We start from the raw sequence: 125,122 nt of genomic DNA on the forward strand, positions 1-125,122 counted from the left end.
GGTTAATATTCTTTGTAGACTTTTAAATATAACACACTTAATACCAATGAATGAGTTAATGTTGTGTTTACAAAAGAAAACTAAAATGGAGAAAGAAAAAGATATATTTGTTTGAATTGGTTTCGTTTCTAATTTTACAAGAATATTTAATGATGTGTGGAGTATAGACTAAGGAGGGGCAAAAGCGTCAAAAAGGGGTGTGGCAGATAGTGTGAATATAGTGTGTAGTAGTACAAAATATCAAGAGGTCAAACACGCTAATAATTTCAATTTCAATACGGTGGTCCATGCAGTGTTTTGACTCCTTAGTCCTTACTAATTAAGATTTCAAGATTTTTTTTGTTCTCTTGCTTCTCCATAGTTTCCGCATTTCCCACTCCCAGCTTTCGTTGCGACTTTCCAGGAGACGAAGCAGATGATGATTATTGGATGCCGCCCAAAGTGGGGCCCCTTCTCTGATTGGGTATCAGCCAATTTCCTGGAAGTTACCGTTGTGAACACATTACTTTACAGTTTACACAACGCTCACATACTGTCTTCCTTTGACGCTGTTTGCCATTCAAGACTCACGACCGTTGGAGCTGAGTCATAACGCAACGTCACCATCCTAAATTGCATTGGGTAATGACAGGGATGATATCATTATAATACATTTGTGGTATCAGATGATATGATGTGGCTTTTTAGCCACTTTTAATCTCTTCATCTCTCTCTTTAGTAAAAGTGGCTAAAAAGTCATATCATGTAATATCGGTACAATGACATGGTCCCTATAGCATTACCCAATTGCATATCGTCACTCCCTCTTATTATCTTTTTTTCCTTAATTTATTTTTGTATGGAATTTCTGTTTTTTTTTTTTTTTAATTTGGAGTGGGGGACGAACTTAGAACCACTTCAACATAGTCAAAAAAAAATATATATATATTACAAGACCATATGCTAGTTGGTATAGAATATATACTATGCTTATAGTTTAGTAACATTTATCTTCATTTTATTTGAAGCCGATCTCAAATTTAAATTTTTTATCACCCAAAAAAATCCTCTAATAATAAGCTTGTAAAAATCATACAGGTCCGATGAGCCAATCCAATATAATGATAAGGTTAGCTTGATTCTTTCTTAGTCAAGGTCGGTTTGACCCAGCGCTAGAGCTCAGGTTTAGAAAAGGATATTGCATTTTGAAAATTAGTAAGGAACATGGACAACTTTAACACGTTAAGAGTTCAAGTTTCCATGTTTATACATGGAAGTTTCGAAAATAACTTACAAGGATGATAGGGACATATTTGTGTTACAAAGAGGGAAGAAGGAGAGGAGAGAGAGAGAGAGAGAGAGAGAGAGAGAGAGAGAGGGGGGAGGATGGGAATGCAAGTTCCTCTCTGAAGTTTTACACTCCATCCATTGGACCTAAAATCACTTAAAATCTGGATCCAGCCCAACGGTCCACAACTGTCGGCTAAACCAGCCCAAGATCAGATCGGGCTTCAATTCCAGTACATTCTGAATGTAATTAGGCTTGTAGCTGATGAATGACATGTAAGCTGTAGTTTATGGTGTTATTGGTTAAATGGCTGCTCTTCTAGAGTTGCTCTCAATTTTCTTCTATTAATTTTTGTTCTGTTTCTCATGCTAATAATTGGGAGACTCACCGTGTAGTTTAGCTGTTCATAATCATTGTTCTCATAGTTGGTCTGGTGTGCCTCCTATTTAGTTGTAATTGGAACGTCATTTTACTCACCACCATTTTTATGAAAAATGTGACATTTGCATTCCAAAGAAATTTACCAAATCCAGATATGAAACCAATAGTTTGGTGAAATACATCCCTTTTGTAGCGCGTTTTTTTTTTTGTATTATGTTTACAATTTTATGTTTTATTTTTCAGAATGAACATTTTAAGTAAGCGGAACTTTTATTTAGATTCTTTAATTAATAATTTATTAAATAAAATTTTAATTAAAATCTAATAATATTATGATTATTTCATATTATATAATATTAGCCTATTAATTTTAATTTGTTAGTCGGCCATACTCTAAATAGATATGAAGTAAACTCGTATTTTATATACTTAAAAAATAAAAAAATAAAAACATATTTTTATGATAAGACAATGAAAAAATATATATATAAAATATTAAAAAGACTAAACTCTAATTTTTTTATTAAATAAGTAGAGCTGTGCCGTGAATTAATTAACATCTATATATATTTTGTGATTTATATTTATCTTAGTAATTTAATTTGTTCACTAATTTTGGCAATAGAGAAGCCAATTATTACTAAGCCTAGTAATGATTTTGCATCAGAAAAGAAGCTAAGGCTTGCTTGAGAGTTTCATGTTCCCAAAACTCGTAAATGGCATTTTTTTTTTGTTGAAAAACAAAGAATCCATAGCTAAAACCTTTCATCCGCATCTGGTTGATTTAGATAAAACATTTGAACTTGAAGAAAAAATAAACTGCATAAAATTGAAGGGGATTTAGTTCTCCGACGTCCAAATACCACACACAAAATACAGCATTAGATAGCGAGGAGAACATCTTTCTTGGCTTCACTTATAGCACACACAAAACCAGATCAAAGTGCATGCTGTTCAGAAAACGTGAAGCCCTATGAATCAATAAAAAGAAAATAAAAAACCCAACAACCCAGAGAAAAATGGCGAAATAAAAAAGAGAGACTGAAATTTACGAACTGGGTATTTGAAGAAATTATGAAATCAATATAGTTGCATCAATGTTCTCCATCTCCCACAGTAGCCAGTTGAGGGAGAGATTTAAGAAACACAACACGATCGATTTTGCTTCAAGGGAACGAGTCATTTGGGAATTGAATCGATCCACAATGACCAGATAGTGAAGCATAAATAATCATATAAACACCGCATCAAAACCCAACAAAACGCTTCGCTGAAAAAAACAATGGAGACATACAGGGAGAGAAGAAGAAGAAGATGGATTTGGGTGTGGATGTAAACGGCGCTCTCATGCTTAAATATATAGAGGACGAGGAGAGGGGAGGAGCGATCCGACGGTCCTTATTTTCTTATACATCCCCATGTGGATCAACGGTTCAGATTCTTTTCTCTCGAATACTACCCTAGTTTGAAGGATTTTACACTATTATCCTCGTGCTTGTACCACTCTAGCCGTTGCGCGTAAATGCTTATTAATTAGCAGATTATTAACCAAAATAATTTGGACGTTTAAATTTAAATTGGACTCTCCCAATATTTCACATTCCTTCTATGGAACTAATTCAGAATGTTTCACAAATTGTTTTCTCCTAAGTTGCCAATTAATCTTTTTTGGATTATTTTTCTCTCGAATAGGCTTTATTTATTCGAGAAGTCTCAAAAAGAAAAAAAAAAAAAAAAAACTTAGACCATGTCTTATTCGAACTCCGATTCATCTTCCTATGGCAGCAACTACAAGAATTTCAAGCAAATCACCCGCGAACGTGAGTCCCTCCCTTCCTTTCTTTCTCGCTCACTTTCATTTTAATTTACTTCAATTTGGCAAATTTGATAATTAGTAGTATTCAAAGATGACAATATCGGCAATAGTAGTAGATATAAGATCCATATTCAAATTTACAAACATATCTATATCGATGTTCATGCAATAGTAGTTGCATGGCCCTTTTGCTGACTTATTGCCTTGTAATTGACCCTGTTTTGGTTCTTTTATGTTTTAGGATTATTGGATGAAATGTTTGGGTCTTGCAAAACGGGTGACTCAAAAGCAACTTGGAAGGTATGATGGAGTAAAAAATTTCATACATCTTTTATTTTGTTAGGTTGTTGGCAGTGTAATTTTCATATGGTTAATTCTTGAATCTAGCTTGTATATGTTTGTCATTGTGTGTAGGTGCTTATTGTGAACGAACTTACTCTTAAGATAATTAATTACGCGTGCAAAATGTCTGATATTACAGAAAAAGGTGTTTCATGTAAGAATCAAAATTAAAGGACCTAAGTCCATGAAATATATATGCTTTAAATTATTTAATTTTGAGTACGTTGTTGATTTGATTATCACTTGCATTTTGCTACACATATATGCAGTGGTTGAGGTCATAAACAAGCCAAGACAGCCTTTTCCAGACACGGATGCCATATACTTCATCCAGCCTTCCCAAGAGAAGTAATTTATTAACTTATACTTTTTGAATTCGATCTTTGAATTGGGTTAATTTTATTTCACTGTTAACGTCAATGTAATGTAAAACAATTGTTTGGTTCACGTCCGGTTTGAGACCTAATATATAGTAGTACTGAATTATTCCGTAGTACATTATTAACCTAATTTGACTGGATTAACGATGATTAATTATTCAATGATTTTTTGTTCTCACACTAACATATGGTTCTGCTGGAATTTCCCCTAGTTGCCCTTTTTTAATTCCTTATTAACTTTTAACTTTTCTCTCTCTCTCTCTGGTTTTAATTTGCAGTGTTATGATGTTGTTGTCAGACATGTCTACAAGAGTAGGGGTGGGTTCGGATCGGTAACCGAACCGAAATCCTTAAATCGAAGACCGAACCGAACCCCTCCAGTAAGCCTCCATGGCAACCAAGACCGAGACCGGTAAGCCGATAAACCGATGTCCGGTCAACCGAAGAATTCGGTCGGCTCAGCTCGGTCATGGGCCTACATTGAACACATGTTGGGCCATGTTTTGAGCCACATTTTGGGCCATTTTTGGGCCTTGACTCCGTTCACTAATTTAGTATCATATATTAATATTATGGTTTAGGGTATTTTTAATTAGTTTATATATATGTATATATATATTAAAAAACATATAAATTAAAATTATAGGGGTTTATAAATTTATATATGTTTTATATAAATTATAGAAATGTATTATATAAAATTATAAATTATTTATTAGAAATGTATAAAAATGAATTATGTAAATGATTTGTTAAGTATATTCGGTTTGGTTTGGTTTACTGACGATTTAAGGATATGGGAACCGGGACCGAGTCCGAACCTCCCGGTTCGGTAGTCAAACCGAACTTCCTGTACAGTTTTATTTCAGTACGATTTTTTTCGATATCGGTTGGGCCGGTTTCGAGCTCGGCCTCGATTTTTCGGTCAACCCGACCTAGCCCTATACAAGAGCACCCTTATACGAGGACCCAAAAAGAAAAAGAACACCTTTATTCAAGAAGTATGTGCAGGAATATAGATATATGTAATATATATTTATTTATTAGTTATTTTCATTGTTCGAGTACTAGCTTGTTTGTGTGATTATTCTCTGTGAATTTGGTCATTTGTTTTATTAATAATATTTTTTTGGGTCAAAGGGCCTTCAAACATCTCATATATGAAATGAAGTCAGACATGCCAACTGACACGTCTGGAAGAGCACCCTTATACAAGAGGTACGTATTGTTGAGAGTAATGTGGAGTAATGTCCCACATCGGAAAACTAGAGCTTAGTATATGTGCTTATAAGTCTTGGGCCTCTCCACCCATTGCCAATTGGTTTTGGGTTGGATGCTCTAATTCTATCATGGTATCAGAGTTTGGTTATCCGCGTGTAAGGCCCAACAGTCACACGTGCTCCCACGTCACCTACAATTTGTTCACGTGTAAGGCTTAAAACCTCGCCACACGTGCGGGGGCGTGTTGAGAGTAATGTGGAGCAATGTCTCACATCGGAAAACTAGAGCTTAAGTATATATGCTTATAAGTCTTGGGCCTCTCCACCCATTGCCAATGGTTTTGGGTTGGATGCTCTAATTCTATCACGTATAACAATTATGTTGATTGTCCTAGCTACTTGTAATTGTGTGATTATAGTTCTCATATGAAATTAAGTCTGAATCGTCTGATTCATTCTTCTCTGTGAATTATTAGGGCATTTGTTTTCTTCAGCTCACTTTTTTCAAAAGAATTGGTTAGTCACATCAAGAATGATCCAACTGTGTTAACTCGGATAGCTGCATTGAAAGAGGTACTTTGTACTTGTTTTATTTTCTTTGTTGGAATTGTTTGAATATACATTGATAATTAATATAAATTTGCACAACTTAATTCATGTATCATTCACTAGGTAAATTCTAATTTGGAGAAATATATATGTGCAGATGAATTTGGAGTACTTCCCTATAGACAGGCGGGTATATATATGATATGTTTGTATCTATTTATATCGAGGTATTAAACCAAATGAAGAATAACAGAAAGGTCGAATTGGACACAATTTGTCTTTGTTTGCACTTGCAGGGTTTCGTTACGAACAACGAGAGTGCTTTAGAGGTAGTTTATGGGGATGATGATGAGGAGGGTTCACGACACCAATTAGGGGATGCATGCTTGAATGAGATAGGTGCTCGCATTGCCACAGTTTTTGTGAGGTACCAAGCAGACAAGTCAGTCGATGATGCCACCACTGCGACCAGTTTTCGCGACTTAATTTCTACAAAGCTGGCTGCTGGGGTGTGGGATTGTCTTCTGAAATACCAGAAAACAATCCCCAGCTTCCCTCAGACAGAAACATGCGACTTGCTCATCCTCGACAGATCTGTAGACCTCATTGCGCCAATCATACATGAATGGACATAGATGCCATGTGCCATGTCTGGCTTTAGGGGATCATGATGATCCTGTCTGGCTTCAGCTTCGCCATGCACATATTGCACATGTACGTATAATTCATTTTATATATATATATATATAATTACTTCTTTTCTTTTTAATTTTTTTTTAAAGGATCACAAATGAATGAGCTTAATTGTCAGGCTAGTGAAATGTTGCATGAGAAATCGGCCAACTTGATATCCAGTAAGGCGGCACTACCACTCTATGGTTCAAGGTACGTTGGTGTGTATCTATAAGTTTATTTTTGTATGTAAATTTCTTAATTTTTAAAGTTTTAAAGCATAATCAATTAAGCATGCCAATTTGACCTGTTATATATGTTGTATAGAGATCAGTATCTTCGAGGGACTTGCAAAAGATGGTTCAAGCATTGCCACAATATAGAGAACAAATCGACAAGCTCTCCCTTCATGTTGGGGTAATTGGTTAGGATTAATCTGATTTATAAAATTAATTCCAATAGTTAAGTTGACAATACTCAAAAATTTCAGTTAAATTTTGATTTATCGGTGATCCAGATGGCAGAGGAAGTTCACAGAAATATCAAGGAGCTTGGACTTGGGAAAATTGGGCAGCTGGAGCAGGATCTTATTTTTGGAGATGCGGGAGTGGAAGATGTCATCAAATATTTGAACAATACAAAAAATGTACATGTATGTGACAAATAAACCAGACTCCTTGTGATCAACTATTATATATATTTTTATGCATGCAGGACAGTAAAAGTCGTGAAAATAAGTTGAAGTTGCGGTTGCTGATGATTGTTGCAGCCATTGATCCTGAGATATTTGAAGGTGATGAGGGTCTCAATCTCATGGAGGTTTGTACTAATTAATAACTTTGTACCACTCAATCTCATGGATTGTAGCAATATTTGAGTTGATTGCATCTATTAGATGCTTGTTGACTACTTCTCAGAAGAAACGTGCAGCAAGGAAACAACTACATCCAAGTCCAACTGAGGAAGAAGAAGAAACATGGCAGCTTTCGCGCTTTCATCCCGTTATAGAGGTACGTAGCTAGCTACCTTAATTTTTCTTGGCTACATTGGAGGAGGGAATCGAATTTTGGAGTTATTCTAATTCCAACCCATTATCCCACAAAAAATCTTCCAAAATCTTGGGTTAAATATTTCAGGAAGTTATAGAAAAACTTAGCAAAGGTGAACTGTCAAAGGAAGAGTATCCATGCTTGAATTTGAATGATCCAAGTAGGAGCAGCAGTCCAGTTGGTCATTCAATCAAATCAAGACGGACACCAACATGGGCCGGGCAGAAGTCTGATGATGATGGGTCTTCAAGGAAGAAGATGGGCCAACGCATATTTGTAGTCATAGTAAGTGGAGCTACTAGATCAGAGCTTAGGGTTTGCCACAACACATAAATCCTCTGTTAGAATAATGTTATCAAGAGTATACAGCAGGACTAATATTGTCTGATACATCATTATCAAGTGAAATAAAAGCCCAAAACATGAGCAAATGGTGTTGAGAATGGGTTGGAGATGCACAATTGCTCTCACAATGTCAACATTTTCACAAGTCAAATCTAAATACTGAGTGTAATACATTCTGAAGCTGGCTAACTGCATACAAATCCTCACTCCATCCTATCACGACCTTCCAGGTCGATGCTTCCTCTAGGCCTCACCATAGATGCCTGAAATTATTATAGTAGAAGAAAAAGTTAAATTACAGTTTGATTTTTAAGTTCAACTATTGACAGTCCATAAACACAGATTTTAGAGCGCTTCTAAGAACATACAGCAAGAAGATACTGAAAATTTTGCATTGCTTCAGTGGGAAGAACATAGCAAACCAAAGCATAGCTCTCCCGAGAGTAGTTTTTTATTTTATTTTTTATAGTCCAAAATCCATCTCTTCTATCGAGATCCTAAAGGTTTATGGTATGATGCCCTATACAAATACTTGGGTATCTCTACTAACTCGAAAAGCACCTCTGAAAATTAGGCTAGTCCCCTTTTTGGAATGCCATAAGTGATTTCACCATCCACAGTTCTGTTTGTATGTTTCCTAATGGCCAAATAGAAAAAAGCATGTGAAGACCACAATTCCACAACAGTAAGTGAAGACCACAAAAATCTATCCAAATTGTTTGATGGGAAGTGATGTAAACCCTCCAACACGTTCGGATGTAGTTTATCCAAAGTGCTTTGAGTTTGTAGCACATGAAGCCTCTAAAGAAAAGAAAAGGACAACTGCAACACCTAATTCAAGCATTTTACAAACCACCCATCATGGAAGAGGGTCCAGTGGCTTCAATGAAGAAGGAATTTCAGTTATGTAATAAAAGATAAGAAGATTAGAGAGGAGGTATACCAACAAAATTCAACATTCGAACTAGCCTTAAGAACTTTAATGCCACAACTGATCTATTTTCCCAAAGGCAAGAAGGCTGGAACCAAGAACTGATTCTTTTCTAGATGACAGTCAAATTCCACATTATCAATTGTCCCATTGCTTAAACCCAAATCAGGTATCAGAGAGACGTTTCTTTCAGGAAATCCAAATACATCATAGCCAAGTATATGTTTATAAGTTCTAGTATAAAGAGAAAGATAAAATGCAACCACCTCATGCAATCCACCAAGAGAAAAAGGTTAGAATAATACCTCTTGCAAAACTCTATTACAGATCGTGACCCGTTGTAAAGAATGAACCACATCAACACAACGACCAAAGTATCTGTCAAGATTAAGGAACTCACAAGTGCAATATTATAACAGCACAGAGGAAGGGAGAGAACTCCCTACTAAATTTGATCAAGGATAGTGGGAGATGAAGTTGAAATCTTGAATGTTAATCATAACATTACATCCTCAACGTACATTTATACCACTATTCATTAAGATCACAAGATTACAAAATCATGATAACCAAAAATACAAACTTTTTATGTAGCTTATATATGACAACATTGTAGAAACTTCAAAATAAGAGGCATAGACAAGTATCAAGCATATTGGAGAAAAAGGGAAAAGCATAGGATACTGAAAAGATAACGCTCCCACCAATCCAACATATAGAGCCCAAAAGTGACATTGTAAAGATAGATCTTGCGTTGAACCCAATTCATGGCTCTACAACCTACAAACAATAAGCATAAGGTTGGTATCAGGTTAACATGTCTCTCAACAAATACAAGTTAACAAACCCATATATATATATATGAGTAAATCAACAAGAAAAGAAACACTTCATGCAATTTCCAGCAATAAAAGAAAATTTGGGTTACAAGAAAAGAAACACTTCAGGCAATTTCCAGCAAAATATAGTAGGAATGAGCTGAGTCGTTCACTGTATCAAAGGAAATTTAGGGGTAACAAATCCTTGTTTTATGTAATGATTTGCACATTATTTTTTTATTAACAAGCAACCAAACAGAAACAGATCAGTTATTTTATAAAGTCTCAACCTTTTTTCCCAAACCTTTCCCACCAACCAAACAGAGAGATAGAGAGAAACTAATTATTGCTCACCAGTTCAAACTAAGGGACGGCGGGCCGGGGCTAGCTCGGCGGCGGGTTCGGCGACAATGAACGGAGCCGGAGCGACAGTTAGAGAGAGAGGGGAGGTGGGGATGGAAGAGGACTTTTGATATGGGGCAAACGGTGTCGTTTATGATTAGCCCACCAGAAATCTAAACCTGGAAGTCTGGAACTGAGTAGGACAATTCCAGCAGTAGCGTCGTCCCCTTCGCTGACACGTTTTGGGTTTTACCCATATTAAAGCCCATCTATCAAAGTAGCCCAATTCTGACAAGTGGGCCCATATTAAAGCTCATCTGATTTTTCCCATTTCACTAGGCCCACTACTACTCATTTTCTACAAGTCAACAAAATCATGCTGCAGCTGCAAGTCTCCAACCAAATCATCCCATTGTGAACTTTTCAGGCCCATTAGGTTAAATTCCTACTAGGGTTCAATTTGTGGCAATTAGGGGCTTGCTTTTGGTCGTAATCATAATTGGGCAAAAAAGTGGCTTACTTTTTATGACCCAACAAAAAAGTGGCTTACTTTTGAACTGAGTTAGCTTGCCTTATTTACTATTTCCTTTGCCAAAGTTTTTAGTTTAGGGTTAAATATAAAAATGGTTCACGAATTTTGTTGTGATTTTTAATTTAGTTAATTAATTATAAAAAATGTCAATTTGGTCTACAAATTTTTCAAGTTGTATCAAAGCAGTACAAACGTTAACTTTCATAAAAAAATTTAAGCCAAAATGTGATGAATAGACTAAAATATCCCTGAAAATGCAGTCACATGTTGTGCACATGACTAGTTCAGTTAATTTTTTTTTTTTATGGAAGTTAATGTTTGTGTTGCTTTGGTACAATTTGAGAGATCAGTAATGCTACACTTACCACATTTTTATATCACAATTCCATACCATCTTACATGGCATTCATTCATTGGACACTAAAAATTAAAAAATAAAACCTAAAAAAGAAAAAGGAAATACCCTTCTAATAAAGTAATGACACATCAGATGGGATACAAATGTGGGAGAAAAAATATGGGACACCTAGCATTATTGTTTGAGAGATTCATGGGCCAAATTGACATTTTTTATAGTTAATAAACTAAATTGAGAATTATAATAAAATTTGTGCACTATTTTTGCATTTAACCCTTTAGTTTAAGTTAATTTTTGTCTGAATGTATGATTCATATTCACAATTTGACAGCTTAAACATTTATGTTGCTAAACTACCTAACAATAGGACACTAGCCATGGGATATGTTAGATTAATTTTATTTTGCCAAACAATCTTATATGTTATCTACCTAAAATATGGTTGAGTAACAAATTAAGTGATTCATTAAAAAAAAAAAAAAAGAACAACAAAAATATAAGTGACACCATGTTGTAATGAACAGTTTTAATTGATAATTTATTAACATAACGTGTCAAAAATTATAATAAGCTATCATGCTTTGCTTACTCTTGCTTATAATATACAATCCATCGGCCCATTTGTGAAAAATAAAAGAATCCCAACATGCAAATAATAACAATTAACGATAATAAACATTATCATCACCCTATTGTCATCACTTTTTTCATATTAGACAGGTGTTCCCTTTTCTTTGCTGTGGAATATTTCCATCGGAGCAAAACGCCAAACTATATCATGTCTCACGCTAAACTTAAAAAATTAACCAGATTAACAAAATCCTAAACCAGATCATTTATTCTTAATCAAGTGGTTGCTTTTACTTATAGAAATAGAAGCCAAACACAAAGAAGTGAAAAGCCCTTTTACTTGACTTTGATAATTTCCGCCTCTAAACAAAGGATACGATTTGTGTTGAACGAAATGAATTGTTGAAATTGGCGTTATTATCTTGCTTCAATTCCTATAATAATTGAATAATTTCATTAGTTATAAAATTCAACAAGAAAGATGTTTTGAAATTGAGTATATATTTATTTCTCAACTCTCATATAAAGTGAAACGTATAATATTGCATAGTTTATGTTAGTTTATTCTGAATACCATTAATTTGGAGGAGATCAGATATTGTGTAAGTGTAAAAAACTTGGACCGAAGCATGTTATTTGTTAGATAATATTGTTTAGTATGATCTAAAATGATATCAAAGTTTTGGTTAGAGAATGAGAGAATTCCAAGTGCCACGTCACTAATCGGTCATTAGACACGCAACCCAATCGTGTGCCGCACGCCATGGCAATTTGTGAGTAATATAATAAAGAGTAGAGTCAGGCCTAAGGCCTAGCTACGACTAGTAGAGTAGAGAGTAGAGACAGAAAATTTGGCTCCAATTATTTACGACTAGTCGTTTTGCATTCGCAAGCTTTAATTTTGATTGGAGCTTACCTACCAAACAAAAGTAATTAAATTATTGAATGGCACTGGTAGTCTGGCAGTGTCGCTTTGGACTGTAGAAGCCTAGAAGGTGATCAGCAACCGGTGGTTGCACTGTCAATCGTTTTCATTCAAAAGTATCGCAATAATACTTCACCAAATTAGGGTTTCATTTTTTATTGTTTCCCCTTCAAAGTGAGAGATAACTATTGATCCCAATTGTCAACTATTGCAGCGGATTCCTTACGCCACATATATCCATCTTCTACACGGATCATCGCATATCAATGGTATCATCAACTATTCACATTATTCAGTCTTATTAAACTATATATATGTCACAAAAGTTTCATACACGGCCCATAAATAAAGGCCAAAAGTTTGATAATAACTGCTACAGATTCAGAGTTATGGTGGACCATAAATGACTTATGGCTCTTAGCTTATAACACATTTATCAAACAATTTTGTCTCACATTTTAAAGAAAAAAATCAACAAAATTATAAATAATAATCTCAATTGACACCTTTAATATTATATGTGAATCCGCTAGTGGATGCACATTGAGCTTTTACTATATGAATTTGAGAATAAAATACACTTATCATTTGAATTATAAATCCCCACAATTTACTTTTATCCTCTCAAAAAAATAAAAGAAAGAAATAATCAATGTATTAGTGCTTACTTGAGAATGGGGGAGTTTTTTAATAGATTAACAAAGTCAATCATAAAGAATAATTCATACTCTTTCATGTACTAATTTCCACTCAAGGGCATTGTTTTTCTTTGGGTTAATGAATTAATAATTAAGAAGAACTGACTTCAAACTAATAAGAGAATCTGTATCTGTATTATCAAAACTCAGCATTGAATTGAATTTAAACATGTTCTTTGTAGTTAGGAGTACAATTAAGAAAACTAAATTATTTTTTTGTACTATAATTAAGCATGAAAATTGTGCAATTAAACATGCAGCTGCTAGTGATCAGCCAAGAATATCAGCATTCATTGGAACACGATTAACATGAGAGAGCACACAATATTTATTGTCATTATGTGCATTGCATATGTTACTCAAAGTTTCAAACCCTTTCATGAATATTCTTTGCTGTCTGCAATGTCTTATTATATAAAAGTATCCATTAAAGTACAATTAAGAAGATTATAGTCTTTCCTTATAAGCAAATCAGGGGAATCTTTTTGAAAATCAGAGCAACAAATCAAGGGAATCTTTAATTAGGTTAGAGAGGATTCCATTATCAAGTGTATCCCAACATATAACTACAAATTAAGAGTCCAAAACAAACCATGGCCACACACCAAAAAAAAAAAGTCCAAAACAAACCAATTAAGCTTTAGCAATTCTCGCCCATCAAAATTTTCTAACATTTTGAGTGAAAGATTTTGGCAATTCCAAGTTGGTCATTTGAAGCCAGAACTGAAAGGAGGCAGATGATGGTAGCAATTAATAATAATAAAACTATATATCTAAAGATTCTAAACCATAACATGAATCATGTCTTTAGTAGAGTTTTTTTTTTTTTTTTTTTTGTCAGATATCTTTAGTAGTTGCAATTCGCATTGCTGAGCAAATCTCTAAAACAAATAAATTTTACTTTTATTAGAAATATGAGCTGTGGACCTGTGGTATATAAATGTATATTATTCTGTTAAAGCAAAAATTTGATTTGAGAGCATTAATGAAAGACCAAAGTCCAGCTTTTTATTTTTTGGCCACTCAAAGTCCAGCTTTGAATGTCATGTAATTGACCCAAACTACCATCAATAATTACAAGTTTGCAGAAAGATAAGTATGAATAATTGACATGCACTTTTAACCTGAATTTAGCACACATGGACAGTCCTGATCACTTGTCCCATTTTCCCATCCTGCATATAACCCCACATAAAAGTACAACTGTACAAGCACTACTCGTCCACTCTTGCCCATAAATAATACAAAAATTATAAGCTACTCTGTTCTTCATGCTAAGCCCAGCTCAGCAAAGCAATAAGATAAATATGACATGTTTAATTATAACATTTTGGTCCTTAGCTCCCAATTATAAGTGCCATATGTCCTTTTGCTTTTTGTCTACAATCAAGAACAGGATAAGGCCTGTACCGTATTTAGCAGATGATGATGATCCTCTCCCATGCATTTATCTCATTCTTTTTGTTTTTATTTTTCTTTTCAATTTTTGCTCTCTTTATTTTGATGGTTATATATGTCTACTAAGAATGATCTTTATATCTTGTCATTATGTGATTCACGTGAATGATAAATTTTGACCAAAAAACAAAAAACGTGAATGATAAATTAAACCCATATCATATCTGGTGTCCATGCCTTTCATTGTTCTGTCATATATGTATAATGGGCCTTACCCACTCTCAACAGTTGATAATCCATGATAATTTTGAAATTTTTTATTAAAGAATAACCAAACTCAGTCAAAGTTCAAGTAAATGTCAAGACAAATAGAAAAATTGGGTTCACTGTTTTAACCACATACGATTAGGTGAAAAAAAAAACCCCATAAAAAAGAAAAAGAAAAAACAACAAAACCTAAGACCACGAAATGAAAAAGAAAAAAATAAAATCTAATGATCTAGATTTGGTGCGTTATCGATATTGTCATTGTGATCGTCATGTGCAATATATCTAATAGAATATATTAATTAAGATTACGTTAATAACAACGGATGATGATGATGTTAAATATTTTTAACAACAATAATAGTAACAATAACATCAACAATACGATATCAACAGACAACAGATCAGATCATATATATATAGGTATATTTTAATTCACCAAGAAGCATAATGCATTATCCCATGTGCAACCACCACTTCGTCTTATCCTTAGGTTTTGCGAATTATTGGTCGAGGACGAATATTTGCTAATTCCTAAAAAGAAAAAAATGGGATGGGGACCTGGGCTCGAATGCTCGATGACCATATATACCCATTACGGCATATTGGAATGACATAAGGAAGAGCAAGATTTATGGTAAACAAAATTTGAGAAAGTTAAAACTCATTATCAACCAAAACGCAAGCTCAAGTACAAATTACTACTAGCTAGAAAAAAAAAAAAAATATGTATATGATATTATTTCCGGATGGTTTTAAAACTTGGATTCACTGTTGGTCAATAGCAAAGTTTACTAGTTTAACTACTAAAATCTAAACGATAAATGAGTATTGATCAATCTGAAAGAAAACCTTTCTATATATATATATATAATATTCTAACTAAACATGGAGCACTTGACCATGTTACCAAAAGTCAGCGAGTCAGTGACAAACCGAAGCCGTTTGTGCAGAAGATAACTCTTTCGGACCCTCGAAAGCCAGAATATGCAAATATGCAATTGCAAGCAGATAGTGAAAGAGCCACCAATATCTGTCTGGTAATTTAAAATTAATTAGCTCATATAGGAAAGCTTATATGGCTTACCTATTATCCAAAAGCCATAATGAAATTGCTCCAAATATTAAGTAATCAACAAAAAGAGCCACTGCCCTTTCAATTTCATTTTATAATGAAGATAAAAACAATTCATTTTATAATCAAGATATAAACAAATTCATTTTATAGTTTTTTTTTTTTGGCAGCATAATTTGACACAACATGTGGGATATACGGATATACCTCTATTTATTTTGAGTTGATATTTAAAAGACTGTGTGCCCGAATATGCGTCTATAAACCCCTTTTAAGAAATTGGAAATTAAAGTTCCCAAAGAAAGGGACTTCTACAACTGTGCAATAGGTTATACGTCTTATCCATGCATATGCATGCTGTTCAAAGAAATATCTCATATTAAAAATGTGAGGTTTTGCAAAATGGCTTATAAATATTTAAGTTATTTTATTTATTGTCAATTGATTTTAGAATGAATGTCTAAATTTTTTTAAAGGAGGACTAACCCAAATTATGAAACGGCTCACATTTTCAACGTGAGATATTTCTCACAACAAATAGGACATGTCCCATGCCTAATTTATAAATTTTTTTTATTAAAAAAACCTATAAATTTCAGAGTTTGATCAAAGAAAACCACAATATTTGATATGTACAGTGTACAATTTATCAGAAGAATGCACGTAGATTGGACAAATATAATTGATTGAAAATCATGATACTGCGAATGTTTTTTTTTTTTTATTTCAGAAAAAAAAAACAGAAAATGAAGCAAAGACTTTATTAAATTAAAGTCAGTACGTGATCGTTCACAATTGACAAGCAAGTAGTCCACCACCAATATCCTACTAATTAATTACAATATAATGTGAGACTATGATTTGCTTGAACTAAATATCTAATAAGTATATTAATTCAGTCGTTATTGCAAAATGTAAAGCATTAAGCAAATTTAATTAAATATTATGGAGTTATGACTTAATTTGGAATTTTGTTTTTCTCTATATTTGTATTATCAAATGATATTGACGGATGGGGATTTGAACTCGACTACTCGAGAGATCAATTGGGTTAATTCGTTTCAAACCAATAATTCATACCTAATTGATGATATATATTGTATTGAATTATTGATTTGCCAATCTGCCTGTCATGTCTTAAGAATTGGTGCCAAATATTAGGTCAATATTTGGCTATTTTTACAAACTTGTACAAAGTGGGGCTAGTCTTTATTAACTATTAGTACCCAAATTGCTGCTTTATGTTATGTCAAGTTTTGGTCCCGCAAACTAACAACACCTGCATTGTTCACTCCTGACCTTGCCAAAAAAAAAAAAAATGATACATACATATAAGAACAAGATCATTCAAAATTGCTTGGCCAAAAAAAAAAAAGATCATTCAAAATTGGAAAAAAACAAACAAAAAGACCGTGGTAATGGGAAAGAAACACATGTAGTAGTATTGGCCAATAAAAAACCATGGTAATGGGAAAGAAACACATGTAGTAGTATTGGGGATTTTGTAATGTCCTCAAAATCATCCTACGAATTTATCTACCTTTACCATTATCTTCACCATTTGCCAACAAAAATTATCTTACAGTGAGAATTTTTATAGTGTTTGGATGCAGAAAAAAAACTTGAAATTTTAAAAAAAATCAGTATTTTACATGTAGAAAATTAAAAGTTCCGTCTTTGGCCCAATTAATAGAAAAATTCACAAATTACGAGGGAAATATTTGTGAAATTTATAGAGCTGAAATCTTGAGATTAAATTCCAACAAAATAGACGTCATTTTACAATTCTTATGCAAACAGGAATTCTCTTTTCCAAGTGGGAATAAATTTGGAAATTCTAACAAAACAAAATTACTCATAAAAACAAGCGGAAATTTTTTTTCCATCCCGCCCAAAAAACAATCGTAAGTACATAAGTGCTTCTCTACATCTCAAAGCAGCCTGGTTCCTACAAAAATAGAAGCAGAACAACAAAAACCCAACGAGATCAGTCACCATGGTGCTATGCTGAAGAGATTTTGCTGATTTGTTTCCTTTTTCACGTATGTTAATTTTATTTTACTACAAATACTCAATGGCGGATCGAGAAACCTTCTGCTATGGGGGCAAGATTAAGTGAGAAGGCCGCAGGCGCAGCCACGCAGCGGCAGTCGCCGAATTAGCCAGCAAGGCAGCAAGGGGCGTCGCGTCGTGAGGGAGAAGTAGCCAAGCATCCAAGCAGCCAAGCAGAGCAGGCGTCGGCGCAGGTAAAAGAGCAGACTTGGTTTCAGACTTTCAATTTCTGTCGTTCTGTCTTCTGTGTGGCTGGACTCAGACTTGGTTTAATTAGCTTGCCAAAACGACGTCGTTTTGGAAAGTTTAGAATTCAAAAAACAACATACGCATCTCACGTGACACTTGACACCTTCATCTTCCTCACCAATCTGTTCAGCTGTTCTTCATTTCTCTTTGCCATTTTCACAAACACTTGCTTCTCTTGCCCCTCTGCCTGCCACTGCTGCCAGTAACACCCCAATCTTCATGGGGTCAAAAATTTGTCTCAAGCCCAGCAATTCTGGGTTCATGGGGTCAATTGACCCCATTGACCCCATTGTAGATCCGCCCCTGCAAATACTCATGGGTTATTTCTCTCTGATTTATAATATGATTTGATGGTTAATCTATGAATTTTCTCTGGGTGAATTGAGACATGGGTCTATGAAAGATTGCAAATAAAATTTATAAGTAGAGGAACAATTATATATATATATATGTTAGCCCACAATCTAATCAAGACTTACGATGGTCGGTGACCATATATATATATATCGACATGGTTTTGTAAACATATATATAATATATATATATATGCTATGACATAGATATGTTCAGGGTCTGTGAACATATTAATCAATATGTGTGTGAATATATATACCCACCCATATTAATCAATATGGGTATATATATATATATATTATGACATGACATGAGTTTGTGAGTGTGTGTATATATATATATATATGTTTGTGTGTGTGTTACGACATGGATTTGACGACTTTTCCAGTTATAATGGCATGAAACAAGTTCATATTAATCAATATTAGCCGTGAAGCATCCCTAAGACTGGAAACTCTAGCTCCTACAATTATTTAAATTTTTTTTACCACTGCACTATTTAAATTTTTAAATAACATCCGTTACCTAAACAATAAAATTTGTAATTTTTGTAATTTTCTAAATTCTACATAGATATATCCAAATAATAAAAAATGCAATTGATGAAAATTTAATGATGGAGTTTTAAATTTCATCATTTATGAATTTATATGAAAACTATAATTACTTCATTCAAATACAGTGTTATAGAATAAAAAGAATTTAACACTTATTGGGGGTGCACCTATTATTAATCAGATAAGAGAATGCAAATCTTAGATGGTAAGGAAAGAGTAAATAAAAAAGGAAAATATTTGGGTCACCCCTTGGAGGTACCCCAAGGTCACCCCTTCCCCCAAAATAATAATTTTGGTAATGTCGGCACATGATCGGAACCGTTCACTTTTTAGATCATCTATTATAGATCATCTCTGTAAAAAATCAAATCAATCGGAAATCGTTTGGTTATATAACTATTGTCAATTAAGTAGAAAATTGATGGTTTTCAATTAAAGAGTGATTTTTTGACCAAACCGTTGATTTTTTCTATTTAATCAACAACAGTTATATAATCAAACGATTTCCGATTGAGTTGATTTTTTGCAGAGATAATCTATAATAGGTAATCTAAAAAGTGAACGGTTCCGATCATACGCCGGCATTACCGAAATTGTTATTTTTTGGGGGAGGGGTGACCTTGGGATACCCAAAGGGTGACCCAAGTAGTGTCCAATAAAAAAATCTAAAAATTTCATCTTTCTTCTATTTTGTTTATTATCTTTTTTTCTTGGTCATGAATCATGATCTATTTGACAGGCATGGCCATAGGATAAGCTATTGGATATTGAGATATTCCACGCTTTTTGTTTTGGGTGGTTGCTCAGAAATATATTATAGTTTTAATTTTATTTTCTACCAAAACTCGCCCGTTATTAAAATTATAAAAAAGAGAGAGTGCAGCAAAAATCACCAATCAGAGCCACGTCAGCAAGGGGAGGTGGGGCCTGCATCCTAGTAATAGACACGTGGATAGTTGAAAAACGCAGTGCATCAATGTGGACTTTTTTATTGGGAGAGGTAAAAAACCGTAACAGCGCAAAGCTGACGACTTTGCACCCGAAGACTTCGAAAGAAGATTGGATAAACGTTACCATGAAAATCGGAGACCAAAGAAGAGAAGGAACAACAAGCATCAGCGAACCACGTGTAAACACGTGTCGTCAACGGAGACGACACTGCTGGTGGGTCTGGTGATTTCAGGATGAGCCAGTAGAACACGGTGAACGCCAGAACAAAAAAGAAAAAAGAAAAGGGGAAATTACACTTATGCCCTCTGTTTCGGGTCAGTCTCACAGTCTCACTCTCCATTAATAAATCTCACTGATTGTTGAATTATTTATGTTTTCCAATAACGAGTGACTATTATAATAATACAATCTCATTTATTTAAGGATTCAACAAGATGGACAAGCAAGGAATAACTTTTTAAATTTTAATTATTAGATTTACTTTAATAAATTATTAATTTTATAATTATGTTAAATTTAATTATTAAATATATTGTCTCTCACTTATCTCTTATGTTAAGTTTTTTAAATGAATCTAACTATATAATAATAAATAACAATTACCCTAAACTTTTAAAACGCACATTATAATAACGAGTGACAATTTTATTATTATAAATATCATATAATATATGATCAGTTAAGATAACACAAATAAGATTAATTGTCAAAAAAAATAACACAAATAAGATTTATTTGCATATTTACCCTCTGAAATTATAATTTTGTCTTTCCTTTAAAATTTATTATATTAATTTACTTTTTGTAAGTTTTTCTCGTGTTTCATATAATTTTAAACCGTCAAATCTGTCAATTTATCTCCTACCATATAGACATCATGTCATTAATTCGAATAGTGAACATATTTAATAATTTTGGATTATGTGAGACATGAAACTTACATGAGATAAATTAAGATAATAAATTTAAAGAAGATAACGTGAGACAAAACTTTAATTTTAAAGAGTAAATGTGTAAATAAGCTCACAAATAATTAAAGCATGAGAATAAGAAGAAGAGTTAAAGTCTGTAAATCGCCACCCTACGACAAATTAAGATGCGAGCTAATTTTTCTAGGGGCATATTAAAAAATGAGGGGCATAGATGTCATTATCCAAAAAATATAATTGAAGTGGAAACGGTGGAGAGATACGTCGCCGCTTAGAGGTTGTGTGGGCCCCATCGCTCCGGGCTCCTATAAATACGTGGCCCGAGACGCGGAGTATTTACTCCTTCCACCTTAATACGTGTTTGCCTCCCAGCGCGAAAAACAGAGAGAAGAAAATAAAAAAATTACGTGTTGCTGGCTTGCTGCCTCCTAGTTCTACTGCACCACTTTATTCTCCACATTCATCGGTTTCATCTTTTTGCAAACAGACATTCCCTTTTTTGGTGCTTTTTCCCGTTCCTGCTTTCTGGGTTTTTTCAATCACACAATGTGTGGAATACTTGCCGTTCTTGGTTGCTCCGACGACTCTCAAGCTAAGAGGGTTCGCGTGCTTGAACTTTCTCGCAGGCAAATTCTAATTTTCCCTTAATTTTGTGCTATAATTTCTACTTATTATTTGGTTTTGCAACTTGAAATAAGTGGGGAGTTCCACGCCTCTATTTTTCATGATTATCTGAACTTGATCAGAATGTGGTGAACTGGGTATGGCATTCCTGCATGTATGCCAACTGGGTTGCCTAGAAATTTGCCTTTCTCCAAATCAAACGTTTGCTTTCTGACCCTTCTGATAGGATTGACCACATGGCCACAAGCATATATGTGACTCCTCATAACAAATAACATAATTGTGAGTGGGGTTGTGGGGTTTTGGGGGGGGGAGGGGGGGGGTCCATGTCCATTTGACTATGTAATGGTACCATGATTGGGGGCATTTTTGAAAAAAAAAAAAAAAGGACAAGAAACTTGGGCTGAAATATTGCTATTGTTGTTGTTGGTGTTACAGATTGAAGCACCGTGGGCCTGACTGGAGCGGTCTGTACCAGTATGGAGATTGCTTTTTGGCTCACCAAAGGCTGGCCATCATTGATCCTGCTTCTGGGGATCAACCTCTGTTTAATGAAGACAAGTCAATTGTTGTCACGGTATGCCTCATGCCTAACAATTATTGTGATCTGAAGTTGTAAATTTTGTATATACTAGCAGCTTAATTTTTGACTAATCCAGGATAATAATTCAATTACTGATAAAGGGTTGTGCTATAATTCATCAGGTAAACGGAGAGATTTACAATCATGAAGAATTGAGGAAGCGTCTGCCCAATCACAAGTTTCGAACTGGCAGTGATTGTGATGTCATTGCACATCTGGTGGGTCACTTTATCACATCTTTGTTACGGATTCATAATTTCATACCAACTTGGTATGATAAAATCACAGAAATTTATGGCGTATAAAAATTAAACACTATGATTAAGTCTTTCTCATTAGTTATATGTCAGTTTCATGTGTTTGTGGTTTCAATTCCTTATTCCTAACCAGTTTGATCAAAGTATGGGATGTTGAATGTGCTATCTGATGGACCTGTAATTGTTGGTTAGCATTAGCCATGTATTAACTAACTGTGTTTCTTAATTTCTTTTGAGTAGTATGAAGAGTATGGAGAGAACTTTGTGGACATGCTGGATGGCATGTTCTCTTTTGTGCTGCTGGATACCCGCGACAACAGCTTCATTGTTGCTCGCGATGCTATTGGAATCACTTCCCTCTATATTGGCTGGAGTCTCGATGGTAAATTTTCGTAGCAGCCCTGTTTTCACCACAATTTTATGGTCCTTCAGTTTTATTTATTTTTTACTTGAAGTTGAATGATGTATGTTACAATAACTTAGCATATTGTGTTTATTTCCAGGCTCAGTTTGGATAGCATCAGAACTGAAAGGATTAAATGATGATTGTGAACACTTTGAGTCCTTTCCACCTGGTCATCTGTACTCAAGCAAAGAAGGTGCACTAAAGAGATGGTACAATCCTACTTGGTTCTCAGAGGCCATTCCATCAACCCCATATGATCCACTTGCTCTGAGACGTGCCTTTGAAAGTGTAATTATTTCTATAGGTTACTGAATTACTCTTATTTGGCATGCATGTCAAACTGGTAATTTGTAATTGTAACTTATGTTTTGAGTGTAATTTATGCAGGCTGTAATCAAGAGGCTAATGACTGATGTGCCTTTTGGGGTACTTCTCTCCGGAGGCCTAGATTCATCTTTAGTCGCCTCTATCACGGCTCGCCACTTGGCAGGCACAAAGGCGGCCAAGCAATGGGGGGCACAACTCCATTCCTTCTGTGTTGGACTAGAGGTGTGTTCTAAAATATTTCGACAAAGATTTACAATATGGTCATGAGTGCTTCTTGAACCCTAAACTAGTCTCTCCATATGATGAGCAGGGTTCACCAGATTTAAAGGCAGGAAAAGAAGTTGCAGACTATTTGGGAACCGTTCACCATGAGTTTCATTTTACCGTTCAGGTATCAATACAAAAACGTGTTTAAAGCTAACGACTTTGTTCCTATCTTCATCAGTAGCCAAAATGGTAACCATTTGCATTTGGCATGTGATAGGATGGAATTGATGCTATTGAGGATGTTATATACCATGTTGAAACATATGATGTAACCACTATTCGAGCTAGCACCCCTATGTTTCTTATGTCACGTAAGATTAAGTCTTTGGGGGTCAAGATGGTGATTTCTGGTGAGGGCTCGGATGAGATTTTTGGTGGATACTTGTACTTCCATAAGGCACCCAACAAGGAAGAGTTCCACCGTGAAACTTGCAGAAAGGTACTGGGTTTATTACATTAATTTACATTGAAGATAGCTTGCTATCCTAGGGGATGGAAAAAGATATAACAGGGAGTTGTTCTTTTGATGGATGCAGATTAAGGCACTGCACATGTATGATTGCCAGAGGGCAAACAAATCAACATCTGCTTGGGGCTTAGAAGCTCGAGTCCCTTTCTTAGACAAAGAATTCATTAATGTTGCAATGGCTATTGACCCAGAGTATAAACTGGTAAGAAATAAGACTCTAAAATATTGGGATTGCTTTACTTTTACAGCTTAACTCAACTTTTAAAGTACAATACTGATCACCTGACTTTTCACTATATTTGTTAATTACCTTCAGATCAAAAAGGACCAAGGAAGAATTGAGAAATGGGTCCTCCGGAAGGCCTTCGATGATGAGGAGCAACCTTATCTGCCAAAGGTATGTGTTCATAATTCTTTTTCAGATAATAAATATTGCTAATAAGCTGCAGCCCCTGACATCCATACCACATCGACTCTTAAACTGACATATCCTGTTTAATGCCTGCAGCACATTCTATACAGGCAGAAAGAACAGTTCAGTGATGGGGTAGGCTACAGCTGGATTGATGGCCTGAAAGCCCATGCTGCTCTACATGTACACATCTATCTAATCTTTTTTTCCCCTCTCTTACACTTGTCTTTTACATTTTGTTGGTAAAAGGTTATTAGATTGACTTGGCTGATGATTGATGCTCAACTTATACCTTCAGGTGACCGATAAGATGATGCTGAATGCTGCACGCATCTTCCCACACAACACTCCCACCACAAAGGAAGCCTATTACTACAGAATGATTTTCGAGAGGTTCTTCCCACAGGTAATCCGCTAGAAACTTTCACAATTCATAAGCATTTCTTATACCTGTTGATAACACAGAGAGCTAACTTGTTATCCGGATTTTGCAGAACTCAGCCAGGCAGACAGTACCTGGAGGAGCAAGTGTGGCATGTAGCACAGCCACAGCTGTGGCATGGGATGCCGACTGGTCCAACAATCTTGACCCTTCTGGCAGGGCTGCTCTTGGAGTGCATCAATCAGCTTATGAAAAGCAGGCTGCACCTGTTACTAGTGGGATTGTGCCTCCAGCCATCATTGATAATGTACCTCAGATGATGGTGAGCACCCCAGGAGTCGCAATTCGCAGCTAGTATGAATGCCCTGCTGGAATACCCCCAACTTCTGCAAATATGAGGGTAGTCTACCACTCACAGAATTAAGATACTTTGCAATGCCTTGATGTATAAAAGTTATAGGCACTATGTAAAAGTTCCAACTTATCCCCCCTTTGGTGGTTTAAACATATTGTGTTATCATTTGTTGTACTTTTCTAATACAAGTTTTTGAAGTCTGTTATCTACAATAATGGAAATGTTTTTAAGATTAAAATGTGAATATTCTTCATCTTTACATACAATGACGAATAAGCCTAAAATATATGTCTTTGAGTCTCTCTTCCACCACTATCCAATTAGTTTGTTGTCTTTCAATTATTTTTCTTGGAACTGGAAGAGATTGGTCCCAAAAAACGTGGTCCATCATTGACCAGGTTTTGGGATAAACACAAGTATTTTTTTTTTTTTTGGTAAGATGGATAAACACAAGTATTTAAGGATCACACTTTCATGCCGAAAAAAATAAAAAGATCTCACTTCAACATTTTCCAGTGGCGCAGATAGGAAATCCACAAATTAAAAGACTGACGGGTGGTGAGGTCGATCTTCAATGGCCCAACTAGACCAACAGGCTGACCTAGATTGGGCCTAGATTGACCCAAGCCGTGTGGCCTAGGGCTTTAATTGACTAAACTAGTAGGCCTTGAGCTAGAGCCTAGAGGCACAACACAGAAATTAAAAAAATATATAGGCAAAGTGTGTGGCTGCTGGGATTCGAGCCCAGGTCTCCACGGCCACAACGTGGAATTCTTACCACTAAACTACAGCCACTTTGTTGTTTAGTTGTTCCTAAAATTATTATAAGTATTATTGACTATTTGTTTTTCAGTCTCTCTCCCCTCTATTCTCTATTTGTTATTGCAATACACCAAAATCAAGTTCAATAAAAATGATTCTTTGAAACAGCCTTCCTCGTAATTTGAGTACCATACCATTCTTTAAATTTGGTAAACACAAAATGGAAATAACAATTAAAGGTCTTCATTAGCAAAGAAAAATTAAAGAGTCTTCCATAATTGGAAAAATAATGAGGAAATAAGAACCTTATTTCTCCTCACTAATACTGACTATATATTAGCATTACTTTACAAATTACATGATAGAGATAGAGATGCAATTTTGCACCCTTTGATAAATGTATATAATAAAACCTATATAACTTGTTAGACTGCTAATATAAAATTAGAAGAAGAGGGTGGTGTAAAAGAGTTGGTTCCAAGTGTCTGGCAGTCCAGGAAGGCACCAATGGCTACAATCTGCTGAGCGGTCAGGGTTGGCTCTCTGCTGAGGGCTCAAGTCCCCACTGTAAATTGATGGGTGCCCATCTTTTCTGAGCTCTGAAAGCATTGTAATGTCTAGCAAAGATGGTGGATAGCGCATGTCCCTAATCACACTGTCCACCACCCTCATTTGGTCTGGGTATGCCCCTGGGTATGTTATCCCACTCACTGTCATTGGTGCTGTTTCCCCATAGCAGTTCTTGGTTGTAGCGCTTGTGCCCCCATTCCATTCATTTGGACTGTCAATTTCACATGTTATTCAAGTTTTTACCATCATGTACCAAATATAACAGCATAGCTAATGTGAACTCTTGCACTAATTAAAACATGTAATGTATGCATATGAAGAGTAATGTTCTCCAATTGTAAGAATTCTGATGTGAGGCTATAATTCGGTATCACACATTCAAATAAGAGCTCAACTAATCAATATTTTAAATTAACATTCTACAAATTACTTATTGAAGTATGTAACTAGAGAGCATTTTCTTGGCGTGTTATAATGTGGTATCACACATTTAAATAAGATCTCACCTAATCAATAATTCAGATTTTGTGAATTTGACAACGTAACATGAAAAACATGAAAGATTATTTGACATAAAAGACTGCCTATATAGAATATTTTCCTATGCATGCATGATAAACTATGGCTAGCTTGTTGAGTCACATAGTGGATGTCGAGATTTGAGAAAAAGTGGTCCACTATTAGTGGTGAGCCGTACATGAGCAGTTTTGTCTTGTATGAAGATTGCATGTGTTTACTGTTTACTGTGTAGAGCCACCGACAAAAACAGTGCTCTTTCCCACCTCTTTGAACTTTCCATGTCTTTACTGTTTACAAGACCTACACATTAAAAGTTTCCTAGACAAATTGGTGTAATTTTTTTATGATTTTATCTCTGGAGGTAGTTCCTTTAAGAGGTTTTACCAAATAATAATGTACCAGTAAAATTGTGAATCTGCTTTGGTTGGGTTGGACCGACCTAAACCCAAGGCAGGATTCAAAAAGATATCTAAGAATGGAGCGAATTTTTAGTGCTTGGAGCTGCTAGATAATGAAGCCTGGAAAAATGGAATTCCACCAACACAATATTTGAGAGAGAGAGAGAGAGAGATACTCACTTGTAGTGTGTGGGAGATATGGACAGAAAATAGACTCGGGTCCTTGTGGTGTCGATGTTGGAGTCAACCCAATTGGCCCATGTTTTCATCCCTTTCTCCAAAGCAGCTAAACGATCCATATCTTGGTAATATCTCCCTCCTGATTCCATGTATTCCCACCTACACGTTACAAAATACCAGAGCCCAAGAAAAGATATCAAATTTCAACCCCATCATATCATGTCATATTCAAGGTGTATTTGGACAGAAAAACTTTAATATTACAACGAATGTATAGTTTTTTATATTTATCTCTCATATGGTAAAGAAAGCAATTAAATACATAACATGTAATACAACCCTGTTAGATAAAAAGTGTAAAAAGAAGTTTTACATAAGGAAGTGTCAAAAAGCATTTTTATTATGTTATAATAGAAGTGGCTACTAACAAATACGTTACTTAATAAAACTATGAATTGGACCCAATAATTGGAAGTGCACAAAAACACCATAAGATAAAAGGAAATAGACAATTTGCTGACCCTTGGAGAGATCCTATGTGGCTCCACCAGTGACCGGTGTTAAACGACAGCACATCGGCATCCCGCCACGCATTGCTGTTCCCGTCAATGTTGTCAAGCCTTAGAACCCTCTTTCCTTGTACCACATCTATGTCCACCAGATATGTAGCTTTATAAAATTGCACTGTCAAATCGTAGTCCTGCATTATAGTATCAAAACCCAATAAGGTTCTGTTTCGATTGATATAATGCTCTCATTTCATAGATCATGACTTTTTGTGGATAACAGCATGGATTGGTGGTGCTCTCCTGCTGTCACCACCCATTTGCCCCCAAATTGGGTCCCTCAAAACAGATTTCCCAAATGATTCTTTTGGAAAAGAAAGAAAATTTGTGCATTTAACAAAATGGGTCTTGAAATTTTTTGTTCCTATTACAATCAAAGTGTTTGATAAAATTCCAAACCCACACAAAAAGTAAGGGCATTGGCATTGAATCGAATGGTTTCAAGGTTTTTAAAGAAGAAATACTAAAACCCAGAAAGAGGCAAGCAATTCCTTCAAAATCAGAGTCACTCACCAAGAACCTAAATGTTGAGAGTGGTTCTCCTCTGACCATTTGTGTCTGGGTTTGAGGAGCTGCAGAGTAAATCATGCAAACCAAAGACTCCCATTGGTTCCTCCCAAGCGAATCACCTACAAACATCACTGTTTTCCCTTTCATTTTGAGCAGAAACTCAAGCCCATTGAACCTACCAACAACATGCTACAGCCAAAGTCATTCACCACTTTTGGAAAACCAACAAACACAGACCCATTTCAATACACAACACTAGGAGTGCTTTGCTTACCTTGGGAGCTCACAATTGAGAGGTCTCCATCTGTATTTGAGGTAATCACTGTCTGGGCGACCGTACATTTGGCAGTTGAACTGAGGGTCTATGATGATAGGGCACTCAGAAGATTGGTACATTGGGTATGTGTCATCTCGAACCCAAGTGCCTGCAAACAATGCACAAGTGCTTTGGTTGGTTTGGAACATTGGTGAAGTTCTGTGATGGTGGTTGTTGTTGCTGTGGTGGTGCTTTAAGCTCATTATCAAAGCTGAGTGGGATTGAACCAAAACTAGGCAAAGAATTGTTACACATAATCCCAAAGAAGAGCTGGAAGATTGAGGACAAAAAAGAGCCATTAATGTGGAGGTTATTGGGTGATGAAGAAAAGCAAAAGCTGCAAAGAAAGAAAGAGGGAAACAGAGAGAGAGAGAGAGAGAGAGAGAGAGAGAGAGAGAGAGAGAGAGAGTGAGCGTGGAACTAATAATGCAATTTAAATAAGGGTTGAAATCTTGGTCCTGTTTGGGTTTTATATAAAAAGGGGGAAGGGGGGTTTTAGATTTGTTGTGTGCATGTGAAGGTGGCTAAGGTGGGTTCACGCGAGATTCAATGGACTGATGACGGTGGTCTTTGTGAGATTGATTTGGATTGGACTCCTGAAGCCCTGAAGTGACACTTCTTTCTTAATGGAGATCTGAAATCCTTGCGATTGTCCTCAAGTGTTTTTGTCCACCCATCATGGGGCTCTTATTGAATCCAGTCTTTCTGTGAATAAAATGGAAGCAAGGTTGGGGCCAACTGGGTTAAGCAAGAGAAGGGGTTTTTACGAAGTTGGGGCCAATTGGGCAAGTTGTGTGATAAGGTGCAGTGTCATTAGACTCATTACTCTGCACCTTTTTTATGTTGTAGGGGGAGGCAAGGGCAATGTGGGTGAGGTCATCCCAAGTTGGTACTATATATGGGGGCCTCTATGTTATGTTATGGTAGGCACCTCAAAGCTGGATTCCTATCTCTCATTCATTTATTATAAAAGGAGCCAAAAAGTAAAATGTAGGTCTTCACCTTTTTGTTGAAAGAAGAAGATGTTCTTTGCTTTACTTACCAATGCATACATAGAACATCATTCTTATTTACTTTGCTTTATAGAAAACTATGGTGCAAGCTGCCTCATGTACCATCACCATCCTCATGAATTGGGTTTGATCATGACAAATTCTTTGGCTTCTATATTGAAATTCAAACATATCACCCGCTAAATATGCTTTTAGCAGATGATAGCATGTCCTTTTATGACAACTGCACAGCAAAAAAGCTTTTCATTTTAACGAAAAAGAGAGATTGTGAAGGTGCATTATTAGATATTTTGATGAGACCGTCTCTAGTGTGGACGAGGATTTCAACATCCACCGCATTTAAGGGCAGATAACTATACCTTACTAGTCCATTAGGTATCCTTACAAGTATCTAAGTGATCAGGACGTATGTATTATATATAGCGTCCGTATTAGCATTTTTCTAATTTGATATGCTATGTTATTAAATTTTAATCAAATATAAACTACAAAATTAAATAAAAAATTTTATAAACCCAATTCAAATTGACAATTTAATAACATAACAAGCATTAAAATAATTTCTTATTTTCTAAACATCGAGTTATTTTAATGATTTCCCTCATGAGGATTGCGGCATTGACTATCATAATGTGAATAACCCTGTTTTTCATAGAGATAGGAGGGTTGGAATCTTGCTTGCTTGTATTGAAATCACACGTTTCCGTAGCGCATGAAGCAAGAATTGGTTCCATATATCTCTGTATATTTAAATTCTTTCGATGAACATTAAAATGCAATCAATACATAAACAATGATGGGATATTGCATAGGAGCACGGTCTTGTACATGTCTTAATAGCAACACCTTCATATTAATTTCATGGCAACGGACAACCAATCAAACCCACAAAGAATGGTCACAATCCATAGCAAATCAACCAAAAGTTCAACAAATATAATTAGCATAAATTTGGGCAACTCCCAAGTGAACAAAATTTAGCGAATATATTAATGTGAAAATTTAGTGAGAAAAATTCAGGGTCACTCATCACATAATTTGTGGAACAAAATTGATTGAGTGAATGTGACATAGTATGAGAAAAGAAACATGATTTATGATTTGAAGAATGTGACAGAGATGTTTGCATGTGTCAGGTATGAAAGCTATGGGCAATGCCCCCATTGGGGGTTATTAGGGACTCGCAAGTTGCAAGTTGCAAGTTGTGTTCACTGCCAGCTGCCTAAATTGAACTCTTTCACCACCGTTCATATCTTTGCTAATATCCGATAAGGACAAGGACAATAGCTGTTGGATTAAAATGCTTTAATCTTACTGTAAGTAACCAAAAGCATGAAATGCCTGACATGCCACTCTTCAATGTTGGACAGTCAGGGTCAATCATATATCACCGTAGCAGCTATGGAGCCTATGGTTAAACTAAAATGCTTTAATCTTATTGTAAGTAACCAAAAGCATGAAATTGTGCAGAGCCGGCAGTTATTTCAATATCACTAAGCAGTCTAAGCAGTTGTAGTGGTACTTGTTAATTGCAAAAACCAGTCTCCCGGTTACATAAAAATGGGGCATACTGCATTAGTAAAATTTGCTATCCCACAAGCAGTACAAGTTAAACCCCAATCTTCCCCAGGCCATATAAAATTATGAATTAAAGTTTCACCACTATCCCTATCCTGCAGTGACATGTTCAAATTCAAGCACATTATGGCAATAGCACTTGGTCACGAAGAGTTCCAATAATCATCCAATTTACATTATCTTTTCGAAATATAATCTTCAATACCAAAGAAGAAGCCATATATACATATTACAAAGTCATAATTTTCTCCAACTTTGGTAAGTATGAGCATACAAACTGCATAAATATATAGGCGACAATACATTTCTAATCCACCATTCCCTGGACAAAAAGATCCATCTGAAACAAGCCCTATATGTATGAATCTCCTTCCCCTTCTAAGTTCTAACATGTACTCAAAAACGGGAAGATGACCAAAAGCTCTTGTTGTCTTCCACCTATGTACTGTTCTGTACAAGGAAGAATTCCCATATCTCCAAAAGCAAAATTTTAGGTCTTGCACCTGTCTATGCAACTATGGCAGCTAACACCCGTCACTGCAATGCTGATCAAATTTAATTGATTATGTCATGTTTGATAACAAAGCAAACTCAGCTTCCATTGGCTGCTATCCTCCTCCGCTTGTAGCACTTGAAGCCATCTCCATTGTTCACACAAACCCTCTTATACTTGGCATTGTCCAAGGATGAAAACTCTGGGCTGCTCTCACCAAAGTATGGTCTACTTCTGTTACCTGCAGCATTGCTGGTGAAAAATGGCACAGTAAATATTTCTGCAGAGGAAACAAGAAAGCTATGACCAACTTATTAATCCCCAAAAGGAGGTTGGGCATGCTGAGAGGTGATTTTTTTCCAGTTTTTTTTTTTTTTTTTCCTTAATGGGCCAATGTATAATAATTTTATCCAAACTATTTAACCACAATTGAATACATTCATCTTTCTGACATGGCAACCAATTTGATTTACTAGGTCATGAATTTTAGTCATAATGAACATCAACGCCTTTGAGTGTTCTTGTTTTGATTTCCATTTTCCTCATGTAAAGTAGTGAGAGGTGAGACATACTGAACTCCCTGGTGTACAATTTGTTCCGCTTTGTCATCCTCAATTTGTTCCGCTTGATACACTTCAGAGACAGTACTTGACCCATCAAAATCAATATTATCACTATCAACATAAAGATGCTGGGTTCCTGCAAAATGGCATACAAGGAAATGCTGCAGTTAGTGTGGTAACTTGATGCTGATGGATTATCTGTATAATTAAAAAATATAAGAAGGAAAGAAAAAAGCTGAAGAACATTAAAGATACTTTTTGATGAAGTTGCTTCAGCTGGAGGAATCTTCGTTAAGAGTTTCTGACACATAATGGTATCCTGAAAATCAAGGAAAGTGTAATCTAAAAACTGTTGCCTCTCAGAATCTGTCATCTTTGAAAACCCAAATGAAGTAGTCCATGTGTTTAGTACACTGGAGACAGCGGGCAAAACTAATCTCTCCACACCTAATTCCATAAGCATCTGAAAGAATAAAAAATATGGAGACATTAATGAGAAATTGACAAAATAAGTTACCCGCGCAACGCATCCAGTGAGTCAGTCCTTTCCACTTCCAAGAAAAAGATAAAACAAAATTAAAAATGAACACACACTCAGGAGGGGTGACAACAATCGGTACATTACCTTTTCAAGTTCATTCATTAATATACGACACATTCCAAGTCGACGATATTGAAACCTGGTACCAACAAGAGGTACTTCTGCCACTTTGTCCCCATAGATCCTTTGAACAAGAACACAGCAATTTAGAAACAAAGCACTTATGATACAAAGGTCACCAATTTCCAATAAGAACCAAATAAAGCTCACCTTACAGTAGCCACAGTGATTAATTCATCATTTCTCTCCAAAAGCACAGTATAGAACCCTTGGAAGTTCAAGCGATTAAGATCTGCCCTGCAAAATTCAATATATCGGTCTTAGAAAGTAAATAATAAATTTATCAAATTATCAAAGTATCAAAGTATTATTTTTTTTTTTTACAATAAACACAAGTTTACAGAGGAAAGTCAACATATGCCTCATGTGCCAAGCTCACTGATAGCAGTATTTTAGCAAGTGAGGACAGCAAAAGAAGTTGACTATGAGGCCTCATTTGATGCCTAGAATTGGATTGGATAGGATAAATGGCTAGATTCATGTGTGTTCAAGGAAGAAGATGAAGGGTGTCTTCTAACTTGAAGGAAGAAGGTGGGAAGAAGATGGATTAGCTATGAGTGAAAACTTATCCCCACTAACCCACCATTTTTGGGGGTATTGGAAGAGATAAGTTTACCCTTATGATTAGTCCATCTTATTCTTATCTTCTTCCTTGAATACACATGAATTTAGCCATTTATCCTATCTAATCCTATCCTATGCATCAAACGAGGCCTGACAGTAAGAAATTCTCACCCTCTACTGAAGATGATATCTTCTGCAAGATCTCTCCTGGTAAGAGGTTCCTTAACAGGCGCAAAACACTCATGCATCACACCAAGAGCAACATTGAGCCTGCTGTCACTCTCCGTCAAGGCATCAATGTCAGGTTCATCAGTATCAAGACTATCAGACTTCATGGACTTCAACACTGACCAAGTTAGATTGTCAACACCCACTGGAATTTGTTTCCCTAAAAGCTTGTGGAGGCCTAAACATATCTGAAAGTTTGAAAGTCATATCCAACATCATCAACACAGAGAAAAATGGAATAGGCAAGAATCTCATTCATATAATGTTAGTAAACATAAGATCCAAAACTCACACAAACATCTGACAGAAAAACACAACACTGGACTCCTTAAATAGCTTAATTGAATGAAGAAAAGGAACAAATTGACCCCAAAAAAGAAAGAAGAAAAGGTAAGAGCAATGCTTTGGATTTCCTTTCTAAATCAAGCTAAACATATTTGATGAAGAAAAGGTACAAACAAAAAATTTCAAAGGGTGAACTACACAATATTGGTGGCATGCTTGAGATACCTTTAGACAACTATCGCTGCAAAACCAATTTCCTTTTGGATCACTTTCCAACTTATCTGCCCTTCTTTTTCTCAGGCACCCAATGTGATCTACATCAAATTGATAAAAACTAACATTACAAACTTTTCAAATGTGTACCCATATACTCAAAGTTCACAGGCATGCATATGCTACAATAGCTAAAACAGATAAAAATTAACCTACATTTATGCTCGCATTGACCACATGTGAGAAAACTGTCATCTATAACAGGCTCATTGTCTTCTTTGAATTTGCTTTGGCCACAAATTCCACAACGGCAACATGGGCAGAACCAGTCACCACCTGGAACATCCTACAGAAGCAAAACAATTTAAGACCAAGACAAGAAGTCAATAATCTCATACTTGTGATCCTTAAGTCAAATAAGGAAAAGAGAATTTTAAAATAATATGAAAAACAAATGGAACAACAGAGATTTTTACAAGGTATAATGAGAGACTCGAGACAAACAATTTACCTTCAACCCAAGGCAATTCTTGTGAAATGATGATGGACATTGGTCGCATAAAATTAAATCACCACCATAGTGGCACACAGTACAAATGTAATCATTTTCACCTCGAAGCCAATTGCCCTTCATCCTATCATGTGGTTCCATTCTTAAGCTCCTCTTCCTTCTTCCATGTATCATTTGCCACTGACAATCAGAGAGAGACCTACCATCTTCCAGAAATATTTTGGCAGCAGGTCTTTGGTAACTTCTGCCAGCATGACTCCTAAAGCCACTAAGAGTATACACCTTTTGACAACACCTGCACTTGATCCCCTCGCGAGTTATCCTCCCTTCTTTCATTGGATGACTATCCTTTCTGCTACGATAATATACTTTTGTCCTTGCCAAAACCACATTATTGTCTATCAACCAAGATAAGACAGTGCGAGGATTGCGGTGTGAGGAAGTAGGAGTAACCACTTCTTGCACTCGTTTGCTTGACCTAAGCACACGAGTTGGCCAACTACTATCCAGACCATTTCTTAACCCATTCAAAGCTCCACATACTTTTCGCCTTTTCAATTTTGGAGGGGCGGCACATTGATCCTTTGGGCACCCTATTTTTTCATCACCTATTAACTCCTTTGTTGATCTATCTTTTCCAGCACTTAAGTTGGGCTGTCTTTTAAGTAAGTGAGGTGTAAGATTTAATAAATTACCATTTGTCTTCCTTTGGCGTTTTCTACTACCTTGAACTTTCAGATGATCAACCCCCACAAGATTACTCGACTGTGACATGTTAACAGAATCTCTAGACCACTTTTCAGACAGAGTCTTTGACGGTACCAAGCCTTCCTGCATATCCAAATTACTTGCTAAAGAAAAGATTTTATTTCTAGTCAGCTGGCCCTCATCTTCCTCAACGACATAATTGCATTCAACAGGCGTTCCTTCAGAAGCTCCTTCTTCCATACAGCCTTTGCATGCATCTAGAAGTGTGTTATACACCTTTCCTTTGGGTGACTTGTAGTGCAAGTTGTTAGTTGATTTTATATTTGTGTACTTGAACACCCACCCCACAGCTGACAGGTGCTTCTTTGCTTTTGATATCATAATTCCTTTTTGCTTCTTGGTTGTCCTGTCTACTCCATGCCTGTAATAATCCACAACTGCTTCAGGGCAATATTCAGGTTTGAAAATAAATGCCTTGTGATGAGGCACTGCCATCTGACGACGATAATTAGGAGGCTGACTCTCTTTTTGTTGTTCAGTAAGAAGAGGCTCTTCACGTGAACCATGCAAACCCCGATGTACATCTTTAGCTTTAGAGATTGAAAAATGTGTATCTGTTGTTGGTTTACAAGGAGACACTACCATCCGAGGACAACAATTAGGAGGTTGACTCTCTTGTGGTTGTTCAATGAGAAGAGGCTGTTCAGGTGAACCATGAAAACCCCGATGTCCATCTTGAGAGATTGAAAAATGTGTATCTGTCGTGGATGTCTTCAAATCCTTACACACTTGACGAAGAGAATTATAGTATTCTCCATCATCAGGTGACAGGTAACGGTACCTGAGCTTGCCCTTATCTCTCACAGACTCTATTTTCCAGCCCAAATATGAAAGATGCTTCCTAACATCATTTAGTAACAATTTTGAAGGCATTCCCTTATCCAAAGCTGCATATTCATCAACAGCATCAGGGCAAAACTCAGCTATTAGAGAGTTAGGTAGCCAATTTGTGGTATTTCTGCCTCTGGAATTGGTACTAGGAATTCCATCACTACTGATAACGGAATTGGCACAAAAGTTCCCAGCATGATTAGAAAGAAACACCGACCAAACCTGAGGTAGCACACACACTGCTTTATCTTGAGAGGATAAATTTGAGCCCTTCAAAATATTCATATTTGGTCCTTCATGCCCTGCAACAGAAATCAATTGATCCATAGAAAATTTCTCATGAATACGTTCTAAGCAAGAAGAGTCTGGATCAGTAGACAAACCTCTATTTACATGCCGTTCATCAATAATCCCAGCACTGCAGTCCAATACATTCTTCACAATATCTTCATGATCGACTAAAAAAACACTATTCAATGGGTTGTCAATAGGTACAATAGCAAAAGAGTCCGCCATATTTGCTTTAGGAATATTTGCATCAGAAACAAATTGAGCTGACTCCAATTGTACCTGGGTTGCTAACACCCGAGATAGTTCATCTACAGTGATGCTGAAGTTATCATCAATGACCTCCAACACAAGCTCTTCCCACAGATGTCTCATTGGACAAGTCCACTCCTTCACCTTCTCAAAGCCCTCTTTTTCTCGCACATCATACCAAATTTGCTTAATGGAAACAGCAATGTACCTCTCTGGCTCATATTGCTCAATCAACTCAAGAAATATCCAAGTCCCACGTCGCTGCCACTTCTCTGTAACCTCATCCCAGTCCTGCGTAATTCGCAAAGTGTGAATTTTACTCATTAGTTCATCCCCCAAATCCGGGAAGAAGATCCTCCTCTCCTCTAAACCATCTTCATGATCAAAGATCACACCTTCCCACCAAGCATCCTTGTGATATGCATCCACACATAGTCCATAGGGAAGGCCCCATTTTCCTAACTCAACATGAGGTGGCGGCGGCCTTATGCTCCCGCGGTAGTTACTCTGATCCTCAGTGACAGAACCAATGCCATCCAAAATGGGTGAAACAGATACAACATCAACAAAATTACCAGGCCCATCATCATGTAGAATATGGTCGTATTTAACGCGACGATGGCCTTGCTTGTCGCATGAAATGACAATCCCGGGGTGCCACGAGCCCTGAAACCCATCTTCTACACTCCTCACCTGCAAAAGTTCAGATTTTTCTTTCAGAAACACAGAACTTGAAACTCTTAATAAACAAGTAGCCATATCTATACTGAGTGCCTTAATAACAAACATTTAAACAAAGTACACAATCAGCACAACATTCATTACCTTACAGAGAACCCAAAATCAAGCATTGCATGAAAGACAAAATGAACACAAAGGATAGATGGGATATAATAATGCGAGAAACATAAAAGGCAACACAGCCATAATCAAAGTTTTGGAGAATTTGGCATTAAACCCGAATGCTAATACACAATAAAACTTGGCATTGGACCAGAGATTAAACAAATTAGGCAGCAGAAACAGAGACATAGAGTAACAAAACCATAATCATAGAAGAGACAAATGGGGAAAAAGTAAAACTGAAATTTCCTCCTTCATATGAATTGTATCTAGTCAGTATAAAATGAGGGGGAGAGAGAGAGAGAGAGAGAGAGAGAGCCGAAGGAGAAGAAAAAGAACCATATTCTGCACCAGCTTCATTCATGAGGGAGAAAGACAAAGCAATGTATTCCATAGCTCAAAATCAAACTCGTACAATACTTTCCAACATTGATAAGCATTTTTTTGTATTAGATTAAGGTCATAATAATTAAATCAACCCCTCATAAGGGCTGCTCAGCATATGCATCTTCTGGGACCATACCTTGTAACCATAAACGCGTGAGGAGGCCTGTTGAGAGTATAGAATCTCACAACGGGAATTTCAAGTTTTGCGTTACAATATATATAAGACAATACATGGGCCACTTCACTCATTTCCAACTAATTTTGGGTTAGATGCTTTAACTTCTACTGATAAATCTGATATTCAAACACCCATGCACTTTTGGAGTCAGGGAACATGCATAGAGAAAATGAAAGAAAATTGTGGTTGAATTTATTGCTTTTCTTTAACATAACTCAGACTGATTATTACATCAAGCTTAGCTTGTTTAACTAACTAACACTTATTCAAGCATACAATTGTCAACCATTAATCATTTGACATGCTATTAACCACACTCTTTACAAACCTAACTCTGGTTGAGTTATTTTAACTTAATTAGATTTGACTTGTAAAAGCTTTTATGTGACTAGAATCACAACGATGTCTGCCCCTGTACTTGTGCTACTAAACTACTAATGATGCTGCTACTTTAGGTGGCTGAGAAATTCAACAAAATAATTAAGAGATGAAAGTGTGAAGGATCAAATGAGAGCTGTGAAGCATGCAAACTCTGATATTATGAAGAAAACTTAAGAAAGCATGTTTGGAGTCCAGAAAACACAATGAAATCAAACAAAAAGAAATTTGGGGCTAAATTTCTTGCTTTTCATTAACATAATTCAAACTTATTACAAAGGAATCTTATACATTAATCATCAAACTTTGCATATGATTAATGTATAAGATGACTTTGTAATGAGTCTGAGTTATGTCAGATGTATATATACATCTAAGATTCTAACTAACAGTTAACCAAGCATGCAACTGTCAACCATTAATCATTGAAAACTGTTAACTACACACTCTATTAGAACTAACTCTGGTTGAGTTGTTTTGGCTTGACTTTGAGTTGTAGGAGCTTTCATGTGACTAGGCTAGCTCACAACACTAATGTCTGCACCTGCACCTGCACTGCACTTGTTCTGAATACTGCTACTTTAAGTGGCCGAGAGGAGAATACACTTACATCTTGTTGAATGGAGTCCCATTATTAAAATTTATCATATATATATATATATATATTATGTAACTAGGATCACATTACCAAATAAACCACGTGATTAAGTAAACTGTAAAATTTGAAAACACTACCAAATAAACTATGATGATGACTGCGATGCCAATGAAGAATATGATTACGATTCCTGCATAGAAAAGAATGGTTAGTGACTTTTTTAACTTGATTTTATTTCATTGTTTCACCCTGGTCTTTCCTTGTTAGTGTTCCATTGCTCTTAGTCGCCTGCTCTTGAGGCAATTGTAAATGGTAGCAACCGCTTTATTTGGAAGTGCATTCAAATTTTTCAGTTCATTAGCACCAAAAAAAATAAAGCAAAACCGACCGAAATATAGAAAAAAAGAAAACCCCACATACCCAAACATGCACATACAACAAAACCAATTTGAATAATAAAAAAACAACAACAATCACAGCCCAAGAACTCTTTTTTCTGGAAAAATAAGAAAGGAAAAAGCTGAAAGAAAGCGGCATTACCTCAACTTTGGCTTTAACAAGAAGCTTTCTTTGAGTCTGAGTCCTTCTACGCTTCCTCTTCCGGAGACAACCCGGGTTTTCAAGGTCCGCGACCGCCATTAAAACCGAGCAAGCAAGAGAGACAGAGAGGGCTGCAATGCAAAGGTTTTTGCTTTTGAAATTGTGTGAAATTTGGAAAGTGCGTGAAATTTGGAAAAATAAAATTGAATGGACTCTCAGTCTATTTGGGCTCACTTAACAGTTAACACTCGAAAGGCATTTATTTTTTATTTATTTGTTTTTTTTTGTGATCAAATATTCGAATGACTTTGACTCCAAGAAACAGACTCAAACGCAAACGCAAACGCAGAGACTGTGACAGAGAGAGTCTGAGGCCTACCCAGTAACACGAAAACGGAATGCTCTGCGTCTGTCCCCACGTTACTTTTCTGTGCTCCTCTTTCTCACTTTACTCCACGTCAGCATCTCAAGTACGGATTGTTACGTGGCGTGATTCGGTGTCCTGTATTTGGTTCTCTGTTGTATACTTTATAAAACCCAGCAGATAAAATAATGAATATGGAAATCCGAGTGATCCTCTGCAGGCGGCCAGGTGTGCGCTGAGCGGGTGTGTCGTTCAAGCATCAATCTGGGCCGTTGAAATTGGGTTAGGGTTTTTGTGATTCGCGCCGTGGGTTATTGACCGTTAGATTTATTGGGTGAAGAAAAGGAAAGAAGGGGAAGTTTCTAAAAGATTGAAAGAGGGTGCGAATTTATGGGAAAATCAAGTATGGTGGGGGATAGTAGAATCTCAAGTGTAACGTTTTTTGTGGAGGCTTTTGGGTAAACAATGGCATATAATTTCTGCAAGGTTTATTGCTCGCAAAATCAATGAGTATGAGGCAAGTTCACTTGAGCTGAAGAGATCCCAGCCGTCAGATTATGATTATCGCGATGATCATGATATTGATCGTGATCTAATCACCTTGATGTTGATGTAATAAATAGATAATGCCATACTAGTACTACATTGTGTACAGCTTTTAATTATATTAAAGTGGGCTTTTGTTATTTTCGTTTGTTGGTGCACACAAAAAAAAAAAAAGTACAATTGGGTTTGTTTGTAGAGAACTAAGAGAAGCGAATAGGGCAGCCCACTGTTGAATTTTTTTTTTTTAATAAAATTATGCACTTTTAATAGATTTTTTTAAAGTAAGGGTATTTTCAAGAATTCAAAAATTATACTAAAAGTCTAAAACTGAAAGAATATTTGTCCTTGGCTGTCATTGATTATCAATTTATCCTTTGACTGTAATTTTCTATGTATCTCATCGATATATTCTCTTTGACCTTGTGGAAGTTACAAGTGTAACTTTCCATTAAATAAACACAAAGGAAAGTGTTTTCCTTTAAATGGACCAAAAAAAATTAATAATTAAATAAAAATAAACACGAAGGGTGTGGACGAGATCGAATTAAGGATGAATTGCCCGACATTCCAACCAGTGCATGCCAACTAAGTTTAGAGGGAAAAAAAACACTTACCTAGGATACAACAAGTGTAAATAAGTTTTTAGTATTTCGGGATTTCTCAATAGGGAAATTTCTTCCCATATTAGACTCCAATTAAAAAAAAAAAAAGGGGTCAATTAGATCTCACCCCTACAACTATTTTTTCATAGTTTTTAAACTCGTTGACTTTTTTCTTTGTAGATTACAACCATATATAAAATCTTACGCTATCTATGATTATAACATATCTAAGAGTCATCTTTGATTTATAAAAATTGTCATCCAATAAAAAAAAATGATAATAGGTACATTATATTTTTACGTAATAGGTACATAAATAAAAAAATATAAGAATAAAGGCTCATGGTCGGTGGTTTTAAAGTTAGGGCTTCGCTATTTAGTCTTGGCTAATCTAGTGGTGATGTAACAGTGTTTCATTAATTCATATATAAAATTACTATAAAACTCATTTAATACAAATATACTACTAACACATATATTACACATAAACCGCTATATTATTTGGAATTGAAATTTGATATACTAATTTAAGATTTATAACATTATTCCTTTTAATATGGAAGGTTAATCACTTAGATCGATGGATATTGTTTCATATTAATTAAATACAGGGTAAAAGTCATGCTTCTGGCAGAAGAAAACATGCATGGAAGCAAAATATGAACTGCATGAAGTTATGGATACTCATTCCATAATTGTTTTTCTTATGAGCTTCCAACATCCCTGTGATTTAAAAGTGCATGCATGAAATACTTCTTATGTTGTACATGTTTATCTTGATTTATTCTATATCACTTGTTAATTGTTATATATAGCACTTTATGATTTTATATTTTTCTTATAATTAACGTGTTTGTATTTATGTACATATAATATTTTCTCAATAAACTCTGAATTTGGACTAAACATTCAATCTCAATCTAATTAATGATCTTAATTTATTGTCAAATAATAGAACATTACCCATTATTAATGGGGTTCATTTATACACGTACACATTATATATAAGAAAATGTTTAGGCATGCTAATAGATGCATGTGATTTACAAATTGCAATTGCTTGAACATACTAATTAGTAACTTGTTACAATTGGGAACTGTAAACATCGGAGAGGAATCACCATTGAAACCATAAACATTGGAGAGGAAAGTCTTTGCGTGGGACCTGGATCCTCTACCAGTTTTTCTCTACCAGACTGGTACAAGGCTTCTAATCATAGCCATTCAAAATATCCAAGAGATAGGATTGTGCCACGTGTTAAAAAAATCTGAGTGCACTTCCCTCTCATTCTTTCTTTTTCATCACATCCTCCGACCGCCTGTCACCGCTCTCACCTTCCAATTTTCTTCTCTCTTCCACCCTCTTCCCTTCATCTCCTCTCCCAAAATCTGAGGGCTCAAGGCCTCAAAATTTGAAAAATTGTATCAGCCTAAGCCTCTTTCTCGCTAACCAAACAAAACACAAAACACACAGCAAAGCAAAGCAAACCCATTAAAACCCTCCCAATTCTAAACCCCATCTGCCCACCATTACTTTACTACCATTTTTCAGATTTTGAGGCCTTGAGCCCTCAAATTTTGGGAGAGGAGATGAAGGGAAAAAAGTGGAGGAGAGAAGAAAATGGGAGGGTGAGGGTGGTGGCAGGCGGCCGAAGGAAGTGGCGAAGAGGAAAGAAGGAGAGGGAAGTGCACTCAGATTTTTTAACACGTGGCACAATCGTATCTCTTGGATATTTTGAATGGCTATGATTAGAAGCCTTGTACCAATCTGGTAGAGAAAAAATGGTAGAGGATCCAGGTCCCTTTGCCTAACCCTTGAGCATTTATAAAGGCTCCGAGCTGATAACATTGGAGATGAAGATTCTGCCATGGTCAAGTTGAACATCTTCAAGATTGTTGACAAAATTCTTAAAAATTACTGAAATAAAAGAAGATGTGCAATAAAGGTATCGAAACTTTTGAAGATTGGAACTAGCTTATGAAGATGTGCAGTGATGCCCTCAGATGCGGGCTAAAAGCTCAGACCTTTTCCTTTAGGGCCTGTTTGGTTCAAGTTTTGGAGGCTTGAGAATGGAAAATCAATTACATTCCCACGTTTGCTAAGTACATGGAAAATAAATCAATTTCTGGCCCAAGAGAATCTGATGTCCTTATTGGGGGGAAAATGAATCATTGCTCTAGCTTGAGTTTTGTTTTCCCCCATTTTGGGAAAACATTTATTGTTTCTTCTTTTGACAAAATTAACCCTGCCATTATTTTAAAATGTCATATCTATTGTCATTCATTAAATAAATAATAAATAAGGGTGTAATTAGAAAACTAGCACTTTTCATTTCCAATTCATGCAAAACCTAAACATGGTAATGGAAATAAAAAGATAATTTCTAGTTTACTTTCCCAAGATTACCAAACACATGAAAAGAAATTTCACATTCCCTTCCTCCTGGAAAATGTAAAGGAATTGATTTTTCAAGAAATCAATTTCGTAAACCAAAAGGGCCGTAAAGGAAAATACCTGAGCTTCCAGCCCGAGTCTGAGGGCAACACTGTACATCTTCATAAGCTGGCTCCAATATTCAAAAGTATCCATATCTTTGTTGCACATCTTTTTGTATTTTAGTAATTTTTAAGAATTTTGTCAGCAATCTTGAAGATGTTCAACTTGATTATGGCAGAATCTTCATCTCCAATGTTATCATCTAGCTCCAATCTTGCAGGTGGGATGTTGTAGGTGAGATCTACGGGTGCGATGGCGAATGTGGGTTGTCTTTGCGGGGGCGACGGGTGGTTCGAAGGGTGGTGGCTATGTGATGGTGAAGTCTGCAGTTGGGTGTGTGTGTGTGTATTATTTGGTAATGAGAGAGTGGGTTGGGTATTCACTATTATGTGTAGGATGGTAATTTAGGGTGGGTGAATTGAGTAAATGTTGTATTTAAAAAGGTAATGTTAAGTAAATTGAGAAGGTTGGGTAAAATGAGAAAATTGTTGGGTATCAATAAAATTACCCTTTCCTTTAATCATATATGGAGGAAGAAGCCCCCAAAGATTACAAAGCCACGACTGAAAGCCCAACCGGTCTGGCTATGGTTCATTATACACAGAATACTGCTTTGGACCATTGGTGTTGGGGTTGTGAGCTGCTCACAATGCTCACAACCTTGGCATGTGAAGATCATAAATTATGCCCAGACTTTGCTATTTTTGCTTCAGACATGGAAGCACAAAAGCCAAGGAATGAGACTACTGTCCAAAACTTGAGAATTAAAACCTAAAATATAAACTCGAACAATAATTCTATACCCTAAAATAAAGAATCCTATGCCCTAACATGTTGAATCCTGTAAAAAAAATAACAAAATGACATAGAAATACCCTAACGGACATACTGCAGAGAAAATTTGTGTATATATATATATATATGATTTTTAGATTACAATTAATCAATATGATTTTTTGTTTTGGCCATCGATTAATCCATATGATTTTTGACAAATTTTGAATTGGCTAAAATACCCTCCTACAAAACAAAACAGAAATTTGAATCAATATGATTTTTCTTAAATCTCATACTACCATTATATGGGTTTGAATATGCAACAACAAATCAAATTAAGTACGTGATTCAATAAATATGCATAATGGAAATTACGTATATGGCCTTGTATATTCAAAGAAATGTGTTATAAGCCAATCACTGCTTTAATTTGGACCTTGGAAATTAAGGAGTAACAATTGAATATGTATACACAAGGTACATATATATATAAATGGACTTATGGACAAAATAAATTACATAAAAAAAAACTAATTACTTGTACTCTAGTTGTACTTCATAAATATTTGTCATTTCATTTCATTGTAATATTCAAGATTCAAGACTCAAGACAAGTACAATCGATGCATAATATTGTTAAGCCCATGCGCTCACGAAGTCACGAATGCTCATAAAACTTTTTCTTTGTTAAGGTTGCAATGCGCAACGTAGAGGCCCACAAACATTTTGTTGGGGCCATTTAGCATCAAGAAGGGTCACTAAGCCTGAATCTGTCAAGCCCAATCTTATACCCAAGGGCCTTTATGTCCTGCTGCACTTGTGCTTGAAAATCACTGTAAGTAAAGGCCTTGTACTTTGAGCTTCGAATCACACTGCCTTCACCCGGGAACACAAAGTAGCAGACTGAGATCCGTTCCTTGTGCTTGTTCACCTTCACCCTGTGCTTCACGCTCTTGTATTTGTCATTGCTTATGGCCTAAATTGAAGCACTAATTCGTTAATTGAAAAAAAAAATCAATTCTAAAAAGATAAACAATTGATCAAACTTTAACTTGTACCCAATTTCTCTTGTGAAATAATTTGACATTTTATGCTGTTAAATTTTAATTCTAAACTGTTGATCGATCATGCAAAATCATGTATGAATAGAGGCGAAGCCAAAATTTAAGAGTTAGGTTCCAAAGAGACTAAATCAAGGAAGGGAAATAAGTTTGGAGATAAAAACTGGGGTGGGGGTGATGGAGATACAGCCGAGGCTAACCAACAAATGGCGGAGTTGTTGTTTGATGTGAACATAACTTCATGATTCAATAATTCATAATGTAACAACATAATATATCAAATATACTGTATGTTACTGAAAAAAACAGTAGATGGTAGGCTTATTCGGACCTGCATCATGTCTCCAAGATTGACAATGAGTGTGTTGGGAATGGGTTTTACAGTGAACCACTGATTGTCTTTGAGGAGTTCAAGTCCTCCCACTTGATCTTGGTTCAATATGGACAGCACAGAACTGTCAGTGTGGACGTCCATGCCCCATGCAGAGTTGTTGGCGTTGGAGCACTGTGGGTAGCGGTAGACACGTACAAAACCAGTGGAATCTGATAGATGGGACTTGGATTCTATTGGGTCCAAACCAAGCTTCTTTGACATAGCTCCAAACAAACTTGTAGCAAGTCTAGCTAGATGCTTTCCATATTCTTCTAGCACAAGGCTTTTATCAGCCACAAATAATTAATTAATATTACCCTTTATTCAAATAAGCAAGATGCATTAGAGTAGAGAAGAAAAAATGAGACTTTTTTATGTTCATTTTAAAAATATTTAGAGTATGAACACGTTGATATAACATTATCCTGTCACAGACGATCTCATGATTGGATAAAAAAAGAAAAAAAAAAGAGATTTTTACATCTAAATTTTACTTTCCATTACATTTAACCATTAAAATTTAAGTAAAACAAAATTGAATACATATAAACAGATTTAACAGTATAAAAAATTATAGTTTAGTTAAAAAAAATGATTTCATTAATATTATATTGTAAAAAATGTGTTTATATGTCATATGTGTTTGTATGAAAGAATTTTCCCAAAAGTGAATTAAGGGTAAAATCTTATAAAACAGAATCCAAAATAAGAGGGAGTACCTAAAAGAAGCAATCATGGGATTATGAGGTTGAAATTGGGAGAGTTGAGGCAGAGGCACGTTGAGCCCTTCGACCCAATTGATATTCTGAAGACCCTTTGATGACGATGATAAGGCTTCCCCAGACGGAGTAAGGGCAGGGGTACCCCAGAAGTAGGACAGAGGGGTATTGGTGAATAGGGCCTGTTTGGATTCAAAAGATTGAGAAAAAAGCGTTTTGGCATGGTCCTGAAGTTGGCTCAAAAGGGTAGGAGGAACCCCATGGTTGACCAAACGAAACAGGCCCCAATGCTCACAAGCCTCTACAAGCTTCTTGTCATCAGCATCATGTTTTAGGAGGCATTGGAGATCTATAAGGGGTATAGGATCCGAATCCTGAATCGGGTCGATGGTACCATCCGTGTCAACGATCTGGGTCGGGTGACTCAGTGGTGGGTCTGTGCGAAATGGAGGAGGGTAGGATTCAAAGCTACTCATTGTTGAATGTTGAGAGTTGGTGGTTGTGGTGGTGGCGGCCATTTTGGGCAGCAGGCAGAAGCTGCTTAGTATAAGTTAGTACTCAGCAGCCTAGAATGTGACAGTAACTATTTTTTAGTGACGTTGAGACATTTGTTTATTCTGGGAGTGGGACCCACTCGTGTTTTTTGTATGCGTTTTGCTGGACCCACTCGTGTTTTTTGTATGCGTTTTGCTGGCGACACCTGTCCTGTGGTCCCTCTCTGTCCTTTCCTTGGACTAATCCTCATCACTGACCCTAGCAATCTCTACAAAACGTGACCCGCGAGGTATGTGCCGGCTTATTCCCAGATATTACTGGAACTGTGGAAGGGTAATTTTTTGACAGGACAACATTGTTTAATATTTGATATCAGAAAAAAATTTATTTATTACGGGTATGTATATTTTTTTTTGTCACGTGATTTATAAATATTACGAGAGGGATATACACATTAAGAGGGTGTCTTTAACTCAAATTTTAAAAAAGTTTAATGTATTTTAAAATCCATATAATTCATCAAAATTCAAAAAAATTGAGTGAAATTCTCATGAAATTTGTTATGTGTAAAAAATGCATTCAAATCCATCCAAATCCATTAAAATTCTTTATTTAATGAAATCTACGACTTTTTAAGAACACCTAGATTTTATTGAAATACATTAAAATCTGAGTTTGAGACACCTAAATTTTATTAGAATCTATAAAATCTAAGTTAAGGACACCTAGATTTCATTGAATTTTTAAAATCTAATGAAATCTAAGTTTGGGACACTCCCCTATATATACATGTCAATTTACTCTTTAATATGAACATTTTTACACGAATTGCCAATCACCTCCCATTGATATTACAAGAATAGAATGCAAATATACTTGCTACCTTTAACCATTATGTATTGGTATCATCATCCTACTAACTTGTCTCACATGTTATATTATGATTAATTGTATCAATCATAATTGATTGCATTTATTACTAAAATTTAAATACAAATAATATTGGCCAAAGTTGGGTTTTGCTCTTTATAGTTTGAGTTAAGTTTCACTTTGGTCCTTATAGTTTTAATTGTTATGATTTTGATCCCTATAGTTTGAGTTATGTTTTACTTTGGTCCCGTAGTTTCAATTATTATGATTTTGGTCCCCGTAATTTGAGTTAGGTTCTATTTTTTGTCCCTATAGTTTGAGTTAGGTTCCATTTTAGTCATATAATTTGATAAATGAAAATGTTAAGATGTCATTGAATTGCAACAATTTATAAACTACAGGACCACAATCATAATAATTGAAACTACAGGACTAAAATGTAACCTAACTCAAACTATAGGGACCAAAATCATAACAATTGACACTATAAGGACCAAAATGGAACCTAACTCAAACTATAGAGACCAAAGCCAAACTTTGGCCAATAATGTTTATAACGGGTGATGTCCATGGATGAATAACCTTATTTAAGATAATGCACAAATTATTTACATAGTGGTCGAATGACACAAATGTCTCAAATCAATGAACTATTTGGAGTCATATAGTTTATTAATTTAGTAAGTATATAAGTTTACTACATGACCCTTCTATTACTATTTTATTTCATTAGCTTACTAGATATTTGAAAGGTTATTCAAAGTGCAAATAAAACATTTAATAAGATATATAAATTTTAAAGTACACATCAAAACTTAAATGAATGTATAATAATTCTGAAATAAAAAAATCAATAAGAGATATAAGTATTAAGGGTCGAATAGTACCTTTTTTCTTCTTTTCTTAGCACACATCAAATTGTACCCTTTTGGACCATTCTATTAAAATTATTCATGTTGTCCTCCTCAAATCTTTGTCACTTTTAGTGGATCCCGTATCATAAATGTCCTTAAAAGTTGCACTTTTACGAGACAATTATAAGCGCATTACTCCTAATTATTCTCAAAAAAGAACACCTTAATATGATGGCTTTCGCATTCCTTGTCACTTTGTCACATGGAAAACGACAAGAGAAAAGCCCAATGATCCTGGGCCTTTTAAGCTTGCATCCATGGAGGCCCAAATTTAAAGCCCAATTCAAAGTAGGCCCGGCCTCGCATGACCGACTCTCGATATCTAGATTGTTCTGAAATATCAAAAGCCTCTCTCTCAATTAAAACAAAGAGCAGCTGATCAGAACAGCGTTCTTCACACTCGACGCGATTTAATCAAAACTCCTCGTCTCGGCGGCGCAGGTTAGACCTCTACGCGAAACATCTTTTAGGGTTTATTTATGTTTGACTTAGGGTTTCTTTTTCTTGTTTTGATTGGGTTAATGTCAAAGAAACTTTGTTTGGTATTTGGATTTTCCCCCCCAAAATTTGTTGATTAAGAATGTTTTTGGAATTTACTTTTTACTACAAAATACAAATGGACTTGAATATCATGGCCTTGGCTGTTTCACTGCTTTCTTTAGCTGTTGTTATCAATTAAGTTTTGTGATTGATGATAGTTGGAGATACTTTTGGGGCAATACATAATGCATCATTATGGGTTATGCTATGTTAAAAATGCTGCTTTTGCACAAAGCTTGCTCTCTCTATATTATGTGGTTCTTTTATATGTTGGGTAATGTTTTCTTGCCAAGATTTTATGTTGCACTTATTATGTGTTACATTGTCGTTCAAATTCATAGTTTGTCACCATAACTTAACATATTCGAAAGTGTAATTGATTCATATTTGTTACATGTTAGATTGTCGTTTAGATTCATAGTCTATCACCATAATATAAGATATTAGACCGATTTGCCAAAAAAAAAAAGCATTGCCTTGTATCAATTCAAATTCAAATGCTAACACCAACCAACCAACAAACATGGGCATGATGTCTATGTAGATTCACAGCATTGTGAGCGATGGCCAAGCACCACCCTGATCTGATTATGTGCCGGAAGCAGCCGGGGATTGCCATTGGACGGCTCTGCGAGAAGTGTGATGGCAAGTGTGTGATCTGCGACTCCTATGTGCGTCCTTGCACGCTTGTGAGGGTCTGTGATGAATGCAATTATGGGTCCTTTCAGGGTCGGTGTGTTATCTGTGGAGGAGTTGGAATTTCTGATGCCTACTATTGCAAAGAGTGTACACAGCAGGAGAAAGACAGGGATGGATGTCCAAAGATTGTTAACTTAGGGAGTGCCAAAACAGACCTCTTTTACGAACGTAAGAAATATGGTTTTAAGAAAAGATGATGATGATAAAGCATCACATATCTATATGCTTACCTTTAATGTTCTTGAACTAGTATTATGTGTAGTAATGTATATTTGGAGATTGTAATTTGTAACCACAAAAATATATACATACTTGGAGATTATGAGTTTCTGAAAACTTTATTGGGGAATTGTTGAATGCATTCTGTATTTTGATGGATTTCAATTGCAACTGAGCCATCTGTTGTGTCCTCATTCATGGTCTGAAACTCAAAAGAGGTGCTATAGGCACCTCAGTTAAGTTCTGCATTGTGGCAAAGCTTGTGTATATATGATATATAGATATATATTGTATATATATCAGTTAGAATATTGGGAAAGGAATTTGAGTTGAACATGAATTTTACTGTTCATTTTGGTTGCCCACTTGTAAATGATCACGGAGCCATTTAAAAGCACTAGCTGATCTTTAGGATCAAGTTAAACACCAATACATGGATGCCTACAGCTAGTACATGAATCTAATCTTGTGGCTTAGTTATATTTTATAGGCTTATTTACACCATTGCCCCCTGTAAGATACACTTTTTTTCACTTTGCCCCCTGAAACTTAAATCCTCTCAGTTTGCCACCTGAACTTCACAAAGTTATTGCAAAACACCCTATGCCGTTAACTCTGTCAATTTTTCTGTTAAAATAGCTGACGTGACACCTATATGGCATGAGTGAGACCTTTTTTTAGTTATGTAAAATCTATGTGGACAAAAAAAATAATTTTTAAACTAAAAATAATAAGATTCATGTCAATTTTTTATAATTTTGCTTGTCTACATGGATCTTACATAACTAAAAAATGGTCTCACTCATGCCATATAGGTGCCATTTCAGCTATTTTAACGGAAAAATTGATAGAGTTAACGGCATAGGGTCTTTTGCAACAACTTTGCGAAGTTCAGGTGGCAAACTGAGAGGATTTAAGTTTCAAGGGGCAAAGTGAAAAAAAGTGTATCTTACATGGGCAATGGTATGAATAAGCCTATTTTATAATGGCCCAGAGTCAAAATGAAAGCGTATATCACTAAAAAGAATCTGAATGGCCTATAAAGTCAATCGAGAAACAAAAGAGGAAAACGGAAATGCTTTAAAATTTGGATCTCATCACTGAATGCATTAATTGGGTCGACTCACCACCAAGCAAGCTTTTGCAGATGCTTGTAATAACACTTGTAGGTGATGTTACTGTAAAGTGTGTAATGCTTTACATATTCATTACATTAATTAATGTTTTACATATTTCAACCTTAATTCATTTTAATACTTTCCATTTGGCTTACTTTGCAGTTTTGCACAGTAGGAGTTGTAGAATTTCATCTATATTTCGTACAAACAGATCTAAATTTAACGATTCACAATTTTGAATTCTTGTTTGAAAAAGTGAATCTATCATGTTTGGAAGTTAAAAGATGATTACAATGGGCACTGAAAATAAAAATGTGCATGATGTATTTATTATTAACAGTTTTGAATGTGAAATTTCTTTTCTGGTAAAGGAAGCGACAGCGCAACCCAGTTGACCTTTGAAAATAGATATGATCTTCAGATAGTTGCAATGATCTCATCATCTAAGGAGTCACGTGGGGACTTGTTCAGGTCGGCCGAACGTGGCAACCATGAATATTAATTGATGACAATTAATAAATGTTATCTCCTACCAAGACCATGGTATATATTTATTCTTCACCCTAGGGCTATATATATATATATATAAATACACCCATTGTCTGCTACGAGAGAGCAAGAGAGAGATGGGACTTGGAGTTGGAGGTACTACTCGGCTCTGCATGTGTCTCTTGCTTATTGCCTTTGCTGTAATAACCTCTTCTGCTTCTGCCAGGAACACCATTCTACTTTCAGGTATATATATATATATGCATCTTAATATTTAACTTCTCGATCTGCCTATATAGCTAGGCAGCTAGCTACTGTCAACTAAGAGAAACTGAGCTTTGAGCCATGAAATTACCAATTAATTGCTTGCTCTTAATTACATGAAAACTCAGCTTAGTTTTTTCTTTCTTTTTCAACAAGTAATTGTTCTTCTGTACATTCTAAGCCAAGAGGAGTTGTGTAAAAACTAGAAATAGAGACGCTGTTTTCAAAGTGCAGAATATTAATTCATGTTGGAAATTAATTCAATTTTACTGTAATATTAGGGATATATTAGATAATTAATTAATGATATCATTACGAGATGATGTTGATTATATTATTGATCATGAAGATGAGGAAGAAGACAATATTAATTAAGTGAGCAGCGTTATGTAATATGTATCCGTCGTTGTTTGCTTTTGGAATCAATTGGGAATATAGATGGAGGTGTTGAAGTGCGTGTAACACCAGCTGGATTCCCTGTACATGGTCGAATCTCGCATGCATCCATATATATATGTTTTGTCTCTTATATACAATATTGTAATCAAAATTAACAAAATTGATATGATAGTTGATACTACAATACGTACCAAACTATAAGAACTAAAATTGTAATTTAAATTTAGCATATGGTAGAAGAATCTCGGCCTTTATTTGGTACGCACGATAAATCCAAATTTTCTCATTGACTGATAATATTTTTACGTTCTCTCGTAATATATTATTCTTCTATACATGTGTATATATTTTTTGTAAAAATATTTTAATGAATTTGTTTGTGCGTATTAATATTTGATCATTCAAAAAGATGTTGAAATTTATGTAATCTTTCAATTAAAGATGTTGAAATTTATGTAATATTTATCTATAGATGATGAGATAGTTGTGGCCATGGAGGGCAGGTCTTTGAAGGTGAGGACAGACGACTACAGTGACCCAACTGCCAATCGAGAGCATGATCCCTCATCTTCCAGGGGCAAGGCTGGTGGTGGCGGAAACGGTGGCAGAAAAGGCTAATACATTGCTCAATAATGCATGGTTGAAAACCCTAATGGTCTAATATATATATATATATATATATATATATTGCTTAATAATATGTTTCCATTTTTTGGTTTAAGTTTAACCAAGGTTGTACTTACACGCTCATGCTTTGCGTTGTAGTGAGAATATTATATATATCAAATAAAACTTGCATTCTCATCTGATTGTATAATTTTTTCTACATTTGGTCTCATTAAATTAGATAATGAATTTGCGGCCATAAAAAAAAAAAAAAAAAATTAGAGAATGAATTTAATTTGCTTCGGGCCGGCCTATTCAGGTTTGTGACAGGACGTAACGAGCTGGAACTATAAATACTAAAGTGATCTAAATCATTTTCTCAAAAAAAAAAAAAAAAAAAAAGTGATCTAAATCTAAAATTCAAAATAACATGATTTAGACGTCAGCACAATATAAATCATAGAAAAAAACATATTTAATGATAAACAGATCGATCGAGGATCTATTTCATTGAGTACATGCATACATGTATGTTTTACTGAAAATTTGAAGCACCCTTTTTCGATTTGATTGCTTAATCAATATATGCCTCTAGCACTACAAACCATCAAGTACGTGAAATATATATAAAAGATAATTAAGAACATCCCAGGAAGTCAATCAAACACGTCTAGCTATGAACAGATTATATATTGATCGACTTAATTCTCAGGTAAAAATTTGATCAATCTCTATATATAGTTATGAACATACATACTATTATTATATGCTAGTATAATGTTACATGCGCATAAAAATCAATTTCACATTTTGAGTTGAAGTTCTTCACTTAGGATTTATTATTTTTTTTCTTCAATAAAAAAAGAAAAAGAAATACCATTTTTAATGTTGCGATTGTGTCATTGGACTCTCCTCAAGGTCCTATATATCTATCCAGCCAAAATATATTGGCCCATTGCATCGATCTAGTATTCTTGAAAAGGCAAGGAGATCAAAGAATCTTAACCGTAGCTCTATAGGGATAAGCATTTAAATCTTTTTATATCATGAGGATTTTGATTCTATATATGACATATATATATATATATATTCATTGGTGGAGGAGTAGTGAAAATTGTCCGTATCCATTTGGATCCATTTTGCCTTCACTGCTTACCTTCAAAATCTATAAATTAAGTCACTGTTTGGAGAAGGGTTTAAACCTTAAACAAGCTAGCTATATAGCTCCCATTGATGTGGAAGAAATTAAACTTAATTAAAGAGTTAATGATAAGGTTAGCCATTGTTGCAGAGCTGTTATGGATATATACATGTACAGCCGAACTTGCAAGGATGACGGAGCGTCTATTACCTGCAGCAAGGCGTACGGTCGGTTTTCATGGTATCAGGGCCTCAACTGATCATGATCATGATGAAGACTTTGCTTATTCTTTTCTATATATATATTTTTAGCATACGTGATCTCTATATACATCACTTAATGTTAGGTTCATATTTTTCTAAATTAACAAATTATCACTCATTGTTACTCTTTTTTTTGTTTATTTTATAGTTACTCTATTACAAAAAATGTGAGCAAAATACACCAATTATTAGTGGCATAAAATGAGGTGATAATTAGAAATTTTAGTCCTTATTGTTCAATTATCATTAATTTTTGTTAAAATCGAGACACTTCAGTTTCTATTGTCAAATTATCACATCATTCTATGTTACTAATAAAAATTAACTTTGTTCACATTTGTTATAGTATTATTTGAAATTTGATAAGATGATAATAAAAACAAGATTACAAAAACCATGCATATTAGATATTAGTACATTACAAGTTTACAACCAGGTTAATCTGTTAAAATAATTTCGGATATATTCAGATCCTTATCGTTGATTGCTTCTGAAAGAGTGAATTAAAGTCAATAAACGAAACGGTAAAAACGGGACGAAGAATAAAAACTCGTTCGAAAGTTTAGGCTTACCGCTTACGGAATTGCGTCATAGCGCCACTTGTGAAACGTAGAGAGCTGCCACGTGGTGGATGACCTAGTTGACTTGTTAACTTATACACTCTGCCTCAAATTTTAGCAGAACAGAGAAAACGACAACCTCAATTTTTGGAAGCTTCTTCACCTTCTTCAAACTCACATATATATGTTTGCAGCAAAACAGTCTCTGCTTCCATATCCATTTCAGAAAACGACGTCGTAGCTTAGCAGCATACTATGTCTTGGTTCAGAAACCTCATCCAAGTCTCAGCTACCAGTTCAGTAAAATCAAGCAAACCCAGAATTTCAGACCCATTTTCTTACACTTTGCTGTCATGCTTTAGCTCGGAGCCGACCCATGAGGCCCAACCTCCGACCCAGTACTCGGGTCTGAGGCCCACGAAGCCCGGCGAGAAGCCAAGGGTGGTGGTGTTGGGGACGGGATGGGCGGGGTGTCGGCTCATGAAAGGCTTGGACACTAAGCTCTTCGACGTCGTTTGCGTGTCCCCGAGGAACCACATGGTCTTCACTCCTCTGTTGGCGTCCACATGTGTTGGGACGCTGGAGTTTAGGTCCGTCGCCGAGCCCATTGGGAGGATCCAACCCGCTATTTCTCGGGAACCCGGGTCGTATTTCTTTCTTTCTAATTGTACTGGCCTCGACCCTGAGAACCATAAGGTCTGCTTTTTCTGGGTTTTGGGTTTTGATAAAGAAATGTGTTTGTGGATAATGAATTGGGGATTTTTGGATTAGTGACTTTGTGCGTAAAGTTTGAATCTTTTGGGGAAAGTGTGACATGGGAAATCGCTAGAATGAAAAAAGTGAATTAATTAGTTTATGTATTGTACATCTTTGGTGGAAATATGAATTTTTATCTTAAAGTGGCTTAATTATAAGAAATTATATGTTTCCATATTTTGATGGAATCTATAGTTGGACACTTGAAGTATGTTAGTGAACTAGTGATAAAGTTTAGAGTTACAGAGTTAGCCTATTCTTGGTTTTTACAATGCCTTACTTGCAAGAAATTTTGTTTCTGGGAAATGAAGGTGCAATGCGAGACTGTAACTGATGGAGCTGATAGCTTGGAGCCATGGAAATTTGAAATTTCATACGACAAGTTAGTAATTGCATTGGGAGCACACCCCACCACTTTTGGAATCCAAGGTGTAAAAGAGCATGCCATTTTTCTTCGTGAAGTCTACCATGCCCAGGAAATCCGTAGGAAGCTGCTCCTGAACTTGATGCTTTCGGATGTGCCTGGTATGCTACTTGCAGTTAGGTTCTAATTACTTGAGAACAACAAACATATGATATGAGCTCTCATTGTATAACAAAAATCATATGATATGAGCTCTCATTGTCTATTTCATTCTTGGATTATGGTTTTGGGGCAGGTGTTTCTGAAGAAGAGAAAAGCAGACTCCTACACTGTGTTGTTGTAGGTGGTGGTCCCACGGGAGTTGAGTTCAGCGGAGAACTTAGTGACTTCATTCAGAGAGATGTTCGTCAAAGATATTCCCATGTGAAAAATTATATTCATGTTACCTTGATTGAGGTTTGTCCATTACAGCCTATGCTTTGAGATACATCCCAGCCTTTTACAAAAACGTTAGCTGTCAACAGTTTATTGTAGTCAGATAGCATATTACCATTTCAGATTTTCCAATAATGTTTGAATGAAAATATGATAATTGAGTAATGTTCTTGTTTTAACAGGCAAATGAGATATTATCGTCATTTGATGATCGCTTGCGGCACTATGCTACAAAACAGTTGACAAAGGTAAGAGATATATTATTGATAAAAGAACCTATTATCCTAGTATTAGTCTCCCATTAAGTCTCTGGATATGTTCAATATTCATTTGAAAGTTTCTCTCAGTCAGGAGTTCGTCTTGTCCGTGGGATTGTCAAAGATGTCAAGGCTCAGAAGATCATTCTTAATGATGGCACAGAGGTTCCTTATGGACTGTTGGTATGGTCTACAGGTGTTGGTCCATCACCTTTAGTAAACTCCCTTCCACTTCCAAAATCTCCTGGTGGAAGGTAATTCAATTTAGTTTGCTTCTAATCAAATTAATTTCTTCCTCATCTAAACCACCAAAGTTTCTTTCAAATCTAACCATATGGTGATTGTTCTGAATTTACATCTTAAAACCACATATAAGTTTTTTTAGTACCTTCTGGTGAGCATTTATTTTCTCTTTTTCCTTCAAAATTTCAACTTTACGTTGTTCCATTTGTCTCCTTTGCATCATAAATCTCTTATTCAAATATTTATGTTTTCTATCAATAGCATATTGCTTTGCCATATCATAAGGTTCCAATTTGCTTTTGGTTCATGTTTCCCATTCTTGCTCCGTATTTTCACTACCCAAATTGTTAAAGTATGCTTTAGAAATGGTATATCATGTTTGATTCTAATAAACAGTTTCTTCTATTACAGGATTGGTGTTGATGAGTGGCTACGCGTTCCAACTGTGCAGGACGTGTTTTCAATTGGCGACTGCAGTGGCTTTCTTGAAAGTACTGGAAAACCAACCCTTCCAGCTTTGGCCCAGGTAAAAAATTATGCCTATCTAGTACATGGTCCATAATTTGGATGCCAGCTGGTCCATTTACATATCTAGCGAGAATCTACCTGGGAAAATGAATGTAATGTTTACGTTTATTGACTGCTATATTGAATTATGGTAGTAAGTTATACTAGCCTGTTAGGTAGTAAGTTATACTAGCCAACAGGCAACCAAAGTGTCACCCTCTTCCCCCTAAAAAGTGGTATGAGATTTTTTACAGGCTGCCGTTAGAGGGTGACTACTAGGGATATAGTGTTTCTGTTTCAGTACTAGACCTTTATGCATCTCTGTTTCAAATATTTGAAGGTTGCAGAGAGGCAAGGAAAATATCTAGCGAATTTATTGAACAAAATTGGTGAAGCTGATGGAGGGCGTGCCAACAGTGCAAAAGACTATAAATACGGGGATCCATTTGTGTACAAGCATCTAGGAAGCATGGCAACTATTGGAAGATACAAGGCTCTCGTGGACCTCAGACAGAGCAAGGTGAATTTCAAGTCACTTTTTAAGTTCTAAGCCTCTCTCATGAGGTTTAAGTTGAAATAACTGACTTGTTTTGCATACCTACATTTTAGTAATTGAACCGTGAATTATCTTAATTCTAACTTGTTCCCACCCCCTCATACTGTCATACAGGAGGGAAAAGGCTTATCGCTGGCTGGGTTTGTCAGTTGGTTTATTTGGCGTTCGGCCTATCTAACACGTGTCGTAAGCTGGAGGAACCGATTCTATGTGGCGATAAACTGGGCTACAACTTTTGTTTTTGGGCGTGATATAAGCAGAATTTAGATTTTGACAAGCAAGATACGTATATTTCATGTATTAAGGCAAAATGTCTATATCTGCCTCCCGGTGACTGGATGACAGAATTGCAGGATATAGTTGTTGCTATTTATCTGAATATGAATGTGACTTGAGCTCTTAGCCTCTTACAAATCAACGAAATCATATTCCCTCATTACTTGCAGGGAAGCAGAAATGTTTACATAGCTATCCTTTTGGTTGGTATTTGCTTTCTAAGGCTTTTAGGACTATACGGCTCCCACACTTAAAGGGCAACAAAAGCAAAAGAAATTGCATGCTCTTACAAACCTAGTACAGCAAATGAACATAAGAACCCACTAGGCTATTCCTAAACAAGTGATGCCTTCAAATGCAACTAGGAAAACTAGGAAAAAAATGTTAAAATCCACAAACTGAGGTGAATTGCAAATGCACATGCAAGTTCCAGTCACAAGACCCAGACTAGAGCATGCTCATAATGGAATAGTGGATTGTGCTACTAAATAGACTAAATACATGCAAAATAGAAAATGAAAGCAATTGTACAATCAAAATTATGAGTTGATAAGAATATTATCTTCTGTGAAATGAAACTGTATTAACAATCTTAAGAGTTGCGACCGTCTAATCTGTTTAAATCCACACAATGCCTGTCTCAGCATGCAGAGTCAGATTATCTTACACATAAGGCACCACCTATCTGCAAAACATTCTACTGATGTTGTAGTTTGTATGATAGTGATGGGTAACAAGTCGAGGCAACTTCCAGCTTGAACGCACTATGCAACTACAACCACATACATTTTGACATTGCAAACTTAGCTGGTGGACTAGGACCATAAACCCTCAGCCCCAAGGCTATCTGTGATTCTTGAATTACCCAACTTCTGGCTGATTAGATTTCTTAGTTCCATCTCGCCTGGAAATCTTCCCTCCTTCAGCTTAGAGAAAATCTGCAATATACAGAGTGCAGAAGGTACATTAAATCATATACACCGAAAAAAAAAAAAAACCATTATTGAAAAGCCCGAGACCAGTATTTCAGCAAAGCAAACATATGACCAACGAGAAAAAAAGGTTCACCCACCAACTCATTGTTGAGGTAGACTTCAAAAGCGCCAGTGCCTTGGAGGAAGGACTGCATCGCATTGCCAAGAAGCCAAGTGGAAGCAATGGTCCCAAATCTATTTGCACGCAACGAATAATACCAAGCAGGAGGTGTCGCAATCCCCAACATCGGAAAAATCTGTTCACCCGCCATTACAATCCCAAAGACTCCAACTTGAGCAACAGGAACCAATTTGCTGAGCAGACGCTTTGGAAGGGGTGCGGGATGATTTGCAAGATTAACAACAATCTCAGGAAAAGAAGACTCCAGCATCTTTGATATTGTTACTGCATTCCCCCTACCAAAAAGGAAAACTCTCTTGATAAGTAAAGATAGCTCAATTTCCATGATTCTATGCAATATGTGTGCATAGCAGAACAAGTAGCAGACCGCATATCTCTTTGGAACACTAATTGGAAGCTAACAGCTAAAGCCCAAACAGATTCCAATTTCTTAAGCATAATAGTTCAAATTGAATTATCCATCACCTCACATCATAAGCACATATAGAAAGGAACCAAACTGTATGGAGCAAATGAATATACTTCGATATAAAAATTAAAGACCAATATAACAAAAACAGAAGAGAAGTAAGAAAATTACTTGTAAGAGCAAGAGGTGCAGAAATTAATGTTGATGGTGTTGCCGCGGCCGATTGCTCCAACAGCGCTTGGTTTCTGGAATCCAAGAAAATTAAAGAACGACAGCAGTAATTAGCATATGCAGAAAAAGATGGCTTCAATTTCAACAAAATTGGAAAGAATAAAAGAGAAAATTAGTTCGGAATACCTGGGAGGGAAACTCTAGGGTTTCTGGGGCAACTGGTTGTTTGTGGACGTGGTGATGGTGATGGTTATGGTGGGGGGCCTTATGGGGTGGGGGTGGGGGTGGAGTAAAGAGGTTTAGGAGGTCGGTGAAGAAGAGGAACAGTGGTAACCCTAGCAGAACGATCTGTGCCCGATCCATTGCTACAGAGTACACAGAGAAACAGAGAATCTGAGACGAAAGTGCTTCTTTTGTTTTGGCTACTTCAGCCTATATCAAACTCTATGGAAATTTACACCATTTGGGCCTCATGTGGCCCAAATAAGCCCAATACTCTCCCATCTATCATCTATGGGCGGGTGAGAGCGAGTCTGCACTTAAAGTCAACACTCGTGGTTTGACTTTTGTTCAACTTCCTCTTCCACAACTCAAACGCGGCAAAATGCAATACATGTGCAAAAAGCAGCAGTTGCAACGCCGATGACGTCACCATCATCGGTCTCCTCGGCGCTGGACTCCATCCGCGGCTCGCTCGCCGAGCTGTGCGCCGCTGACTACTACCACCAGTGTTCCTTCGACGTCCCTCGGCGCTTCTCGGGCTTCGCACAGCGGCTCCAGCTGGCGCTCAGCCAGCTCACCCGCTCGGCTCCGTCGCTCGAATCCTTCCCTCCCTCCGTACACACCGCCCTGAAAGGCATCGCCGCCGACCTCACCGAGGCCCTCCAAACGCTGTCGTTTTACAGAAGCAAGAGCAAGATCTTCGTCCTCATCAACTGCCTCTCCCTCTGCGCCGCCGTACATGACCGCGCCGTAGCCGTTTCAGGATGGCTCGCCCTCCTTGACGCCGCTCTTCACGACCTCCCCGATCTCCGCAAGAAGATCACCGATCTTTCCAGAGACATGAAGCAAGCTCACTTCAGAGTAAGCAAGCAAGTAGTCCAAAAAATCGCCGATTTTTTTTGTTTTTATTTTGAAATTGAAATGGAAATTGATTTTCAGGTTACGGAGAAGGAAGAGAGAGTACAGCACACACTACAGAAAGAAGGAGAAGTAACGCAAACGAAGACAAGCAAAGCGGTCGAGAGCGCCATTATTATGGATTTAGCTCGAGCTCTCGGCATTGATCCTGAAAATCACGCCGAGCTCTCCAAGCAAATCAAGCTCTTCAGGGACGATGTCGTATGCTCCGATGCGGTGCCGGAGCGCCGGATTCTGGTGTCGTTGGAGAGAATTCTCGACAACTGGGCCGTGGAGCCTAATTTCTCGGCCTGGAAAACGGGCCTGGAATTCGAAGACGACGCTCAAATCTCGCCGTTCAAGAATTTCCTCTGTCCCTTGACCAAGGAGGTGATGAGGGACCCAGTGGTGCTCCATTCGTCGCAGACGTACGAGCGGGCCGCCATTCGGTACTGGTTCGAACGGTGTTTGGAGGACGGCCGAGAGCCCACTTGTCCGGTCACCGGGCAGATGCTTAAGTCATTGGAGCTGAAACCAAACATTGGACTTGCAGGGGCCATAGAGGAATGGGTCAATAGGAATGTTGAAATTCTGGTGAAAATCGCGGTTCAAAAGCTTAGTGAGGAGCCTCTTTTGGTGGATTGTATAGAGGGAGTGTTGGATAGTATTTATAGCATCTCGGAGGAGCATCCCACTTGTAGGTATAGAGTTAGGATTGCCGGGGTTCTTGTTCTTATTGTGAAACTGCTCAGGAACAGTTCCAAGAGTGTTGGGACGCATTTGAGAAGCAAAGCTCTTATGGCTTTGCTTAGCATGGCCAAGGACGAAGCAAGCAAGGTGGGTTTTTCACTTTTCTGGTTTTTTTCTCCTCGTATGATTGTCAAGTTAATTCTTTTTAATTATATTCATTCATGTGCACAAAAAAGTGGCTTAAAATTGTTTCTAATCAAGTAATAATCAGTGGGCAGAGGGTGGAAGTAGAAGGAATTAAAGAATGAAATTTATAATAGTGATTGTAATCCTTGTATGCTTGTCTTCCAATCAAGTTAGAATTTTCATGCTAATTTAGTCTATATGCTCCACTATGCTTTTCAGAATTTGCATTTTCTTGAGATAATGCTGTACTTTTGTAGTATATTGCTTTCGCAATTGATATTTGTGTCTAGTAGGCCCTTGTGGTGTCTCAGGTTTTTACTAGTTTCTGATAGAATGTGTTAAAACATTTCTAGACAATCATGCTTCAAGAGGGTATCACTAGATTGGCCATACATAGTCTTATTGGGAGCTCGGAGAAAGAGAGAGAGTATGCTGTGAAATTGTTACTTGAGTTCTCTAGTGATGAAGCTTGTTGCATTAAAATTGCATCAGAAAAAGGAGCACTGGTTCTTCTCTCAAGCATGACAGAAAACCTGGAGCATCTTGGTTTATCCAATTTAGCTGAGGAGGTATTAAAGCGGATGGAGAAGGTGAACAATAATGTTCAGAATTTGGCTGTGGCAGGGAGATTTGAACCCTTACTTAGTCGACTTTGTGAAGGTATATCTTCTACTAATTTTTGGTTTTTCCATCTGAAAATCATTATATTGTAATGGATTACAGATGGAAAATCAGGTGTCCAAGTTTCTTGTTCAAAATAATGGAATAAGAAGCAGAAAACACCCTTTTCTTAAAGACTGCAGTGTATGGTGTGATTTTATATTCACATGTTATGTTGGAATCTGAGTTTTTTTGGCAACAGGTTCTGACGATGTCAAAATTGAAATGGCATCTATGGTGGGAAGTATGGCCTTGACAAATAGCAGCAAGGAACAAATAGCTAGGAAAAGTGCTAAAATACTAGTTGAAATGCTATCTAAGCCTGAAGGAAGAGCAGCGAGCTTGCAAGCATTGTATAACTTGTCAGGTCTAGATGACAATGCAACCATCCTTGTCGATTCTGCTGTATTTCCAGCTCTTACAAGTATCCTTTTCGTAAACCAGGATGCATCGCCCAAACTGAAAGAATTGGCTGCATCAACAATTGCAAATATAGTATCAAATCCAGGGCAATGGGAACTGGCATCTGCTGACAAAGAAGGGCATTCTATGCAGTCAGAATCATTTATATATAGTCTTTTGGGGGTTTTACCTTTTGCATCCCCTCAATGCCAAATGTCTATTCTTCATATCCTATATGGAATTGCATCGTCTCCCCAGGCATCAGGTAATTCTTCATTTAGTTTGTGCGTCAAGTGCGATTGTTTCAGTTATCATTGAACCATGTATTTCCTATGTGTACATTATACCTAGAACTTGCCTGCATTTATGTCATGTTCACTGCTCAGTAAGTTAGTGCCTTTTATTTTCCTTGGTTTTATTTATTTATTTAGTTTTATTGGAAATGAAATCAGGAAAAGATGTAGTTGATGCAGATCAAATGGAATCCTTTTATTGTGTTTGGTCTATATCTTGTTCCTATAGAAAGGCTGTTATGTCCTTGGTCTATCTCTTGTTCCTGTAGAAAGGCTGTTATGTCCACCATATTTCTGGAAGAGTAGTTTTCTTATAATATGGAAATTGAGACAATTACAATGTTCTAACAGGATAACCATGTTTCTTTGCTTCTATTTTCAGAGTCAGTAGCTTGTCATATAAAATCTGGAGAAGGGATTAAAACCATTTTACCATTTCTTGACCACCCAGAGGTTGAACACAGAATTCATGCTTTTAGGCTTACAAGACTACTCTCGGAAAGGTTTGGTCAAGATATAGCTAATGAGCTAAGGCCTTTTAACAGGCTCCCCCTGTTGAAAGACAAATTATTAGGCAACGAATTGACAGATAGTGAGAGATCTGATGCTGCATGCATACTAGCGAACCTTTCACTCTCTGAAGATGAAGTGAGAACACTTCTAGGAGTTAGTTTTGTAAGATGGACAGTTACTACTCTCAAAAACCAGTGCCAAACTTCCAATGGGAGGATTTCACGACCTGCATCAAGCATGTTGGAAGGTCTTCTTGGTATTTTACTTCACATTGCAAGGAGCCTTGATCCCCAAACTCTTAGTACATTCAAAGAGCATAGCCTTATTACTATATTTCATGATCAGCTTTGTTATCATTCAAACCCAAGAGTGAAACAACTAGCTGCCCTTGGATTGAAAAACTTGTCTGAATATGGAAGGTCACTAGCTGCTGTGGAATCAGAACCACCACCTCCCCATGGATTCTGCTCTTATTTGGTGTTAATGTGTGGAAGCTCTTCTCTAGAAACTTCTACATGTCCGATACACAATCTTCCATGTGAAGCAGATAGGCAATTGTGCTTGCTAAAGAGCAACTGCATCAAACCCCTTGTTGATCTACTTACAGACGAGGACACTAGTGTTCAGATTGCTGCAGTGGAGGCACTATCCACTCTTGTCATAGATACTTCTAGCAGCTTCAAAAGAGCGGTCGATGAGCTTGAACAATTGGGTGTGATTGAAGCAGTGATTTCTCTTTTCACAGAAGTTCGGCCAGGTGAGCTGCAAGAGAGAACAATTTGGATCATAGAGAGAATATTGAGAGTTGAAAACCACACCCATAGACACTCACTCAATCAGTCTCTGGTATGGGCATTGGTGGAAGCCTTTAAGCATGGCAATGCCAACACAAAGAGACATGCTCAGGATGCTCTTACTAATTTGAAGCAGTTATCTGGGGTTAGCGGAAAATCTTCATGTCAAACCCAGACGCGGAGGTAGTTGTTAACAATGATAAAATTCTTCTTGTAATTTTCTCTGAGTGGCACTCAACCTGTATGTATTGTATAGTTTTACTCAGAGTCTCTCAATTTTGCATTCATTGTTGTAACTTGTAACTTGTAACTTGTTAGAAATAAAGGGTGTTGTGAATTATCAGCTGGGCCTTTGGACTACATCAATTTGGAGCCAAGTTGGGTGTAGAAGAGTAAAGTTGAGCCCATTACATTGGGCTCATAACTCATATCTCGTCATCTCGAGCTCAATTTCACGGAAAAGCTTGACCTCATCTTCAACTAAACTCAAGCTTATTTCCGTTTCATTAAAATAAAATAAAAATGAAACTGTTACTGCATTTTGGGAACTTCACAGAAGTGCAGTGCAAAGCAGCCAAAAAAGAAAAAAGCTAAAGCTTGCCGCCTCTTTTGAAAAGTTGAAAAGTCACCATTTTCTTTAACTAGGAACTCAAACCAATACACCTAATAATGAGACTCCATTTCACATCAAATTTTCTTTCACCTACTATTTCTCAAGAGTCAACTTTTAAAATATTATGATTCAAATTCGGGTGTCGGGTTTAGGCTACATTTCCGAATCAACTTCTTCAATATTTTGAAATTAGTTCTATTTTTTATATAAAAATTAATTATTTAAAAATAATATGTCATATATATTAACAAAAATAATAGAAAAATAAGTCCATTAATTTTAACTACTAAATTTTAATAATTTTTTAGTTTAGGTATCAAAATTAAATAACATTTTAAATTAGGTACTAGTTAAAAAATCAAATAAAATAATTTATAAATATTACATCACATGCCACTACAATAAAAAAATTAAAAATATATTACATCACAAATATTACATCAATTTATACTATAAAAAAAAAAAATCAATTCCATCATAACTTAACTGTGACTGTCTTGATAAATTAAAAAAGAGAACTCACACTACTAAACTATGTATTATTTTAAGTATAAGTATTGTTTTGACCTCTATTTATACTATATTGTAGTATAATTTCTTTAAAAAAAATTTAATTAAGTCACAACTTAACTGTGACTGTCTCACAACTTAGATGTGATTGTCGTTCAATCACAACTAAATTTAAAGTTGTGAGTGTCGTACAGTCACAACTAAATGTGAAGTTGAGACTACATTAGCAAAATTTTCAAGATAATATAAAAGTTTCAAGGATAATTTTATCAAAACCTTATAAATTTTAACTAACACCCATCATATGTGGGTCAAATAACAAAAATATCAAATGAAAAAAGCTCAAATCAAAAGGACCAATAATTTTGTGACCTAATCAAAAAAACTACATTTAAATTTAGTATTTAGTAGTTCAATTAAAATATTATATGGTTTTTATGTTATATCAAAAAATTATTGAAATTTAGTATTTAATCTTAATTTTTTATAAAAAAATTAATAAAAAAAATCAATTAATTAGAGGTGAGAGGGGCCTGTGTCCCCCTATGTGGCTCCGCCGCTGCATTCCACGTTATATAATCATATCACATCATTAAATTTTTTTCAAAAAAAGTAAATAAATATGATCATACCACATCATTACATTTGGGATAAAGAAAAACACACACACACACACCATAAAATAGTTAAGTTGTATAAATCCTCCAAGCGAACTGGACTTTAAAACTTGTTTATACCGAAAGAGGCATGAAACTGTAGCAAATAACTAGAGCGTACCCAGTCATGAGACTCAATAAAATCTAAATCATCGTTGATGCTAGCCTTTAATTATAGAAAGAAAGGGGGTGAGATTGCAGTTTAATAAAATATGGCAAGAAGTCCAGGAGTAATAAAGTAAAGAATCTTTCCCTTGCACACATGCCGTTAGAACATGATGAATGAATAAAGTTTGACGATGTTGTAAAACAAAGGTTAGTCGGTGGCGACTGTGTGTTGGGAAGTTGATTGGAAATTTTGGACATGTTGATGACGAGACACTGTTTGTTTTACAATTTGCCTTGTAAAGTTGAATCATCTTTTTCCTTACTTGTCTCTGAAACCACTCATAATTCAACACATTTGACAACTTCACCTCATCCGTTATTCTAAAGCATAGACAAATCCAAGCGTGCTGCTTCTTTGCTCTCAATTAAGTTCACGGACCTATGGTTGGACTAAAGTCACTAAACAAATTAAAGGCATTTAGGGAATTCTTACTATTTTGGACCAATTCTTGTATTCAATAGTCAAATATAAACTTTCATCTCTCGCTTGCTTGGGGATTCACCATCTATTTTAATATAGAATATTAATTCACATGCATATTTTTAGAAGGTTATATATAACCGATGAATACAATAGTTTTCTACCTTGTACGCCGGCGTTCGGTGATTGACCATATATATACACATACAAGAATATATGTTCAAACCACCCACCCTATATTTTCTGTGTTGCTATTCTGCATACGTCCAAAATATCACTGCCTAGGGTTTTAGAATTGAACATAAGTTTAGGGTTCAATATTTAGAGTTTATATTGGTGAAAGATAATTAAAGAGAAACCTAACTAAAACAAAGTAATTTTGGATATATATGGCAAAAAAAAAAAAAAAAAGAAGCTCTGTTTATGTTATTTTGTGAATGATATTATATTTATATTAAAAAGTTACATTGTTTGATGATTTTATTTAATTATTTTTCCGATCAATTCTAATTAAAGGATTTGTCGGTAATGCGGACACTGTAGTCCATATGTATAGTGTTTTCCCAATTGAATTTTGTAAGGGTACATCTGGGTAGTTGTAGGGTGTAGTTTCCTACCTTTAAAATTTTAAATAGTGAGTATATTTGGTGCAATGTGTGTAGGAAGTTTACACGGAAGCTTGCCCTTTTGGGATCCACATTAAACCATGCATTCATTGCCAATTTGTTAGGTCTATCTGTGTATTTACGTTCTGAAAATGCCCCTGGCATGTCATTTTTCACTTATTCATGACTGGCTTAGTAGTACTGAGAAGATGATTAATGGTCTTTCTTGGCATGGAAGGCATCAATTAATGGGTTTTTCAGTGCCCTCTGATGGCTCTTCATGAATGTGCAAAGACTGACACAAATATAATTTTTTGAATTTTGTTCATTTCATCATCCAGAAATTTAGAAAATTCTTATAAAGACTGAGAGGTCCCAATAACACGGAGTCATGGAGCCACAACTTGGAAAGGGATGTGTGATGGGCAATTCACACAACAACTTTCTCTGCTCAAATGAGTTATAATTAATTAATTCACTTGCTTAAACAGGGTCATAGCATGGAAAATTACTTGTCGGACAAATTTGAGAAATGGGCCAGACCCAATTGACCCAGTTGGTAAACAATGTTGCCCCCTTCTTCTCCAAAGACTCTGAAAACTGAAAAGTCTGAAAATTTTGGTTTCAGGTTTCATAATTAACCACATGTTCATGAGACCTTCATGTACCTTTTCAAGGACAAAGTGAAGTAGCTTGGTTTGGACTTTGTCCAAAATAGGGTGTGGATGGTCTCAATTTGGCGTAAACTACCAATCAATTAGTGGGTATTAGCTTAATTCTACTTTTATCTTTTGGGTTTAAAATGACATTGATGAATCGTATTGGGCATATACTCTATCCACCAACAAATAAGTTAAGAGAAATTATTTTTTATAATCGATATATTATCATATGATATAATTAATTTATGTGTTAAAATATAGATGGATGTTATTAATACTAAATCTTACAAATATAAATATGTCGTCCAACAATACTTGTATAAGTTGAATTGGTTACATTATGTGGGATCGATTACACCTAATAATTTTTCATAAAATAGTTATAGATCTATTTTTTAAGAAAGAAAAAAAAATAGTTTAATTGAATTTTTTGTATATGAGAGATGAAGATTTTAATTAGAGAAATATTGCTAAACTAATAATTAGTTTGTAACTTAATATATTATATATTAAAAAAATATTTTGTTATCAAATAATTTAAGTGAATTCTTATTTGAATAATTGATGGTTGAACATTAAAATGTATATTGTAAACTAAGAATTGAACAGCATAGAGGGAATATTGTGTGGCAAAACATTATGAGTTATTCATATTTTTTTCTGAATACGTTAGCCATTATTATAGTACCGATGCATAGTACTGACAAGAAAAAATATATACTCCCAACGTGAAGCCTGAGCACTGTAAGAGTTGTTTGTCACCCACTTACCCCTTTTTATCTCTGTTTTCTGTTCTTTTCTTTCTTCTTTTATTTCTGGCATTCTGGGAACATGTGCAGATCTCTTTAGTAAACTGTCAAATTTCTCCTCTTGTTTTATTTTTATCAACTGTCCCAATTCATTCTGCATATGATTCCCTTTCTACTTCAGTAATTTGAAAAAGACTTTTGTGATAAAAAAAAAAAATACAATTGAGACAAATAGTAGTAGCGGATGAGCTGATGACTGTTAATATTAAGTAATCTTGGAAATAATTTCCATTTATGTTAATTTCAAAATATTATATCTTAAACAACTTTCTTCATTTTCATTCCTTACATTTTCATGCATAAGAAAATAAGGAAAATTTGACCCCAAAAAAAAAAAGGAAAAAAATTGACAATTCATCATTTGTTTTTTTCTTAATGGCAGTTATTGTTGCCTAAATCAACAATAATGAGAGAGTCCAATGAACATGTCAATGCCTATAAATATTTGACAGGTTATATTCATGCTATCCTTCAATTAACGAAAGAGTAATGCTACATTAATCAAAATAAATCTCAAAATTTCGGAAATCATTTAATGTGGTAGTGCTTTATTTGTTCTAGATTAGAACTCATTTTGAATTTCATTTCTTGCTAACAACTATGATACTACCATATCCGAAGGTGGAGGAGGGTAGAAATTTGTCTCGCGACCTCTATCCCTTTGCCTTTCTGCTTACGCTTTGCTTGGCCATCGTTCATGACTTGTATTGTAGTCTTTCTAATGCTAATGTCTGTTGTTATATGCCATATCTTTTGTGACATGTGATTCTATCATTGTTTTCTTTTAACATTCCAAAATTAGTAAAATGATTTTATTTTTCTGTATTTTATTTTATAACTAGACAAAATCGATGACTTACACTTTTAGTAGATGAACCAATTATATTTATGTTCATAAAAACTTGACCTACTCTGTTTAAATTTATACCTTGTCTCATTCTCATCATTTTACCATACATCATAGGATTGCTTTTTTTTTTTTTTTTCCTTTGGATTGGGTGTTTAGCACTTTTTGCCAAGTGAAGTCTATAAAATGTTTGAGAAATGAATTAAATCGCATAATAAGGAGAAATTATTGTGTGTGACCGTAACATCACATGACATAATGATGTGATGTTATCAATCTACTTAAATTATAACATAAATTTTAAAAATTTTAAAAAATATCATTAATCATATACGTATTATTATTTAAATAAATTTATAATTTAATATTATTATATCAAATGATATTACAATGACAAGTAATAATTTTTCACTCAAAAGATACTTAAAATGAAGCATGGCATGTCCAAGTCCAAGTCCCCGTACCGGCCTACCCCTTTTAAAAGATGCCAATGTTCTTGGACAGCCTTTAACGCAATAAAAAAGTTATTCTTAACCAAATATCTTCCTGAATTTCTGTCTTTTTTTACATGGTGATCGAAAACCATGAGGCATTTATGGGCCACACACACAACACAGCCATACCCATGTTATTCAACCAATATTAATATTCATCCCACACTTTATTTGTTTGTGTTTTTCATCCAACCCCGTTACCAAATACTAACTGCTTATAATTTTGTTGGTTGCATCTGTCTTGATAAAAATGTGGGACTTGTTTGAATTGATATTTCCTGGACTAGTAGTTGTCACTCAGAAAAGAAACAGTTTTCTTTCTCTTCTCATGATCATTAGACAACAATCACATTTAACACCAATTGGGTCTGTTTTGGTAATTAAGAGTACAATCTTGGTCCTTTTATTGGCCACACACCTTAATTACGATTGGTAGAGGCCAAATTAGGTGGGCATGGAGTACTCTCCACAGCTGGCCTTCAAAATCAAAGGCTTGGTGAAGAATTGGCACATGTTGATGTTTCTGGGGCAACATTTGGCCAAGGCCACCGCTTGAAACCAAAGGTCAAGTAATTTTGTTGGTTTTTCTTTTCAGTAATTCTAGAGTCACAAAATCTCTTCAGAAAATAAATAAAATCAAAAGTAAATTTAAATTTGAATAAATGAGATATCATATCTATCTCATTGAATTTAATATTTTCTTAAAAATTAAAAATTATGAATTCATGAATATAATCTATACGCCTAATAATAGATATGAATCAAAATTAAAAGATCTACTTACTCATTTGTCGGACATTTTTGAATTTGTAATGTACGACTAACATTAAAAGATAACACAGAGATTTGAATAAATTTTTGCATTATTTGATAGAACAAAATTTTGATAAACAAATTTAATGAATATTGACGTAGCTTTTGCTTATTGGTGACTCACACTCACACAGTTAATGGGTGCACGCAGAGAGATTTTTGCGTGTGTGTGCGTGTATGTACGGTGTATAGTGGCAGGGTTCACGCATCATTGCCTGCTGCTCTGGGCCTCTGGCTTATAAATAATAAGCGGTGTCCTTAACCTCATTGCCTGCAGCAGCCAGCCACCCCCTCCTCGTCTTGTCCGCTTCTGAGCAGTGGATACAAAGAAGATTTGGAACCAATGGCTACTTCTTCATTGAAGGAATCAACTTTAGCTTCAATGGAGGGTGAGAAAAAGACCATGAATGGTGTTAATGCTAATGGGATCCACAACCCAGAAGCAGAAGCAGCAGATTTCGACCCAAGTGCTCCTCCTCCATTCAAGATAGCTGAGATCCGAGCAGCCATTCCCAAACACTGCTGGGTCAAGAACCCATGGAGGTCCTTGAGTTATGTTTTCAGGGACGTCTTTGTGGTCTTTGCAATGGCTGCTGCAGCCGTTCACTTCAACAATTTGTATGTCTGGCCATTTTACTGGGCTGCTCAAGGGACAATGTTCTGGGCTCTCTTTGTTCTTGGACATGATTGGTAACCACTCAAACTCACTCAGTTTGTTCTACATTTTTCGTGCATCTGCTTCCTGTTTAATTGGCAAAGATTAGAGCTTTGAGTACAAGAGCATATGTACATATATTCTCTGTTTCTAAATTCTAATGCGACTGGCTTTGGGTTGGACAGTGGCCATGGAAGCTTTTCAGACAGTCGCACGCTGAATAGTGTTGTGGGTCATATACTGCATTCTGCAATTCTTGTACCTTATAATGGATGGTGGGTTCCTCATAGCTTCTTCACTTGAAATGATTTTTGGCCTATCTTCAGCTCTAGTCCTTGAAAATGTTGTTGATATGTGATTGGTTTTACAGGAGAATTAGCCACAGAACTCACCACCAGAACCATGGACATGTTGAGAATGATGAGTCCTGGGTTCCTGTACGTGCTTCTCTGAACTCACACTGCTTTTTTCTTTCATTTATTTTTCAGTAAATTTATTAGTCACAATGTTCTTGCTTTTCAAAAACATTAAATTTATATACAATCAGTGATACATTGCTGTTGTTTTAATTAATTAATCTTCAATTAGTAGTTATAACCTGTCTGTCTTTTGCTGTCTTTGTTAGCTGACTGAGAAGGTGTATTCAAGATTGGATGAAAGCACAAGAAAATTCAGATTCAGAGTGCCTTACCCCATCTTTGCATATCCTTTCTATCTGGTGAGAAACCCCATTTTTATTGAGCATATGTCTGGGTTCAAAATTGTGCCTTTGTGATGGTTCTTGAAGCTAAATTTTTCCCCTTTTCTGCTGGGTTGTCTTTCAGTGGACTAGAAGTCCAGGAAAGGAAGGTTCCCATTTCAACCCTTACAGTGACTTGTTTTCCCCAAATGAAAGGAAAGATGTGGTAACTTCAACTGTTTGTTGGACTTTGATGGTTTCCCTGCTCATCTATATGTCCTTTGTAGTAGGTCCTCTCCAAGTCCTAAAGCTCTATGGTGTCCCTTACTGGGTGAGTTTCAATTTCTCTTGATGATAATTACAGTAACTGCAGCCAGTTTGTGTTTCCTAATTTTCATAGACTTCTCATTGCAGATTTTCATAATGTGGTTGGATTTGGTCACATATTTGCATCACCATGGTCATGACGAGCAGAAACTTCCTTGGTACCGTGGCAAGGTAGTGATAATATATTGACTCAACTATACTGGTGGTTGTTGACATAAATGCTGCAAGTGAAGAATAACACTAGTCATTGGAGATTTTACCAAAAGGGTTTGGAGTTATCTAATGTGTGGTGTCAGACATGGCCAGTAGTCTGACATGTTAGGTTGTCAACCTGTTAATCTGAACCATTGATTAGACAAATACCGAGCTTAATGTGTAGTGTTAGATAACATGACAGATATATAGCAAGAGAACACTACTCATTGTTAATCGTTCTTTTCACTCATGGTTTTGTTTTGCAGGAATGGAGTTATCTACGAGGAGGCCTTACAACTGTTGATCGCGATTATGGATGGATTAATAACGTCCACCATGACATTGGCACCCATGTCATACATCATCTCTTCCCTCAAATCCCACACTATCACCTTGTGGAAGCTGTAAGTGTTCTCCCTCACCTAATCACTTAATGATCTGTTTCGCCATCTACAACTGCAATGTATTTGGAGTACTACTTGATGATTCTAATGGCGGCATTTTCACATACTTGTGTTGCAGACCAAGGCAGCCAAACATGTCCTGGGGAAGTATTACCGGGAGCCGAAAAAATCTGGACCATTTCCATTTCACGTGATCAATAATCTAGTGGCAAGTCTGAGGCAGGACCACTATGTTAGTGACACTGGAGACATTGTATACTATCAGACTGACCCCAAGCTCTGCAAAAGTTCTAAGAGCAAGTCTAGTTAATTTTTCATTTTTTTAGCTCAATTGAAATGGCAGATATGAATTGTTTTCTGTATTGCATCATCTGCTCAAAACCTTGAAAGGGATAGTTGTATCTGATGATTTGTTAGCTTCTAGCAAATAAGCGATGTTTTTGTCAATTTTTTTTAATGTTTTATTTTAGCTCCTTAGTTTATGACAATGGAAATCTAAAGAGTAGGTGAGTGGCTAGGTAATACAATTCAGTCTTTAAATTACAGTGTATTGTGTATGGAGTAATTCATATTTGTGAACTCATGAAAATTCATATTTGTGAACTCAATCGCCATGGACATGTTGAGAATGATGAGTTTGGATTTCAAACCCTTTATATGGAGTAATTCCATTAAGAAGCCCAAGATAGGTTGAAGTGGGCTTTGTATGAGAATCAGCACCTAAATTCTCACCCACAAAAAATTCAGGAAGCCCACACCCCAATTCCAATATTTTTTTCAATTCAATATTTTGTCGAATTAATTACACTTACACCACATGATGTTTTAAAACTGTTACATATAACCCCTTATAGTAAGACGAAAATGATGAGAAATTATGCAAAAAAACATGCTAAGGGATTAAATAGCCTAATAAAATTATTCAAGGTGTAAGGTCTAACCTGAACACAAATATTTTTTTTTTCTTATAGGGGGTTATATGTAACAGTTTTAAAATCTCAGGGGGTGTATGTGTAATTATTAAAATCTCATGGGGTGTATGTGAAAAGACGATAAACCTCAGAGGGTGTAAGTGTAATTAACTCATATTTTGTCATATGGTTTTGTCATTTGTGCTTGGTGTAGGTAACAATTCAAAATAGGATCGGGTATTTTCTTGGAACAATAGTATATGCCATTTACATAAATCCAAGCAAAACAATCCAACGATATTTCAAATGGACTACTGAAAGACAAAAGAAGACAACATGAACCACGATCACACAAAAAGAATGAAGAAATATAGACTAGTTAACTATACGTCTAACCAATGGCCAAAAATAAAAAACTACACGTCTAACGTTTCTTATTATAAACTAAAAATATCATTTATTTGGTGTTGTTCTAGCGGCAGCTAATCAGCTATGAACCATACTAAACTTACACATAAAAAAAGTAGAATTTGTGAGAAAAAAAAAAATTTCGACCAAAAAAAAGAGAAAAAAAAGTCTGATTGGAATTAGTTAAAGAAATGAAATAGTACTAGAGTAGAAAATAAATTTTTTAATTGATTATATGATGTTTTTATTATTATTTTATTTGAAAGAGGGTGATCAAACTTAAGTGCATGAAGGGTAAATCTACAGCCCTTTCTGTTACCCCAACAACTGCATATGATCTTTTATCATTTGAATCCTAGAATAATTTTAGAGAGAACTCGGGTCTCTCTAGGTTAGCAGGTTTGAGAGTCAGCCGCCGCCAACCCCCCATTTCCTCCCCACGCCCCCCTCCCCTCTCCCCTGTCATCCCCACCTCCCCTGCCTTCCCCTAGCCATCACTTCACTGCCCCCTGCCATCTCCCCTTCCCTTGCCTACCTCCACCACCTCCCTCTTTTGTCGTCGCTGCACCATCCCCCCAGCCCCTCACACGCCGACCATCTAGCCCGACCCACCCTCTCACACACCAACCCACCTCTTCACCTAGCCTGAATCACCCCTTACCCAGCCCCCCACACGCCGACCCACCCTCTCACCCGGCCAGCCCCCACACCCACCTCCCTCTGTTTCTCCAGTTTTCCCACTTCTCTCTTTCTGAGAGATTTTTCCTTCTCTATGGAGTTTTCTCACCCTCTTTGTGGTGATTGTTCCACCCCTTTGTTGTGGCTGGTTTGGAGCTCGATGCGCAGATCTGGAGGTTTTTCCTCCCCAAGTATTGGGCGGTTGCTACTTTTGTCGGTCCCTACCTCCCGGTCCGTCACCTTCGTCAGACTTCTCGGACTTTTGGCGATGGTGATTGGATAGTGGATGCTAACGCGATTTAGTTGCTATTTCAATGGAAGATGTGCGCTTCGGCACAGGTGTTCGCACCTCCATCTTCCTCGGTTCTCTTTTGTTCTTTGGTGCCTCACTGGCTCCTCTTGGTGGTTGTAGGTTCTGTTCGATGCTGATGTAATGAAATATTGGAGTTTGTGTGGGCTTCTCTGCTCCTTCGATTGTCTTTTCTTGCCACGGCTGTTTAGTTTTATCTGTTTTAGAAGTTTTCAGTTTTTGTATTTTGCTTTATCTTATGGGTTTTTTTCAAATTTGGTACCTGAACTATTACCCGTGTCCCAATTAAGTACCTGAACTTTTATTTGTCCCTATTAGGTACCTGAACTTTTATTTTGTACTAATGTAGTACATAAATTGATTTCCGTTAAAGAAATGGACGGAAGCTGTGAAATCCAAGGGTTTTTTAGTCAATTCAAGTGAGATTGTTTACCCATCATCTCTATTCCCCAGCCTGTCCTTTTCCCCACCATTGTCATCTTCTCTCCTGCGTTAATTGGCATAAGTGGGCATGACCTTCACACAAAGTTTTCCTACAACCACCAAAGCCTCACCCAACCCAACTGAAACCAAGAAATCAAGCAAAACATGGCAATGGCATTGGCGCTTCGCAGGCTTTCCTCTTCTGGGGACAAACCCATTCGACCTCTCTTCAATGCCACCTCTCTTTATTACATGGTTCTCTTTTTATATTCATTTCTTTTGTTGGGTTCTGTTCTGTCATTGAATGCCTGATCATATTTAACCACTTTTCCCACTTTTCTCTGTCACTTTTACAGTCATCTTTGCCTAATGAAGCTGTGTACGAGAAGGAGAAGTCCGGTGTCACAGTAAGCTCCTAATCCTATATATCCTGTTATCTATCTGACTTGGTTTTTCGTTTTATGTTTTTGTTTGTTGCTGTGTTTTGCTTCTAAGTACTGAAATATAAACTTTTTATTGGCTTACAGTGGCCTAATGCCAATTAACGCAGGAGAGAAGATGACAATGGTGAGGAAAAGGACAGGCTGGGGAATAGAGATGATGGGTAAACAATCTCACTTGAATTGACTAAAAAATCCTTGGATTTCACAGCTTCCGTCCATTTCTTTAACGGAAATCAATTTAGGTACTACATTAGTACAAAATAAAAGTTCAGGTACCTAATAGGGACAAATAAAAGTTCAGGTACTTAATTGGGACACGGGTAATAGTTCAGGTACCAAATTTGAAAAAAACCCTTATCTTATTTTGTCCTGTTTTCATATCCTCTCTTTCTGAGTTGGATTTGACTGGATCCTGTATTTTTCTTTGGGGTTTTCTCTGCAATGAAAGTATCATTTCGACCAAAAAAAAAAAATCCTAGAATAATTTTAGCAATAGTTATAAAATAATTGGTGTAGTGAAAGTTTTCAATTACTCATGACCATTAAATGTGAACATATTCTCAAAAAATATAAGAGGCATCACATGTGCACTACTTCCAAGGGCGGAAACATAAATTTTGCGAATGGGGGCTAGCTAATATTACATTGAAGATAAATGACTATGTTTTGCCTCTAGGTACAATTATATTATAATCATCATAATAATGAAGATCTAAATAAAATTTTATAACAGAATGACTAGTGTGAGAAACTAATTATGAGACATTGTTTCGTAAGAGTTCTTAGATAAATTCAATGGCACATATTTAACATCACCTATATCCATTTTATTACCCAATAATCTGTTTTAAATTACTAACCTTTAAGAAAAAAATAATCACTCAAACCATATGATTGTTTTTTATTTATGTTGCAACCCAAATATATATATATATATATATACAAAAATGTTCTAAAAGTAACCAGTTAGCAAGTTAATACAAAGCTAACTACCATGTTGGGTCCACCACACAATGTAATCTCAAAATCTGAACCGTTTATTTTTTAGGTCTTACTTTTAAAGATTATCTCTGTAAAAAAATCTCAAAAATCGAAAGTTATTTAGCCATTTGATTGTAATAACAACTATTTATATGTTTTTATATAAAAAAAAATGATTGTCTATTTATTTGATCACAATTATATAACTAAATGATTTCTAATTTAATTAATTTTTTGCAATGATGATCTTTGAAGTATGGCCTAAAAAATAAACGGTTCGGATTATGAGATTAGTTATGTGGTGAGCTCAAAAGTTGGTTAACTTCTTATTAATTTGCTAACCAATTAGTTTTAGAGCATTCTTCTATATATGTATATATATATATATATCAAGAATGCTCTAAAACTAACTAGTTAGTAAGTTAATACAAAACTAACTACCATGTTGGGCCCACTGCACAATGTAATCTCAAAATCCAAACCGTTTATTTTTTAGGCCCTACTTCAAAGATCATTCCTGTAAAAGATCTCCAAAATCTGAAGTCATTTAGCCATTTGATTATAATAACAACTATTTTTATGTTTTTATCGAAAATACTGATCGTCTATTTATTTGATCTCAATTAGATGACTACATGATTTTTAATTTAGTTGATTTTTTGCAATGATGATTTTTGAAGTAGGGCTTAAATTATTGATAGTTCGGATTATGAGATTAGTTATGTGGTTGGCCCAAAAACATAGTTAGCTTCGTATTAACTTGCTAACTGGTTAGCTTTAGAGCACTCCTCATATATATATATATAGCCTACCTAACTAAGAGTTAGCTCAAGCTATTGAGTTTTAGCCCATTTTTTTCAATGAAATATTAATTTGAATAAGAAAGGACTGAAAAATTAGGCAAAGAATAAGTAGATTGAGCTAACTAACTCTTAATTGGGTAGGCTATATATGTACTTTCAGGCTACAAGCCTACAAACATAGAGAATAAGATGTTTTTTCCAAAAAACCTACCTTGATACAACTCATGGTAGCCTTAACCTAGTTCCACCCGTAACTACTTCTTCTTTAATAGACGTGTTGAATGAGAAAGATCATTAGTCGTTGGGACTTGAAAGAGGGCAGATAAAGTGTTTTTTTTTTTTTTTTCCAAGATAGAGAGATAAAATAGGAAGAGGAATGCTATCTACCTTCCCTAATCTCCATTCTCCTTTATTATTCTCATTCCGCAATATAAATTCATGATCAAAACCGTTTATTTTTTAAATCTAACTATGAAGATCATTTCTGCAAAAAATCAACCAAATCGATAATCGTTTGGTTATGTAATTATGATCAAATAAACAGACGATTTTGATAACAATTTGATTTATCGTTTGTTTATTTGATAATGATTACATAATCAAATGATTTTCGATTTAATTAAATTTTTACAGAGATGATCTTCAAAAAATTATAAAAAAAAAAGAACGGATTTTATCATAAAAATACACTATGAAAATAAAATAATAAAGAAAAAGGTCAATGGAAAAAATAAATTAAAGAAAATGAATAGCATTCTTTGAATAGGAATGATACGAATATGAGCTTCCTCTTATTAATTAAGAGGACAGATATGAGATTTTATTAGAATTACACAAGGGACATATAGAAAAAGGAAGATAGAAGATCTGAAAAGTTTGATTGGAAATTAATTAGACTGGGACCTTTCGTCTCTTAATTCATAAAGCATACATTTCGAACTTAGAAATACACAAAAAGTGGGTCATTTCATCTTATCATTATTGGATGTACCAAGTTACCAACTATCAAGAAATCCATTGGTTTGGTCAATTCTTAATAAATTTATAGATTCATCAAATTTCCATACACAAGTTCTCTAGGAGCCTAAATTATTATAAATTGCCAAAACTCCTTGTCACCCACATGTACATGTATGTATGTCACAGTGTCAGAAATTTTGTAAGTTTTTTTCTCTTTTATTTCCTCTGTATTGTTCTTCTTTGAATTTTTGAAAGATATAATATTAATGTTTTAATTTGGGGTACTAATATTTTCTGGTTTACAGAGAAATTAATATTGGCAAGTAACTATGGAAGATGATTTTGACCCAAGTGCTCCTCCACCATTTAGAATAGCAGAGATCAGAGATACCATTCCGAAACACTGCTGGGTCAAGAATCCATGGAGGTCCTTGAGCTATGTTTTCTGGGATATCATTGTGATTTTTGCTTTTGCTGCCACAGCCAAGTACTCTGACACTTGGTATGTTTGGCCATTCTATTGGGTTGCCCAAGGGACCATGTTCTGGGCTATCTTTGTTCTTGGACATGACTGTGGCCATGGAAGCTTTTCAGACAGTCGCAGGCTCAATAATTTTGTGGGGCATATTTTGCATTCTGCAATTCTTGTACCTTATCATGGATGGTGGGTTGCATTCTGCTATGGGATGATGTTTTCTTATCATATCTCACATTTAGACTTTATCTAACTATATCGTCTAAATTGATAATCCTACAACATATATTATATGTCAGATTAATACGTATAATATATTACTATATTTGTTAGATTGTCAATTCATACTATGTTTATATAAGATTTTACGGAACTAATTAATTATTTGAATTGATAGTCTGGCAACATGTATAACATATCAGCCTATTTGAAAAGAAAAAAAATCTCTCTTTTCTTAAATGTAAGCTTCAGCATAAACTAACATTGATAATTGTTAACATCACATTATATGTGAATCCTACAGGAGAATTAGCCATAGAACTCACCATCAGAACCATGGACATGTGGAGAAAGATGAGTCCTGGGTTCCAGTAAGTGCTTAATTCTCTTGGTCTTTTTAGTTCTCTTGCTTTGCATTGGTATTTGATCAATTTTCCTTGTGTTTGTTATTTGGTTTAGATGACTGAGAGTTTGTATAAAAGCTTGGACAATAGCACCAGAACCCTGAGATTCAAAGTGCCTTTTCCATTCTTTGCTTACCCTGTTTATCTGGTAAGACTTGTAAACTTAGTGAATTAGTTGGACTGTTTCATCAGCTTCTAATTGTTTCAAGCTGCCAAATTTTGCTATTGTGTTTGGTTACTCAGTGGTATAGAAGTCCAGGCAAAGAAGGGTCTCACTTCCACCCTGGGAGTGACCTATTTGCCCCCAGTGAGCGATATGATGTTATAACCTCTACTGTTTGTTGGACTATAATGGCTGCTCTGCTTCTCCACTTATCTATTCTGATAGGTCCTATTCAAATGATCAAGTTCTATTTTGTTCCTTATTGGGTGAGTTCGATCAATTCTTCTTGTTTAATAAGTACCATGATATCCAAACATTTTTTTTTGTTACATGTATTTATGTCTTTGATCATGTACTAATTAATCTTACAGATTTTTGTAATGTGGTTGGATATTGTCACATACTTGCATCACCATGGCTATGAGAAAAAACTCCCTTGGTACCGAGGCAAGGTAATTATATTTTTGTCTATGCATATTACAAAAAAAATATAATTACATGGTAGTTTGAAATAACGTTATTTTGAATATAATCACCATATGATCCACACAAAAGATAAAAACAAAGAATTATAACTTGATTTCTTTTATATTGTAGGAATGGAGTTACTTACGAGGAGGGCTTACAACCGTTGATCGCGATTATGGGCTATTCAATAAAATCCACCATGATATTGGGACCCATGTTATACATCATCTATTCCCTCAAATCCCACACTATCACCTAGAGGAAGCAGTATGTTCTCCATTACTTGAACACATAATTAAATTAATTTTGGTCAATATTTGGTTAAACTATTAATTAATAATTAATATTGATGCATGCATGCATACTAATTTTGCAGACCAAGGCAGCTAAGCCAATACTTGGGAAATACTATCGGGAGCCGAAAAAATCTGCGCCAATTCCATTTCATTTGTTGAAAATCTTAAGCACAAGTACCGGTGAAGATCACTATGTCAGTGACTCTGGAGACATCGTTTTCTATCAGACCGATCCTCAGTTTAGTAGATTCTCTAAGAATAAGTCTAATTAAATTTTCTTTTGGAGCTAAATTGTGAAGTAATGAAGTTAGTTTTTTTGTTTGTTGTTCAGTATCTAAATTTGCAAGGAGTGAATTATGAAAAGTCATTTAGTACTAATTAATTGAGGTTATGAATCAATTTGCTTATATGAGTGTATCAATATATCATTCTATTTCTATGGGAGAAAAAGTGAACTCATCACATTTAAAGGTCTAATGCAAGTGTGGTTTATGACATACCACGTTTTAGTCTTGTAGATAGAGATTGAGCATCAAATTTTTTGTTTGGTGAGGTGGGGCCAAGGCCCAAAAAGGGTAGAAATCAAATACTCTAATAATGTAGAGGTAAGCCTCATCTTTTGAATTTTTGAAAATCATCTCCTTGCTGGTTCTGTACTGTAGCTTCAATCCCAAACCATAGGAGTGGCTACAATGAAATTGCTTCAATCCCAGGCGTCACGAGCTGAATGATGTAATTTTAGCAAATATCAAATAGTGGGTAAAGTTTTAACCAAAAAGGAAAAGTCCATGAGGTTGACACATGACAGCAAAGGTGGTCGGAGGGGAACACTACATTAACCATCCGGCCCAAGACTGCCATGCTAAGTTTGAACTTTGAAAGGTCAGCATCTTGGCTACAAAACCCAGAAAATAATTTACCCAAATTGGGCCTCTGGCCAACGCACATCCTCCTCATGTCTCAGGCCCAAATGGTAAATACAGAACAACACTGCAGAAGAATATGTAGACCAACCACCCAACAAGTCTTTCACACATTTGCTTGAGCAACAGTGTGAATACAAATTGACTTTACAGCGCGCGTGGAAACATATTCCTGAACCAACCCACATTCAAATGCAGAGCCCGCCAGTTTCAGTTTTACTCTGCCCTTTACCACTTTTCCAGTTTGCTACTACAAAACAAATTTGAATCTCTCTTTTTCTTTTCTGCCACTGCTTGCTTTTTTCTTGTCCACCACCGTTTCTTCTCGCTTTTCCAACTTGAAAGTTGAAACTGAAACCCCACTAAACCCAACTCACTCACTGTGTTTCTTTCTTTCACAACCCTTTGCCAATTGCATGCCAATTTCAATTTACAACATGAAGTTCATCTCTTCTTCTCCTTCTTTTTCTTCATGTTCATCATCATCCACCACCACTGCTTTTGATGCCACTGTGTGCAATTCAAAAAGTGCCACTGCTGGGTGTCTTGCTGGCATTTTGCGCAGAATTCTCTGCTATGGTAGCTTGCCTACATACCCATCTGATCACATCACAGAAGAAACCAATTCTTATTCTGTGGAGTGTTTCAAGGACCAAGATTTCAAGTCTAATGAGAAAACAGAGACCTCTGCCACTCCTGGATTAGTGGTAAGGCTGATGGGGTTGGACTCAATTCCAAATTCAACCCCAAATTCAATTTCACGCAGCAAATCCATGAATTCCTTGGACCGGTTTTCGGGAGGTGACTCAATGCAGCAGGCACATGAGCATCGCAGGGTCAAGTCCACGATGTCGTTTAGAGAGATCCCAAGTACCTTTCTTGAGCTAGAAAATGAGGAATTCTTTGTTCTCCGCTTTGAGAATGGGAGTAAAAGCAAGGAAACCAGACCAAAAGTGAGGAAACCTAAAATGGGTTACAGAGAAGTGAAGCAGAAAAGAGCTGGAAAGAGCAAAAACAATGAAAACAGAACAGAAAGAGAGCCCGATAAGAAAACGAACGAAGTCCAAGAAGCAAAGTGCAAAAGGGTTTTGAAAGATTTGAATGGGAGGGAGATGCTGAGAAGTAGAACCTCTCATAAGCCCACTAGCAAAGATTCAAATAGTACTCCAATTCCTACAAAGGCATCCAACAGGAAGAAGACCATCTGTGATGTGCTTAAGAATGCAGCACCTGCAGAGTGCACCTCAGAAGATTTAAGCCCAGTTTCTGTTCTTGATTGTGATCAATTCCTTATTGATTCCCAGGTTCTCACATCAGGTTTGTCCCCTCAATTTTGTACACCACTAGCTTTCAACCTTAAGCTTGAAATGGTTGTTTCATTCAATTTCAAATTATAGTATGATTTTAACTTTAGTATTGTACACCAGATGAAGATTCAGGCTTAGTCAGTTCATATAAAGGCAATGGTTTAACCTGTGATGCAAGAAAAACAAAGACAATAGAAGGCAAATATTTTGGGTCAAGGAAGAGAGAGTGTCATAGTGCAGAGTATTTTGAGATGTGGGGTGAAATTTATAGGCTGACTGAAGCAGAATTGGTTGGATCAAATTGGACCATACACAGAGGCATGTGGAACTATGAAGGTTCCGCAGGCATTGGTGCAGACTTTGAGTCACAAATTCTTGATCAATTATTGGAGGAGCTGGTAGATGAATTTGCTGACTTTCCCATGAAAATTCAAAACCTGTAAGATTACAAACTTTGTAAATTTGGCATTATAATAATTAAATCAACTAACACAGTATTGTACCACCTATTTTACTGTACCAAGTACAGGCCAAGATAAGTCGCTGTAACTACAGCTCTTTTCATTTGTAACTTTACATTATAACGTGATTCAAAAATCTGCACAATAGCTTAATGCTGACTTTGCTGCTGAGCTTAATTGTATTATATATATTAGCTATTAGCACTCTGTCATCAAAAGGGTTCGAGTTCAAACTTCAAGCCAATGGCGTCTCCTTTTCAGGATATTTTAATCAAGTTGTTGACAGAGTCCTGATTGAAAGTCATAGTAAAGCTATGTCAAAAAACAAACCCCCAGCAAAAAAGCACTAGTTCCCATTCTTGCCGCTCAACTTTGCTTTCATGCATATAATTTTAAATTGCATATTCAACATTCAAAATTGATAGCATATTGGTATATTAGTATTACTAATTATTGTGTCATTTGCAGACTTGCTATTATAATAATATAATAGTCAAGCTATTCATGCAACAAACTTCCAGTTGAAATGCATGGTCAAGTTATCAGATAATTTCATGGCAAAAAAAAAAAAAAAAGTTTCTCAGATAATTTGTACCGCCCAATAATAATAGTCATCAAAACTTTTTCCAAATTTTAGTTACCAAATTGTATAGTTGGATGGGCGCAACAGTCATGGATGGTCCAGGACGAAGATTCAATATGTTTTCATTGGGTGAACTGAAGGATATCAAATTATTCAGAGGTAGTGTTGAATGTTGATACTTGTGGGCCAATACATCTCTGGCTGTTGGGACAAAACCCACTATTTTTTCTTTTCGTAGTGCTCATGCCACTAACAATTACCCAAGGAGAATGAAAGACAAAAAAAAAAGTAGAGCTAGTAGGTCTGCCTTTTTCTGTTTGTGCTCAACAAATATTACCTATTGGGAACATGGATGATAGAACCAATGAAATTCACCTTTGGAAAGCCGAAAGTAATATGCATATTAAAAAAAAAAAAAAAAGATAATAATCCCATAACAGTATCCAGAGATGGAAAAACGTACAAGAAAAATGAAGTAAAAAAGGTTTAAAGCTGGGTGCTGTTGGACTGCACAAGATGAGGTGAAAATCTATTTCCACTTGGTTCCAACTAGAAATTGTAGATGAGAACTCTGAAGTTCTAAAGCAATCTAAACTGAGCAGAGTCATCAAGACATCAGAAATAGAGTAACAAATTTTCATGACTAGTAAAAGTATACAATAGAATCAGCATGAGAACATAAAGTTGGCCAAACTGATACGAACATTACAGATTTTTGATTAATGCATCAGTGTAACAGCTGATTATACATATAATGTATACAACCGACCAATAATATCTAAATTAATTTAATAATTAACGATACAATTGGTGAAAGGCTATCTCAAGTCCAGCATCTTTCTGCTTGAGATTCAAAGAAAACTAAAATGAGGACAGAAAAATTAAAAGTAAACAGTGTGAGCAGAACTTGCATCCTGCACGACTTATCTTTTTTCTCCCTCGGGGTATTTTCCCCCTTCTCCAGTTCTTTCAACCTAAATATGATGAATACAATAAAAATTTAAAAAATGGCAAGAACAAATATAGTTAAAGGTTAACAAAGGAGCAACTGTGGGGATTGAATTCAGATTAAGCCACCATTTGCTCCTGCTCCAAGTACAACTGCTCCACCCAAGCAGGAAGCATCTCCAAAACTCCATTGTTAAGGTGACACTGCTGCTGCTGCTGCTGGTCCTCAAAACCAAATGGCCCAGCATTCAAAGGTGGTGGTGGATCTTTGACAATAGATTGAACCCAAGATACATCAGGCTCATCAACACTTGCTGGCCTTGGGGCTGAAGTATTTGAAAAACTGCTCCCACTGCTTCGGAATCCAAAAGAAGCAGATTTCCTCAGCTTGTTCAGCTCTTCCCCCTGGATACCCCAGTCTAACTTTCCATCAGGAGATCCCCAATTTGACAGGTTAGAGGGAATTAGAGTACCGGAATCAATCCCAGCATTACGGTTTCCAGCACTACGCTCAATGAAGCTCTGGCTCCGCTTTGCAAATGCAGCTGACCTTGAACTCAAAACTGCTGCTGCTCCAGATGCATCAAACCCATGTAACGGGGAAGCCCTTACAGGAGAGGATGAGAGGCTGGCTGGGTAACTTGATCGGAGCTGCTGGTTCATATTTTGGCGCATCTGGATACCAGTTGGAGATTGCAACTGGGATGCTGTGGTATCCCTTGAAAACCCTTGTAATTGAGGCAAAATTGCTGGATCAATTGATCCAAAAATATCTTCAAGGTTAGTAGGCTTCACTCCTCCGATCCTATTCAAGTCCCCTGTTCGATTCCCAGAGGCAACAAAAGCTGAAGCAGGGGATAAGCCAGTGTTCCAGCTGGATGGGGGACCAGATATCTCATCCATCAACTGCTGCTGCCTGCGGCGATGACTTTCTAGGCCAAAGAACTCAATGTCTAAATCCATATCTCTTGCACTTAGAGTAGATTTCAACCTGCTACCTGGGAGCTGCAAGGTGGGGGGTGCAATGTTTGGCTGGTTTGCCCACATACTTCCACTCATAGGGGAAGAGGCTCCAGAGGGAGTCATGGGTGGAGTTGAAGCAGGAGGAATAAAGACAGATGGAGAATTTAGGGAAAGTGGGCTGATAGACCCCATTTCCAATGAAGCACTGGCAGAGAAAGATCTCGGAGAAGGCACAGCAGAACCTGTTGAAGCATACAAGGGACGGAGCTCTTCTGGCTTGTGAGCAAAGAAACAGACCCTTCTTGTGCATCCAGTCTCATCCTTGCAAAGACGGGTGCGGTACTGGGCAGGGTGAAGCCAACACTCAAAAATCCCATGTGCATATTCACAAGCATCTCCCTGCCTGCAGGACCCCTTTCTGAACTCTGGGCAAGGAACACAGCTATAATGATATTTCCTTGGGTCACGCCGCCTTGCATTTTCCCCTGGGTGGACAAATGGGCACTCCGTCCAATCATGTGAGTAAGCCCTTGAACAAGGCTTGACCTTGAAAGTATACATTCTAAACTCATCTGTGCTATAAATCCCATTCTTAATGTCTGGAAGAGAAAGATCAACAGGATACTCTTTCTTCTCCGTTCCATCCTTTGGGACCCGAGGAGTTGTAATCTCTTGCTGTTCTTGCCCTTCTGCATCACTAAATGTTAGCTCAGAGTAATCAAAAGTTTCTTCTAGACCGGAAATACCCTTGAGCATGACCTCCAGAGCTTTCTTCCTTGAATTGAAAGCCGAACTATAAGCTGGTGCGATCAGGTCACCTGCTTGGTTTCCATTAGCATCAAGAGAACTGGCATCAGCAGAAGCCGCAAGCAAGAGCTTGACAACCTCAGGTGAAGCAGCCGAGCCACCGGCAGCAGCACAATGAAGGGCAGTGGCTCTATCTGAACCGCAGGCTCTATTAACATCACCATGACATGTTTGGAGGATATAATTCAACACATTCTTGCTACCGAACATAGCAGCGATCATGAGGGGTGTCCTCTCTTCAAACCCCATCTTCTTTGAGCCAATTCGCCTCCCATACCAATAACTTGCCTCGTGGACATCATAACCCTCTTCTTCCACGGTACTTTTGAACCCAGCAAGATCATCAGAGGCTGATAACTCAAGCAAAATAGAAAAGCTATATCGCAGCCCTTCTTGTCTCTCATGCTCCATGATCAAGTCAGAGGAAGAAGGTTGCCTCTTGGAACCACTGCACATGGAAATCTCTCTTCCAATATTGCAAGACAATCGCTTTCTGTAAAAAATAACAGAGCATTAATTCAAAGACCCTCTGTCAGAGATCACAAATATTGGTGCTTTCTTGAGGAAAAGAAAAGGCATGAACAAAGAGTAAAACACTAAACTCAATCATATAAAGACATAAAAATAAAATTCATAAAAAGGGTTTCAAAAAGGCGTACTTGGCATTCAATTACCACATAAATATCCAACATACCACTTATCCACACATATGTTACCCAATTTCAAGCAAAAACGAAACAGAAATCTGTTACAAACCCAACAACCACAACCATATAACAAACACACCCTCTTGTTTGGTTGCCAGGAAACTGGGAAAAGAACAACATTTACATTTACTCTTCTAGTTTATCATCCAACTTCACTCCCATACATTTCTTCCAATTTTAAGTCCCAACAAATAACAAACCCTTAAAAAAAAAAAATACTCAACTTTAAACTCCCATTCATTTCACTTTTTCTCAATAATCAAACACAAAATTCAACAAACATCCAGAAGAACAAGAAAAAACCCAAATAGAATTCAAACTCAAAGCATTCAATAAGAAAACATAAAAATTAAAAAAGTAAAAGCAGAGGGGCATACCTTACTACAAAGAACTAAGAGAAGAAGCAGAACCCAGAGAGTGGCTCAGAAACCAAGCCCTCTTCTTTAACTACGCAACCAAACTAGAGCCACAGAGAGACTTTTCCTCTCTTCCTTTGTGGGTTTTGTGTTTAGAGTAAAAAAGACGAGCCTATGACTATGACTATGAAGCTACCCCTTATGCCTCCTTCGTCTCCGTCCCCAACTTTCTTTCTTTTTTTATCTTTTTCTTTCTTTCTTGATTTCTTCCCTAAAACCCAAAATGCTAAATCTTTTAAAATTCGGGTGGGTCCCAAAGTTTTTAATATCAAACCGCCTTCGAGTGACGGAGGGCCACGTGTCAGTAATCATCTGGAACCGACCTCACCAAAACTTTGAGTTATTTATACTTATACTTTATTGTCTTTTCAAATACAACTATGAGATTTTAAAAATTACACATTCACTCTCTAATATTTTAAAACTATTATATATAACCAACTTCTTATAATGAGACAAAAAATTATAAAAAAAATATAAAAATATGCTAAAGGAGTAAAATAACTTAATAAGATTATTTAAAGTGTAAAGTGCAACTTCATTATAAATATTATTTATTTATTTATTAATTATTTTTTCTTACAAAAAATTATATGTAATAATTTTAAAATTTTATGAAATATATGTGTGAAAGATTTATATTCGAATTTGGGGGAAATGTAATATTTTTTGGAGACTAAATGGTCAGGAGAGCGTTTGACGAGCGGGAAAGAGGTGATGGGTGTGTGGGCCCGTGTCAAGTGGACATGTGTTGTTCATTTGGCGGGAAATGTATGTTGAGTTGGTGCCACGTCGCCAATTAATCCTCGTTAGTAAAAGATAAACTGATATCTAACTGATCTCTCAATAAATTGATGTACGAAATTTTATTTTTTAATTTACATAATAAATCAGATATATATTTGAAATATTTGAAAATTCATAGATCCGATTAAAATAACATATATAATTATGTGTCTAAATTAAATTTATGTCAAAAATATATATGAAAAAGAGATAAACCACGTGAGAGAAGATGTAATTGTAAATATCTCCCAAAACTTCTGTGAGGTATTCAGATTCCGGTTTTTTCATTTTCACGCTTTACGCGTTTTTGTCTTTGGTGGCTGACGTGTGCGCACCAGCACCGTCTGTGAGTTGTGATAAAAGGAGAACCAATTCGCTACAGTATCATACTATAGTTATTGCCCGTCACTAAATCTTGCGTGACTGGCGAAGATTATTGGACATGGAGTTTGGTCAACCATGATGATTTCTCTGTCCTGGTGTTGAGTGGAGAGAGCGTGTCACGTTATCTATTTTGAGTTGAATATTAGTGCGCAATGCGCACTTTGGAATCCTCGAAGCCATCGACGAATGAAGAGCGTTCGATGGTTACTAGAAGCTCTGTTTCGCCTGCAAATAAATTTTAATTCTTGGTCCGATTAATGACGTCATATAATTGAGAAAAGTCTACCATTGTGTTCAGACAAAATAAATAAATAACAAAAGTCTACTATTGTGGGCCTGTGGGGATCTGATTTTATTGATTTTCTTTTCCGAATTCCACTCGTTGCAAATTTGCAATTATATTCTCCTTTTCATAAAAGGAAAAAGATATATATTAAATATGGATGTGGCCTTTTGGGTGCAAAAGAAATCCACAAAAAATTTTAAATTCGAATTTTGCTACCATGAACCCCATATGATGCAAATGCTTTTGTTACTGTTGGATCAAAGGATTCGTCAATTTTGATATATAGGATATAGTTTTTTTAAATTGTTTGTTTTGTCTGTATATTATAAGATATACGTAGCATGTCTCAATAAATTCCCCAAAATCCACAAAGAGGAATATGCAAATAATGATTGAGCAGAGTATTCATTATTTGCAAGTTGTGAAGGTTTTTGGAAGGAAATTCTGCAACAATGACTAGAGAAAACAATTTAGTTGGAAACCTTCATATTTTTTTTTTTCATTGTTTAAACTTTTCAAGAGCTATAACCTATAGGATATTAAATTTATTATTGGCATGAACCATAAATATTATATTTAAGAAAGCAGGAATATGAATTTAAGCTCCAAGACATAAGCGACAATTCATGAATATATGGATAACCAGAAAGACTCAGCTTCTTGGTAGTTGGTACTACTTTTCAAGAGAAAATTTTCCAACTTCAACACAAACAATCGGATGGTCTTCCTCAGGTACAATGGACAATCCAACGGTTGAGATTGTGTCCCAAAGACAAATCCAAATTTGACTATGGAGGCTGAAGGAAAACATTGGGTCATTCTGATTGAAAAGTCAATGGGGGTATGCTCAAATACGACCCCACCAAGGTGTAAACGACATCAAAGATTGCATGTAAGATATGAGGAGAATGGGTTCCATGAAATAAGCAAAGCAGTTGGCAAAAAAAAAAGCAAGGTCATTATCATTTGGTGTCATTTTCTTTGGTGGAAAGAGACATTTTCTGTGTATGATCACACTAGTTCCTCCCTTATCAGCATCAAAAGTTTTAGATTCTCATTCAATGTTACAACAAAGGACGGTGCATGTTTTTGGCTCTTATTCGGAAAAAAATTATTATTGTATTTTTTTTATAATTGAAAGATTATTATTGTATGTGATATACATATACAACACATCTCTCACTATCAATTTTTCTTTCTTCAATATTTTTTATGGTACGTTGTTCATATTTGTATACAGTATTGAAAAGTGTAAATGGACTTACAGAAGATAGTAAAAACATGAATAACACTTTTTTTAAGAAAAAAAATAATACTTTTAATAATGAGATTATAGATTTACTTGGGATTATAGATTTTATTTGGGAATTACTTGGTGTTACTTACACAATAACATCAAATACAAAGAAAAAAAATCAATCAATATCACATTTTTCTTGATAAAGAAAGAAGAATTTTATTTAGAAGATCAAATTGGCTGGATATGAATATCAAGAAAATCATATAAAAAAGGCAAGCTCAATGGTTCTTCTTTTTCATAAAGTGGACATTACAATCACTTTGCTTCCACATTTCAAATGTTGGTTTTTACTTTTCATAAAGTAAGGAAAATATATTCTCTGTGGAAAGTTAGATGATCAGGATTCAGGAACAATGGACAATTGTCATGTACTAGTGGGAAGGTGTCTCAGCAATATGTAGATTGGGGACTTCTTTCCTTTTTCTTTCTTTTGTGAATAAGCAAAAGAAATTGATCATGACCAAAAAAAAAAAAAAAAAGCAAAAGAAATTGACAACAGGCTGTTGACACACAACCAGGAACATTAATCAAAGAGGCCCAATGACACAAATTATGAAGCCCAACAATGTGACAGTGCAATAACCTAGTTCTTGCTTTGCCCAATTGTGGGATCTGTGACCTCTATTCTGTCTGTCCAAGCAGAGCAAGGAATTTCCCTTGTGGACTCTGAAAATTGCTGCAAATTTGAGCATATAATCTTCCTTATAGCCATATCAAAGTTAATTTTAAGTCAAACATTCTGGAGGTGTATGTTGTTTTAACTGCAAAGTTACATGTGACCTATTCATCTTGGTATATATTCTGCTATGGATAATGTTTCATGTCGAATATATGTTGTGTTGGAGTAAAACTTCCATGTAACCGGTTTAGACCCACCAGTGATGATGTTAGAACCGAAAAACAGGGTTAAATAATAAGAAACTATTTTGAATTTTGGGCCGTAATTTGACTCTCAGATTTTTGTGATCAAAATCGATTTGTTTTTGTTTCTTCTTCTTCTTCCCCCTATGTGTTGGTCAATCTTTCCAATGAAGAAATTACTTGATGTTGATAAATGAGATCAAGAAACAGACAATATACAATACAAGTTATGCAGCTAACTATTGTAGATCAAGAGAACATGTACATTCTTATAAATAAGTCATTACAACACAAAATGATTTACCCAAAAAATTATAAGATCGATTAGAAAAAACAAGGCTTTCCCAATGCGAAATGCTATAGGCTAAAAGCTACAGTATACATGTACTTACAAAAAGCACAGTGAGAAAAAATTAGTTCAGACTAATTCTAGCCGGAAGGCAAGCACCGGGAGTTTGCTCTTCCGCAGAAAGGGTTCCACCAGCAACCAATTTTATTACGGGGTGAGCTGTGAGATGGCACTTCTGGCGTGCTTCAACAAAGCTTCTGCAGAGAACCTGTTGAACCCACTCTACAGCTTTCTTCCTGTCTGATAACCAACCAGCTGCAAGTATTTGCACCATGACTCCAAAATCAATCTCCAGATGAACCTCAGGCCCAAAGATTTTCTTAAATTCATGATTGATTTCCTTTACTATTTTCTCCGCAAGTGCATCAAAATCAAATGGCTTCAAGACCACTTTTTCATCCACTTCATCAAGGAAATCTTCCAACCAAGCTTCTGAGTTTTCAGAGATGGAGTCACTGTCAAAATCTCCACAGTTCATGCTCTCATCTATCTCCTCTACAGGCAGATTCAAATCCAGAAAAGACCTTGATGCCTTGTTAGCCCGTTTCTGTAATTCAGAGGTTTGCTCTATGGAGGCAATGGTGTCAGTCAACTTTCTTTTATTTACAGATGATTGGTTTGAGGCTCCTTCTCTTGGTGCAATCCTCACATTCATGCCCTTGCTTTGGCTGGCAGCCCCAAAATTCAGTATTTGCATTTGACATCTCTTGGCAGCAAGTACTATCTCTTCCGAAAATTTAAGGGGTTCATTCTCTAAATAGCGATTTTTGCTGCCCTTTATGATAGCTGAGGTTGTCGTCACAAATATCATGTTGTTAATGCGGATTTCTCTCCCATGAGAATCAGGAAACTTGCCAGTCCTAATGGCCTGGGACAAGTTGCTCTGGGCCAGAAAGTCGGCCTTATCTACATTTTCAAGGAAGACAACTGAATGGGGTCTCCTGCTTAACTCCCCTGCAACGTAATCAACAACCGTCTTGCCCCTAAACCTCACATCATAATCATCTAGGTCTTCACAATAAAAAATCGAGTCTGATTGGCAACCCCTATCTTGGGATCCCAGATCAACAGAGATTAGGCTTTCCTTGGTGCCAAACATTATCTCAGCAAGTGCTAAAGCAATTTTCTTCTTTCCGACTTGATCAGGTCCAATCAAAGTCAGCCATATATCTCCTCTGAGTTTTGAACCCCGATTCCTTCCACCACCAGATCTGCAAAGGGATATAGCTTGACTAATAGTGCATATGGCTTCATCTTGCCAGCCAACCTTTTCTGTGAGAGCTCTCCTAAGTGATTTGATATCTCTTGGATCAAACTGCCCTCCAAAATTAGATCCAGAGCAGGAAGAGGGCTGGGCTATCTGGTGTGAACTATTCTCACTAAATGCATCATATTCAGCAGTAAGGGAACCAGAGATGCGTTGGAGACGCTCTTTATGATCTTGTACTTTAGGACTTCTTGGTCCCTGACTAGTTGATGCATATAATGTTCCCAATCCCAAATCTGTAGTCACTGAAGTGACAGACGAAGATGATGTGTGATCAGTGGGAAGATTCACATTGTGGATAGGGTAAGGAGAATGGCAGGGGCTCCCCAATTCAAGTTGCCGACCCTTTGAATCTTTTACCAATAGCTCAGACTGGGGACTAGCATTCTCAGCATCAGAAATTACTTGCATCAGTAAGTTCTGTTTTGACAGAAAATTCTTTTGCATGTCCATTGGCAGGGAGTGATATTGATTTGCACATCGGCTTTCATTTAGAGATGAATCTTCACCACTGCTTTCTTTTCTATCCTCAACGACTCGAGAACCCTCAGCTGATGCAACTTGGGACCCTGCTTGATAAATGTCCAGTTTAGGGAATGGTTGAGTGTGATGAATTCGTTGGCATCTATCATTCCATTTTTTCTGCAGTCCTGATACCGTAGCATTGAAAGTTGTTTTATCATCTTTGGTCTGCACTGAATAATGAAGCACAATCTTACACAAATACTGTCATAATTTATTCCAGAAATTACAGCTAACAGTTTAAATTCCAACCAGTTACGAGAATCATGATTTTTAAACTCCATGTGTATGTGCGTGAAAACATGCTTGTGTGCACAAACTTTATGGCAACTTGAGCAATAGAATTAAACTTTGAGGGGTTACACACCTTTCCTAGATCCACTCCCTTGCCAGTGTCAAGTTCAGCCTTTTGCAACCATGAAGGCAAACTTTCTGAGCACTGATCAGCTACTGAAATTGTTGATCCTACTTTCAGAATAGACGCAACTTCTTGCTCATACTTCTCTGTGCACAGATGACAACGTCTAAAAGATTGATTTGTGCTGCTCAACGGATTTTTAAAGTCGGACGGTCCAGAAAAGAATCCCCCAAATGGAACGAAGGACCCCATCAAGCTGTAAGTACATCATGAGCATGGAACTGTGAGATCCAACGGGCACAAAACAGTCAGACGCTAAAGTGTATGCCTTGAAACATACATATACATTGCATGCATGCATGTTTATATATACATGCATGTTTGTATGCATACACAAGTAATACAGCAAAAGGTACACACACATATATATATATGGACAAATCACCTTATTTTATAAGACTGAAAGTAGTAAATTATGCATCATATCCCATTCAAAGGAAAATTTTAGAGCCTAAAACAAGAGTGATGAAATCAAGCAATACTTGTAACCCCCCTATAAAAATCAAGCAATACTTGTTTTTTCTGGACAAACATCCGATTTTTGCATATTGAACTCAGAACCATAATGAATTTATAATTGCAAGCAACTTCAGACACACATTAAGCTTCAACCCGCATAAAAATATTTAGAGCATTGGCACTAACAAGTTGAAAAATAACACACAACAAAAACTAGAGTTGGACCACCACCTGGATGTAATGGGAAGTAGATGAAGATCCCAATCCTTCTCAATGGTCGGAAAGCGAGCGAAAAGCTTCATATAGATATCGTAACTCCCCGCCGCGCCAATCAACCACAATTTCCCACTGTGAAGCTCCAACAAGCTCTTCAATTGCAACACCAAAAAGCTCACACCATCATCCACCACACCCTCACCCACTAAAGCCTTCAATTCACCCAAGTTGACAATAACACCAGCTCCAGAGCAATGCTCAGCCATGTGACCCACCTCCTTAAGCTTGATACCCATCTTCTCTTCACTCCCACCATTGACAACAAACTCGGAAATCTCTTTTTCAACGTTCACTACACAGAAGCCATTGATTTCGGCCGGTAAAAGCCCTCCTTTACCTTTCTGTACAGCCTCAGTGAAGCTCCTGAGAGCTTCGCTCGCACACACGCCGATTAGTAAAGGATTTTTCCCGCTCTTTCTGGACAAAACGTCGCCGATTCGTCTACAATTCTCGTCCCTATCTTCGAATCCAGAAAAGGGGAAGCTGAAACCCGGACGAGCAGGGTCCGAATCCGTTAAATTGCACAAGAAAATGGGCGGACACCGGGTCCGTGGAAACCGGGCCGACGCTTGCGTCACCGGGGGGTGAACAACCGCGAGCTTTATATCACGGCTCCGAAACCCGGCTTCCCCGAAGACCCGACTCACAATCGGGTCGTCCAAAATCGACAAAATGAAGTTCTTGAGCTCGACCTTCAAAAGCGACGCTGTTTGTTGCTGGTTGTAAATCTGCAGCAAGTGGAAGCTCTCCGGGTGCCTACGCTGGTTCGCCTGCGACCGCTTGATCGCGGCCATGAGGGAGTTGGAGACCGGCGGCTCCTCCTGGGCCTTGGACGACGGCAACCGGTCCAGGGAGACTCCGACCGAGAGCTCCAGCGCCCGGAACTGGAGGCGTGGGGAGTACTCGCTACTCCGGGCGCGTGCGCATGCGTCGCGGAGGGCAGAGGACGGCAGGGCCAGCAAGGCAGATACGGCGTGGAGCGACGTGGTCTGCGAGTGGCTCCGACGACGCGCTACTGCCACGGCATCGTCCAAAGCACGCGCCGCCTCCTCCGTCAAGCATTGCCTCGCTGCGCTTACCGGCGTCGGCATCGCCGGCTAGCGTACAGTAATTAATATGCACACGCACGGCACCCGCACCCGCACGTATTAATATAAAAACAAAAAAAAAAAGGTGTATGTATTTGTTTAGCGATTTTGAGGGTGTGAGCGAAGCAATTATAAAATAGAAAATATATTTATTATTGAGAGAAGCTTTAGAATAAATTATGCAACGAAAGCTGAAAAGGGGAGGTGGACAAGAGGATGGTGATGAAATGGGGAGTGAGTATATAGAGAGAGAAAGAGAGGACTGCTCAATACTGCGGCTCTACCAACACTAGCAGCTGCCATGGATGTTGTGTGGGGCCCTGTCTTGGGATATAATCATATAATGCAAACACATGCTCACCATAGCATAGATTCTCTCCTTTCTCCCATAATTACTTACCTTTTTCTATTTTCTTTTCTTTCTTTTTTTTTTTGTTAATACCTTTCAATGTTTATTGTTTTAGGGACTTTTGGGGGATTTGATGCACAGATGCAAATGGGCCAACAGGATGCCATTAGCCGTCAGTGTCTAGCTTTGGAGAAAAGCCTCTCTTCCAAATCAGCTTTATGTGATGTCAAGCTGATAAGGCCATTGGAGTAACCACTTACTTCGTCAATACCTTTTCCGAATCTAATTTCATTAGACAGATTTAGAAATATATTCTTTTTAAATATGTTCCAACTTCCGACACCCCCTTAACTAGTCCTCAAATTTCTCTTAACATTATTTAAGAGAGTAACTGTTGACGAACTTAGTTACAAGGCTTGTGAAATTATGCACTCTTGCATTCAAATTTAATTCACTTGAATAATAATAATAATAAAAGCATTATTTAAGAGAAATTTAAGCAATACGAAGAGTATTTGTTTTTTTTAAATGCTAAACAAATGACTACCTATTTTTGAAGGTCAGTGATTAATTTTTGAGTAAATTACATGAATATACTTTAAATATACACTTTATTTTAATTAAGTATCTCAACAAAAAAAAGATTTACTCAAAAATACCTCAACTACTGTTTTTTGACACTTGTATATCTCCGTTAATTACTATGTATGATAGTTGAGGTACTTCTAAGAATTTTTTTTTTTTGTTGAGTCACTTAGGGCCAGTTTGGTATTGCTGTGTGGAAAAACAGCTGTGAAGTAAAATCAACTGTAAAGTAAAGCAGTTAAGTGTTTGGTAAACTATGTTTTCAAAAGTACTGTGAGTGTAAAAAACAATATTAAAGTGTTTGGTAAATGTTAATGTAAAAGTGCTGTGAACTGTATATAATTACTAAAATAGACATAATGCTGAAAGTGTTTTTCACTTATTTGTTTGATAAAACTAAAATGTTTTTCTACTTATTTTTTAAATTTGTGGCTACAAATTTTTATTAGCATTAATTTTTTTAAGAACAACATTATTAAATAAGTATGCCTATTATTTTTTTAAGTATATTATAATTTTAATCGTACAAATAAAATATCATAATTAATTATCACAATATAAAATATAACTAACAATTGACATATTTTTTAATTTAAAATAAACAAATAAAAATTATATAAATCAATAAGGGTATTATGAGTGAAATAAAATATTTATTGTTGTTGTGATTCACTGCAGCTTTCAAAAGCACCTAGAAATCTGCTTTTTGTTTTTGTTGTGAAGAGTTGAGAATTGTGGGAGAAAGTAGTTTTTTATTTTTTTATCAAACACCAAAACTGCTGTAGGTGATTGAGAATTGTCATCTACAGCAACTTTTAAGTCCTCCACTGCAATCCCAAACGGGCCTCAGTTGATGTATGCTTGTAATTTGCTCTTAATTTTTCAAATTGTGTAAGCCCTCAAAAATGAATTTAATAACATTATTGTAATGGATGCCTACAATTATTATATATAGCCCTCCCCTCCCCTCCCCATATTATTGTGGAGATGATGTATTGATTATTTTCCAGCTCTTTGTAAATTTAACATTTTTTGTGAACCATTCATCTCCCTAAAGGGTAGTAATACAGAAGTCATTTATAACCAAACCATTAATAGAGAATCTGCCAACAACAAAAATTATTAACAAAGGTGATCTTCGTCTCAACTCTGTCAGTTTTTAGTGACAACTGACAAGTTGAATTGTGATTATTTTTAATGACACATCAATCAGATATGCAGATAAGCAGGTTTATGATCACACAAGTTTAGATACATGGATAAAGTTTTTGAAGGAGAAAGCAACTTCAACTTGCATATTTTATATTAATAAAATGATATAAAAAAGTATCAATTAAGATAAACACAAACACCCCGAATCAACAAAAGCACGAGGAATATAAATGTAATCTGGGGATGGATTGACCCAATAGTCATTTTCAAAGGAACCCCACTTGACACACTTGACAAAGGCCTTTGGGCCCTTGTGGGTCCTCGTGGGCCCTTGTGGGCCGGGATTGGAGTTTATTTTGGACCAATGCCTTCACGAGGGACTGGGTGAGGCAGGGTTTGTTCCATTTCTGAGTTCCAGCAGATTTCTGCTCTTCAAAGTCTATAAACCATTTCCATTTTCCAGGCCAAAAAAAAGTCTATAAACCATTTAGAAGCTGCACTTTGCTCAACCATTTTAGGATTTGGTGCAGCCGGTCGCTTCCTTGAACGGGGTGTGATGAGTAACTGTTTTGTAATTTCTATGTATGATTAATTATTATATTATATTTTCATTAAGTAAGGGCCTTTAGATTATGAGAGCTAAAGACGAACTATAAAAATAGAGTCATCTACCTTTTATGTACATTCACGTAATTTTATTCTTTTGATAAATAATAAAATCATCATAATATATAAGAAATTTATAAAATTTAGGGGACTATTTCACTTAGCTCATCCTAAATATATGGGGGCTTAAGACAGTCACCTACTTCACTTACGTTAAGATTAGCCTTCATAACGTGATAATTTATGTAAAGAGAAGGTATCTCAAATATATATATATATATATATCATAGTAGTCAAATCTTTTTGTGCTCAATACTCAATAGGTCATGCTTGGGTGGCGTATCCTTCCTCCGAAGAAGAGAGATCTGAATTTTGCACAAAAGGTGTTTGATTTGACGTGTTTTTTGTTCTGTGTAGATGTCCTTTTATTCAACCTTTCATTTTTGACCAAAAAAATAAAACTTTCATTTTCCTTTCCATTATGATGCAGCTTTGTTCTCTTAAGACTCTTTATGTTTCCTTTATACACTTCTCTCATTCCAAAATGTAAATATCATGGCATTTTGAGGATGTGCAAATCAACTTTAGATTTCCGAGTCTGCAAGAAACATATGTGTGTGTGAATAATTAAATGTTTACAAGTTATCTTTAAGCTTATGAGATCCATAATGTTCGTAGAAGGAAAAAATTTACTTATATAGCAGCGATATGAGCTGATTTGGTATTTCATGAGATATGTTTTGTCTTAAAATTAAAAAAAGTTTTATGTAATGAAGTATAAGATGTGTCATCATATTATTATGTTGAAATACAGAATCAGTTATATCTTTGTTACAGAAAAATTTCTCTCTCAAATCTTAAAGGTTGTTTATATCTTAAATTTTTAGGTCATTTTTCAAGGACATAAGCCTACCCCAGAAGAAAACTTAATTAATTCATGGATACAAATTACCTTTCATGTGAACCCAATCTCTATCAATCTCTTTATTATTCTTATCATGCATCATTCACATTCCTTCTCTCTCACGTACTCTGCCTCCCCCACTCTCTCTGCTATAATGTTGGAGTTGATGTTTAATTGTTTATGGATCCTAGCTAGAGATATATCACTTTCATCTACTATTTACCCTTTCAGGAGCCAAAGAGTCACCCCCACAAAAAGTTGTTTGGTCGTGACAGTTGCTTCTAATTGAAGTTGCATGGATCAACTTGCAAAGTCCAAACCATCCACTTAATATCCATAGTGTTAACTATCCAAGGGGTCGTGCACATCACTCTCCAATCACGTGGGGATGTGCAGCTCAGTCTCTGCTCTCGGCTTAGCTCATCGATCAGGCCCATTGGATTAGCCCAAGGGCATGCGCACGTGGCATCAATTTGCTTCTATTAGTGGGTTTTTTTGCTTGGTGCTCGGTGCTCGATAATAATGGAGAGGAAGCGTGTCTTTGTGTGTGAGTGAGAGAGAGAGATTTTATATAAGGGTCATGAATCTCACTTTCTGCATAAAGTGGCTTTTGCTTAATTTGGAATAGAGTACTTGCACTGAGAGCAAATTTATTCACCGCTCTATTTAAAAAGCGACATGTGTCATATTTGTTAATCATAGTTAATTTGTATAATAAATATAATTAAATATTTAAATTCCATTAATCTAAAAAAAAACAAAAAACCATTGAGCGTTTTGATGCTTCTTCTCCCACACACAAGCACCCCAACGCCCAAGCCAGCCGCCCCACCACTCAGATCAGGTTGGAGGTAGTGGGCCGATGGATTCCTTAGTTAATGTTTTTGTTTTGTTTTGTTTATTTTAATAAAAATATAGAATAAGTATTAACCATTCTTAACTATAGTTAATGCATATAACAGGTGGCAAATTTATAAAAGTGTGGTGATGGAGCAAATTTGCTCTCTACTTGCACTAGCTTCTTCCACTTCTACCTCAGCTGCCTTTTCCCACTCTAATTTTTTTTTGGTCAACTTTTCCCACTTCAGTTTTTTTTTGGTCAACTTTTCCCACTCTAGTAATTCCATTCTCCTTTGAGCCCAGACCAGACAACAAACTTTTTAGTTTTTTTGCCAATTTTTGAATCACCTATGGCCCTATGGGTCTAGTTCGGCTTTTCTCATGTATTCCTAGGCCTACTCTAGGTTGTTAATTAAGGAAAAAGAAAGTTACAATTGCCCAATGAAATGGTAAAGTAAATTGACGTGTGCCGAAATTCGAATTAAATATGTGAACAATTTTATAATTCTAATTATCTTTTTTTAATTTACATGATATTAATTTGAAATAATTACCCATTACTACATCTTTGCTATGGTTTTTAACTTCTAATACCATTATTGTTAATATATAACAATTAGGTTAATTTTATTAACAATTAGGTCACTTTGAGTTGGTATCATTATTGTACCCGCATGTACACTCTATTCAGACTATAGCTCACACAGACTTGCATTCACACACCCACACTCACATCCAAACTCAACCACAGCCACAGCCACAGCCACACCCAAACTCATCCATCTTCTTCATTGATCTCCGACGAAGATGATTGAGCGCAAAGTTTAAGGTAGCTGGTTTTCCATACGGCTGTGGTTATAAGCTAGCTGGTTTTCCAATCCGAGAGAAAGAGAAGTCTGAGAAGTTGCGAAGAGAGAGAGAAGAGAGCTCGATCTGGACGACGTCGCAAGATCGAGAGCTCAGACTTCCTGATCAGCGAGTCGTGCCTCGGCGACAACCCCTACGTCGGCTTGACGCGCGCCGATTACAACAAGGAGTGCAAGATCTGCACGAGCCCCTTCACCGATTACGGCAAGGAGTGCAAGATCTGCACGAGCCCTTTCACCGATTTATGTTTAGGTTCTTGATTTTTTTGTTTAGTTCAGTTTCTGAAACTGCAGTCTGCAGTTTCTGGAACTGCATAAAAAACTGCAGTTTTACAGTGAACTTTCTGCAGTTTGTGAACTGAAACTGTAAGTGAACTGAAACTGCAGAAACTGCAATTTATTAGAGTTGAAACTGCAGTTTATTAGAGTTGCAGACTTGCAGTTGCAGTTTCAAAAACTGCAGTTTATTTGAGTTGCAACTGCAGTTTCAGAAACTGCAAATGAAATGAAACGGCAGTTTATTTGAGTTGCAAGCTTGCAGTTGCAGTGTAAATGAAACTGCAGTTTATTGGAGCTGCAGGCTTGCAGTTGCAATTACTAACTACAAGTGAAACTGCAGTTTCTGAAACTGCAAAGTGAACTGAAAAGCAGTTTGTGAACTGAAACTGCAGTTTTTTTGGAGTTGCAGAACGATGCTTGTGAGTAAAGATGAACAATTGTCGATTTGGTAAAGTTGAAGAAAGTGATCGATTTGGCAAAGAAAAGAAGAAGATCAGTTTTGGGCTATTTGTGTAGTTGATTTTGTTGTGATGCATTTCTTTTGGAAGGTGTCCGCATATTATTTTTTTGGCTAATAGATAGTGTCCGCAAGTTAATAAAAATAGATTGAGTGGTTTTGGTTAATATTTTATTTTGTTAGTACCTTATAATTAATGGACTCTAATTTGAAATAATTACCCATTACTACATCTTTGCTATGGTTTTTAACTTCTAATACCATTATTGTTAATATATAACAATTAGGTTAATTTTATTAACAATTAGGTCACTTTGAGTTGGTATCATTATTGTACCCGCATGTACACTCTATTCAGACTATAGCTCACACAGACTTGCATTCACACACCCACACTCACATCCAAACTCAACCACAGCCACAGCCACAGCCACACCCAAACTCATCCATCTTCTTCATTGATCTCCGACGAAGATGATTGAGCGCAAAGTTTAAGGTAGCTGGTTTTCCATACGGCTGTGGTTATAAGCTAGCTGGTTTTCCAATCCGAGAGAAAGAGAAGTCTGAGAAGTTGCGAAGAGAGAGAGAAGAGAGCTCGATCTGGACGACGTCGCAAGATCGAGAGCTCAGACTTCCTGATCAGCGAGTCGTGCCTCGGCGACAACCCCTACGTCGGCTTGACGCGCGCCGATTACAACAAGGAGTGCAAGATCTGCACGAGCCCCTTCACCGATTACGGCAAGGAGTGCAAGATCTGCACGAGCCCTTTCACCGATTTATGTTTAGGTTCTTGATTTTTTTGTTTAGTTCAGTTTCTGAAACTGCAGTCTGCAGTTTCTGGAACTGCATAAAAAACTGCAGTTTTACAGTGAACTTTCTGCAGTTTGTGAACTGAAACTGTAAGTGAACTGAAACTGCAGAAACTGCAATTTATTAGAGTTGAAACTGCAGTTTATTAGAGTTGCAGACTTGCAGTTGCAGTTTCAAAAACTGCAGTTTATTTGAGTTGCAACTGCAGTTTCAGAAACTGCAAATGAAATGAAACGGCAGTTTATTTGAGTTGCAAGCTTGCAGTTGCAGTGTAAATGAAACTGCAGTTTATTGGAGCTGCAGGCTTGCAGTTGCAATTACTAACTACAAGTGAAACTGCAGTTTCTGAAACTGCAAAGTGAACTGAAAAGCAGTTTGTGAACTGAAACTGCAGTTTTTTTGGAGTTGCAGAACGATGCTTGTGAGTAAAGATGAACAATTGTCGATTTGGTAAAGTTGAAGAAAGTGATCGATTTGGCAAAGAAAAGAAGAAGATCAGTTTTGGGCTATTTGTGTAGTTGATTTTGTTGTGATGCATTTCTTTTGGAAGGTGTCCGCATATTATTTTTTTGGCTAATAGATAGTGTCCGCAAGTTAATAAAAATAGATTGAGTGGTTTTGGTTAATATTTTATTTTGTTAGTACCTTATAATTAATGGACTCTATTAATTTATTTGATAAGATTTATCTCTTTTTTTTCAGTTTTTTTTTTTTTTTTATAGAGCGTCGTGTATAAACACCATACTAGTTAGGAAAAAAAAAATAATTAAAAACAAAAGTTGAAGTAAATAGCATGTTCCTTTAAAACACATACTTGTCTTCCTCCTATAATTAGTTGGTAATGAATTGTGACATATAACATTATTATAACTTAGAATCTCAACATACAACATAACTTTGGACTTAGGGATTGGGTTGGACAATTCTGGATTATTTGTTTTGGGCAATGCTGAAAGTGTCTTACTCAATGAAATATGGTTTAGTTCTTCACAAGAAAGTGATTAATTAATTAAATGGGTTGGGGTTACAAAGTGATGATGTTGACTTTCCTTCATTCAAAAGTCAGAGCTTTATTAATTTGTATACTCGCACTAATTATTAACCACAAGGATCATGGTATCATGCCAGGTGTTGAAATATAGTAGATATTTTGTTAAATAAGAGACAAATTGGCAGCGTCCCACAAGAGTCCTTCCAGGTGGTATTATATATACTAATAAAAAAGAAATCCTGCCAGGTGCTAAAGCTTGTACTTCTATAATTTTAAAATCCAGATTATTTTTACAAAAGTATGAGAAGCATTAAGAATTTTACCAAATTCTAACTATAAAGTGATTTTGACAAATGATGTGATAGTGCTTTACTTATTCGATCAAAATAAATAAGATTCATAATGAATTTAAATAAAGAATACAAATAAAACATTACCACCAAACTCAAATTGATCTAATATTTGAATTTGTAAATTTTAAAATCTAATTCAACCTAAAATTAGCATCTAAACGCAAGTGCTTAAGAATATTTAGTTATTCACTAAAGGCCTGTTTGGTTAACATAATTGATTTTTTGAAAAATCAATTCCTTTACATTGTTCGGGAGAAGAAAATGTGAAATTCTCTTTCATGTATTTGGTAATCATAGGAAAGTAAATCATAAATTATTTTTTTATTTTCATTTGTACGTTTGGGTTGTGCAGTAATTGAAAATGAAAAGTATCAGTTTGTCAATTATACCTTATTTATTATGTATTTAATGAATGATAATAGATATGACATTTTAAAATAATAACATAGTTAATTTTGTTAAAAAAAAGAAACAATAAATACTTTCCCAAAAAGAAGAAAACAAAACTCAAGCTCGATTAAGAGTTTCATTTTTCCCTCAATAAGGGCATTAGATTTCTTTGACCAAAAATTGATTTATCTTTCTTGTATTTATCAAACGTGAGAATGTAAGGATGATAATTGAAGATCTCATGATTGTTCTATAAAAAACAAAAAATCTCATAATTGGTTCCAAATCATTGTAGTAAGACCTTTGCATAGTGATTCCATGAGAAAAGCTCTTTAAATTGAGCTCTTTATTTATTTGTTTATTCTTTACTTAGAATAATTTTTTTTACCTCATATCACTCTTGCGTGCACCCAATATATAATAAATCTTGGTAGATCACCAATGTCGAATTCTCTTATAGAAGGGGTGTAAAAGGGGAGTACAAAAGTGGGTGATCATAAGCTTTAATCTATCACTTTCTCTTAAAAGAAAAGGAAAGAAAAAAAAAAAAGCTTTAACCTTGTTACATATATAAATTGAAATAAGTAATTAAGGCACAATAATATTTGTAAGTTTATCTAAATAATTATGTGTTTAGACTAGTTCATTTTTGTTCACCATAAGAAGATGGTAATGAGTATTATCAACATTATAAATGGGTAACATGTATTTTACTATTTATAATAGTTGTCACTCATCCATAATAATGATAATGCCTATTATGATAAACAAAAATGAATCCATTAAACGAGTCCATGGGCTATTAGATGTTGCGTATAACCGATTTGATACAAACTTACATGGGCTATTGTTTGACCAAATGCTATTGTCATCTAGGTGTGCCAACCAAGTCATTGTTTGGGTTATTTCCATGCAATATATGTGGGACAGTGTGTGAGCCTAGCCTAATAGGGTGAATAATTCAGTAACCAATAAAAAACAAACAAATTTTCTGTGTTTATGCCATTAAAAGATCCTAAATTGAACAAGAAGATTAGGCCTTGAACTTGACGTGACACCATATTGTCTATTGTGACATTGTCCGTGTAAAAAAGGCCTTCAACGGTGATATAAAGTGGGGAGGAAAATCCTGGAAAATCTAATGGGTCAGTGTGTGGTGGGGGGACCACTTCCCTATTTTCAAACTTTAGAGAGAGAAAGAAAGAAGAAGGCCCAAAATAGATGGTGGATTTCCAAACTATGCAAGATTCTTGATGAACATATTCAACATCCCACTCACTTTGTGGCTGAAAACTACTTAGCACCATTGCCATTACCCTTTGCCTAACCCAATTCCATACTATCTTCTATTTTGGGTGGGGGGGTACTTAGGTTTGGTAATAATGTTTTTCTTTTTCTTTGTCCACATGTATTATTAAATCACCAAGTCCATAAAATATAATCATAATATTAAATAAATAGTATATGATAATATTTTTATTTTATTACACAGTCCAACATATTATTATTAGATTGTAAATCAGAACTGTCAATAAGACAAAATTATATTGGTCATAGTGAATATCTAATAATATGGTCATAATTAAACGATATATATGTCACGGGTAATTCTAGTGTATTAGTTTATATGAATACATAAAATTTTAATAACTTTACAAAATAAGATAGATTCATAACACTTCAACCCTTCGTATGTATTAGGGTAAAAAAGTGAGTGGGTACCAAATCTATGTATCAACATCCACGATTATTGTAGAATAATCTAGATGTTACATAGGAGATGACAAAGAGCTCCACTCTGTTCTTTCATTTCGTTATCGATGGCTATCAATAAAGTAGTATGTGACATTTGGTTCGGCTTCTTGCTTGTTAAGAATGAGCATGGCGTTGATCTAGGCCCAAATTTAAAAGTGGGCTATTCGACTAGGCAAAGAGAGCTGGTCCTAAACATTCTTAAATTAATTAGGTCCCAGGCCATAGGCCCAATTGGGGCCCAATGCTTCTATTCTTGTTAAAGGAGCCCTAAAAGAAAACACATCCGAGCTGTGTCTCCTTCTCCATCTTCTTCAGTCTTCCTTCCATCTCGAGCTCGCCAGTCGCTCCAGGTTATCTTTGTTTGAATTTTGATATTTGTGAGTTGGGTCTGTGAAATACAACTTTTTTTATTGTTACTTTTGCAACTGAACTTGTTTTGCTTCTGTTTAGCTTAATGGGCATTTCCGAATTGTTCATTTTAGGTTTTTCTTCGTTGCCGTTCATTTTCTGGTAGCTGATTAATTTGTGCGAGCAGATAAAGTTCATTCTGATTGCTGCTTGTCGTACATTATTAGTAAATAGTAGTGATCATGTGGTAAATTGAAAAAAAATAGTAGTTACCAAGTTGGTCTGAAGTTGAATAAAGCTCATGATTTACCAAAAAAAAAAAAAGTTGAAAAAAGTTAGTAGGGGTTCGTAATATCTGATTTTGATGTGCATTTGATTCCTGGTTGAAGGATTGCCATGAGCATATCAAAGTGTCTATGAATTGAAGGATTTCCAGTTTTCATAAAAATAGGACCTGTTCATATCTCAAATATCAATATAATATGTTGCCATTCAAACATGCATTAAGGCTGTCCTGTTGATGTTTTGTTGTGTTCCATCCTCTGGCAATTCCAACTTTTGCTTTGTCACTAACTTTGGTGTTTGACAGAAATGAAAATTGTTCGATTTGCTTTGCGATCACTCACAAATGGCATATCACGCCGATTTCATCAGCAACATACGGTGAGAACTCTCTCCACAAATGCAAATTCAGGTACTGTGCAGTAACTCTCTCCGTCGGTACCATTTTCCTTGCACTTGTGATAATTGATAAAGTTGAAGAAATTTTGCTTGAATTTCCATGTGATAGTATGGAAATAGATTTTGTTTTTTGGAGGTTAAGCTTAGGGTTTGGTTTGTTTTAACATATAGTATGGCTTTTCTTTTCGAAGCATTACTCAATCTAAACAAAAATAAAATTTTAAATGCTTCAAACTTGATTAGGCTTTAGCATTTTTCTGTGTCAGGTGGTGGAATGGATGATAAGCAAAATTCTAATTCCTTTGAATCTTCTGATGAGTTTGAGCGGCGGATTTTCAGTGAAACTTCTGGGGGTAATTCTAAAACAGATGCCTTTTTTGCGAAGCTTGATAGGCTTGGGAAGGCTCGTGATGGACATGGTTCCAATCTGGCTGGAGGAAGTGGAAGCGGAAGTGGTTCCAATATGCTCGACGGCTTAGATGAAAGTTTTAACACATTATCGGATGGAATGGATGGAAAATTAGAGAAAGCAGCTACCTACTTTGAATTTGATGACGAGGAAATAGAGAAAGAGGGTTATTCTTTCCGAGCAGATGTGAATTATAAGTGGGGAATGACTTATGAGCCTAAAGTAAGTAATGGAACCACTGACCCCTTTGTTTTCTGCTTTTGCACTTTTCTATTATTAGTATTATTATTACTTTTGGTCCTTATTTTGCAGTATTATAACCTGTTTACAAGCTTTCTTGTTTGTACTGAGTGGCAAATTTATGCAAGTCAGCCGTCCTGCTCTACCACGGAACCATATTATTTTGTTGCAGTGTTCTTGTTCTCTTTATGTGTATTTTGTCCTCAAATTTGTCTGTCTCATGCAAGCATTATGTGGTTTTATGCAGGATCTTGATCTTACTAGGCCAGGAGTTCGTAAATTTCCCAAGAAGTATGAGTTTGAAACAACTACAGAGGAAGTTCTTAGAAAAGCTGATTTCAGGGTATGCATACCTGTCAGGTTTCTCAAATATATTAAATTTTAAAAATTACATAATAAAAAAAGGTATATGTAGAGTCCCCGTTGCTTTGTATGTGTTAGGTCAAATCTGATGCATCAATTTTACTTTGATTCCCGTAATCCTCTATGCCGCGCTACACATGAATAGCAATTGAGACCTAAAATTATGCAAATTAGATAATCAAAATTGTGTAAGGGATGGTCTATATTGGTTGAGGCTAGTTCCAAAAGTAAAGATTGAAAAATTATGATTTTGGACCATGTTGGCCCACTGAATGAGCTGCGAATTGGTGGTTATCACACTCGATTGCCTCAGGTTTTCTTAGATGATGAACAGAGTACTCCATTTTCTGTATTATATCATTTAATTCAACTAATAGATTATTAGAAACTTAAATTTTGGAACAGTAGAAAGGTGGGGGTGTAAAAAGCTTTGGGAAGGTTATCTTGATGTCATTGTAACTCTCTGCCACCAGACATTGTTCAAATGTAGGTTTTAGCTCTCCATTTTTCCCTGGGTGCCGATAGAAATCTGAAATCCTGTTTCACTGCTTTTACAGGTGTTCTTATCTTAATAAAGCTGTCGATGTGCCTATTTAAAGTGTCAAATTGGGATGTCTATCCTTTGATTTCTGATGCATTGGAATGTGTTCTTACATTAAATGTATTATTCTGTGCAGAATGTGAGATTCCTTGCAAATTTTCTAACAGCGGCTGGAATTCTTCACAAAAGAAGCAAGGTAAAAATGAGTGCATGTCCAGTGACTTGAACTTTTGTTGAACCTGCATTGAAATGTGATGTTACCTCTTTATGTTCCTTTGCTCAATGTGTAGACCAAGATTAGCGCCAAGGCCCAGAGGAAGGTTGCTAGGGAAATCAAAACAGCTCGAGCTTTTGGTTTACTGCCTTTCACGACAATGGGGACAAAATCATTTATTTTTGGAAGAAGTATGGAGAATCTTGATCAAGATTTCGAATACGAAAGTTATGGTAACCCTAATGACGCCGAAGGACAAGACCCTCTGCTACCCTAAAAGATTTTCCTGAGGGGCCCTTGAATCTGTAGAATCTTTAGTTGACAGCACAACTATAAACCTGCCCCTACTCCAGAAGAATATACAAAAGGAGAAAGAAATGATGGGAAAGAGGTACTTAGTTAAGCTGAATCCCAGTGTGCTTGTAACAGACAGTGCCATTGGCCTCGGTATTTCAATCCCTATTGGGTTTTTTTTTTTGGTTTTTATCTAGTATAATTTTAGATAATATTAATCATGTTGCAGAATGCCAGTTTGGTTAACTAAGGCGAATTTTGGTATTTAGTATTTACATATTGAATCTAGCAATAAAAATATGACTGCCAAGGATTAAGTTTATGCAAGATTTGTGCCGAGGAACTTGAGAAACAAGTTTGTGGTTACCGTAAAGGTAAAGATCGTGCTGCGAGGAATGTGATGAAGTGATGGACAGGCAATACTTTTTTTCTGGGCTGATTATATTAAACAGATTGTCATTGTTCTTCTAGATACTAATAATGGTTCTGTAATAAAATGTGAAATTTTATTAGAAAAGTGAAGAAAGTTTTTCCAATCCCTCCTGTATTTTTTGGGTTAGTTTAAGTGGTGAGGTGGGTGGAATAAAAATTAAGATTAGATTATGTCTAGTGTTCAATTCTCTACAATTTCATTTTGTATTTTCTCTCTAGTGTGAGGTGTACGCTTTACACTAGTTTCCAAATACAGTGGATTTCCAATCATGGTAGTATTATCTAATTAAGTTGTTAACTTGTCTAATCATACGTATCACAATTGAGACTTGGCCTACCTAAATCAAATTGTGGCTCAGTTCAACTAAGAAAAATAAAGCATCTTTCTGTAATCCTCGTGATTTAACCTACCCTAAGCGGAAAGTACTTATCTTTCGTATTCATGTCAAACGTTAGATTCTTACAATTTTCCTATACTTTCCTAATAAATAGAGTACACCCTTCAAAACATTTTATTTTAGAATAAATAATAAAAGAAAAGCAGAAAGACAAAGGACAACGTTATACAATTAAATGTCGTAGTCATAGAGTTGCACACTTGCACATTATTTTGATTCTTTGAACAACTTTTGTTTTCTAGAGACCCTTGCTCAGTTGCTCTAAGGGGAAACAAATAAAAACGAAATTTGTATACCTTATTATCAAACCTTAGTTGTCAACAGCCTTTACATTTAATGGCACTTAGTCTTCTTGAATATATAATAGTGGAGGAGGATTAAGGGTTGCTTTCGTGGTTTAATTTTCTGATGAATTAAATAGAAACTTGGCCCTTATACGGTAAGCCAATTATCTCTTTTTTATTTTTTTTGAAACAGCCAAGCATCCTTGTTAACAGTCTAATGAAGGGTCTACAAAAAAACTAAGGGGTGTCTCCAACTCAGATTTTAAAGGAGTTTAATGAATTTTAAAATCTATAGAATCTATCAAAATCCAAAGGAATTGGGTGAAATTCTTATGGAATTTGTTATGTGTAAAAAATGCATTCAAATCCAACCAAATATATCTAAATCCATTAAAATTCTTCACTTAATGAAATCTATGACATTTTGGGGACACCTAAATTTCATTGGAATCCATTAAAATCTGAGTTGGGGACACCTAAAGTTTATTGGAATCTATTAAAATCTAAATTGGGGACACCTAAATTTCAATGAAATCCAATGAAATCTAAGTTGAGGACAAGATTTACAAATGAATTAGTGAAACATTGTCACTACTCAATAAAAAAAAGAAAAAGGAAAAAACATTGTCAATGCTCAAAGGCTGAAAGCCTCAAACCATGGCAGCAGGACAAGTTCTCTGTGATAAAAATAATTAAGAAATTTAAGATCTCCATGGATCTTCCCCCTTCTTGCTTCGGCAACAACATCACCAATCTAATGGGACCACACGCTCCACACCCTGTGTATGCTATGCTATGCATTCTCTCTTATATATTTTTATCACTCCTTTCATGCTCTCAGCCTCTCATCAACTTCTTTCACAATGCAAATGTGAAATGTTCCTCTGACTCTCTCTCTCTCTCTCTCTCTCTCTCTCTCTCTCTCTCTCTCAATGAAGAAGAAAAAGCCAGAAACTTCCATTAGCCCACGACCCAAATCTTCATAAATGACACTTTCAATTTCACCCTTCCCCCTCATTATCAACATCATCATCTTCACAACCTTCATATCTTCACTGACACCTTATTGGGTTGCCAATGGCCTTGGTTTAGCATCTACCACCGCCATCACCTATGGCACTGCAACTGTTTGTGGCATTGTAGGTGGTCACTTAACACAGAGCATCCAATGCTACCAAGACACCCAAACTACCATTTCAGTGCAACCCAATGTTTCTTTAGAAGCCATCTCTGGGGGCAAGACCTTCTTCTGTGGCCTCAGGTCTGGTGGGTTTAGCCTTCTTTGTTGGGATACCACCAGCTTTTCTAGCTCAAGATATAAACCTAAACGTATATATCACAGTGACACTGTGGCGTTGACTGATCTAGCGGTTGGGGGTGAACAAGTTTGTGCCAGAGAAGTCAACACTAGCATAGTCAGGTGCTGGAGAGGAAGAGATCATACAAGTCGGTCTCTGTTTCCCTCACCTGGGGAGGCATTGAAGTTCCACACAATCACATCTGGAAGTGGGTTTACATGTGGGATTTTGGTGAATGATAGCAGAGTTGTGTGTTGGGGTCAGAGTGGTGTGGGGGCTGAGATTCAAACAGGGTTAGGAAAACTGTCAATGTCAAGCCTAGTTGCTGGAGAGTCTCATGCTTGTGGGTTATGTTTGAATGGGACTTTGGTCTGCAAAGGGAACAACGATTCTGGGCAACTGAATGTGCCTTTTGGTAGTTCATCTTTTGAGTTTTCAGGCCTTGCATTGGGGGGAAGTTTTTCTTGTGCTATTAAGCAAAGAAATGGCTTTGTTGTATGCTGGGGAGGAAGAAACAGATTTGAATTTGATAGTGATGTTATTGACAATGCTTCGTTTGAGTTGATTGTTGCAGGTTTGGATTTTGTATGTGGCCTAAAAACAAGAAATTTATCAATGATTTGTTGGGGACCAGGGTGGTCTAGTTCTCAAAATGATCTTCCACTTGGGATGATTGTTCCGGGTCCATGTGTACAGGCTCCATGTAGTAGCTGTGGTGTGTACCCAAATTCGGAGACTCTTTGTGGTGGTTCTGGGAATATATGCAACTCATGCCAGATTGAGCTTCCATTCGCAGTGCCATTGCCACCAAAAAATTCGACACCACAAACTTCATCCTCCTTATTCAGAAATAGGCTTTTGTTGGCCTTTGTAATAGTTGGATCAGTTGGGACTTTTGCAGGATTCTGCACTATTATCTTTTGCCTATGGACTAGACTATATGGTTCTTGGCACACAAATCATGATTCTGTGCAACCCACTAGTGCTTTAAGGACTGACAATGATGCTAATCCCCCACCTCCAAGGTCAAGCTCCATCAAGTGCCCGAGCACGCGAGCATTTATGCGCCAGAGAAGTAGTTCATCATCAAAGCATGCAGACAAGACTGAGGCATTTCTCCTTGAACAGCTTTCTGCTGCTACCAACCATTTCTCATCAGAAAATAAGATTGGTGCAGGTAGCTTTGGTACTGTCTATAAAGGCAAGCTCTCGGATGGTCGCGAAGTGGCCATCAAGAGGGGACATACTAATACCAAGACCAAGAAATTTCAGGAGAAAGAAAGTGCATTTGATTCAGAATTAGCACTGTTGTCCCGGCTTCACCACAAGCACTTGGTGGAGCTGGTGGGATTCTGCCAAGAAAATTATGAGAGGCTTTTGGTTTATGAGTATATGAGCAATTGTTCACTTCATGATCACTTGCATAACAAGAAGAACATTGAGAAAGGTAGCAGCATTTTGAATTCTTGGAAAATGAGGATAAGAATTGGATTAGATGCTGCCAGGGGAATTGAGTACCTTCACAATTATGCAGTCCCACCAATAATTCATAGAGACATTAAGTCCTCAAACATTCTTTTGGATGCAAATTGGACTGGAAGAGTATCCGATTTCGGATTATCATTGTTGGGGCCAAAATCTGACAAAGAGATCATGTCATCCAAGGCAGTTGGGACAGTTGGGTACATAGATCCTGAGTACTATGTATCAAACGTTTTGACAGCAAAGAGTGATGTCTATGGCATAGGAGTGGTGTTATTGGAGCTTTTGACAGGGAAGAGGGCTGTTTTCAATAATAGTGAAGAGGGAACAGGTCCAATGAGTGTTGTGGATTATGCAGGGCCACAGATAATGGCAGGGCAGCTGCAAAGCATATTGGATAAGAGGGTGGGGCTGCCGGAATCCGATGAGGCTAAAGCAGTTGAGCTGGTGGCTTATACTGCAATGCATTGTGTGAATTTGGAGGGGAAGGAAAGGCCTAGTATGAGTGACATTGTTGCCAATTTGGAGCGAGCACTCGCTCTTTGTGAGGATGACCCTGTAAGCTTTACTACCACCACAATTTCCCTTCCTTCGTTATGAAATTTCATCCAAATACAATATTCATTTATTTTATTCTTTTCTTTTCTTTTACTTCATACAAAAATATTTCCCCATTTTGGATTTATGTCGCTGTATCTTAATTTTTAGTTTTGTAATTTTGCTATTGTAATGAACTCTATAAAATTGGTTTAATTCACTAGAAAATCTTTAGTGAGACATGACTTATACATTTCGATTATAATTATCTTATCATATAAGTAACACTAGATAAATAATTGTAAGAAAGACAATGAATACGAGGATCTTACCCTAAACTTATTGTTAACTCTAACTAATACACATTAGGCTGTAGCTGTCACCTTGGCATGGTGGTCCTATGTTATTGTTTGAGTTGTTTATAGTTTCTCTTATTTTTTTTGCGCCTCAATGTTGGGGTAGTTTCTAGCATTTTGGACTTGCCTTTTTTTTCCATTAAATAACCAAGTAACTTTGTTGGTCTGGGAGACATGGGGGCATGAAGAGTTATTACAGATTCCAAGAAAAGTCATCATCACCATATTGTAGAATACTACATATAAAGGGGTACTTGTATTAAGAAACGCGGGTTTTGTTTTGGTCTTTGCCTCGTCACCTCAAGAACCGCAGTTTGAGGCCGCGGTTTTTAGTGCACAACGCAGTTCCGTTCCGTGGCCGCGGGGGCAAGCGTGTGGGACCCATCAGTGTTAAGACAAAATCACCGAAATTGAAAATTTTAACTTTTGAATTTTTCTTTATTTTGTTCAATTTAGCAAAAGATTGGTTTTGACTCTTTTGTCCACCCCGTTGCAAACGCGAGGGCAACGGCGGGCGGCTGCACCGTTTTGATCACAGGCTGTACAACAACAGGGTGCTTCATATGAACGTGGGATAATAAAATATTAACTCTTTGATTAATATTTAATTAGGTAAAAAATCCCGTGTGATTCATCACTGAAAAGAAAAATTAAATTAAAACACATGAACCAATGTGATTGTGATTGAAATATCAACATCGTATCATTGTTTAATAGGTCGTGCTAGGTGGCTTTATTATATGAAGGTTCATAGGGCCAAATGCTAAATCCAACAAGTAATTATGCTTGGGGATTTCAAACTTTTACTTAATCAGAATTACATAATTTTATTAACATAGTATAATTAATTAGCCACCAATAGTATAGTCAAATTACTCAAATTCAAATCTCATAAGAAGCCTGACGGATTTAAACCTTTGTCCTCTTTTATTATGCAGAGGAACTGCTCTGATCCCAGTTTTGAGCTCTGGTACTGGCAGACATGTTTGGCCACCAAAGTCATGTTTCCCGGAAGTGTCATACTCTTTAACTTCAAGTCGAAGCACTGCCAGTTCTGGAACACTCAATGCGAACTGGAACTCCTCATTCCAAACTGGTACCCACTCGTCCTCAACTGCCTGTGTGTTCATCATCTCTGTTGTATCCTTGGGGACTCCCACAATTCCAATCTATAAACACACCAATCAATCAACCAAGTGCGTTACAGTGATGCGTTAGGAAAACATTCAGACAGTCCGACAACATAACATGTCAAATTGTCAATTGGGTCGAAAATGTTCTTTTGCTAGACTGCAAATTTGGATCATTGATTATATTGTCTGAATGTACGATTTCAGATTTATAGTCTAACAACATAACATGTTATTATGCTAAGAAAATAGAATCCATAACATTTGAATGAACATTTTTCTGTCATACCCTCACAAAAAAGTCCGGGGGAGAATATAGATCGAAGTGTGTGCGGTGGAAATCTGAATGCCATCCTTCACCCATGTATATTTTTACCTGTTTGTCAACAAAAACGTAATGGAGGAATTTGTGACAAGTCTCTATATAATAGGAGAACTTACATACATGGTAATATGTATATATATTGATCATGAGATATTGACCACACACACCTTCAAATTAGTCTTAACTGGTAACCATTTTTCAGGATCAAAAACCTCATCATTTGGACCAACGTTGAGTAAGAAATCAGGTTTTTTCACATAACCACAGCCACCATTGGCTCTGAACATTCCTTCCATAATCCAAAGGTGCTTTGCATATCCCTTTGAGAAATATATACACATGAATTGTTAGACAAGCAGGAATTCAATCCCTGTGAGGTAAAGCAGAATATTACACTAAACAGCAATTTATAGAAGTAAAAGTCTGAATCGTCTGATAATGATTGATTAGAAAGCTTAGTTAAATTATATTACAGAAGAAGTCTAACTTGCATATTAAATGCGACCATTTGAGCTCCATGAGTCCATCCAAGCATAGGATCATAATTTGATGAGTCCACACGTGTCCCCTTAGGATATATCCTCAACAAATTCTTCTGCGTAAACCTAGAGAATGATTTAATTATATATATTGATCATTTAGATGATAATTACAAACATTAAACATGATGTAACCAATTAACTTAAAAAAGTACAATAACAATCACCTGACAATATCAGCTCCACGAGTCCTTGTTGCATTTTCTAGTTCTTGCTCACTTAAGCTTAGGCGTCTGACTTTCATCGGATCAATATGCCACATATCTAATCCGCCTTTCGGCTTCCCGGCATGAATGGCAATTAGCTGCTTATATTCTGGAGTAGCATTCTCTTCATCTTCATCTTCATCTTCTTGTTCAATATCCTGCTTTTAATTAAGTGGATAATCAATCGGATATTATGTTAATTAGATAACCATTATATCCGAAAAATGTGTGTGTATGATTCTTGGTGCATTATTAAGCATAGTAAATGTACATTACTTCACATGCACCTTATAATCAGTGGCTCCAGCTTCCTTAGGTCTCTGACTTTCGTGATATTCCGGTGGCTTGGTCGAAATCAAAATCTTTCTCTTCAAGGAATCAGGTGAAGGGAATTCCATTAGGAACTCTGACCGAGGACTGTACAGCATGGTTCCGAATGTGTCGATGACCATCTACAATCACATTAATTTGCATTTTTTTTACTCAAAATCACAAAGTACGTGGTACATCAACCAAAAGGATTTTCATGGAATGCTACATGCACCCCATATTTCTAAAAGCACTTGTATAAATGGATCTGACATGGTCTCACCTCTATCAGATATGTGGTTAGTAAGTGTGATACATATATGGAAAAACCTAAGGTATGAGTTTGTAGTGCACCTTGGCCACTTGAGATTGAAGCTTTGGAGGTAGGTGGTCTTCAAAGGTTATAACAACAGGATATTCAGAACGAACAAAAGCATTTTCCTTGATAGCACGCAAACATTTGATGAGTTCCACCGGACGAGTAAGAGTCCTAATAAATTAATAAGGTTCAAAGAGATGATCATATTCTATATATACACTATGTGTGCAAGTGTGCAACAATTACCAATTAATAATTAATTAGATTGGACAAATTAAGAATTAATTACTGGGGTTTAAGCCACATGTTGAATTAATTCATACCCTCCATGACGAACCTCCACACCATTTTTTCTAGAATTAGGCCACAAATCTAACTCAATAACTTTAACACCTCGTTGCAGGGCGTCGATAATTGGGCGGACACTGCTGTTGCTGCTGACTTGATTTCCTGTTAAGTAGGAGTTGTGGCCAGTGAATAGAAAATAATGAGCCAATGGAGCCTTCATGTCATGGTGCACCTGATCAATTCAAACACATAGTTTTCAGATAGAGCTAGTGGTGATCATGAAGGTGCACAAAATATTTGAGAGGATCGAATTAAACGTGTCAATTCGAGCACAGTTTTATGCAAGAAGAGACCCAATTTAATTTGATCAGACCAAGAGAAAGTTTACATGTATATAAATATTCTAACAAATGCAGCATCATTCTGAAACTGAGAACTGTTCGGTCCAATATTGTCATGGTTATTAAAATTAATTCTAAAATACAAAGAATTAAAATGAAATTACCCTTGAAGAGATGGGAGGATTAAGGTCACCAAGGAGATATCTAAAGAAGGCATCAAGATGGAGACCCTTTCTCTGAAAGATGTTGAGATGCTTGAGACTGTTGAAAATGTCCTGAGCCAACTCTTTTGTGGCATTCTGTTCTCCTTGAAAGTCAATGAGAAACCTCTCAAGGCCATCAATGGTCATGTTGCCATTTTCCGCGTACTCATTAAACAGCTCCTTTATATCTGCAGGAGGCTCTGCCACCCCCAGCCGAAATATTCTCCTGAAGCAGAAGCAGACCTTGAAAGACTGCTTATTGGACATCTTTAGCGGCAGAGTTTGAAACTATAGCAGTTTGTGTTGCTAATAGTTTCTCTAGCTACCTTCTGTTTATATGAGGAGAGAAAGGAACAACTTAGAGCTTTGCAGCCTTTTGCTTTCGACAGTTGTCCTAGTATGCCATTCCAGCCGGTGATGATGTATGTGAGACTTATAATGGAATCTGCATGCATCAACGGCTGACAATTGTTAGAGTTTCGTGGAACAAGTTTATAATTGGCTTCAAATTCTTAGGACTGGCTTTGCAGCAAAGTCAGAATCTGTGCTCATGCAGACTTTTGCTTTAATTGCCAACACTACTCAACATTCCCTACTCTTTTACTGTATTTAATGTTGGATACACGCTTTTATATAATAATTCCTATCTACCTGTATCACCCAAACTTTTTCTTGCTCCAGAAATAAAGAGTTGCTTCTCGATCTGACTTGTACATTCTCTTTTGTCAGTGCAAATGCGCTAAAATATTCTTATGTCAGGACCAAAGTATGATAATCCACCTGTCCACCAACATGTTTATAATGAATGATACATAACATACCCTGCCTTTTTTTCTTAGATCATTATGTGATTGCAAGTAACTTATTTCTTCTTTTTTGGTCTATGGTATTTCTTTTACTGAAATGATTCTACGGTATTTCTTAAGATAGCATATGTTTCGTGGGAATAGGAATGTGTATGGGATTCATTTTTCTCATTTTGAGAAGTGATGAGCAAGACATAATATCATATGCTTTAAAACATTCTAAAATGTGCAAGACATATAATATCATCTGCTTTCAAGTATCAGATAGCTTACGGCCAAAAAAAGAGAGAAAATACAACATGAATTTATCCATTGATCTTTAATTTGAACAGTTCCTTTACTGAGAGAAAGCATTTATCTTCACAAGTAGAAGTATCAATAGAACATTTACAAGGGCAAAATAAACAAAATTTATATAGCAGCATCGCAGGGCAAGTGAATAAAAATTAAATATTGGGAAAATTGACCAAATTAAATAAATAAGAGCATAACCAGCTCAGATGAATTCCAATCGCATCAGAAGCCTCACTGAGTTGTATTTCTCTCCTTTACGGTCAAAGAGAGGGACTGCACGAATCCCTTGTTTTAACTCAGAAACTGGCAGACAAGTTTGGCCACCAAAGTCATCCTTCTCAGACATGTCATACTCATGAACCTCAACTCGAAGCAAAGCCAATTCAGGAACAGTCAATGGAAATGTAAACTCTTCATCCCATACAGGTGTCCAATTGTCCTCTTTTTTTTTAGTTTTTTTCATGATCTCATCAGCCGGCACTCCCGCTATGCCAACCTGCATTACAGATTAACTAGTGAATACAAACAGTAGAAGTGTACATCACCACATTTTAATCAAGTACTTAAAAATCATACATTATAAGGTTTTTCAGTAGGTTTACATAGGAATCATTTGAAAGCTCAGACAAATACTTTAGCATACTACCAACGCAGACCATCTTACCCTGGTGTAAAAATCTGGTGGGGAATATAAATCAAAGTGTGTTTGTTTGAAATCCAAATGCCATCCATCTCCCATATATACTTTCACCTGTCAAGAAACGCAATTAATCTAAGAAGAGCCTTCTTAGTGAGAGGGGATAAAAGCAGCTATGCTTTCGCAATCAGCTTACTTCCAAGTTCCAACTTCGCATCCAGAGAAAAGGAATACCAAAATGTGCTCACCTTTAAAGTCTTATTTACTGGCAATTTTGCTTTCGGATCAAAAACCTGATTATCCGAATCCGCATTCATAACAAAATCAGGCTTTTTAACATAACCACAACCCCCGTTGGCTCTAAACATCCCATGCATCAGCCAAAGAGATCTACCATATCCCTGCCATTGCACCAAATAAATGTTAGATTTCTGTTAAAATCTGGGTGGGTGGAGGGAGAAATAAAAATAAAAGAAAGAGAAGAGTTCTAAACAACCTGCATATTAAATGCAACCATTTGAGCGCCATGCATCCAGCCAATAAGTGGCTTGTAGTTGGAAGAGTTGAACCGTGTACCTTTTGGGTACACCCTTAAAATGTTCTTCTGGGTAAATCTATGAATAAAAATTTCGAAGGTCAGTGAGAAAACACAGATCGGATACCAGGAGAAGATGATCGCAACCGAATTCATCATATCATATGAGGGAATCATTTGGCATGTCATTGTGCTAGAAAATAAAGAAGTACCTCACAACATCCGTTCCATGAGATTCAGAAGCCTTTTCAAGTCCTTGTTCACTCAAACTAAGGCGTCTAACTCTATCAAGTTCAACTTTTAGTGCCTCCTTGAAACCACCCTTGGGTTTCCCGGCATGGATAGCAATTAGACGTTTGTATGTAGGTGCTCCTGCTGAGAATGATCCACGTTTGCAATTGGTGTTATCCTCATAATCCTGATTGTGTTCGCTAGTTTCACTATCACTCTGCAAGCCAATGGAGTAAAATTTAATCACCTAAAAGGTAGGACATTAAGCATAACTGAAGCTAGCATGTGGAAAATTCATTTCTCATCATCACCATATCATCATCTTCGTGTTCATCAGTAAGGTCTGATGGCTCCTGCCCCCATGAATCTTCGTCAGTATCTTTTCTCTTAAGTGAGTTTTCTGGCTTTTCATTCACAGTTTTTGCCTTAAGATACTCCTCAGGAGGTTTGGTAGAAATAATAATTCGATACTTCAGTTCTTCTGGTGAAGGTAACTCTTTTAGAGAATCAGATTCAGGATAAAACAACATATCACCAAATGTCTGAGTGACCATCTGGAAAATAAAAATAAGATTGTAACTTTGAATAGTGCTTCTAGTAAGAATGAGATATATTACTCATAAAAGGATTAAAAAAAAAAATCACCTGTGCTACTTTATCTTGGAGATTGGGGGTAAGGTGGTCTTCAAGAGTTATGATGACAGGGTATGGAGATGCAGAAAAAGCATGCTCTTTAATTGATTTCAAGCATTTAATAAGTTCCACAGGGGTTGTCAATGTCCTAGATTCACAATACAGATTTTGAATATCTGTCTCATTAGTTGGAACAAGGCATTTATTTAATATCTACCTGGAAAAGTAACCCTTTAATATCTAGTCTGAAAATAGAATGCTTCATAGTAGAGTCCATCATAAAGGATAAAGAGATGTTAAGGATATAAGTAGAGGCCACAATCTGATAAATTTGGAGCTTAGGCATAATTAGAATTACCTTCCATGAAGAACATGCACATCATCCTTTGCGTTATTTGGCCAAATATCAAGCTCCACCACTCTTACACCTCTCTTCAGTGCCTTTATGATTGGAATAACACTGCAGTCACTGCTGAGTTGATTTCCGGTCAGGTATGAGTTATGACCGGTATATATGTAATAATGGGACAATGGAGCTGTCATATCCTGGTGAACCTGAAACAAAATATCCAAACCACAGAATTAGACATTGTCTCAATTCACAGTAAAAAAGTGCATTGGACCTAAAATTAAGTATCATTTACCAAGTGCCTTATTCATCAACACAAGACTTCTTTAAAGTCAACTGAATAGTTGACTTCATGAAGAAAACAGAACCTCAAATTTGGAAATCAATTCAAGTAACTAGCCCAAAAATTCAAATATCAAAGTATGAATATGATAATTTCCAGACTATGAGCTATCTATGGCAGTCTCAGATATCAGCAAAAGCAGTGTCTTCAACAATTTCTATCAAGCTAGCAAACAGAGTTTCAACTAAATGCATATACAGAATACAAGTTCCAAAACACGATTCTTGTGATTTTCCTACATTTTCTCAGCAAACAAACAAAACCCAGAAAGGCGAGTAAAGAGAAAAACAAGACCTGATCTGCAATAGGGGGGTTGAGATCCGCAGAGAACAAGTAATGGTGAAAGTCATCGAGGGTGAGTGTGCGCCTGGTGATCAACTTGGCAATGTGGTGCCTCTTCTGCAGCACCTGGTCCACGATCCGCTCGGCGTCTGAGGCGGACGCGCCGCCCTCGGCCTGGACCTCGACCAAGAAGCTCCGCAGCTGCTCGGCGGTCATGTGGGTCCCGCCCTCCGCGTACTTCTTGAAGGCCTCTTTCACGTCCCACGGCGGCTCAGCGTCCGTGACCCGAAACCTTCGAGTGAAGCACACGCACATCCTGTAGCTCCCCATCTATGCACAACAACAACAAGAAAAATCAGAGCTTCCAGAAATGAAAGACACAGAATTAGAGAAAGAGAGACAGGTTTTGAAGAATGGAAAGCGACTCTGCTTTTGAGTTTTAATATGTATTTTGGAAAATTCAGTGTCTAATGAAGTCAGAGTGTCACAGACTTTTTCTATTCTTTTCTACAGTTTTTTATTTGACGCCTTTTCTTATTTTCTTATTTTTTTTTTCATTTTTTAAATAACAAAATTGAGAATTATCATACAAATATGACTATTTCTCTATAAGTTATATCTGGGTGTGTGTATCTTGGCACATGTAAAATAAATAAGAGTCTGAGACTAAACATAAACAAACAAAACATTGTTACAGTAATTGAGATTCAAAGGAATGGAAAAATCTCTATTTTTATAGTGGAAAAAAACCAAGGTTAAAAGTTATGATGAATTGATGATGATGTTGATGGATGATTGTAATGCTGAGCTGGAAGAGGGTGATTGAATGGGTAAAGGAGACCACCAGAAACAAGTCATTCAGTTTGTCTGAGAGAGAGACAGTCAGACAGACGCCCAACAAGTCTTTCAAGAAGATTCTATCACGAGATGCACGTGGCTGATTTACCAAATCATGCAATAAAAAAGACCACCCAAAAACGAGTGAGTCTTCGGTGGGGCTTACCCCATTGGGGCATCTCTCACATGAGGTGGGACCCCCAACTATGTGATAAAAAAGACCACCCAAAAACGAGTGAGTCTTCGGTGGGGCTTGTCCCATTGGGGCATCTCTCACATGAGGTGGGACCCCCAACTATGTGGGTCCCACCTCATGTGAGAGATGCCCCAATGGGACAAGCCCCATACAAGATTTATCCCCCAAAAACTCCAAAATGAAAAAACAGCAAAGGTCCCTCTGGCGGTCTGGCCTGACATCAATGCCTAGCATTATCTTTGACATTAATTAACTACAAAATTAAGACAACAGGTGATACATGAGCATCTCCAACGTAAGCAAATTTGGCTCTTTAAATTACTCATTCTGTAATATTTTTTGGGGCTAAATTCCATATATGAATTCATTAATAATAGAAATTTGATCCATTTTAATCATTCGGAATTTCAGATTGTTACCATTTTCACTATTTTAAGAATAAAATAAATACAGCAAAATTGGATAACGGTGTAGAGTAATGGTGTAAATGTCAACTCACAACAGCGTTGTGGCTCTAATGATGATTCATATCCAGAAACGACGGTGGCACTACCCGAGACTCGTAGTTGCATGGGTTCACAATGGGAAGCATTAGCAATGAGCCAATGAGTAAGGTTGAAAAAGTTGAGCTTTGTTTTATTTTCTCCCACTTTCAATGAGTAAATTGGAATTTATCATTTTATAAGTTAAAAAGTGATAAGGTACTGTACTGATATGTTATAATTAGATCACATCCTATGATTCTAACAACTTCGCTATAAAAAAACACATAAATCAATGAACTGATAACATCAAACTAGGAAAATCTTAACTAGTACCAAAAAAAGTA

At 36.3% G+C, this 125,122-nt stretch overlaps 18 protein-coding genes, 2 non-coding genes and 2 pseudogenes across 25 annotated transcripts; 11 read left to right on the top strand and 11 right to left on the bottom strand.

The window, feature by feature from the left end:
* Positions 1-2,484: 2,484 nt before the first annotated feature.
* LOC147296354 (small nucleolar RNA snoR136) lies at positions 2,485-2,619 on the bottom strand. Its single transcript, XR_015120108.1, has one exon. It is a non-coding gene; the product is annotated as a small nucleolar RNA snoR136 (small nucleolar RNA).
* Positions 2,620-3,395: 776 nt separating this feature from the next.
* Positions 3,396-8,009, top strand: LOC147296355 (SNARE-interacting protein KEULE-like; annotated as a pseudogene).
* LOC147296356 (uncharacterized) lies at positions 7,993-10,317 on the bottom strand. Its single transcript, XM_086241424.1, has 4 exons — positions 10,125-10,317; positions 9,637-9,732; positions 9,258-9,330; positions 7,993-8,284 (listed from the first exon to the last, which is right to left on the bottom strand). Exons 2-4 carry the CDS (start codon positions 9,719-9,721, stop codon positions 8,272-8,274), a joined length of 171 nt encoding a protein of 56 aa, XP_086097550.1. The 5' UTR covers positions 9,722-9,732; positions 10,125-10,317; the 3' UTR covers positions 7,993-8,271.
* An 11,064-nt stretch (positions 10,318-21,381) lies between these two features.
* Positions 21,382-25,324, top strand: LOC147296357 (asparagine synthetase [glutamine-hydrolyzing] 1). Its single transcript, XM_086234357.1, has 13 exons — positions 21,382-21,653; positions 22,090-22,228; positions 22,357-22,452; positions 22,732-22,873; positions 22,995-23,185; positions 23,285-23,446; positions 23,535-23,615; positions 23,709-23,930; positions 24,028-24,162; positions 24,277-24,357; positions 24,469-24,555; positions 24,671-24,778; positions 24,867-25,324. The coding sequence occupies exons 1-13, from the start codon at positions 21,574-21,576 to the stop codon at positions 25,107-25,109; spliced, it is 1,767 nt and encodes a 588-aa protein (XP_086090483.1). The 5' UTR covers positions 21,382-21,573; the 3' UTR covers positions 25,110-25,324.
* Positions 25,325-25,832: 508 nt separating this feature from the next.
* TRNAH-GUG (transfer RNA histidin (anticodon GUG)) lies at positions 25,833-25,904 on the bottom strand. The gene has a single exon. It is a non-coding gene; the product is annotated as a tRNA-His (tRNA).
* Positions 25,905-26,131: 227 nt separating this feature from the next.
* PMR5 (Pmr5/Cas1p GDSL/SGNH-like acyl-esterase family protein (DUF828)) lies at positions 26,132-29,484 on the bottom strand. Its single transcript, XM_086244620.1, has 5 exons — positions 28,889-29,484; positions 28,618-28,789; positions 28,060-28,238; positions 27,539-27,697; positions 26,132-26,652 (listed from the first exon to the last, which is right to left on the bottom strand). The coding sequence occupies exons 1-5, from the start codon at positions 29,227-29,229 to the stop codon at positions 26,316-26,318; spliced, it is 1,188 nt and encodes a 395-aa protein (XP_086100746.1). The 5' UTR covers positions 29,230-29,484; the 3' UTR covers positions 26,132-26,315.
* Positions 29,485-31,857: 2,373 nt separating this feature from the next.
* Positions 31,858-40,203, bottom strand: LOC147296360 (uncharacterized). The gene is made up of 10 exons (XM_086253669.1): positions 40,103-40,203; positions 35,040-37,871; positions 34,745-34,874; positions 34,541-34,629; positions 33,974-34,218; positions 33,389-33,475; positions 33,203-33,302; positions 32,833-33,040; positions 32,587-32,713; positions 31,858-32,266 (listed from the first exon to the last, which is right to left on the bottom strand). The coding sequence occupies exons 1-10, from the start codon at positions 40,199-40,201 to the stop codon at positions 32,113-32,115; spliced, it is 4,071 nt and encodes a 1,356-aa protein (XP_086109795.1). The 5' UTR covers positions 40,202-40,203; the 3' UTR covers positions 31,858-32,112.
* A 5,233-nt stretch (positions 40,204-45,436) lies between these two features.
* LOC147296361 (2-oxoglutarate (2OG) and Fe(II)-dependent oxygenase superfamily protein) lies at positions 45,437-47,572 on the bottom strand. The gene is made up of 3 exons (XM_086229086.1): positions 47,042-47,572; positions 46,281-46,605; positions 45,437-45,864 (listed from the first exon to the last, which is right to left on the bottom strand). Exons 1-3 carry the CDS (start codon positions 47,557-47,559, stop codon positions 45,634-45,636), a joined length of 1,074 nt encoding a protein of 357 aa, XP_086085212.1. The 5' UTR covers positions 47,560-47,572; the 3' UTR covers positions 45,437-45,633.
* Positions 47,573-49,678: 2,106 nt separating this feature from the next.
* LOC147296362 (PHF5-like protein) lies at positions 49,679-50,943 on the top strand. The gene is made up of 2 exons (XM_086229439.1): positions 49,679-49,761; positions 50,405-50,943. The coding sequence occupies exon 2, from the start codon at positions 50,424-50,426 to the stop codon at positions 50,754-50,756; it is 333 nt and encodes a 110-aa protein (XP_086085565.1). The 5' UTR covers positions 49,679-49,761; positions 50,405-50,423; the 3' UTR covers positions 50,757-50,943.
* Positions 50,944-52,522: 1,579 nt separating this feature from the next.
* LOC147296363 (protein PSY3-like) lies at positions 52,523-53,666 on the top strand. The gene is made up of 2 exons (XM_086229083.1): positions 52,523-52,631; positions 53,521-53,666. The coding sequence occupies exons 1-2, from the start codon at positions 52,523-52,525 to the stop codon at positions 53,664-53,666; spliced, it is 255 nt and encodes an 84-aa protein (XP_086085209.1).
* Positions 53,667-55,756: 2,090 nt separating this feature from the next.
* Positions 55,757-59,207, top strand: LOC147296364 (internal alternative NAD(P)H-ubiquinone oxidoreductase A1, mitochondrial-like). The gene is made up of 8 exons (XM_086246589.1): positions 55,757-56,314; positions 56,686-56,899; positions 57,034-57,194; positions 57,356-57,421; positions 57,521-57,684; positions 58,085-58,199; positions 58,521-58,700; positions 58,851-59,207. The coding sequence occupies exons 1-8, from the start codon at positions 55,874-55,876 to the stop codon at positions 59,001-59,003; spliced, it is 1,494 nt and encodes a 497-aa protein (XP_086102715.1). The 5' UTR covers positions 55,757-55,873; the 3' UTR covers positions 59,004-59,207.
* Positions 59,208-59,528: 321 nt separating this feature from the next.
* On the bottom strand, positions 59,529-61,148 carry LOC147296365 (selT-like protein). The gene is made up of 4 exons (XM_086252205.1): positions 60,895-61,148; positions 60,709-60,782; positions 60,085-60,403; positions 59,529-59,950 (listed from the first exon to the last, which is right to left on the bottom strand). Exons 1-4 carry the CDS (start codon positions 61,069-61,071, stop codon positions 59,828-59,830), a joined length of 693 nt encoding a protein of 230 aa, XP_086108331.1. The 5' UTR covers positions 61,072-61,148; the 3' UTR covers positions 59,529-59,827.
* A 110-nt stretch (positions 61,149-61,258) lies between these two features.
* Positions 61,259-65,705, top strand: LOC147296366 (U-box domain-containing protein 43-like). The gene is made up of 5 exons (XM_086249170.1): positions 61,259-61,791; positions 61,870-62,664; positions 63,057-63,363; positions 63,566-64,030; positions 64,441-65,705. Exons 1-5 carry the CDS (start codon positions 61,351-61,353, stop codon positions 65,550-65,552), a joined length of 3,120 nt encoding a protein of 1,039 aa, XP_086105296.1. The 5' UTR covers positions 61,259-61,350; the 3' UTR covers positions 65,553-65,705.
* A 6,515-nt stretch (positions 65,706-72,220) lies between these two features.
* Positions 72,221-74,728, top strand: LOC147296367 (omega-3 fatty acid desaturase, endoplasmic reticulum-like). The gene is made up of 8 exons (XM_086230200.1): positions 72,221-72,653; positions 72,804-72,893; positions 72,989-73,055; positions 73,244-73,336; positions 73,443-73,628; positions 73,712-73,795; positions 74,086-74,223; positions 74,342-74,728. Exons 1-8 carry the CDS (start codon positions 72,307-72,309, stop codon positions 74,531-74,533), a joined length of 1,197 nt encoding a protein of 398 aa, XP_086086326.1. The 5' UTR covers positions 72,221-72,306; the 3' UTR covers positions 74,534-74,728.
* Positions 74,729-80,308: 5,580 nt separating this feature from the next.
* On the top strand, positions 80,309-82,615 carry LOC147296368 (omega-3 fatty acid desaturase, endoplasmic reticulum-like). The gene is made up of 8 exons (XM_086228833.1): positions 80,309-80,339; positions 80,446-80,804; positions 81,139-81,205; positions 81,294-81,386; positions 81,482-81,667; positions 81,773-81,853; positions 81,999-82,136; positions 82,246-82,615. The coding sequence occupies exons 2-8, from the start codon at positions 80,470-80,472 to the stop codon at positions 82,435-82,437; spliced, it is 1,092 nt and encodes a 363-aa protein (XP_086084959.1). The 5' UTR covers positions 80,309-80,339; positions 80,446-80,469; the 3' UTR covers positions 82,438-82,615.
* Positions 82,616-83,464: 849 nt separating this feature from the next.
* LOC147296369 (uncharacterized) lies at positions 83,465-84,880 on the top strand. Its single transcript, XM_086229760.1, has 2 exons — positions 83,465-84,405; positions 84,516-84,880. The coding sequence occupies exons 1-2, from the start codon at positions 83,505-83,507 to the stop codon at positions 84,836-84,838; spliced, it is 1,224 nt and encodes a 407-aa protein (XP_086085886.1). The 5' UTR covers positions 83,465-83,504; the 3' UTR covers positions 84,839-84,880.
* A 1,318-nt stretch (positions 84,881-86,198) lies between these two features.
* LOC147296370 (zinc finger (CCCH-type) family protein) lies at positions 86,199-89,456 on the bottom strand. Its single transcript, XM_086256997.1, has 2 exons — positions 89,242-89,456; positions 86,199-88,650 (listed from the first exon to the last, which is right to left on the bottom strand). Exon 2 carries the CDS (start codon positions 88,611-88,613, stop codon positions 86,508-86,510), a length of 2,106 nt encoding a protein of 701 aa, XP_086113123.1. The 5' UTR covers positions 88,614-88,650; positions 89,242-89,456; the 3' UTR covers positions 86,199-86,507.
* Positions 89,457-93,113: 3,657 nt separating this feature from the next.
* Positions 93,114-97,693, bottom strand: LOC147296371 (protein SMAX1-LIKE 7-like). Its single transcript, XM_086227804.1, has 3 exons — positions 96,144-97,693; positions 95,403-95,649; positions 93,114-95,203 (listed from the first exon to the last, which is right to left on the bottom strand). Exons 1-3 carry the CDS (start codon positions 97,277-97,279, stop codon positions 93,311-93,313), a joined length of 3,276 nt encoding a protein of 1,091 aa, XP_086083930.1. The 5' UTR covers positions 97,280-97,693; the 3' UTR covers positions 93,114-93,310.
* Positions 97,694-107,895: 10,202 nt separating this feature from the next.
* LOC147296372 (Ribosomal protein S18) lies at positions 107,896-111,023 on the top strand. 4 transcript variants are annotated; one of them, XM_086228805.1, is made up of 6 exons: positions 107,896-107,963; positions 108,551-108,655; positions 108,909-109,273; positions 109,539-109,634; positions 110,332-110,391; positions 110,486-111,023. In XM_086228805.1, exons 2-6 carry the CDS (start codon positions 108,553-108,555, stop codon positions 110,684-110,686), a joined length of 825 nt encoding a protein of 274 aa, XP_086084931.1. In that variant the 5' UTR covers positions 107,896-107,963; positions 108,551-108,552; the 3' UTR covers positions 110,687-111,023. The 4 variants fall into 4 exon arrangements, with proteins under 4 accessions (XP_086084931.1, XP_086084934.1, XP_086084932.1 ...); XM_086228808.1 differs by having other exon boundaries at positions 107,931-107,963; positions 108,551-108,624; positions 109,028-109,273; XM_086228806.1 differs by having other exon boundaries at positions 107,963-107,990.
* Positions 111,024-112,803: 1,780 nt separating this feature from the next.
* LOC147296373 (putative serine/threonine-protein kinase-like protein CCR3 pseudogene) lies at positions 112,804-115,197 on the top strand (annotated as a pseudogene).
* Positions 115,198-116,218: 1,021 nt separating this feature from the next.
* Positions 116,219-119,454, bottom strand: LOC147296374 (phosphoinositide phospholipase C 2-like). Of its 2 annotated transcripts, none has more exons than XM_086229491.1 (9): positions 119,112-119,454; positions 118,642-118,838; positions 118,354-118,489; positions 117,978-118,142; positions 117,652-117,848; positions 117,433-117,550; positions 117,113-117,265; positions 116,910-116,996; positions 116,219-116,659 (listed from the first exon to the last, which is right to left on the bottom strand). In XM_086229491.1, the coding sequence occupies exons 1-9, from the start codon at positions 119,415-119,417 to the stop codon at positions 116,363-116,365; spliced, it is 1,656 nt and encodes a 551-aa protein (XP_086085617.1). In that variant the 5' UTR covers positions 119,418-119,454; the 3' UTR covers positions 116,219-116,362. The 2 variants fall into 2 exon arrangements, with proteins under 2 accessions (XP_086085617.1, XP_086085609.1); XM_086229483.1 differs by having other exon boundaries at positions 117,652-117,851.
* Positions 119,455-119,474: 20 nt separating this feature from the next.
* On the bottom strand, positions 119,475-123,709 carry LOC147296375 (phosphoinositide phospholipase C 4-like). 2 transcript variants are annotated; one of them, XM_086229470.1, is made up of 10 exons: positions 123,273-123,709; positions 122,645-122,841; positions 122,299-122,434; positions 121,965-122,207; positions 121,635-121,870; positions 121,384-121,501; positions 121,136-121,288; positions 120,915-121,001; positions 120,449-120,746; positions 119,475-119,595 (listed from the first exon to the last, which is right to left on the bottom strand). In XM_086229470.1, exons 1-9 carry the CDS (start codon positions 123,588-123,590, stop codon positions 120,453-120,455), a joined length of 1,782 nt encoding a protein of 593 aa, XP_086085596.1. In that variant the 5' UTR covers positions 123,591-123,709; the 3' UTR covers positions 119,475-119,595; positions 120,449-120,452. The 2 variants fall into 2 exon arrangements, with proteins under 2 accessions (XP_086085596.1, XP_086085589.1); XM_086229463.1 differs by lacking the exon at positions 119,475-119,595 and having other exon boundaries at positions 120,280-120,746.
* Positions 123,710-125,122: the final 1,413 nt, after the last annotated feature.

The sequence above is a fragment of the Dryas octopetala genome, chromosome 1, assembly GCF_963921425.1.
Source record: "Dryas octopetala chromosome 1, drDryOcto1.1, whole genome shotgun sequence".
In the NCBI taxonomy this organism is placed as follows: Eukaryota; Viridiplantae; Streptophyta; class Magnoliopsida; order Rosales; family Rosaceae; genus Dryas; species Dryas octopetala.

Excerpts from the sequence above, each read along its gene's own strand:
- LOC147296369 (XM_086229760.1), top strand. The coding sequence starts at position 83,505 with ATGCCAATTTCAATTTACAACATGAAGTTCATCTCTTCTTCTCCTTCT. Across the intron at positions 84,406-84,515 it reads TTCCCAGGTTCTCACATCAG|ATGAAGATTCAGGCTTAGTC; the intron begins GTTTGTCCCCTC and ends ATTGTACACCAG.
- LOC147296363 (XM_086229083.1), top strand. The coding sequence starts at position 52,523 with ATGGGACTTGGAGTTGGAGGTACTACTCGGCTCTGCATGTGTCTCTTG. Across the intron at positions 52,632-53,520 it reads GAACACCATTCTACTTTCAG|ATGATGAGATAGTTGTGGCC; the intron begins GTATATATATAT and ends ATTTATCTATAG.
- LOC147296362 (XM_086229439.1), top strand. The coding sequence starts at position 50,424 with ATGGCCAAGCACCACCCTGATCTGATTATGTGCCGGAAGCAGCCGGGG.
- LOC147296367 (XM_086230200.1), top strand. The coding sequence starts at position 72,307 with ATGGCTACTTCTTCATTGAAGGAATCAACTTTAGCTTCAATGGAGGGT. Across the intron at positions 73,796-74,085 it reads TTCCTTGGTACCGTGGCAAG|GAATGGAGTTATCTACGAGG; the intron begins GTAGTGATAATA and ends TTTGTTTTGCAG. Across the intron at positions 74,224-74,341 it reads ACTATCACCTTGTGGAAGCT|ACCAAGGCAGCCAAACATGT; the intron begins GTAAGTGTTCTC and ends CTTGTGTTGCAG.
- LOC147296372 (XM_086228805.1), top strand. The coding sequence starts at position 108,553 with ATGAAAATTGTTCGATTTGCTTTGCGATCACTCACAAATGGCATATCA. Across the intron at positions 109,274-109,538 it reads GAATGACTTATGAGCCTAAA|GATCTTGATCTTACTAGGCC; the intron begins GTAAGTAATGGA and ends GGTTTTATGCAG. Across the intron at positions 110,392-110,485 it reads TTCTTCACAAAAGAAGCAAG|ACCAAGATTAGCGCCAAGGC; the intron begins GTAAAAATGAGT and ends CTCAATGTGTAG.
- LOC147296360 (XM_086253669.1), bottom strand. The coding sequence starts at position 40,201 with ATGGCGGTCGCGGACCTTGAAAACCCGGGTTGTCTCCGGAAGAGGAAG. Across the intron at positions 34,219-34,540 it reads GCAGCGATAGTTGTCTAAAG|ATATGTTTAGGCCTCCACAA; the intron begins GTATCTCAAGCA and ends TCAAACTTTCAG. Across the intron at positions 33,476-33,973 it reads GATATCATCTTCAGTAGAGG|GGCAGATCTTAATCGCTTGA; the intron begins GTGAGAATTTCT and ends TGAATTTTGCAG.
- LOC147296368 (XM_086228833.1), top strand. The coding sequence starts at position 80,470 with ATGGAAGATGATTTTGACCCAAGTGCTCCTCCACCATTTAGAATAGCA. Across the intron at positions 81,387-81,481 it reads TTGCTTACCCTGTTTATCTG|TGGTATAGAAGTCCAGGCAA; the intron begins GTAAGACTTGTA and ends TTGGTTACTCAG. Across the intron at positions 81,854-81,998 it reads TCCCTTGGTACCGAGGCAAG|GAATGGAGTTACTTACGAGG; the intron begins GTAATTATATTT and ends TTTATATTGTAG.
- LOC147296361 (XM_086229086.1), bottom strand. The coding sequence starts at position 47,559 with ATGGCCGCCACCACCACAACCACCAACTCTCAACATTCAACAATGAGT. Across the intron at positions 46,606-47,041 it reads CCCATGATTGCTTCTTTTAG|CCTTGTGCTAGAAGAATATG; the intron begins GTACTCCCTCTT and ends GGCTGATAAAAG. Across the intron at positions 45,865-46,280 it reads ATCTTGGAGACATGATGCAG|GCCATAAGCAATGACAAATA; the intron begins GTCCGAATAAGC and ends GCTTCAATTTAG.
- LOC147296371 (XM_086227804.1), bottom strand. The coding sequence starts at position 97,279 with ATGCCGACGCCGGTAAGCGCAGCGAGGCAATGCTTGACGGAGGAGGCG. Across the intron at positions 95,650-96,143 it reads CTACTTCCCATTACATCCAG|CTTGATGGGGTCCTTCGTTC; the intron begins GTGGTGGTCCAA and ends ATGTACTTACAG. Across the intron at positions 95,204-95,402 it reads AGGGAGTGGATCTAGGAAAG|ACCAAAGATGATAAAACAAC; the intron begins GTGTGTAACCCC and ends TATTCAGTGCAG.
- LOC147296374 (XM_086229483.1), bottom strand. The coding sequence starts at position 119,417 with ATGTCCAATAAGCAGTCTTTCAAGGTCTGCTTCTGCTTCAGGAGAATA. Across the intron at positions 117,852-117,977 it reads CTGGAGCCACTGATTATAAG|CAGGATATTGAACAAGAAGA; the intron begins GTGCATGTGAAG and ends CTTAATTAAAAG. Across the intron at positions 117,266-117,432 it reads TGGTCGCATTTAATATGCAA|GGATATGCAAAGCACCTTTG; the intron begins GTTAGACTTCTT and ends TATTTCTCAAAG.
- PMR5 (XM_086244620.1), bottom strand. The coding sequence starts at position 29,229 with ATGGCTCTTTTTTGTCCTCAATCTTCCAGCTCTTCTTTGGGATTATGT. Across the intron at positions 28,790-28,888 it reads CTCAATTGTGAGCTCCCAAG|GTTCAATGGGCTTGAGTTTC; the intron begins GTAAGCAAAGCA and ends TGTTGTTGGTAG. Across the intron at positions 27,698-28,059 it reads CACATAGGATCTCTCCAAGG|GTGGGAATACATGGAATCAG; the intron begins GTCAGCAAATTG and ends TGTAACGTGTAG.
- LOC147296375 (XM_086229470.1), bottom strand. The coding sequence starts at position 123,590 with ATGGGGAGCTACAGGATGTGCGTGTGCTTCACTCGAAGGTTTCGGGTC. Across the intron at positions 121,289-121,383 it reads TGGTTGCATTTAATATGCAG|GGATATGGTAGATCTCTTTG; the intron begins GTTGTTTAGAAC and ends GTGCAATGGCAG. Across the intron at positions 121,002-121,135 it reads CAGTAAATAAGACTTTAAAG|GTGAAAGTATATATGGGAGA; the intron begins GTGAGCACATTT and ends GTTTCTTGACAG.
- LOC147296356 (XM_086241424.1), bottom strand. The coding sequence starts at position 9,721 with ATGAATTGGGTTCAACGCAAGATCTATCTTTACAATGTCACTTTTGGG. Across the intron at positions 9,331-9,636 it reads GTGGGAGCGTTATCTTTTCA|ATACTTTGGTCGTTGTGTTG; the intron begins GTATCCTATGCT and ends TAATCTTGACAG.
- LOC147296357 (XM_086234357.1), top strand. The coding sequence starts at position 21,574 with ATGTGTGGAATACTTGCCGTTCTTGGTTGCTCCGACGACTCTCAAGCT. Across the intron at positions 22,453-22,731 it reads GTGATGTCATTGCACATCTG|TATGAAGAGTATGGAGAGAA; the intron begins GTGGGTCACTTT and ends TCTTTTGAGTAG. Across the intron at positions 23,616-23,708 it reads AGTTTCATTTTACCGTTCAG|GATGGAATTGATGCTATTGA; the intron begins GTATCAATACAA and ends GGCATGTGATAG.
- LOC147296366 (XM_086249170.1), top strand. The coding sequence starts at position 61,351 with ATGACGTCACCATCATCGGTCTCCTCGGCGCTGGACTCCATCCGCGGC. Across the intron at positions 62,665-63,056 it reads CCAAGGACGAAGCAAGCAAG|ACAATCATGCTTCAAGAGGG; the intron begins GTGGGTTTTTCA and ends AAACATTTCTAG. Across the intron at positions 63,364-63,565 it reads ACTTAGTCGACTTTGTGAAG|GTTCTGACGATGTCAAAATT; the intron begins GTATATCTTCTA and ends TTTTGGCAACAG.
- LOC147296364 (XM_086246589.1), top strand. The coding sequence starts at position 55,874 with ATGTCTTGGTTCAGAAACCTCATCCAAGTCTCAGCTACCAGTTCAGTA. Across the intron at positions 57,422-57,520 it reads CTACAAAACAGTTGACAAAG|TCAGGAGTTCGTCTTGTCCG; the intron begins GTAAGAGATATA and ends AGTTTCTCTCAG. Across the intron at positions 58,200-58,520 it reads CCCTTCCAGCTTTGGCCCAG|GTTGCAGAGAGGCAAGGAAA; the intron begins GTAAAAAATTAT and ends AAATATTTGAAG.
- LOC147296365 (XM_086252205.1), bottom strand. The coding sequence starts at position 61,071 with ATGGATCGGGCACAGATCGTTCTGCTAGGGTTACCACTGTTCCTCTTC. Across the intron at positions 60,783-60,894 it reads CCCTAGAGTTTCCCTCCCAG|AAACCAAGCGCTGTTGGAGC; the intron begins GTATTCCGAACT and ends CTTGGATTCCAG. Across the intron at positions 59,951-60,084 it reads TCTACCTCAACAATGAGTTG|ATTTTCTCTAAGCTGAAGGA; the intron begins GTGGGTGAACCT and ends TGTATATTGCAG.
- LOC147296370 (XM_086256997.1), bottom strand. The coding sequence starts at position 88,613 with ATGTGCAGTGGTTCCAAGAGGCAACCTTCTTCCTCTGACTTGATCATG.